Source organism: Mobula hypostoma, chromosome 10 (genome assembly GCF_963921235.1).
Source record: "Mobula hypostoma chromosome 10, sMobHyp1.1, whole genome shotgun sequence".
NCBI lineage: Eukaryota > Metazoa > Chordata > Chondrichthyes > Myliobatiformes > Myliobatidae > Mobula > Mobula hypostoma.
Window position 1 is genome coordinate 4,635,570 of NC_086106.1, and position 144,179 is coordinate 4,779,748.

Consider the following 144,179-nt stretch of genomic DNA (forward strand, 5'->3'; position numbering starts at 1 on the left):
ATCAAAGTGGGACTAGCAAACTAGTTGCTTCACATCTCATCCGAAGGATTTGGCATTACACTGCAGTTTCAGCACAGAAGCTTCTCCGCAGCAGAGGTTCCCAACTTGGGGTCCACGAAGCCTTTGGTTATTGGTAGGGCCCATGGCATAAAAAAGGCGGGGAACCCTTGTTCTACAGAATGGGACATTGTAGGATTCAGGATACTTAAAGTCAGCCAGCTTGGAGTATAACCAGCAGCAGCTTTCCATCTTAAGGCGACAATCCTGTCAATTTTGAATCATGCACATTTATTTGAGACACGTGCCATCAGATTCAGGACAGCTTCTATCACAATGTTATCAGGCTCAAACTGAACCCTTCAACTTCAATTGCCATCACAGAACTGTTCCTACAACCTATGAACTCACTTTCTAAGATTCATCTCATGTTCGCAACATTATTTATTTATCCCCCCCTTTTGTATTTGCAGTTTGTTGTCTTTTGCATATTATTGTTTCTTTTTTCCTCTCTTTCTGTATTTGCAGTTTGTTGTCTTCTGCATTCTAGTTGACTGCCATGTTGGGTGTGGTCTTTCATTAGTTCTATTATGGTCCTTGGATTTATGAGTATGCCTGCAAGAAAATGAACTTCAGGGTTGTAATATGATGATATTTGTACTTTGATAAATTTACTTTGAACTCCCAGTCTACTCCATCAAAGCCCTTGCAACTTATTTGTCTACCTACACTTTCTCTGTAACTGCTACACTACATTCTGCATTGTTTTCTTTCTGCTACCTCTATATACAGAACAATCTGCGTGGCTGAGATGCAAAGAGCTTTTCACTATCATGGTGCACCTGACAATAAACATCTTTCAAAAATGTCATGCAAAGACGTGTTTTGTTTGTGTTTACAGAAAATAAATCAAAGGGGAGTTGGTGGGCATTTATGCAAGATACACAGATCAGAAAGGTTGAGAAAGATGTGGCCCAAATAGAGGTAAAGTTCAGCAAGACACCTCATTGTCATGGATGAGTTGGGCTGAAGGACCTACTTCCAAGCTGTGTGTGTGTGTGGGGGGGGGGGGGTGGTTTCAAGGTACATTTATTATCAAAGTACATATGTAGTATATTCATCTTCCCCACAGTCAGCCACGAAACAATGGAAACCAGGGAAGCCATTCAAAGAAAAACATCAACCACCTCCCTCATGCGGAAAAAAAACGTTCAAGCAGCAACAAGAATATCAGAATCCTCCCATGCGCAAAAAAAATCTCTATGACACTATTTTTGAATGATTGCACTTACATTTAGTGGTCATGTAGGTTTTGTCAGGGAGGTATGTGAAATCATATGGTGCAGAAGGTTGAAAAGTCAAAGAGTTTCTAAATACATGCACAAATCTATGTAATATAGAGTGGAAATCTTGCATATAAACAGTTACCTATAGTACTGTGGTTAATAGGACCCAACCCTGACACGCAGTGGAGCCCATCTCCCAACTTACTATTTATAAAGTGCATTAAAAACCAGCTGAAGGCAAGTAAGGTGTGTGTTCAGATTAAGATGAAGTGAAAGTTGCAATGTTTTATCACTGAGTCTGTAGAAAACAAACACTTTACTTTCAGACCTTTCCACAAACAGAACATCACTGATTAATTAGAGGACAAAAGTAAAATAAATATACAAGAAAAACCAAGTGCCATAAAAAAGAGTTACAGTAGTCTTTGATAAATACACAACTATCTCAGATACAGTGAGATGTACAAAATATCACATATTTAAAATTTTACATCATTTACAAATAAACTTGTAGAGGAAGAAAAAGTTACTTTTTTTTTCTAAAAAGGAAAAAAATCCCACTGGCTGGCCAGCGGTGAGTTAAACCCCGTCCCACTGTGCAAAACAAGACCCCAGTCACACAATTTCCAAAGATTTGCATTGATTTTGTTTGAACCGCACGCAATTGTCTTTTCTGAACTAGTCATTTTTTCTTTCAGAATTATTTTGCTTTTGGTCGGCAGTGACATAGATAGGGATTCAGCTCTCTTAGTTTTTTTGGGGGGGGGGATTGGATTGAGCTCTTTAGGTGTTCACTGTGAAGGTGGGGGGAAAAGAGCTGGGGGAGGGGTTGAGTCTGAAATATGGAGGAAAAGGGGGCAAAAGGCCAAATAGCTACAAACAAAATCCAAGCTGTGATGGCAATCTGTCAAACACTGTTACTGCAAAACAAGAACGTCACAATGAAAAAAATGAATTTCACTCCCAACTTAATTTTGTCAATATAGGAATTAAACCTTTTGTTTTGAGTGCTGTTTAAAACTATAATTACCTGAATAATGATAGAGTGTCATAGTGAAACACAACCCAAAACTAAGCCCATCTGATTTTGAAGATAAAGAGGGAAGGCTATATCAACTATTGCAACTTCCTACAGAAAAGACAATGGGGGATCTCCCACTAGCCCATGTTAACTCAGGCTGGAGCTACGGGACTCTAAGGATGATGGATGATGATGCAACAAGAGCAATCTGGACTGCATGCAACCAATATCAACCACTGGACAAAATTCTTTCCATCACATTTCATGCTGGTCACCACTTAAATAATCACAGAACATTAATTTTTTTTTTAAAAACCAGAACATGTTCAAAAGGGATCGCAGTATTGAGTACCAACCAGAAATATACACTGGGAATTCTCATTTATCTTTCAGCCAAACAGGTGACAGCAGACAAACATCCCACTGTTGACTGCATTTCTTACACATAAATTAAAAATGAGGACAGACACTAAACCCAGGTAGTACTGATCCACAAAGGGCGATTGTATCAGGTATTTTTTTTGTCTGCTTTGCAAAGGTAAATTTGAGAAGGGACAAAGCAGGTCCTTGCACAATGCCCAGACTCATGAATGGTTTCAGGAGAATGGCACCAACATCATTTAAAAAAACCGAATTGTGGTGACATAAAGGGTCCATTCAAAAACAGGGGCAATCAAGAATCTGGACATTTAGATTGGCCCACCTGGAGTGTGTCCAGGGATCAGTTTTCTGTCATGATAATAAAATATGAACTTTCAGAATCTGTCACCTAAAATGCATACTTAAGATTGAGGATGTCTTCTTTTACTATGGGGAAGAAATTCTAAAAAAAAGAAACACGATATTTACTGACTGGTTCTCTTTTCTGAATCATTATGAAAGATTCCATTGAAGGCCAGCTTGTTAACAGACATGAAACCACCCTAACTCAATGGCAAGAGGAAATCTGGCACGGCTGCTAAGTAACAGCAAACAATTAGGATTGAAAGGATAAATGGAACCCCAAACCCCCAGAGTAAGAGTCCAACATTCCATTCCCTTTCAAAATCCCATGGCAGTCTAGAATTTCTTGCAAGCAAACAAAAATATTCCCATCAAAGAATATGGAATTAAGTGATCCCAGTTTCTTATACTATAGACCTCATTCTGCAAAACTACGGGATAACAAACACGAGAAAACCTGCAGATGCTGGAAATCCAAAGCAACACACTCAAAATGCTGGGGGGTCTTAGCAGGCCAGGAAGCATCTGTGGAAAAAGAGTAAACAGTCGATGTTTCGGGCAGAGACCCTTCATCAGAATGGGTAATCAAGAATCTGGACATTTAGATTGGCCTCCCTGGAGTGTCTTTAGGGATTAGTTTCCTGTCATAGTAATAAGATACGAACTTTGAGAACCTGGCACCTTCGTGTAGAAATCAAATGGGAGAAATGAGCGACAGAGAGATTTGAGCATATATATGGTCTTGTTGATTTGTGAGTGGTCCTGTTGAAAGGGTCTTGGCCCAAAGTGTCAACTCTTCACTCTTTTCCAGAGTGGCCTGCTGAGATCCTCCAGCATTTTGTGTGGGTATCTAGGGGATAATGCCTGATTTATGCAAGTGTTTTTTAAAATTAAAAACCTCCAAACTATGCTCTTTCCAAACACACATTTCTTCAACATTCTGTTCTTAGTCCCCAGACTAAATTGGTGTTCCAGCCTGCTCACAATCAGTAAAAAGCTTGAAGGAAAACTGACAGCGAGACAGAGCTCAATGGGAACTTAGTTAAAGTAGAAGTTTTAAGCAGAAGATCTGTGACTGGAAAGTGTCCTGTACAGTAGAAGTGTCCAAATTACGGACAATGAGGCTCTGGCAATTTAGGTGTGATTGTACTGGTTTGCCAGTTTATTGTCGCCTGGATTTTGTGGATCTGGCAGTTTGGTAAAGTTGCTTCTTGGCACAGCTGATAAATTCCCAATCAAGCAGGTAGCAGCAACAAACTGAGGTAAAAGTGAAGAGAAATTCTCTAGCCTCAAGGAATCATCTAAAGCAGGGGTCCCCAACCTTTTTTGCACCGCGGACCGGTTTAATATTGACATTATTCTTGCGTACTGGCTGACGGGGGGTGTTCACGTTCAACAGTGCGTGACAGGGAATGAGGAAAGGTGCAGCTGACTCATATCATTTCATATCGCCAAATCATATCGTTTCCTCGCAGCCCGGTAGCACATCTTTGCGGCCCGGTGGTTGGGGACCACTGATATAAAAATCCCACGAAGCCCAAAAACCTGGACATTTCTTGTTGTACAGAACTTAGTGCTGAATGTAATAGAACAGCTTTTAGTACACCCTTAACAGTACAAATGAACTGATATATATATTTATATTTAAAGTCATTAGTCTTTGAACTTTTTTTTTGCTTCCTAGGTTGCTACATGGCTCGATTCTATTTGATAAATGCCACATGAAGGAAAGGTTAGTGCTGAAACAAGTGGATAATAACAACTTGAGACGTTTTGCTCACACATATAAATAACTGGAAGGATACAGTTGCTCAGTTTGCTAGCTTGTAATATAATAAAGTACTGTATACTTCAATACTCCCTTCTTGAAGATACTATGCCAAGATCGTAAGTAGATTTGAAATAAGTACTTCGTGGCTGCTTGAATATGGTAGGAGAGTGGAGGGGCTGTATCACAGCAAGACTGGTCATATATTCCCCTGAAGTTTACATTAGGGCTTTTCCCAGTAGTAATCAGCAAACAGGAAACCTTGCACCTTTGTGTAAAAATCAACTGAGGAAGATCAAATGGGAGAGCAGAGCGGCAGAAAAGCTGAGCACAAGAACGTGCCGATTTATGAGCTGCTCTCGCTGTACTGCTTCCCAACTAAACGAGGAGAGGAAGTAAATACTCTAAGAACTATTGTATGATCTTGCTGGAATTGCAATAGAAGTTGTTTTATACATGAGAAATGCTGCAGATGTTGGTAATCCAAAGCAACACACACAAAACGTTGGAGAAACTCAGCAAGTCAGGCAGCGTTGAGGGAAAAGAATAAACAGTCAACATTTCGGGCTGAGACCCTTCACCAGGATTGGAAGGGCGGGGAAGAGACGCCAGAATAAAAAAGGTAGGGGGAGGGGAAGGAGGATAGTTAGAAGGTGATAGAAGTCAGGTGGGTGGGAAAGGTAAAGGATGGAGAGTAAGGAACCTGACAGCAGAAGGAAAGTGGACCATAGGAGAAAGGGAGAGAGGAGAGGACCTGGGGGATGTGATGGGCAGATGAGAACAGATAAGAGGCCAGAGTGGGGAATAGAAGAGAGGACAGGAGAAAAAAAAAAGTTTTACTGGAAGGAGAAATCGATATTCATGCTGTCATGTTTGAGGCCACCCAAGCAGAATGGACTGACATTTTCATTATGGGAATGGCAATTAAGATGGTAGTCACTGGGAAGTTCTGCTTTTGGCGAATGGAGTGGAGGTGCTCGATAAAGTGGTCCCCACCATACATGATATGTGGCCCCAGCAGATTTGCAGTTGAAATGTTACCTCATTTGAAGGAACTGGTTGGGGCCCTGAATGGAGGTGAGGGAGGAGGTAATTGGGCAGGTGTAGCACTTTGGCCTCTTGCAGGGATAAGTACTGGGAAGGAGATTAGTGGGAAGGGATGAATGGACAAAGGAATCATGGAGGGAGCAATTCCCACAGAAATGGAGAGAGGGAGGAGGTAAAGGTATGTTTGGTGGTAGGATCCCTTTAGAGATGGCAGAAGTGGCGGAGGTTGATGTGCTGGATGTGGAAGCTCATGGGGTGGTAGGTGAGGACAAGAGGAAGTTTATCACTGTTAAGGTGGTGGGAAGATGGAGTGAGTGCGGATGTTCCGGAAATGGATGCGAGTGAGGGCAGCATCAATGGTTAAGGAAGGGAAACCCTGTTCTTTGAAGGACATCTCTGTTGTCCTGGAAAGGAAAACTGCATCCTGGGAACAGATGTGGCGGAGACGAAGAAACTGAGGAAAGGGAACGGCATTTTTATAGGAGACAGGATAGGAAGAGGTTTGGTCAAGGTAACCATGGGAATCTGTAGGTTTATAAAGATATTGATCGACAGTTTGTCTCCTCCTTATTTTCTGGCCAAGAATGATCTCCAATCATGCTCTACTCCTTTAGTGTCATCTAGGGGACATGGCCACAATCATCACGAGGAAACGTTGGAGATAAAGTAGGCACGTGATGAGAAGCGAGGCCAACTCCATCATCAAGACAGCACCACTGGACCCCTGAAGGGCGGAGGAAATGCGGGAGAGCAAAGACAACTTGGCACCATACTGTAGAGGCAGAAATGAGGGCCGTAAACCACACCTAGGGCACAATAGAGAAAATGGTCAAGGACAAGAAGAAATGGAGGGCCTTTATTGCTGCCCTAAAATGAGGCAGAAAGGAGGATCCTGAACCACACCTGGGGCACATTAGAGAAAATGGCCAAGGACCGAGAGTGATGGAGGACTTTCACTGTTGTCTTAAATGCTAGCAATGTGACAGGCCGTAACTGACGATGGAGACAGAGAGAGATGGAGAAAGGGGAAGCAGGTGTCAGATTCATTTCTTGGGTGCTGATTTACCAGATTGAAAAGCCACTGATGTCGGCACACATCACAGTCAAACCTACCTAGTATTCAAAGCCCTGGCATAACCCAGTACCAGCTACCCTCTCCCTCATCCTCATTCATCCTATGCTCTCACACACTGTTACTTCTAACTACTTGAACTGCAATTATCTTTCCAGTAACTCTACCTACTGTTTGAACAGCTTCATCCAATGACCCTACTCACCTAGAGACCTGAATTCATTCACCGCACACAGACCTTCCCATACACTTTCCAGTGACTCACCTAGCCCTTGCAAATGAACTCCTCAGTGGCAAAGCTAACTTTATTTTTTCCTGCTCGAACCTAAACCACCTTTTACCATCAATTGCTGTGCCTGCTGTGATCTGCACTGACTTGGGGATTAAAACGAAGCCCATAAAACTTCAGCTCCATCCTGAGATTCTGCGAAAGCCCGAAGTATTAAGTGTACAAACAAAATAATAATCAACCCAATTGCATACCACACAATCTATAACCAACTAAGCCCTAGAAAGCCAGAAGCAATTAAAACATCTGAGAGGATACCTCTTGGTGCTGCTGTCCCCTGCATATTTACATTCACAATAGTATTTGCTATTAAACATTATTGGTTATAGTTTGATTTAGAAAACATTGACTTTTAAAACTGACTACTGATGGATTATTGTAATATGGATGCAGCTTACAAAATTCACTTATTCTCCTTGGAACACAGTTGAGTGAAGTATTGATCCCTTTGTTAATTAACTACATGCAATTAATGAAGTATGAAGATGGGAGGTTGCCGTTGTTTACGCAGTGCAACTCAAGGCATTTTCTTTCCCTTTTTCCTCCTCTTCTGAAGGCTGTGCACATGATGAGGTAAGAGTTCCACTAGCAGCTGTCACCTGAGTGTAAACCTGTGGGCAGGCTACTTCACCGTGGAAGAGCACTGGAATTGAGGCATTTTGTCTCTCCAGCCCAGTCCAGAATGCCTCACCAGATAGGGATCAGGAAAAGCACACAGTCCTGCTATTTGTGTTCTAAATGGACCAGGGACAAGCAGGGTTGAGATATTTGCACTGCTTCACTTCTTGACCATCTGGGCACCTATCAGAAGCATTCTTAGAACAGGGGCAGGCGAGGAGCTGTTAGCATGGCTAATGCTTATTGTCAATTGTAACCAAGGTGGTCATGGTCAGCAATCTTCTTAAACTGTGATACAGTTTGGCACATGTGAAGTTCTTTCCCAGCCAATTTCAAGAGGTAAGAATTTCATTCCCTCAAGAATCTTAGTGAATCAGATTTGCCATTAAAATAATCTGTTTTTTTTCGTTATATTCAGTTTCCTTTTATTCCAAATTTGATAAATTTAGTGAATTTCAACTCTTCCAACAGAACAGTGAGATCTGCATTTACCGAATCAGATCTGCCATTAAAATAGTTCAAATTTTTGTGGTAAATTTAGTTTTATTGATTTCCAAATTTAGTGAATTTCAACTCCTTGGCTAGAGCAGAGAGATTTGCAATTTGGTCTCTGGACCATTAGACCATTGTACTTAAGTATTTTAACCACATCATACACACAGAAGTGAAGAGAGTGCATATCAAACAGGGAATAAACTGGTGAAGTTTGGCTGTTTGTCAGGAGGATGATGGGGGAGGGACTGGAAGCAAGTTATTTCCTTGAAGGAATAGACATTCATGGTTCCAAAAAGGTAAGGTGTTTTTATTTTCTTTCTGGTAGCTCTTCTGAGAGACTGAACACCATGCTGAGCACTGAACTGTTCTAAGTTGGCCAGATCCTCCAAGAGGACCACAATCTTGTTGTAGGGTCTGGGGCTTGTGTGCCTCAATGAACCACAGACCTATGCTGGCTGGAGTCAGGACTTATGCTTTGGCTCTTGACAGGATCACTCATAACAAGTCAAAGGGTAGAGGCCAGAGAAAGAGTGGTCCATTAGTCCTCCAGGTTCAGGGATTCAGCTCAGGGCTAACAACCCTGACTGGTAAAACAAAGGTGTTATGGAAACAGCAATGAAAAATCCTTCTGCATCTGAGTGTGATGGTATTCCTGAGCCTCCACCTGGGACTTGTGTGAAAACCTAGGGGAAGCTACCGACGTGATAAAGGAAGCCCTGAACATCGCTACAGGAAGAGGACCTTCTTTGCTGTCCTAAATGCCAGTGGCGTAATGGGCAGTAAGCAAGTTGGCCAGGTATACTACTACCTTTGTTTCTATAAGAACAGTGGGGTTAAGCTGCTGGACTTAAACCAGCGTTCTTAGGACCAAGCTAAGTTGAAAATATACGGAATGAGATATGCAAATGTATAAATGGAAAAGGTCAGAAACTGCTGAAGTGCTAGTACTTATGACTTGAATGTGGATCATGCCCTGTCCTGAAAGGACTGCTACATTTCAGTTTGAGAACAGTGATATTCCAAGCTGAGCTGAGGAAGTGACAGAGAACGAAGTTCTCAGGACCTGTACTAAGTTAAGGCATTTCCCTGCATGCCATTTGCTTCAAATACAATTTGCCCACTAAAATGAAAATTAACTGGGGTGGAGAGCGGGTTTGAATTTCTGCGTGACATTCCCCACCTCCCACCTGAACACTGGCACAAGTGATGTTACTGTCCCTGCAGGAACTTCAGACAGCCTCAGCTGAAAATTTGGTTTAGGAACCAGAATCCTGTACAATACACTGTTATTTCACTTCTAAACATTCTGCATTTCTGCTAATGTAAGAGTTTTTCTTTTTCAGAGGTATTGCCAATACCAGGCTCATGGGTAACATTTCTTCACTCAGAGGAGAGGACAGTGCCACCCTTGGAAAATGATTACTTTCCATTTGGCAGCCTTGGTAATGATGCCAGCAGGCTGACAGACCACGGGGCAATTTGCCAGCAAACCCAATCTCGCTCTCAACTGATGTTCACAAATTCCCACCTAGCAAGGATAAGTGAATGACACGGCTCCTGGCAGCAGCGAATTAAAATGAGGCAGCTTGTTCAAGTGGCTCAGAGACGATGATATTATTAGATATAAGGTGGAATTCATTGCCATGGATGGCCGAGTCATTGGGTATATTTAAAGGGGAAGTTGATAGGCTTTTGATTAGTAAGGGCGTCAAAGATTATGGGGAGAAGGCGTGAGAATGGGTTTGAGGGGAGCAGTAAATCAGCCATGACGGAATGATGGACAGACTTGATAGGCAAAATGGCCTAATTCTGGCTCCTATATCTTATGGTCTAATTAAACAGCATGAAATGCAGTTTGGTTTCCTTTATGGTGGTCACGTATCTTATACCTTCCTGATATAGTAGGAATACCACCATGAAGGCCAGCCAATCCCAAAGGATTTTGACATCCTTAATCTTAACAATGGAGCCATGTGAGCTGACCCCTCCATCCAAATTCCTCATGTGAATTTGCAGAACCACAAAAACTGTAAGGGCTACCTGTTTATCTCATTGTTTTCATGCTAGTGAAATAGTTGGAAATTATTGGCACCGTAAAGAAATGCCCTGCTCTCAGTTAATGACTTAAGCACTATTTTGTGTAAACAAAATTCCCATACTGGCCACTTGTACTTAACAGTGACAGCTGACACAGGAAACTTCCTTGTTAGTTAACTAGCATCTGTGATAAAGGCTCACATGTAAAGTCATTCCTTACTGGGTCACACAAAACAGCACGGCCGCAGATTTAATCCCTGCTCCTTGGTGGGTTTGCTGACTTAAACATATTTAAGTAAATCAGTAAGATCTGAAGTAGTAATTGGTTAAATTGTATGGTGCTCTTGGAAGATTGCATCGGGAGGCATTCAAGCATCAGAGATAATGCCAAAAAGAACCACTAGGCTGGATATCAAAGGCCCCAGTAATGAGAAGATACTAAAGAAGGCTTTTAGGCTTCAAAGGAATTGCAAGGAGGGATCTGAAATTGTATGGAAAATTACTAATTGTCAAATTAAATTGTCCAGCGTCAGACAAGCAGGAACATCATTTCGCAAAATCTACCCCATGGTGTTAATAGAGTACATTCAACACCGTCGGATTAAGTGATCCTCAGATGAGGCGGGGGGGAGGTGGTCACAAGCCACCCTGGTTGTACATAACAAGACAGGGGGGCCTTGGTCCACTCCTGTGGATGCCCTCACAGAATTCCCAGAATTTGTGGGGAGCGCAGAGAAACTATGTGATTCCCCATGCTACTGACATCTTGGTACTTCATGGATAACTGTCTGGGAAAAGGAAATATATTTATCAAGGTTCCAGGCTGTATTAAAAAGTAGCCCAACCGTTTAAAAAAATAATTTAGCTAAGCGCAAAACCTTTTCTTGCACTTTTATATGGTTTGACCCAGACCATTGCTACGTTTTCTACTTATTCCACACAGCCAACTATTGGATACCCATACAAAATTTACAATTTTTCTTTCTAAAAGCTTAAAACTTTTACATGTTCCATAGAAAGTTCAGTGAACGCAAGCCCATTTAAAGGTTTTAAATGCAAACCCTGAGCTTTGTTGAGAAAGTGTGAATGGGCACAACCCAGGACTGCAAATTTCAAGGCTGGAGGCAAATCGTCTTCATTCACCAATTCAAGGCAACCATTCGAAGAGGAATGTGGGATCAACCCTTATAGATGAACAGAAACCAGTCTGGAAAGGGAAGATGGACAGGAAGAAAATGTAAATTAAAAAATAAGATGAACCAGATACTTATTACATCTTCCTTTATAAATGACAGAAAATGCATTTGTTTCTATGTTCAACCAGTAGATGGCAGAAGTGTAACATTCAAATTACATACTGGGATTTATTTTTAAAGCCACAAATATTTTTAAGTTTCCTCTGAATTTTTTCACATCTTGTGGCAGGCCAGGTATTACTGGAAGATGGCTGCTACATGGCTCTAGCTGTGTTAACATGCCAAAATAAATCTAACCATTTTCAGCAAATACAGGCAAACACCACATTGCAGGAGATATGTGTGTGGCACACTTCCACGGAACAAGCTGTTATCACTATTTTCTGTAGCACAAAGCCATGAGTTTTTTGCAGACACCGAGAGCTGAAAAAATGTATTTATTTACCGTTTTTCACACTAACTCCGTGAAGTGAATTTTACTCTGTATGTCAAATTTTTCTCGAAAGTGTAAATTCTATCAGGGCAAATTTCTGTAATGTTGTGGGGAGGTGGTCACCTGTATCATATTATGTGACTCTTGACAAGAAAGGTCATATACACTCCAGAGAGTTTAACAGAGGGCAGAGATTGGAGGTAAATTAAAGTATTACTAAAGAAACCCATCACGTACAAAGGAGCAATAAAGTAGCGTAGTGGTCATCGGAGTGCTATTATAGCACTAGTGACTGTGACTGTGTGGGTTTCCTCCGGGAGCTCCAGTTTCCTCCCACATTCCAAACACATACCGGTTAGTAGGTTAATTGGTCAAACGGGTGTAATTGGGCAGAGAGGACTTGGGCCAGAAAGGCCTGTTACTATGCTGTATCTCTAAATAAAATAAATAACTTTCCCTGTGGTTTTGTAAACTTAGTCTCGGTCTGCCACCTTGTACAGAAACCTACAGAGTTCAAAATAAATTTATTATCTAACTACTTATACAGTACTGTGCAAAAGTCTGAGGCAAATGTAAAAACTTGTGTAAAGTGAAGATGCTTCCAAAACAACAAAAAGTTTCTAAATATCAAAAAGCTACTATGAAGAGGAGTAAACAGAAAAAAAATCTAGATCAAATTAATATTTGGTGTGATCACCCTTTGCCTTTAAAACTGCATCAATTCTCTCAAGTACACTTGTGCAGTTTTATAAGAAAATCGGTTGGTAGCTTGTTCTAAGCATCTTGGAGAGCTTGCCACAGTTCTTCTGCAGATTTTGGTTGTCTCACTTGCTTCCTTCACTCCAGGTAATCCCAGACAGCCTCAAGGACGTTAAGATCAAGGCTCTGTGGAGGCCACACAATTTGAAATCATATCAAAAAAATCTAGGGTGCCCAAAACTTTTGCACAATGCTGTACATCACTATGCAGGTTTTGTCACAAGTTGGCAGACCAAGACTTGGGAAATGGGATTAACACAAGCACACTTTGGCCAACATGAACAACACCAGAGGACCGCCCGGAATATCTTATCTATAATATCTTATTATAACCCCACTATGTCTTGGAAGAATGCTAGTTAATGGTCAATGGGAAGTGTGTATTCTGCCAAACCGTGCGTAAGACAACGTGACAGGTGTGCCAACTTTTCTATCTTAAAGGAAGGTTCGGGTGGTTGATTATCAACGTCAACCCTGTTTTTCTTCTTTCCAGCTGTACGTCAACCCTGTTTTTCTTCTTTCCAGCTGTGCTGCCCAGCAACCAGATTTAATCTTGGCCTATTCACGGGACAATTTACAATGATCAATTAACTTTGGGTCTTTGGACTGTGGGAGGAAACCCTTGTGGTCATGGGGAGAACGTACAATCTCCATACAGGCAGCAGCTGGGTTGTCGGTACTGTAAAGTATCATGCTAACCACTACGCTACCGTGCCAAGCCATCCAAAAGAGAGTAGAAAACAACTGAAGGAAACTTGGACGAAGCCTCTCAACCCTTCCCATGTCAGTTATACCACATATGGGGAGTCAATTACTTGTGCATGTTGAGGCATCAAAATTAACTATCCCGTCAGTTAAACCGAACCTACCATTTTTACCATACGAATCCGGCTGGGTCCCAAACTGGGCAGCAGCAGTATCTGTGCGGAAGAAAGGCCCGGCAATCTACATGCCACAAAAACCCCAGGAACAACTACACCATCCATAGGGCGCCATGAGTTGATGGCACTCAACAACAACACAAATGTACTGGGCCAATATCACCCTGACCCCACCTCCCCTTTCATAAAGAATGAATCAAACATTATGTTATAGAGTGCTTTTCTACCCCAGTGGGCTGAAGCTCACCTGCTCAGAGGAATGAGACCAGGGAGGTTAAGCTGTGTCATACAAACACTTTAGCGAGGGCATCTGCTCCTGCACTAGCAATGTAAGCTTTGCTTGGGTGGAAGGTGACGTCATGAATCGCTTCATCATATTTCTTCCGGTGCGCTGTAATTTCCTGAACGCAGGTTTTATTGTCCAGGTTCCACAGGCGTATTGAGCAGTCGTGACCTGTGCAAACAAGTACATTCAGGAATTTAAACTTGCAAAGTCTACAACAGCAACACAACCTCCAAAAAATTAAGGATGGTTACAGATAATGATAGACATTCCAAAGTACTATTGAGATACTGCCAATTATCTCATGGGAAGATCTCATAAAAGAGCACAAGAGTATCAGATCATTTCCTGTAGCTGGCCATATATCTCCTAGCGCAGGGGTTCCCAACCTTCATGCCATGGCCTAATACCATTAAGTGAGGGGTCTTTGGACCCAGGTTGGGAACACTATTCAATAAAACAGTAAATTGTTTACTACAAACCCTTTTTTGGTTTTACACAGCTCAGGAATCCTCAATTCTCCAAGTTTCCTGAAACCTTATCGATCTCACTATTGAATATACGCTTGACATGGCATCCCCACGCCTGTTGCGTGGAGTTCCAAAGGTGCAACACACATTGACTGAAAGAGTTGGCATCTGTATTGAAACTATAGACCTAAATCCACCCAGAGAATGTCTCTCATTTAAGTTTAATGAGTCAATGTTAATACCTGGGGAGACTCACGGTTTTTCAATTGATTAACAATTCACCCAAAAGAGAGTGCAGCAATCATTCAGTTCTACACCATCCTTCTGACAGACTCTTAGGCAACTGAGTCAAGCTGTTAGCAAGTGTTTTCCTGTACCTGTCCCATCCATGTACTTACTCAAGCTTCTCTTAAATTTCCAGAGGCACAACCTTAACAAGAAAAACATGAGTTGGCATGGTAGTGTAGTGGTTAGCACAACACTTTACTGTAGCAGCCACCTGGGTTCAATTCCCGTAAGGAGTTTGTACGTTTTCCCCATGACTACATGGCTTTCCTCCAGATGCTCAGGGTTTCCTCACACAGTCCAAAGATGTATCGGTTGGTCATTGTAAATTATCCTGTGATGAGGCTAGGTTAATCAGGGGGTTCCTGGGTGGCAGGCTTGAAGGCTGAAAGGGCCTATTCCACGCTGTATCTCAACAAATAAACAAATAATACAACTCTCCAAACCCATTCTTTTATTTTATTTTCACCCTTCAATGCAAACCAGGTGACATTGTTTTTGGAATATCTGATACCCATCAGCTATGTAACAGAGTGCATCTTTTTGGCATTACTAAATCCATATAAAATATATGACATGTCCTTCACCATCTAGCCTTTGGCAAGTTCTCGCTTACTTCCGTTCTCAAAATGGAACTGGTAAGGAATCGGAAGCAAAGACTCAAAGATACCGATTGACACCAAAGTAATCAGAAGTGCCAATGGACCAAATTAGGTCAACCCCCCAGTTTATCACCACCACTCTGCTTCTCGACCCACCCCCCCCCCATCATTTTTCTCCTGTCTACTCTTTCAGTGGAGGACTGGGAGCTGCTATTCGCCCTCCATTGAGATAACTGCAGATTGTAGTTTGACAGCTCGCCCAAAGTGGATTCAGTAGAGGGGTCACCATTCTACAGAAACAATGCTCTGCGTAACGTTTCCCTGATTTGAGTACATTCAAGTAGTGAATTCATCTAATTAGCTACTGCTTGGAAACTCAGCGTGGCAGGCATCTGTCTGGTAGGAGGAATATAATGGGAAAATTCTTATCAAAACATAACTCTTCAAGAAAAGAATAGCACCATGGCTACTAACCAGTTGTTATCAAACCCCAGAGACAGATTAGGTACCCCTTCCCTCACCCTTCAGCGCCACACCCTAAGGTAGTAAACAATTAAGATCATCAGTAATCGTTAATTTTCCTAGCCTCAAATTTCAAGAAATGCATCAAAAATAAACATAAATAGCCAATTATCCCATTGTTATTTATGGGATATTGCTGCATATACACTCACTGGCCACTTTATTAGGTACACCTGCTCATTAATGCAAATATCTAATCAGCCAATCATGTGGCAGCAACTGACTGCATAAAAGCACACAGACATGGTCAAGAGGTTCACTTGCTGTTCAGACCAAACATCAGAATGGGGAAGAAATGTGATCTAAGTCATGGGTCCCCATCCTTTTTTGCACCGCGGACCGGTTTAATATTGACAATATTCTTGCAGACCGGCTGACTGGGGAGGTGTTCAAGTAGGGTTAAACTCACCTCAACATGCCTTTTACAGTTAGGGTTGCCAACTTCCTCACTCCCAAATAAGGGACAAAAGTAGCAGTCAAACCCTGACGAAGGGTCCCGGCCCCAAATGTCGACTGTACCTCTTTCTATAGATGCTGCCTGGCCTGCTGCGTTCACCAGCACTTTTTGTGTGTGTGTTGACAGGACACTTGTGTTTACCCCAAGAAAGACTAGCATGACCATGAAGCCTTGCGCGGGCACCTGTGTGCGCATGCATGTACGTGCGATTTTTTTTTGCACAAATCAGTTTTGGCTTAATCTTCCCGATTACACTGTACATACATCATTTCTACTTTATATAGGCTGTGTATTTACCAAATCATTCCTGCTTTTACTATACGTTAGTGTTATTTGGTATGATTTGTTAGGTTATTTTTTGGGTCTAGGAACGCTCAAAATTTTTTCCCCATATAAATTAATGGTAATTGCTTCTTCGCTTTACGCCATTTCAGCACGAAAGGTTTCATAGGAACGCTCTACCTTAGCTGGGGAAATACGGGACAAGGGTGGTCCTGTATGGGACAAACCAATTTAGCCTGATATACGGGATGTCCCGGCAAATACAGGACAGTTGGCAACCCTATGTTCAAGTTCAACAGTATGTGACAGGGAATGAGGAGAGGTGTAGCTGACTCATATCATTTCCTTGCAGCCCGATAGCACATGCTTTGCGGCCCAGTGGTTGGGAACTGCTGATCTAAGTGACTTTGACTAAGGGATAATTGTTGGTGCCAAAGAGAGTGGTTTGAGTATCTCAGGAACTGCTGATTTCATAGGATTTTCACACATAATAGTCTCTAGAACAGGGGTTCCCAACCTGGGGTCCACAGAGCTCTTGCTTAATGGAATTGGTCCTTGGCATAAAAAAATGGTTGGGAACCCCTGCTCTAGAGGTTACAGAGAAAAGTGTGAATGGCAGCTTTGTGGGCGAAAAGACCTTGAGACAGGTCAGAGGGGAATGGGCAAACTGGTTCAGGCTGACAAGAAGGTGACAGTAACTCAAAACACAACATGACACAACTGTAGTATGTAGAAGCGCATATCTGAGTGCACAACAGCATTGAACCTTGAAGCAGCAGAAGATCACACTTAAGAAAGTGGTGACCGAGTGTCTCCTGCCAACTGAACACCTTTTGAAACAAATGCACTTAACTCGCTATATTTTGAGATGTCTTGGTGTTTGCAGAACTTAATGCGATAAAAAAATACAAAAATCTGCAGAAAATGGATTAAAGATCAAATGTGGTTTGAGCGATACTTACTTCCTGACATCAGGAATACTCCATTAGGATCTACTGCGAGAGAGGTGACGGCATCCAAGTGAGCAACCATTGAATGAACCATTTTTCCTAAAAAGTGGATTGAAGAACATCAGAGACAGGAAGGAGGACAATATTGCAGTCAATCATGCTCTCTCCACTATGTCTTGCACTGAACATGTCAATGGTTGTCTCCATATTCCCAAATCTAGACTGTGCCTCAACTTGGTTCAAATTTCAACTCACCATTAAATGGTGGTGTCAGGTTCCATTAATAATTGGAGGGAGCAGACAGGTGTCAAATTTAAGACCACAAGAGATAGTCTGCTCTGCCATTTCATTGTGACTGAAGGTTAAAATTCCCTTCAAAGATCATGTTAGGGATAGAACTAGGCATACAAAATGAGGTAAACACTTCAAAATAGATTCTTAAATGTTTAAATCTTTAAATGTTTTAGATAGTTTTGTGCTGTGATTGTGATGAGTGGGGGGAACTAAGGATTCCTACTTAAGTATTATTAATTTACTTATATTTTACTATTAGCTTTTTTGTATTTACACAGCTTGTTTTTTTATGCACATTGGTTATTTGTCCGACTTTGTGTGTAGTTTTTCTACTGTGAATGCCCACAAGAAAATGAATCTCAGGGTGGTATATGGTGCCATATTTACATATTTTGATAATAAATTTACTTTGAACTTTGAACCAGATGTTTCTCCTTCAATTTTCTTTGTACATTAAAACTGGATATTGCTCAGGTTCCTGTTGGGTCCTTTACAACATCATCCACAGGAAATAAGTTTCACAACTAACACAAAGTTCTACCATTACTAGCTCATTCTTCGACACGCTGTTAAGTTACATCTCATTACAGACTCTTTGCCATCTCAATCACTGCAAGAGATTGACACAATAAACTAATTAACTCCTTGACCCTGTTCAAACAGCAATGACATTTTGACCATAGGTATGTCCCATCAGTTTTGCAGAAAAGTTCCCATGACCAAAGATCTATCAGCCCTGAATATAATCAATTATTAATCTCTACAACTTTTTGAAGTGAATTTCCAAAAGATTTACAACACTTGTGTAAAAACATTTTTTTCTAAGTCCTCAAAGGCTATAACCTCTGGATCCATTCTTTCAGCTCAAGAAAATAGCCTCCTAGCGTGAACCTAGAGGCATATCAACCAGGAGAAATGCATCTCCTCTCCACACACTCATCAATAACTCTACAGTTAGGACCATTTGCACCATTTCAACATTCGGGTTTCTGGGCATCACTGTTTTGCAGAACCCCTCATAGGAGAACCAAGTCTCTTAATAACCACAAACCTTGGCAGAGTGCATTTTTTGGGGCAGCTGGGAAAATTCTATCTTTTAAGAACGTACTGGTGCAATTCTACACTATCTTAATACAGACCATCCCCCGAATAGAAATTACTGTCTAGTTAGATGCAGCATCCTTTCACAATATACAAAAACTAGAGCAAACTGCAAGAACATCAGGAAAGATTAGAAATTGTGTGTTCAGGACAAAGAAGCGGACAGAAAATATCACCCAGCAAACTGACTTTTCCAAAAGCTCTTTTCTGCAAAGTGCTATAGAGCTACTGAAACAAAAAAACCACGTCATCTTAAAAATTTCCTCTCTAAGACAACTAATCTGATCAACCACTCTGCAGCTATTACCCCCATCACTGCACTGCAAACACTAAACTACTTTTTCTAATGATGTTTATATTGTAAATACATGCTGGTATTTATGTACCACTTATGCATATTTTATTCTGTATCAGTACTTCTAACTTTAATAATTCTTTATTATTGTTAAATATTGCATGCAGTGCAAGCACACCACAGCAGATTCTTAATACCCATTAACATATATGGCAACTCAAGTTGATTCTTGATACTCTTTCAGAATATTGGGTACTTCAATGAGATCATATCTCATTCTTCGCCACAGCAAGTATCTGATCAAGAAGTGCAACTGCACTGTTTAAAACAAAGCATCACACACAAAATGCTGGAGGAACTCAGCAAGGCAGGCAGTATCTATGGAAAGGAGTAAACAGTCGACGTTTCTGGCTGAGACCCTTCTCGGGCCCTGAAGGGTCTCAGCCCAAAATGTAGACTGTTTCTTCACTTCCTCAAGCAATTTGTGTGTGTTGCTTTGGATTAACAGCATCTGCAGAATCTCTTGTGTTCACCATTAAAACAATGCTGTATGCCTCTCACCTCATTTACCACATAATAGTCATAGTCATACTTTATTAATCCCGGGGGAATCTGTGCAAAAGTCTTCAATACATCTATCTCTCGAGGATGCCTAGGATTTTTGCACAGACCTGTAGTGATTTTATGTATTGCACTGTAATGTCTTTATTGTGGAGTGAGAGTGCGAAGGGGGCAGGGAGAGGGGAATCATGGTTGGGAAAAGGGGAAGAGAGAGGGGAGGGTGTGTGTGTGTGTGTGTATTATATATACACATACACACACACCACCCCCCCCCAAGACTTTTGCACAGTACTGTACGTATCTTCTTTAAGACATCAATATCATTACCTGTCTTGTTATCAAAGAAGCGAATACATCTGTCATCATGGGCAGTGATGGTGATCGGCAGCTTGGGATGAGTGACAATCCGGTTGATCTGATTAGCAGCTGAGAAAGACAGAGAAATGCAATTAAGACAGGCATTTTTTTACTTTATTTTTATAAAGATTCAGATGAAGGCCATTGTTACTCAGCTGATGCCAAGTTCCGGGAGAGCACTCCATTAGTTCACTCCCTCTCTATTTCTCCATACAATGCAACTTAATCTTTTGAAGGGGCCGGCATGGTCATGTAATGGTTAGCACAACGCTTTACAGTACCAGTGACCCAGGATCAATTCCCTACGCTGCCTGTAAAGAGTTTGTATGCTCTCTCTGTGACCACGTGGGTTTCCGCCGGGTGCTCCGGTTTCTTCCCACAGTCCGCAGACCTACTGGTTGGTAGGTTAATTGCCCATTATAAATTGTTCCCGTGGTTAGGCTAGGATTAAATTGGGGGTTGCTGGGCGGCATGGCCTGAAGACCCAAAGGGCCTATTCCACGCTGTATAGCAATAAGTAAATAAATAAACAGATGAATGAATAAATAAATAATAATACATAAGAGTTGCAGTACAAAACAGACCCTTCCATCCAGTTCATCTGTACCGTATCAGATCCACTGCAGGTGTGCGTATGGAGGACTCTCTTCTGGGTGTGTATGTTTTTCATCTGAACAGAGCCGCTTCAAAGCTCCCACACTGTAAGTTGCATAGGGCGTGCCGTAACTAACTTGAGTCAGTAAAAACACTATTCCATTGTAGTTTTTGCTCCGTGTAGTATGTAACATGGTCCACACCGACAAGGTGCCTTCTGGAGCTCGTCACATTTATCTGCATTCAGCTTGTAAATCCTTCCAATCCACGTACCTTACACACAAATGTCCATCAATTCCCCTTTGATTATTTTTTGCCATTAACCTACACTCTGTGCCAATTAATGATCAAGATGACTTTCCGATATGGGACAAACCTGGAGCGCGTGGACAAACCTGGAGCGTGTGGCTGAACCTACAAAGGTGCATGTGCACTCCAGCCAGTGCCTGAAGTCAAGTGGACCTGGGTCCCTGGACCTAGTCCATGGCCTCCTCTACTGCTGTGATGAGGCCACACTCAGGTTGGAGGAGCAAGACTTTATATTCCATCTGGGTAGCCTCCACCCTGATGGCATGAACATTGATTTCTTAAACCTCCAGCTCACCCCCTCCTTCATCATTCCCTATTCCTGTCTCCCTCTCTCACCATCTAGCTGCCCATCATTTCCCTTCGGTGCTCCTTCCCCTGCCTTTTCTTCCATGGTCTTCTGTCCTCTCCCATCAGACTCCTCCTTCTCCAGCCCTGTATCTCTTTCATCAATCACCTTCCCGGCTCTTCACTTCACCCCTTGCCCTCCCGCTTTCACCCGTCACCTTGCGTTTCTCCCTCCCCTCCCCCTACCTTCTAACTCTGACTCCTCATCTTTTTTTCTCCAGTCCTGCTGAAGAGTCTTGGCCCGAAATGCCGACTGTTCATTCTCAGCTATAGATATAGATGCTGCCTGACCTGCTGAGCTCCTCCAGCATTTTGTGTACATTGTCCTGAAAAAATTGCACCTCAGGGTCATGTTTTAAAGCCCACCCTCTACAAAATTAACTAGGGTCAAACAAGAGCAGTGATTTTTGAGGAAATTACAAGTAGGCTAGACAAGGGAGATGCAGAATGTTGAAAGGCATGGACAGAGTGGATGCGGCAAAGTTGTTTCCCATGATGGGGGAGTCTAGTACGAGAGGGCATGACTTAAGAATTGAAGGGCGCCCATTCAGAACAGAGATGAGAAGAAATTTTTTTAGCCAGAGGGTGGTGAATCTATGGAATTTGTTGCCACAGGCAGCAGTGGAGGCCAAGTCATTGGGTGTATTTAAGGCAGAGATTGATAGGTATCTGAGTAGCCAGGGCATCAAAGGTTATGGTGAGAAGGCGGGGGAGTGGGACTTAATGGGAGAATGGATCAGCTCATGATAAAATGGCGGAGCAGACTCGATGGGCCGAACGGCTGACTTCTGCTCCTTTGTCTTTGTCTTATTAAACCTGATTCTGCATTCCGAGTTTTAGCAAAGTTTTAATACTTGTAGACTGTGAGGGAAGCAGATAGGCAATGACATCCAAAGACCTGGAAGTCTAAAATAAACTGCAGATGCTGGAAATCTAAAATAAAAACAGAAAACATTGCAAATAGCCAGCAGGTCAGTCAGCATCCGTGAGAAGGGAAAGGAGTTAATTTTCATTAGAAATCTGAAGAGGACTCAAGATGCTAAATACTTCCAGAATCCTTCTATTTTATTTATTTTTTAACCTGTTTTAGAATTGAACCCAGGTTTCTCATATGACGGATAGGGATACTAAAAGTTCCTCCCCATGCCTTGTTTGGCGCATCGGGCAGCAACCTTGCCATTTCTTTAGCACTACTCTATTTTACAAGGCCGAGTTGCTAGCTTGACGCTCAACCCAGCACGGATGGAAAGCTTGCAAGGAGATTCGAACCCTGGACCTCTTGTTCTGAAGTCCGGGTGTGGATACCGCTACACCACTAGCATAGACTCTGTTATATTTTGGACACCTCAATTTTCTTCATTGTTAAGTGACAGAAAGATGATGGCTGAATATTACTAGGTCAAGAGGTCACTACTCTCTCCTCAGTATGCAGCCTTGATTCCCCTTTAATGTCAACTGCAATTCACCTGCTTTACAATCATGCCTACAATGCAGAGTACCAAATGCTTAACGTCTTCATACTGTTATTGTTTTTACTATCTCAATGCTCTGTTGTAATGAAATTATCTGCATGAATAGCATGCAAAACAAGTTTCCTACTTTACTTCTGACAATAATTTAATTTTTGTTTGTTACGCACCCTCCAGGTGTAACTATTCAAGTGGGTACAGAGTCTAAAAATTTCACGTACGTTACAATTGGCACAGTTCCCAGCGCCAACTCCTGGGGACCACCACTAGTAAAAGGCATTCAATCATTAAAAATCCCTCTAAATCACCTTCTGTCTCCTACTGCTGAGCCAATGTTGAATCCAGGTGGCCAAAATGCCCTGTATGCAAACTACGACGACTCCTCTCCCTCATCGATACACTTGATTCAACACCAACATTATGTGCTGTGTTGTATGACATTGGTGATCATGGTCTTACGTGCCCACGATTGTTCTTGGCAAATTTTTCTACAGAAGGGATTTGCCATTGCCTTCTTCTGGGCAGCGTCTTTTCAAGGTGAGTGACCCCAACCATTATCAATACGCTTCAGAGATTGTCTGTCTGGCATCAGTGGTTGCATAACCAGGACTTGTGATATGACTATGCACCACCTGCTCCCATGGCTTCACATGACCCTGACTGGGGGCTAAGCAGGTGCTACACCTTGCCACAGGGTGACCTGCAGGCTAGTGGAGAGAAGGAGCACCTTACATCTCCTTTGGTGGAGACATATCTCCACCCCAATACCCATACCTAATTGATCAAATATAAAAAGAAATCCACTTCCTTCACAGGCAAAATTATGGATGAGCATTAAATACAGGCCTTGCTTACAATCCTAAGAATACAACAAATGGTATGAGCTGGTAAGCCACTTACAAACAACTCTTTATCATTTCTAAGTTGAACAGTTAGGGATTCTTTCCATTAACCTCCCCTTCCCCTTTGGATGGGACAGCAGCACAGCGGGTATTAATTACAGTGCCAGGGCTCAATTCTGCCACTATCTGTAAGGAGTTTGTATGTTCGCCCTGTAACCTTCAGGTATTCCAGTTTCCTCCCACATTCAAGCAGGTTAATTGGTCACATGCGTGTAATTGAGCGGCGTGAGCTCATTGGGCCAGGAGGGCCTGTTACCATACTGTATCTCTGAGCAAATAAAATATGTAATTTCAAGGTAGGAGTATTGCTTCTGTGTAGAGGACAGGCCCTCCTTGCTTCTTCTAGCCTCTGGTCAGCTTACCACTGTCAGATGTTTTGGAATCCAGGGTGATGACTGGCTGCAGTGTCTCCAAATCGTAGATGACCACATCTCCACTGGTGAAGGAAGTCACGGCATGAGCAGGGTCACTTAAGAATGCCACAGAGGTAGGAATCCCATTTTCTGGGGGAGAAATTGAATAAAGTCTGAATTAAGAATATAACCAAATTTGGGCTCAAACTGAAAAAGTAAACAGTTATATTGATTATCAAATGGGAATCCCATCTTGTGCTGCCCCAGGGGTTAAGACAGGGGAGAGGTCACTGCTCATGATTACTTTCTTACTACAAGAGATACATCATGGAAATAGCTCCTTTGGTACAGACAGTGAACCAACTACAAAAAACATGTTTACGTTAATCCGACTCTAACCCATTTTATTCTTCTCACTTTCCCCATTAACTTACTCTTTCACCCCAGATTCCACTTTTCATATTGACACTTGGGGAAATTAATCTTTTGACCTGTGCATTTTCAGGACGTGGGAAGAAACTGCAGCAGCCAGAGAAACCCACATAATCATGGGGAGGACATAGACACTCCACAAATCAACACTAAATCAGAATGGAACCCAAATCACTGGATATGCGAGGGAGGGAGCAGCTCCACTGTGTTACTGTTCAAAGTAAATGTTAATATCAAAATACTTATATGTCACCACGTATAACCCTGAAATTCATCTTCTCGTGGTCAGACTCAACAAATCCAGAGAATACGAACTATAACAGAATCAATGAATGACCACCAAACTAGGGCTATCAGCCAGAGTGAAGACGACAACAAAATGTCCAAGTACAAAAAGAAGAAACAATAATATAAATAAGCAATAAATATCAAGAACCTGAGATGAAGAGCTCTTGAAAGTGAGTCCATTGATTGTGGGAACATTGCAAAGATGGGGCAAGTGAAGTTATCTCCACTAGTTCAAGAGCCTAGTAGTCGAAGGTTAGTAACTGTTCCTGAACCTGTGATTCCCAAGGTTTCAAGTTTGTGTATCAAGTGTAGCAGCCTCCCCAGTGTTTAAAATAAAGGTGACATTCTTGGTCTCAAAAGGTCAAGAGTAACAGTGAATTTGGCAGGTTATCAGATGATGGTCGAATCCAAAGGAAGATCATCCAATAAAGAATGGCACAACTTTATGAAGAGACCAAAGGAAATAACTTGGAAAATGTATAGATTGAATCGTTGATGGCTGACTTCAGTTGTTCTCTGCTTTTATATACTTATCGATCAGTTGGTTGGCTGGCTGTCATTACAGAAACTCAATTGTGATGTAGGGAGGGGATCGCGTCACCGATTGGTTGTGTGGCATACCTGTGCGCTGTCTGGAATTTTTGCCCACATTAGTTTATAAATGGGATCGAGGTTGACATGTCTGTTTATAGAACTGTTTGTGGAAAACCATGTTTCTAGGAATTCTCTTGCATGCCATGTGTTTGCTTGTACCATGACTTTCACTGATGCCCGGTCAAATTTGTGCCTCTCTCAATTTTCATGGGTCGAGACGAGGGAGAGTTGGTTATGACGAAGGGTCTCAGCCTGAAACGTCGACTGCACCTCTTCCTACAGATGCTGCCTGGCCTGCTGCGTTCACCAGCAACTTTTATGTGTGTTGCTTGAATTTCCAGCATCTGCAGAATTCCTGTTGTTTGTGAGAGTTGGTTATGCCGCTTTACAGCCAGTTAACGTCTATTGACCTTTGTGGATGGTTTTCTCCCAGTTTGGCCAACGTAATATTTTCTGCAGGCCACACACTGGATTTTGTAGACCATTTTGCCTCGTTCAATAGCTTGGAGAGGCTAAAGACTGGAAGAACAAACATTCTACCTGTACTACGAAATTCCTAGTATTCTTTATTACATAAAATACATACTATTCTTATATATTTATATACACTTTCTTTTTCTCTCTCTCCTTTTCCTCCCTCTGTCCCTCTCACTATACCCCTTGCCCATCCTCTGGGCTTCCCCCCTCCCCCTTTTCTTTCTCCCTAGGTCTCCTGTCCCATGATCCTCTCGTATCCCTTTTGCCAATCACCTGTCCAGCTCTCGGCTCCATCCCTCCCCCTCCTGTCTTCTCCTATCATTTCGGATCTCCCCCTCCCCCTCCCACTTTCAAATCTCTTACTAGCTCTTCTTTCAGTTAGTCCTGACGAAGGGTCTCGGCCCGAAACGTCGACTGTACCTCTTCCTAGAGATGCTGCCTCTCCCGCTGTGTTCACCAGCAACTTTTATGTATGTTGCTTGAAATTCCAGCATCTGAAGATTTCCTCGTGTTTTATTTTCTCCCTTTTTGCTTTAGATCAGGGGTTCCTAATTTTTTTTTTATGCCATGGACCGTTAGCAATAATTGAGGGGTCTGTGGACCCAGTTTGGGAACTCCCGGCTTAGATCTTTCGGTACAAACTCTGCTTTAATTGAACAAAGATTAAAATCCAACGATGATGGAGGAAAGGATGAACAACAATGTTGCATATCCAGGAATCAAAGATCCTTTTTTTATTCTCCCGTTCTTCACCCCATGCCAAGAACACACCCAGTGTGTGACACCCTACTTTCTCTCCCTGCCAGCTATTGATCCATATACGTCTCTCCTTTCAACATACCCCCTCCCTTCTCAATTATTCCAAAAGAGCTGTGCATTTGCCCACACTCACCCTTTTCTCTGTTGTAGGTACTAACACAGGCTGGACTGGCAGCTGCGTCCCATAACCTGACAGTTCCATCTGCCGAACACGAAATCAGGCGATTCTTCAGGGTACTAAACGCAAGCCCCCAAATCGTATCTGTATGACCATTTAGTGTTCTGGATAGAATGCTGTCATCTGTAAAAAAAAAAGAGAACACATTGATTCAATCTGCTGAAGGACGAACTTCATGAAACAATATTGTAGTCAGCCAGGGTGGAAATAACATAACATTCAGACAGGTCTGAAAGGAGACAGGTAATGTTTGTACCACGTAGTGCTAGGCAATAACCACATCTAAAAGGATGGTCTAACCGTCAAAGTTCTAACATTCAATGGCAAGACCTGTAGGCTCACCTCAGGCACGAACTCAACAGAAGCAGCCAACGTGGTACACAGAACAGTACGACACAGGAACAGGCCATTCGGCCCACAGTGTTCTGCCAAACCAACTAAAAAGTACATCAAAAAACACCCAAACACTAATCACTCCTACCTACAACAGAATCAGAATCAGGTTCATTATCACTGGCATGTGTTGTGAAATTTGTTAACTTAGCAGCAGCAGTTCAATGCAACACATAATAAAGAAGAAAAATAATAATAAGTAAATCAATTACAGTATATGTATATCAAATAGATTAAAAATTGTGCAAAAAAACCCAGAAATAATATATTAAAAAGTGAGGTAGTGTTCATGGGTTCAATGTCCATTTAGGATTCAGATGGCAGAGGGGAAGAAGCTGTTCCTGAATCGCTGAGTGTGTGCCTTCAGGCTCCTGTACCTCCTCCCTGATGAGAAAAGAGCATGCCCTGGGTGCTGGAGCTCCTTAATAATGGACACTGCTTCTTGAAGATATCCTGGGTGCTTTGTAGGCTACTAAATTAAACTTACAACCCTCTGCAGCTTCTTTTGGTCCTGTGCAGTAGCCCCGCCCCCGCAAAACCAGACAGTGATGCAGTCTGTCAGAATGCTCCCCATGGTACATCTACAGAAGTTTTTGAGTGTATTTGTTGACATGTCAAATCTCTTCAAACTCCAAATGAGTATAGCCACTGTCTTGCCTTCTTTATAACTGCATCGATATGTTGGGACCAGGTTAGATTCTCAGAGATCTTGACACCCATGAACTTGAAACTGCTCACTCTCTCCACTTCTGATCCCTTTATGAGGATTGGTATGTGTTCCTTCGTCTTACCCTTCCTGAAGTCCACAGTCAGCTCTTTCATCTTACTGACGTTGAGTGCAAGGTTGTTGCTGTGGTAACACTCCACTAGTTGGTATATCTCGCTCCTGTACTCACTCTGATCACCATTTGAGATTCCACCAACTATCACCCGCAAATTTACAGATTGTATTTGAGAAATGCCTAGCCACACAGTCATGGGTATAGAGGGAGTAGAGCAGAGGGTTAAGCACTGCTCCATATCCTTCCATTCTCCTTACATCCATGTGCCTATCCAAATGCCTCTTAAAAGCCTCTAATTTATTTGCCTCTACCACCATACTAGGTAGTGGATTTCAGGCATTGGCCACTCTCTGAGTGAAAAAACTGACCCTTCATACCCCCTTGAGTCTACCTCTTCTCAATGCATGCCCTCTGGTATTAGATATATCAACTCTGGGAAACAAATACACTCTGTCCACTCTATCTGTACCTCTCATAATCTTGTAAACCTCTATCAGATCTCCCCTGCACCGCTCCAGAGAAAACAACCCAAGTTTATCCAGCCTCTCGTGATAGCACAAGCCCTTGAATCCTGGTAAACCTCTTCCGCATCAAACCCTCTCCAAAGCATCAACATCCTCAGTGGGGCGACCAGACCTGTACGCAGTACTCCAACACAGTACAACGGATACAATGAATAGAACAGCAGTTGAGAAACAGGATGCCCAGTCGCAGCTGACTCACTACCTGATAACCCAAAGCCTTCAAACCATCTATAACTCAAAAATAGTAGCAAGGTATGGTCTCAATTTGCCCTGATGAAAGCAACTCCAACAATACCCAGAATTCCAGGATGAAACAGCCAACTTGACCAACAGCTCAACCAGTGACCTAATTATTAATTCTCTCCATCATCACACACTGCCTACATGCACTGCAGATACAGGTCTAGACTAATTTGAAACCACCTCCTAAAGCTGGCAACACTATCTCCTAGCAGGATAACAGCAGCAGACACATGCAAATCAAAGTTCAAAGTAAATGTATTATCAAAGAATGTCTATGTCACCATATACTTTGAGATTCATTTTTCCACGGGCATTCACAGTAAAACAGAAATACAGCTGAATCTACACAAATGAAGTCTGACGAACAACCAACGTGCAAAAGAAGACAAAGAAGTGCAAATACAGAAAAACACAATACTGAGAACATGAGCTGTAGAGTCCTTGAAAATGAGTTCATGAGATGGAGAAACAGTTCAGTGTTGAATGAGCGGGATTATCCCTGCTGGTTCAGAAACCTGATGATGATTGAAGATTAATTATCATCATCCTTATGAGCTGTGTCATATGACATGGGTGATCGTGGTCATTCCATGACCATGATTGTTCTTGGCAATTTATTCTGCATTGCCTTTTGCCTTTCTTTTTAGGCAGAGTATTTACAAGACAGGCGACCCCAGCCATTGTTAATACTCTTCAGAGACTGTTTGCCTGGCGTCTGTGGTCACATAACCAGGACTTGTGATATGCACCAGCTGCTCATATGACCGTCCACCACCTACTCCCATGGCTACAGGTGACCCTGATCGGGGTGATGGGAAGGAAAGCAGGTGCTACACCTCGCCCGGGGTAACCCGCAGGCTAGCGGAAGAAGGAGCTCCTTACTCCTCCTTTGGCAGAGATGTATCGCCACCTCGCCAGCTGTGCAACAGCATTAGTCATACACTGTTGAGGTGATGATGAGAATAATATGCAAATTTCAATAGAATTAAGTAGTGAATTCTAGTGATCATCCATGGTCATGATTAGAAAAGCAGTATCTCAGTATCTAGAGATTGAATGGCCAACTCCTGACGAACGGTCTCGGCCCGAAACGCCGACTGCACCTCTTCCTAGAGATGCTGCCTGGCCTGCTGCATTCACCAGCAACTTTGACGTGTGTTGTTTCTGCTTTATTTCTTTTTTTTATATAGTTATTTCTTTATTTCTCTGTCCCAAAATTGTTGACTTTTGTTGTTGGTATCTAAAACGTGTTCAATAGTGGTTATATGGGATTTATTTTTCCTGATGTCAACAGTCTCTAATAAACTTTCATTAGAGCCAAGTCTGCGTTTGCTACTGGTCTTGGATAGAAGTCAACCATTGATTGTACTCTTGTGTTAACATTTACTTAAAACATTCTCAATAAAGGAGGGTGCAGTCAGAATAACACACCAATGAAATGAGACATTACAGGGTTGAGCTGACTATGTCAAACTAACTTGTGGCTAGTCTGCCCTCTCGGTCAGATGGAGTATCCTTTGACGAGGCGACGAGAACATGTAGGATGGAGAATACGCTGCACTGCTAACAGAGTCGGTTAATTCAAGCAAGGGCATTTGTCTAATGAAAGGAAACTTTTGTGAAAACATAGCATTCTTCCAAAAACAGAGGAACTTGCCAGGCAGACAAGCTCCGCAGAGGATTGGTAATGGCTGGGGTCACCGTCTTGTATAGACACTGCCCAGAAGAAGGCAATGGCAAACTACTTCTGTAGAAAAATTTTCCAAGAATAATCATGGTCATGGATAGAGAACAGCTTAAAGGCACACAGAAGACCACAAATGCCATGTCTTACAGCACTGCACAAAATGAAGATGATAATGATGCTGTTGCAAAGAATTTTTATTTGACGTCTACGATCTTGTGATACTACATTCATGCCTCATCAGCAAACCATATATATAGTCATCAGAAACACAAAAAAGGCTGCAGCACACACACAAAATGCTGGAGGAACTCAGCAGGTCAGGCAGCATCCATGGAAATGAACAATCAGTCGATGTAACCAGCCAAGATCCTTCTTCAGGACTGAGGGGGAAGTGGGAAGGTGCCAGAATAAAACATTGGGGGAGGGGGAGGAGGATAACTAGAAGGTGATAGGTGAAAACAGATGGGTGGGAAAGGTCAAGGTTGGAGAAAAAGGAATCGGACAGGAGAGTAGAGTGGACCATAGGAGAAAGGAAAGGAGGGTGGGACTCAGGGTGAGAAGAGGTGAAAGATCAGAGTGGGGAAGAGGGGGTGGGTGGGGAAAGAAGGTGAGAGAACTTATTTTTCACTGGAAGGAGAAATCAGTATTTATGCTATCCGGTTGGAGGCTACGCTAGAAGGAAGGTTGGAGGGGAAGGAGGATAGCTAAGTGATAGGTGAAGCCAGGTGGGTGAGAAAGGTGAAGGGCAGGAGAGGAAGGAATCTGATAGGAGAGGAGAGTCATTAGAATGCTGTTTTGTTATGTGTAAATGCTACTTGGTACATACCGTAAGTGTCATATGGGTCAGTGTTCAAACTTGGAATATTCCAGCAGCAAATTGTGCCATCAAGCCCTCCACTGAAGCATTGATCTCCTTTGGAACTAACAGCTATTGCTAACACTGGGTCTCTGTAACAACAGGAGATAAATAGATCACCAGACTGCGTAGAAAATGGCCAGATAATTTACCAGTAGCAACGCAGTAAAGTATATGTAGTAATTTCTCTCTGACTGACACTGGAGAACAGTATTGGCTTTTTGATAAATGGATATTTAGCTATTTAACAACTTCAGTTCTGATGAGATCAAGTTGGCACAGAATCTGGATCAAATCAGAAACCGATTGTGCTACAGAATAAGCCAGTTTCAGTTGATCAGGAGTGGATGTCAGCTGTTTGCTTGCTCTACTAATGTCACATCATATCACACTGTCAGAGAATATGAACCAAAATAAATAACATGGCAGAAAAAAGTTAAAAATTAGGAAATTTTCAGTTATATAAAAAGTGCAAAAAATAAGTCTGATGGAGCAGCAGAGTCCAATTATACTCACACATGACCCCTGAATGTATAAATGGGTTCCACATCCAATGCAGTACTCCTAAAAGAAAACAAGATTAAACAGTGCAGAACGTTTTTTTCGCTCATAAAATACTCAAGCATAATTACTCTCAATAAAACACTAAAATTTTCTTTAGTCACTTTCAGATCTTTTTGACTTTCTGTGAACACCCAAAGAATAGCTTAAACCTGAAGAATATCAATTCTTCTGGTCCAAAATGTGCCACATTCTGTCTGAGTCCCAGTACATTTTTAAGCCCTAATCAGGCATACTTCTATAGATGTCTATTGACTGGATACATTACAGCCTGGAATGGAAATACCAATGCCCTTGAACAGAAAATCCTACAAAGAGTGGATATGGCCCAGTCCATCTTGGCACCATCTACGTGGAACACCGTCATAGGAAAGCAACATCCATCCTCAGGGACCACCCCCACCACCCCCTGCCAAACCCACCACCCAGGTCAGCTCTCTTCTTGCTGCTGCCACCACCATCAGGCTCTTGAGCCAAAGAGGTTAACTTCACTCAACTTCGCTTGCCCTATCATTGAAATGTTCCCACAACCTATGGACTCACTTTTAGGGACTCTTCATCTCATGTTCTCAATATTTATTGCTTATTTATCCATTATTATTACTTTGTTTTTGTTGTATTCTGCAAACTGGTTGAATGCCCAAGCTGGTGCAGCCTTTCATTGATTCTGTTATAGTTAATATTCTATGGACTTATTGAGTATGCCCACAAGAAAATGAATCTCAGGGTTGTATATGCTGACATATATGTACTTTGGTAATAAATTTACTTTGAATTTCAAAGTCTCTCAAAGCACAAAAGAAACATGTAAAAGTTCCATTTGGCCCACTAACAGAATCACATGCCCTTCGCAAGTCATCCACGACTCAAGATTCTTGTGTAAGGCAAGTTTGTGCTGGAACCAGAGGATACATTGTCAGCAATGAGTACCCTCAGATTAGTTGCACAGGGAAGCTCTTTTTGCTGTCATAGTAATGATCTCATGTCAGAATTCTAAACTACTATAGCCATGGTATGATGTTTTGTCTTTAAGCTCTCCAGGCCAGATTCCTTGTGACCACAAAAGCTATAATCATATAACATATTAACAATCCAAGGGTGCAGAGGTTTACCAGGGATGCTGCCTCTGTTAGAAAGCACGTCTTATGAAAATAGATTGAGTGAGTTAGGGCTTTTCTCTTTGGAGTGAAGAAGTACAAGAGATGAGTTGATAGAGCTGTACAAAATGATAAGAGGCTCAGATCAAGTGGATAGGCAGAGACTTTCTTCCCAGCATGGAAAAGGGTAATACCAGATGGAATAACTTTTAAGGCAACTGGAGAAAAGTGAAGGCGTATGTCAAAGCAAAGTTTTTTTTTAAAAAACACAGAGTGGTGGGTACAGGGAAAACCTTGCCAGGGCTAGTGGAAGAGGAAGATAAATTAGGGGCATTTAAGAGACTTTTAGAAAGGAACACATTGTGAGCCAGATACTACTGCGCTATAGTGTTCTATGTTCACTTCAAAAGTACCCTCAAATGATACTTAATGATGAGCCACAGAAGGACCAAAACTTGATCAAAGAGATGCTGAAATGAGCAGAGTAGTAGAGAAGTTTAGGAGGAAGATTTCAGATCATTAGGCCACAGTAGCTGAAATCATTCTTTTACTAGTAATACAATTATACTCAAGGATGTGGATAAAGATGTTACCACAGTATAAAAACTATCATGAAGCATTTAAGACTGATGGAAATTAAGAAAGAGGCAAGGGTCTGAAGCAAATTTGATTTAGAGGCGCAGCACAGTTTCAGGTCATTTGGCCATTGAGCCCATGTGACCTGTTAGTCTACTAAAGTATATGACTCTAAACGTGAGAGGAAACTGGAGCACCCGGAGAAAACCCATGTGGTCTCAGGCAGAACATAAAATCTCCTTGCAGATAGCAGTGGAATTGAACCCAGGCCACTGGCTGTAATAATGTAACACTAACCGTCACACTGTTGTGCTGCCCCAATCTTTGGGCAACAACTAAGGTCACTTTGCTTGTGTGCATTCACCTACAAAGCTTTGGGTTAAAACTAGCCAAACTCACTATCCAACTTGGTGGATCAGAAACCCACTACAAATGTAGTTTCTTAGTGAGGTAAGCCTACCGCCACCCCCCATGACTATATGCACATCATGAGTATCATTCCATCAACCAGATTTTCCTCTTTATTCTAATAATACAGAAACATTGTTCTAAGTAGTTAGATAAATAAAATTTACTTCTTGGCAGGGATCGTTTTCTGCAGGTTCCATAGCTTCAATGTGCGATCCTCTGAAGCAGTAATGAGCACTGGCTCCTCCGGGTGAAATGCCAGCGCACGGATCCCATCAAAGTGACTCCGCAGTGTATATTTAGGATTCCAGGTCTTCCTAAAGGCATCCTTACTATCGGACATCTGAAAACAAGGGACAGAAATTACGCTATTTCGACCTTTCTGCACAATATTTCGGATTGATGGAGAAAATCATACGGGGGGGGGGGGCCGACCTTGGTAATATTTAGCTATCATTGTGACAAAGCAATCTGCTCAGGAAGTTGCACGTTATATGTCAGACCCTAATGCTGCGTTTGGGAAACTAAGATTGCACCCTATTTTGCTTCCTGATCATGAAAATCACCTTGAAATTTCCCTATCACACACCATTTTTTTGGAATCGCCTACATTTGTTATTTCAATTCATAATTCAAGTGAGAATAACTTATGCCAAGATTAAGGAAGGCATCTTTGTTGGTCCATAAATCAAACAGGTCATCAATGACGGACAATTCAAACAACTTCTAGTGGGACCAGAGAAAATTGCATGGAAGGCATTCAAGAATGTTGTTGAAAATTTTCTTGGCAACTACAGAGCACCAAACTATGTGCAGCTAGTGGACAACATGCTTCACACGTACAAAACCATGAAGTGCAACCCGTCACTAAAGATTCATTTTCTGCATTCCCATTCCCTGCAAATCTTGGCGGTGTCAGTGATAAGCATGGTGAGCATGATACAAGTAGTCTCAAATTATATTTGTGTTCAGCTTCAAGTGGCCTATCATAAACAAAAAAATTTCTAAGGAAGTAACACTTTCGAAAAAATTTGTCATTCAGTGCAATTACTATCAGTGCACAATTCCTTTCTACAGATGCTGCCTGACCTGCTGAGTTGCCCCAACACTTTGTGTGTGTTATATAAACACACCCACTGAATCTAGATTACAAGGTTGAAGAACAAAAAGAGCCATTGGTCATAGTCCCTGTCACTATGCAGTATGAACATCTAGATGTTGTGCGCACATTAGAGAAGCCCAAAGCGGGATGTCCTGCATACACAAAATAATCTGCAGATGCTGGGGTCAAAACAACACTCACAACACGCTGGAGGAACTCAACAGGTCGGGCAGCATCTGTAGAAAAGATCGGTCGACGTTTCGAGCCGGAACCCTTCGTCAGGACAGTCCTGACGAAAGGGTTCCGGCCCGAAACGTCGACCGATCTTTTCCACAGATGCTGCCCGACCTGTTGAGTTCCTCCAGCATGTTGTGAGGGATGTCCTGCATGGTTTAACTGCCTGGGATCACTCGTACTTGACAAATCAGGATTGCTTGCGCTCGTGGAACTCAGCCGGATGAGTCAGTACCTGCAGGTTTGGCAAGAATAAAAGCCTGAGTGGTCTAAATAACAGTGCTTTCTCTTGCGGCCACCAGTCTCATGCTCAGTGAACCTAATAGTTCACAAATCAAGATTTCAACGTTATAATTTAAAACAATTTTTCTTACAATGCTAGGGAAGTTAGCACAAGAGGTTAAGCACTTACATCATTGTCATTAGTGACAGTCAGCCCAGCCAGCTCGCCTAAGCTCATCTCTCCATCTCCAACAGTATCCGCTCCAAGTATAAATGGTTTGCTGGCATGCGGGGGAAAGGCAAGAGGAGCAGCTGGGGAATAAAGAGAAGAACTTTCAATAAAGTTATCATCAATTGTCCATGACAAAGTTACCCTCGTCTTGCTTATTATTTCAGCCTAATGTGTGTTGATGGGCATTTCATTCCCCACAAAATGAAATTACTTGTTCAAGATAAAATTAGAGTTAGACACCATCCCTGCACAATAAAAGGAACAATCTTTCAGCTTTAGGAGCTTTGCAATTATTTAACTACTTTTGAAATGTGCTAATATAGGAAAGGATTTTAGACACAAGCAAAAAGCAAAAACTGTGATGAGAAAATAATTCGTTTTACTTATGTTAACTGAAGGATAAATAACAGCCAGAGCACCAGAAATAAATGCCTTGTTCTTTTTGGAAACAATGCTACAGAATCTTTGACATCTGCCTGATAAAGCAGATGGGCCTTAGTTTAATATCATCTGCTTCTAAATACTGTACTGTGCAAAAGTCTTCAGCACCCTAGTTTTTTTAATACTGTTTCAGAGGGTATGGCCTCCACAGAGCCCTGAACCCAACATTATCAAGGCTGTCTGGGATTACCTGAAGAGACAGGAGCAAGCAAGACAGCCAAAGTTTGCAGAATAACTGTGCCACATTATCCAAGATGCCTGGAACAAACTACCAGCTACTTTTCTTATAAAACTGCACAACAGTTTACCAAGAATTGATGCCATTTTAAAGGCAACGGGTGGTCACACCAAATACTGATTTGATTCAGGTGTTTTTTTTAAAAACTGTTTCCCACTCCTTGTAGTAATTTTTTGATTATTTAGAAATGTTTCATTTCATTATTTTTATTTGCTTTACAGAATATTTTACATGCGCACAATACTGTAGATTTGGATGTTCACGTTTACCGTTACTAACCATTGCTCAGTTTCATCTATCGAAGTAGGCCTTAACCCATCTCATCCTAGCATTTGTTCAGACCACAGCTTTTAAATTCAATCTGTCTTGGAAGGCATCATACTAGCATAGGGAACTATCTGAAATATTTGTTCTGAAGACATTCAATTAATGTACCCTCTAAGATGTTTGCCGCACACACATCTTCTGCTAATAGAATTGCAAAAGAATTTGCATCCCGAGGATGGGCTTTTGGATGCAGGGAAGCTCAGGAAATGCCCGCTGTGGCTGCTGCTGAATCCGCAGTATTCCTGATCCATTGATGGGTGCTGTTAACCCATTAATGTCAACGGATCAATAATTCTTGAATTGTGTTTATTTCACTCTCTGCAAATTTATATTTACACTGACTTACTCCTGACTCAGGGCTCAGCAGTGACCGCGGGTGGAGATTCCTGAGCTAGCCCAGCTCTCCTGGGTCCTAAAGTCCATCATGGCACAAATTCTTCGTGCAATTCCTTTATACACTAGGAGCAAAAAATGTGTGCATGTGCACACCTTAAAGGGAACACTGCATTCAGTCTTTTCAGCTTGGCTAATGTATCTGTCAAGGTCCATAAAACCATAAAACATAGGAGCAGAATCAGGCCATTTGTCCTATCCATGTCAGCTCTGCCATTCCATTATTTTGTTATTTGCACAGTTTGTCTTCTTTCTCACATTGTATAGATTCTCGTAAATTCTATTGTGTTTCTTCATTTACCAGGATGTTACCGTGTCTGGGGGTACTCAGTTATATGGAAGATTGAATAGGTTAGGACTTTATTCCTTGGAACGTATACAGAGGTATACAAAATTATGAGGGGTATAGATAGGGTAAATGCAAGTGGGCTTTTTCCACTGAGGTTGGGTGGCACTACCTCAGTGGGGTTAATGGTAAAAGGTGAAACGTTTAAGGGGAACATGAGGAGAAACTTCTTCACTCAGAATTGTGAGGGTAGCAGACACCAACAGAATCAACAAACTCATTCGTAAGGCAGGTGATGTTGTGGGGATGGAACTGGACTCTCTCACGGTGGTGTCTGAAAAGAGGATGCTGTCTAAGTTGCATGGTCAATGTCTCCCATCCACTACATAATGTACTGGGTGGGCACAGGAGTACATTCAGCCAGAGACTCATTCCACCAAGATACAACACAGAGCGTCATAGGAAGTCATTCCTGCCTGTGGCCATCAAACTTTACAACTCCTCCTTTGGAAGGTCAGACACCCTGAGCCAGTAGGCTGGTCCTGGACTTATCTCCCGGCATAATTTACATATTACTATTTAACTATTTATGGTTTTATTACTATATTATTTATGGAGCAACTGTAACGAAAACCAATTTCCCCCGGGATCAATAAAGTATGACTATGACTAGAGTATGGAATGAGCTGCCAGTGCAAGTGGTGCCTGTGTGCTCAATTTTAATGTTTAAGAGAAGTCTGGATAGGGGCATGGATGGTAGGGGTATGGATGGCTTTGGTACCGAGTGAAAGTCGTGGGGAGTAGGAGGTTTAAATGGCTCGGGATGGACTAGGTGAGCTGAAGGGCCTGTTTCTGTGCTGTACTTTTCTATGACTCTAATACCAAGTTTAATGCAGCATCTGGAAGACCATTTCTCCAACTGGGTCGCATTCATGCAGCATTTAATGTATCTATTTTCGTGTTTTACCCGCTGGAATAGAATTAAAATTCTTCACCTTTTGGCTCACAGATAAAAGTGCTCTGTGTGATTTCAGTAAGGTGACAATTTAGGGCTCATGATTGGATGGAACGCAAATTAATACAAATGTACACCAGACACTTATCCAGACAATAATGAGCTCCTTATTATTAAATTTCCAGAAGCTAATTAGCGGCCTGCAAATTAAACTAGAGACTCCCTGACTATATTAGTCTGCACCAGCACTGGCAGTACTTTACTCTTCTTTCATTGTTCACTAACTTGGGTTATGAAAAGTCAGCAATGGTAAAGGAGCTTTCATCGTCACGTCTCTAACAATTTGGTAAATGTTCAGAAGCATTTTATTCATTCATGATCCATGGTTGTTGCCAGCATTTACAGATCATCCACTAACTGTTTCTGCTACACCTCACTGATAATCAACACTGGCGCACCTCAGGGTTGTGTGCTTAGCCCACTGCTCTACTCTCTCCACGCCCATGACTGTGTAGCTAGACACAATTCAAATACCTTCGATAAATGTGCTGATGACGTAACTATTGTTGGCAGAATTTCAGATGGTGAAGAGAAAGCATACAGGAGTGGCGTCGCAGCAGCAAATTTGCACTCAATATCAGTAAGTAACCTAAGTATTGATTGTGGGCTTCAGAGAGGGTACAGCAAGGGAACACACGCCAGTTCTCATTGAAGGATCAGAAGTGGAAAGTTCCTGGGTGTCAACATCTGAGGATCTATCCTAGGCCCAACATATTGATGCAATTATAAAGAAGGCACGACACTAGATATATTTTAATAGGAGTTTTGAGGAGAATTGGTAAGTCACCAAACAGAACATTCTAACTGGCTGCATCACCATCTGGTATGAAGGGGCCACTGCACAGGATCAAGATAAACTGCAGAAAGCTGTGAGCTCAGTCATCTCCATCATGAGTGCTAGCCCTTCGTAGTATCCAGGACAACTTCAACGAGACGGCATCCATCAAGAATCCCCATCACCCAGGACACGCCCTCTTCTCATTGTTACCATCAGGGAGGAGGTACAGGAGCCTGAAGGCACACACTCAACGATTCAGCAACAGCTTCTTCCCCTCTGCCATCAGATTTCTGAATGGACATCGAACCCATGAACACTACCTCAATACTTTTTTCCCCTCTTATTTGACTTTTTAATATATTAGATTAGATTAGATTCAACTTTCTTGTCATTGTGCCGAGTACAGAAACAAAGCCAATGAAATGCAGTTAGCATCTGACCAGAAAAGCAAAGGACAGTGTTATTTACAAAATAACTGTGAATAAAAAGTGTTACAGCACACAAATATAGAAGTACTGAAACAGAACAATATGGGTGCAATACTGCTTAGTGCTGTGATGTGAGGTTCAGCAGGGTCACAGCCTTGGGGAAGAAGCTCTTCCTGTGTCTGCTGGTGCGGGAGCGGAGGCTCCTGTAGCGCCTACCGGATGGAGGAGAGTAAAAAATCCATGGTTTGGGTGAGATGCATCCTTGATAATGCTTTTCGCACTGCCCAGGCAGCGTTTATGATAGATGTCCTCAATAGTGGGCAACTGGGTGTCGATAATCCGCTGGGCAGTTTTCACCACACGCTGGAGTGCTTTGCAGTCCGTTACAGGACAATTGCCATACCACACTGAGATGCAGTTGGTGAGTATGCTCTCAATGGTACAGCGGTAAAAGTCTGTCAGTATACTGGGACAGAGGTGAGCTTTCTTGATGCTCCACAGGAAGCGCCTTTTTGATCAGGATAGAGGAGTTCAGGGACCAGGTGAGATGTGGACACCAAGGAATCTGAAGCTTGAAACATGCTCCACTACAGCTCTGATGATGTAGATGGAGACTTGAGTGTGGCTCCTAGCATGCCTGAAGTCCACTTATATACTTCTTACTGTAATTTGCAGTTTTTATTATTATGTATTACAAAGTACTGCTGCCACAAAACAACAAATTTCGTGACATATGCCAGTGATATTAAAACTGATTCTGATTATGGACTCACACTGGTCAGACCAAGTATAGATGGCAGAACTTCTTCCTTTGTTCTTACTTAAAACAACAATCCAGTCATTTCATTAATGGTTGCAAATGTTTTGTTTTAAATTCCAGTTTCATTTAATCACTTGAACTTCAATTCCCAAACCATCATAGTGGGATTCAAACACATTCCTATGGACCAATGACCCCCAGACTTTGGCTCCCCGTCCAGTAAGTTAACCTTTAATCGGGATAGAGAAAAAAAAACACACTGTGAAGTTAACAGTATTTAAAAATTGTACTCCTCAAGCATCATAGAACAGCACAGCACATCAACAGGCCCTTCAGCCCATTTACCCCTTGCCAAGCTGTTATACTGATAGTCCAACTGACTTGCACCTGGACCATAGCCCTCCCGTCTATCCAAATGTCAACAGTGACCGCTGTGACACCATGCTTTACAAACACTTTGGGAATTCTGTAGCAATTTTTTTTGCGGGGGGGGAGGGGAAATACTGGTACCTTCTTTTCGCTTGGTTTGACCAATTACCCCAGCAGGAATGGAAGGCAAGCCATCGATGTCTGTGAAATCAGGCAGTACCTCCTGACGTTTGGAACGGTGACTTCCTATGAATAAAGGATTACACAATCAGCAATTCACAAAATACAAGTTCACATTTACAATGAACAAAGCACTGAAAGTAAAACACATAATCTGGTTCACAGTTCATGCTTATCTCTTACTTTGCATCATCAGAATCAAATTTAGTATCACTGGCACATGTTGTGAAATTTGTTAATTTTAGAGCAGCAGAGCAATGGAATACATAATAAACAAACATAAGAGGAACAAAAACTGAGTCACTGTAAATAAACAGAAACAAAGAAAAATAGTGAGGTAGTGTTTATAGCGTCAATGTCCATTTAGAAATGGATAGCAGAGGGGAAGCAGCTGTTCCTCAGTCATTAAGTGTGTGCCTTCAGGTTTCTGTACCTCCTTCCCAATGGTAACAGTGTGAAGAGGGCATGCCCTGGGTCGTGGTGGAGATGTTTAATGATGGATGCTACCTTCCTAAGGCACCTCTCGTTGAAGAGGTCTTGGATACTACGGAGGCTGGTACTGATGATAGAGCTGACTAATTTTACAAGTTTCTGAAACTTATTTCAATCTCGTGCAGTAGCACCCCACCCCACATCAGACAGTGATGCAGCCTGTCAGAATGCTCTTCACAGTAATTTGTATAAGTTTTTGAGTGTTTTAGTTGACAAATCAAATCTCCTCAAACTCCTAATGAAATAATGCCATTGTCTTGCCTTCTTTATAGCTGCATCAACATGTTGCATCCAGGTTAGGTCCCCAGAGATACTGACACCCAGGAACTCGAAACTGCTCACTCTTTCCACTCCTGAGGATTGGTCTGTGTTCCCTTGTTTTACCCTTCCAGAAGTCCACAATCAGCTCCTTGGTCTTGCTGACATTGAGTGCAAGTTTGTTGCTGTGACGCCACTCAAATAACTGGTATATCTCACTCCAGTACACCCTTTCCTCACCATCTGAAATTCTACCAACAATGGTTGTATCATCCGCAAATATGTAGACGCTGTTTGAGCTGTACCTAGCCACACAGCGCAGAGGGAGTAGAGCAGTGGTCTAAGCACACATCCCTGTGCCGTGCCAATGAGGAGGAGATATTACTACCAATCCGCACAGATTGTGGTTTTCTGGTTCGGAAGGTCTAAGATCCAGCTGCAGAGGGAGGTACAGAGGCCTAGGACTGTAGAAACCATGGTGCTAAATGCTGAGCTATAGTCAATAAACAGCATCCTGACATAGGTGCCTTGTTATATAAGCACATCTATCTTTGGTTCCCTTCCCAATCCACTAATTAGTTGTTTTCCACTCCTTAAGCTGCCCATATTGTGTAATTACTTCTACCTGCCTGCAATTCCTCACAGGATTAGTCTGTTCCCTCTACATCAGTGACTCCGAATACTAACCCAGAAGAAATACAGGATTGAATCTGACCTTCTTTCATGCTTTGGTGACTAAGTTACTAATGAAGCCAAGTAATTCTCTTTTTAAATAATATACTATACAATGAGGAGAAATTCTCTATCATTTATTTTTACAATGGCAGAAAATGCAATATAACAATACCTTGACACACTTCATTTATGATAGATCTTACCTAGTTCTTTCCCATCCCCTGAACTCCTAGAATCCTCAGTCCTTTCTTCATCCACTTCAGTGTCCAGGAAGTGAAATTCACTCAGAGCATCCACCGTCTCGCAGTCCATGCCAGAATCAACCGTGGTCATCTCAGATCCTATCTGTAATTTCACGAGTAACATCAGTTTGTAACTCAAATACAAAATCAAGCAAGGGAACCATCTGAATGGCCAGTCAACCATTTTGCAACATCACTTGCATGGCTAGTTTTCAGAACAAATATGTATGATAGATTATACAGTACTCTGCAAAAGTATTAAGCACATATGTATAGCTTGGGTGCCTAAGACTTTTGCACAGTACAGTAAATTGGTTAAAATAGGAAAGTGATTGGGAAACAGAAATAACAGTAATTAGCTCAGTAGAATTAAGTATAATTTGATAACTGGAAAGACATAATATATAGAACTGTGTAAAAGGCTTACACAGTACTTATAAATAAAAAAAGAGAGCGCGCAAGAGATCTCTAAAACGTTTGCACAGTACTGTAGGCTGTGATATTGACGCTCAAAAATGATTTTTTTTCCACTGTTAATTAGGTAGGGATACAGCAAACCCCAAGTGTGTAAACCCGTGCAGTCACGATACCCAAATCCAAAAATGAACATTCTTCCTTATCAATTCCATTCACCTATGCCTTCCTAACTCCACCATGGACTGTCCCACACCTGGCTGCGAGAAGGTGATTTGGCTTAGGGCTAGCAACCCCCATCCTGTAAAAACCCAGAGCTACAGAAACTCCAAGCACCTCAATCCTGGGAGAGGAAGCACCTTCATTTAAAAATTGTAGGAAGTTGTGTGGTGGAAGTGGAATCCACAGGGATGATCAACCTTCCACTGGCCCAGTACAGAGGACTCTGGTGAGCTGCTGTTGACAGCCTATACCCCAGTAGGGGTGATGGGCTTAAGAAGAAGAATGCCCTTCTCCTGTTGGCTTGACTAAATGGATTTACCCCACACTATGTATTAACTCATTTTGCAATTACACATCATATACCATTTTCTTTGGAGCATTTACCCCAGTTTATCCAGTCTTCTTATCTATATCTCTTCAAGGTTGAACAGGAACATCCTGCAAGTTCTTTTAGCATTTAGAAGTCTGATAGATTTCTATTTGTTTTTTAAAAATCTTAACACACTACACTTTATTCACTCAGTGTTGATCCAGAAAATAACTTCCAAGGTGGTCTTCACATTCACTGAATTCTCTCTCTGCTGCCACAGAAGGAGTCTATGTGACAGCCTATCACTTGCTATGGCTGGAAGGTAGGCCTCTACATTCGAATGGTGGCTCTCTCTCTCTCTGGATAGGTAGATAGATAGATATACTTTATTGATCCCGAGGGAAATTTGGTTTCGTTACAGCCGCACCAACCAAGAATAGAGCGTAAATATAGCAATACAAAAACCACAAAAATCAAACAACAAAATGCAAACTATGCCAGATGGAAAATTAGTCCAGGACCAGTCTATTGGCTCAGGGTGTCTTACCCTCTGAATGTTCAGGATGCTGAACATTCACAAAAGTATCTGAATAGTTAGAAAGCTATAGCATCATGACTTACCCTTTGTTTCTTGTTTAGTCTCTGTGTGACAGATAGTTCTGAAGGAATGCTATCCAGTTCATCATCATCCTCATCGCTATCATCATCCACATTTCGCAAGAAAGGCATCTTCTCCAGCATCGACTTCCTTAGCCCATCCCGAGACTCATTGCCTGCATTCCTGCAAAGGACAAAAGGCAATGTTAAACCAAAGCAACCTAAATTATAAGAAACATACACAAAATGCTAGAGGAGCTCAGCAGGTCAGACAAGTGAAAAGACAACGTTTGAGCAGAGACCCTTCAACCAGTCCTGGAGAAAAGTTTTGGCCCGAAAAGTCGACTGCCTATCTTCATAGATAGTGCCTGACCTGCTGAGTTCCTCCAACATTTTGTGTGTGTTGCTTTGGATTTCCAGCATCTGCAGAATCTCGAGTAAATAATAAAAAAAAACGACTTGCATTTCACTCATTAGCCCAAAAAGACTAATTCTTATGCTCCTATTACAGATCCAGGTTCAATTAATGAGTAGCTGAATGTATATAAATATGAGAATTTCCTGTTTTCTTTCTCACACTGTATTTAGTAGTTTTTAAAATATTGCTATTGTCCAAAGCTTCCGTAAATAGTTTTGAGATCACTTAGATTATTGTTAGGCAGGCTAAAGATAGCCCTGCTTACAATGATTAGAATGGAAGAGAGAGAGAGAGAGAACAGTGTTGTGTTCCCCTCACAGCCAGAATGCTTATAATCTACATTAATTGGCTAGATATTGAAATCAAACATTAGACTGTCAAATAATTCAGAAAAACAAATCAGGGAAGGTATTGCAACCCATACAGAAATAATAAAATGGTTTGTAACTGAGCTGAGAAATAGAAAGTTTAAGTTTTTTTTCCACATTTATTTGAAATCATATGCATTACATGGATCATTTAGAACTTTTTTTGGGATTGCTGAGAATGTGAATTTGCAGAGTGGTTGAAGCAGGAAGTGTTGACCCATTTAGAGATGTTCACTACATACACAAGACAGAAGGGAATAAAAGGGTATAGAGTCTGGTTGCAAAGTAGGTCGCGTGCAGATGATGACAAGGGATGTTCGGACGAAAAAGTGTGTGTTGAGCTGGAGGTTTGGTGCTATACAATGTGAACTGTCACAGTGAGAGTTACAATGAGAACAAGGAGACAAAGTACCCACATTTCTAGAATGTAGACAAAAGCTGTTTTAACACAGCTAGATGCAAGGTGGGAATATTGTATACTAGAATCAAATATCGCTGTGATGATTGTACGTTCTAGTATCAATTGTTTGGCAACAATAAAGTATAAAGTACAGAGGATACAGTTTTCATGCCATGAACGACTTACACTCATCTTAAGGCTCTTTGCATCCACTGCAAAAGCACAACTTGAAATAATATTCCTTGACTCTGAGTTGGACAACTGACAAGCGAGATTATATTTCATTGGTAAATCAATGCTACATCACACACCAGAACACAGTTGAATTATACAGGTTTAACCTGTGTAACTGTGTTTTAGTATCTAATTTAAATGTATCAGATACAATAAAAGAAAAAAAAAACATGAAAGCATTGAATCAAATATAGCTAAACTTAAATTAACTTTACAATGAAAGTAATGGAGGACATCGCATCAGTGTTAGGCTTTGAAACTTATTAACCATCTAATTAATCAACATCGGAGTAGAAACATCTTTCAGGAATTACTTATGTTTCTGATCAGATTAACAGCATCAGTGTGGAAGATGCATTCATGGAATAGCTAAGAAATGCTTTCTAGATTAACAAGTCAAGGAACCCACAAGTTATTTTAGATGTGGTGTTGTAAAGTGGTTAATTATTTATATGGTAGCACGTTTGTTATGTGCCATGCTATATGATGTAGATGACCATGATCTTTCCAGGACCATGGTTGTTCTTGGCAAATTTTTCTACAAAAACTGTTTGCCATTGCCTTATTCTGGGTAGTGTCTTTATACGACCGGTGACCCCCCCCCCCCAGCCAATATCAATACTCTTCAGAGAGCATCTGACTGGCATCAGTGTACACATAAGCAGGACCTGTGATATGTACCACCTGCTCCCACGGCTTCACGTGACCCTGATTTTGGGGGGTGCTAAGCAGACGCTACAAAGGTGACCTGTAGGCTCACGGAGGGAAGGAGTGCCTTACACCTCCTTTGGTAGAGACAAGTCTCCACCCTGCCACCTGATTATGGTAGCTAAGGAAGAATAAACATAATATGATTGTGATATGAAGATTGAAAGTGTATGAGTTTAATCTGAAAGATAATGTTGTCTGCCTAAGGATATTGGATATATTATCTGCTAATAAGCGGAAATGTGGCCTGTGGAGGATGCAGTTCATACTGTGACGAAAATGCAGAGAGGCTACTTGAGGATATAGATCAGAGGTTCCCAACCTATGGTCTATGAACCCCTTGCTGAATGGTATAGGTCCATGGCATGAAAAGGTTAGGAATCCCTGATATAGAGGAACTAAGTGATTAGGCAATCAGGTGCAGGTAGAACATAACATGGAAAATTTAAGTATAAGAGTTAAGACTTACTGCATTTGCAAGTTACTGCATTTAAACCGTCCTGGTGAGACTGCACCTGGAATATTGTCGTACAGATCTGATCTCTCTTCCTAAGGGAGTGTATACTTGTGATAGAGGGAATGTAACAAAGTCACCAGATTTGATTCCTGTGATGGTGAGTTGTTTACCCTACAAAATAAGATTTAAACAGACAGGGCTGCTTCCTGCTTGGAAGAAAAAGAACTGATCTCATTGAAGCAAAATCATTCTTGGGCTTATAGGGTACATAACAGAATGTTGTTTCCCCTGGCTGTGGCACTTAGGACCAGAAGTTACAAGATTTGACCATTAAAGGCTGTAATAAGAGAGAAAAAAATCTTTGCTCAAAGGGAGGTGAATGTTTGGAATTCTCCAGCCAAAGGAGCTGTAGAGGCTCAATTGCTGAGCATATTTAAGACAAACATCGATGGATTTTCAAGGGATATGGAGTTAGTAGAGGAAATTGACAGTGGTACAAGATTAATCAAGATCTTAATGAGTGATGTAGCAGGCATGAAGGACCCACAAGCAGCGTGTCTGCAAACATTTCTTATGTTATGATCATCTCGCCTTCCAGCGTAGTTCCATTTAATTTTTTTTAATATAAATCCATTGTTTCCAAAGTAATGAATTAATATCTCAACTTCTATGAGGTAACATATCTTAAGGAACCTCAGGCAATCATTACCAAACAAAATTTGACAATAAAGCACACAAGCAGATATTTAATGAACAACGAAGCACTTGTCAGAATCCTTGTCATTATTTATATTCCAGCCAAAATTACCTCATTATCATAACACTGCCAGTTGAGAAAGCTGGTTGTGTGCTCACGCAGACACTTCAAATAAAGTAACCCTGTTAATTGTGAAGTGTTCTATGATCACCGGAGGGTCACATACAAGTTTTTATTAGGGAAGTGAACCAAAGATTGGTGAAAGTAGCGACCAGGTATCCAAAAGGAGGAAAACAGACATTGATACTTGGAGGGAATTCCATCTAGAGCAAACTGTTTCCCTGCACCTAAAAATATACAGCTGCAAGAAAAAGTTTGTGAACTCTGCAATTACCTGATTTTCTGCATTAATTACTCATAAAATGTGAACTGATCTTCATCAAAAAGTCACAATAATAGACATCCTCAATTGCCTAAATTAATAAAACACAAACAGCTGTACTTCTTCTCATCAATACTGAGTATACCATTTACCAATCACTGTCTAGGTTCAAAAAAAGTATGTGAAACTCTGGGGTAATGCCTTCTACAAAAGCCATTTGGAGTCAGGTGAGATAAGATTGGAGGTGTAGGTTGTAGAGATGCCCTGCCCTATATAAAAAAAAGACACACAAAGTCAGGTTACTGACAGAGCCTGCTCTTCCCAAGAAAGATCTGTTTATGTACCCCATGCCTTGATCAAAACAACTTTCAGAGAACTTTCAGACAACTTCCAGAGATGTATGAAGCTTGAAAAGACTACAAAAGCATTTCTAAAGACCAGAGTGTTCATCTATCCACTGTAAGAGAAATTGTCTACAAATGGAATAAATTCATTACTTTTTCTACTCTCTCTAGGAGTGGGCGTCCTGCAAAGACCACACCAAGAACACAAAGTGCAATGCTGAAGGAGGTTAAAAAGAATCCAATGGTAACGGCAAAAGACCTGCAGAAATCTCTAGAACTTGCTAAGGTCTTTGTTCATTTGTCCACTATAAGAAAAACACTGAAAAAGAATGATGTTCATGGAAGGACACCACAGAGGAAACAACTGCTCTCCAAAACAAAAACATTGCTGCACGTCTCAAGTTTGCAAAAGACCACCTAGGATATTCCACAATGCTTCTGGGACAATGTTCTGTGGACAGATGAGACGAAAGTTGAACTTTTTGGCAGAAATGCAAACCGCTATTTGTGGAGGGAAAAGGGCACTGCTCACTAACACCAAAACCTCATCTCAACTGTGAAGCATGGTGGAAGAGGCATCACGATTTGGAGCCTGGACGGCTTGCAGTAATTGAGGGAACAAGAATTTAAAATTGTATCAAGACATTTTACAGGAGAATCACAGACATTTACACCACACGCTGCATCCGCAAAGCAAACAGCATTATGAAGGACCCTACGCACCCCTCATATAAACTCTTCTCCCTCCTGCCATCTGGAAAAAGGCACCGAAGCATTCGGGCTCTCACGACCAGACTATGTAACAGTTTCTTCCCCCAAGCCATCAGACTCCTCAATACCCAGAGCCTGGCTTGACACCAACCTACTGTGCCTACTGTCTTGTTTATTATTTATTATTATTGCCTGCACTGTTTTGTGCACTTTATGCAGTCCTGGATAGGTCTGTAGTCTAGTGTAGTTTTTGTGTTTTTTCCTTACGTAGTTCAGTGTAGTTTTGTATTGGTTCATGTAGCACCATGGTCCTGGAAAACATTGTCTCATTTTTACTATGTTCTGTATCAGCAGTTATGGTTGAAATGACAATAAAAGTGACTTGACTTGAATGTCAGGGTAGCGGTCCATCACCTGAACTTAAAATAAATTGGATGATGCAACAAGACAATGTTCCAAAACACAAGTGTAAGTCAATAACAGAATGGTTTAAAAAGAAAAAAATTCGGAGTTTTGGGAATGGCCAAGTCATAATCCAGACCTTAAACCAATGTGGCATTCAAAGTTCAAAGTAAAATTTATTATCAGAGTACACACGTGACCACATACAGCCCTGAGATTCTTTTTCTGTGAGCATAGTTAACAAATCTATAGAACAGTATCCGTAAACAGGATCCGTAAACTGTAATCAGCAACTGTAAACAGTTATAAACAAATGCAGATATGAATAAACAGCAATAAATAATGAGCATGAAATAACAGATAAAAAGTTCTTAAATGTGTAGTTATCCCTTTTTGTTCAAGAGTTTGATAATTGAGGGATAGTAATTGTTCATGAACTTGGTGGTGCAAGTTCTGAGGCACCTGTACCCTCTACCTGATGGCCGCAGCAAGATAAGAACATGGCCTGGGTGGTGAGGATCTTTGATGATGACTGCACCTCTTCCTAGAGATGCTGCCTGGCCTGCTACGTTCACCAGCAACTTTTAGGTGTGTTGCTTGAAATTCCAGCATCTGCAGATTTCCTCGTCTTTGATGATGGATACTGCTTTGCTACGGCAATGTTTCACATAGATGTGTTCAATGGTTGGGAGGGTTTTGCCCGTGATGTACTGGGCCAATTCCACTACCTTTTGTAGGATTTTCTGCTCAAAGGCATTGATGTTCCTATACCAGGCCGTAATGCAGCCAGTCAGTACACTTTCCAGACATCAGTAGAAGTTTGCCAAGATTTTAGATAACTTGGTGAATCTCTGGAGCTTCCTCAGAAAGTAGAGGCGCTGTCCTGCTCTCTTCACAACTATGTGATGTGTCTGGGCATGATCTGAGGAGTGCCGCTCATGCAAGATTTCCCAGAAATATTGATGAACTGGAACAGTATTGCATGGTGGAATGGTCTAAAATTCCTCTTCACCGTTATGCAAGTCTGATCAGCAGCTACATGAAATGTTTGGTGGAGGTTATTGCTGCTAAAGGAGGTTCAACCAGTTATTAAATACAAGGGGTCACATACATTTTCCAGCCTGGACTGTGAATGATTAAAGTACAATTGCTTGTGTGATATTAGCTTAGGCAGATTGTGCTTGTCCATTATTGTGTCTTAGATGGAGATCAGGCCACATGTTAAGAGTAATGAATGCAGATAACCAGGTAGTAGCAAAGGCTTTCTTGCAACTGTATGTTGATTGGGAAGAAGAATGTGATTCATTTGTCCCTCCCTCAGCTATGGCCAGTATAATTCCAATCCCTTCCTGCTTTCACAGTTGATAAAACCAACGCATTTAGCAGAGATTAAAGGAAGACCGACTGACTTGTGCAGTAAATCAATCAGTAGAAGAGCAGGTCGTATTGATCTGTTTGCACGCTGCATAAAGGAACAGAAGTACGCACACTGTGAAAAATAAAATCGTGCCTGGCTCTGTACCCACTGACTTACAGATTATTAACCATCTGCTTATATCAGCAAGAATCCTTCCTCCATACTGTGTTCCCTTAGTAAATTACAGTGAACTCCATTTCATCTCCCAACTTGACTTCTGGTAATTAATTAATAACCACCAAATCAGAAGATCAACGAACTAATAGAGGATCACTGGTAAAGGTTAAAAGATTAAAATGTTTGTCTTAAAGCTTTAAGTCCAAGCATGTCTCATTCCTCTCAAGCCAGATACACAATAAACTTGATAGTTCTTCATCTATTTTAATTTACAACCTCCTTCCACGTTCTGTTTTTCGACTGTACCTCTGCATAACACGTTCCAAGCAGGTAGATTACTTTTCAACTCTTACATTAACCAGGTAGTAGGGATAAATAGAAGCAGACAGGACACAACTGTTGACAGATCAACACATGGGCACGTACTAAAGTGTCTCAGAGAAGTACAACTTCAACATCTGTCTAACCACCTACTTTTGATGATGTTAACAATTCAGAGTTTCCTGTCCAGAAACTTAACTGGACATTAATGATTATAACCATAAGACCATAAGCTATAGGAACAGAATTAGACCATTTGGCCCATTGAGTCTGCTCCACTATTTCATCATGGTTGATCCATTATTCCTCTCAGCCTCAATTTCCTGCCTCCCCCCTCTCCCCCACCGCCGCCCCATATCCCATCATGTGCTGACTAATCAGGAAAGTAATAGTTCATAAACGATTTTAATAGTTCAGCTATTCTCAGGTTAGAATCAGAATCAGGTTTAATATCACTGGCATAGATCAAGAAATTTGTTGTTATACAGCAGCAGTACAATGCAATACATAACGGAAAAAACGTGAATTACAGTAAGTATGCATATTAAAAAGTTAAATTTAATAAATAGTGCGAAAAGAGGAAAAAAGGAGAGAGGTGGTGTTCATAGGTTCAATGTCCATTTAGGAATCGGATGGCAGAGGGGAAGAAGCTGTTCCTGAATCATTGAGTGTGTGTCTTCCGGAGAGGGCATGTCTTGTGATGGGGATATTTAATGATGGATGCCAACTCTGTGAGGCATTGTTCCTTGACGATGTCCTGGATGCTGGGGAGGCTAGTGCCACAGATGGGGCTGATTGAGTTTACAACTTCCTGCAGCTTATTTTGATACTGTGCAGTGCCCTCTTCACCACCAGCGCCACCCCCCCCCCCATGCCAGGTGTGATACAGCCAGTTAGAATGCTCTGCACAGTACAGCTGTAGAAATGTGTGAATGTTACATGTCCTCACGCTCCCAATGAAATATAGCTGGTGCCGTGCCTTCTGGCTTCTTCCCCCACTTCTTTACTGGTCATGATAAAGGGTCTCAGCCAGAAATGTCATTTGTTTATTCATCTTCATAGATGCTGCCTGATCTGCTGAGTTCCTCCAGGACAGTGAGTGTGTGCTTGTGTGTGTTGTTTGTTTGTTTGTTTTACTCTGGTTTTCCAGCATCTGCAGAATCTTGAGTTTATAATAGTTCGGAATCCTGGTATCTGGCAGTGAGTGAATCAATTCCACCCCCCACCATCCCCCCTGCACTGTGTTTCCATTACTGACAAGGAAGGCATAGTTTGGATTTTGGAATATTCTCCATTTAGAATGTAGGTCCAATAATATCAAGAGATTTAACGTAAAGCAGGAGAAGACAGCCCACTTTATTGACCCACAGCCCACTTTATTGACCCACTACTTACCAATCTGTACATGCATGCCTTCCACCAAAAGCACACCGTGGTAGCAGTGTTTACCTTCTACAAAATACCCTGCTGTTATTCACCAATATTTCTTCAGTAACATTTCCTAAACCAGAGATCATTACCAACAAGTTGGGCAAGAGCAGTAAGCGCTCGGGAACACGACCATCCACCAACTTCCTACCTTCCTTTACTGTTGCCGTGGTAACATTTTCACTGGTTCAAAGCGCATCATCGCCATCTTATCAAGTGAAACTGAGGACAGCCAATATATGATGGCTGAATAAAATAAAACTTTAAAACATCTGTACAAGATACAACCAAAGGTAGGAGTTGCATTAATATATCAGTGTCCTGTTAGGGCATATTCTGGAGACATGGAACATAGCAAATTTTTATTTGAACAGCATCGAATCTTCAGAAATGAATGTGGATTGTAGATTGAATTTAAAAAGCAGCTCAGAAAAATAGTCTGCCTGGGGCTGAATTTTAAGGTTAATTGCAGACTGAGGGACAGAACAGTGATCTTGAGCAGCAGAGCTTGATGGATACAATTCCCGCTTCAGCTTGATACAGCTGAGAATCATAACTGCTTCCAAGGTCTGTACAGTTAATAAAGATGTCTTAATGCGATTGAATAAACTATTGTTACTTATAAGCAACAGATACAATGCCGAGTGTGACCGAACTTCTCGCCATGTAGGAAATGTGGCTGCAGGTCAGGGATACAAGGGAGTTGAAGGAAACAGGGCTTTAGGCTCCCAGTACCAACTATCATGTTGTCATAGTCTCTAGTAAATAAAATCGAAGATCTGAGCTAGAGTGCTGTATCAGAGGGACATTAGGACCGTGTGTGTCCTTTGTTTCATGGAATCTCAGTTAACCTCTTCTATGTTGGACGCAGCAATTCAGACTGAAGCAGAAGAGGACGTGTTTGCCTCATGATCAACTCCTCTTGGCACACAAATCTATCAGCGTTGTCCCAATTCTCCTCCCCAAACCTGGAGTACCTCACAATTAAGTGCTGTCCATTTTACCTGCCGCGGGATATTTCTGCAATCGTTTTGGTAACGGTATACATTCCACCTCAGGCCAATGTCAAATAAGTCTAGATGATCTGAGCAATGGGATCAACATGCACAAAACAGCACACCCTAATACCTTCACTATCATTTTGGTGGATTTTAACCAGACTTGAAAAAGTCACTAAATAATTACCATCAACGAATCACTTGTAGTACCAGAGTAAACAACACACTGGCCCACTGTTACACCATCAAGAATGCCTACTGTGCTATTCTGCACCTTCTCTTCAGACAGTCTACTCCCCCGGGGATAAGCAGACTGAAGACTGCACCACCAGTAGTGAGGACCAAGAAGATATGGATAAGGGAAGCACAGGACTGCTTTGAATTAGTGGACTGGACTGTATTCAGGGATTCATCTTTGAATCTGGATGTGTATGTCGCAGTTGTTACGGACTTCATTAAAACCTGTGTTGGTAAGGGGGTGCCTATGAAAACTTGCTGTACATTCCCAAACCAAAAGCTGCGGATGAACCAGGATGTACATCGTCTGCTAAGGGCTAAATCTGATGATCCAGGTCTATACAAGAAAACCAGGTATGACTTGCAAGGGCTATTTCAAAGGCAGAGACAATTTTGAGCGAGATTGGAAGCGACATAGGACGCACGATAACTCTGCAGAGTTTGCAAGACATTACTTCCCACAAAGGAAAACCCAATAGCATGAATGTCAGCAACGCTTCATTACCAGATGAGCTCAATGCCTTCTATGCCCACTTTGAAAGGGAGAATATAACCACAGATGTGAAGATCGTTGCTGCATCTGGTGACTCTGTGAGCTGCCTTAATGACTATCGCCCAGTACCAGTCATGTCTACTGTGATAAAATGCTTTGAGAGGTAGGTCGTGGCTAGAGTGAACTCCTGCCTCAGCAAATACCTGGACACACTGCAATTTACCTATTGCCACAGTAGGTCTACGGCAGACGCAATCTCAATGGCTCTTCACACGGCCTTAGCTCACTTGGCAATATGAACACCTATGTCAGGATGCTGTTAGTTGACACCATCATTCATACAATCCTGATAAGTTACAGAACCTGGCCTCTGTACCTCCCTCTGCAATTGGATCCTCGACTTCTAGCAGAAGACCACAATCTGTGCAGATTGGTAATATTATCGCCTCCTTGCTGATGATCAACTCAGGGGTGTGTGCTTAGCCCACTACTCTACTCTCTCTATACCCTTGACTGTGTGGCTAGCCATAGCTCAAATACCATCTCTAAATTTGCTGATGATACAACCATTGTTACTAGAATCTTACATGGAGATGAGAGGGTGTGCAGGAGCAAGATATACCAGCTAGTTGAGTGATGTCGCAGTAATAACTTTGCACTCAATGTCAGCAAGACGAAAGAGCTGATTGTGGACTTCAGGAAGTGTACGATGAGGGAACAGGAAATAATCCTCAGAGGGGTCAGAAGCGGAAGAGAGTGAGCAATTTCAAGTTCCTGGGTGTCAAGATCTCTGAGGATCTAACCTGGTCCCAACATATTGATGCAGCTATAAAGAAGACAAGAGAGTGGCTATAATTCATTAGGAGTTTGAGGAGATTTGGTCCGTCAACTAGAACACTTGAAGACTTCTATAGATGTACAGTGGAGAGCATTCTGACAGGCTGCATCACTGCAGCCGTTATGAATACATTGTAACTATAGATATTGTCCTGCTATTCTTTGTTCTTTAACATATAGATGTGATGTAATGTTGTCTCTCTCTCTGGTGGCTTCATTAAGTCACAACATGTCCTAGCAATGACAGATACAAGTTTGCTTTAAGTAAGTCCTGAGAATCTGATCGCTAATGGATCTATAAATCCTCAGTATCTTGGAGCTGCGTACTTTTTCATTCAGCTACATACCTCTTAATTTGTTCTTCTATCTGTTTAACTAATGGAGAGTCACCACCGTTCAGAATCTGCCCCAAGCTGTTAGACTCTGCTGCTCCATTATGCTCAAGACTGGAATGGCCCAACATGGATCGCACCCTCTTTGTCCGCACGTCCAAGATAGTGTCTGTATAACCCACCTCCTGTAAATATCTAAAAATAAAGTTGAAAAAGTTAGATACAGTCAGTTTTCAACAAGGCAGAAATTTTGTGGAAAGCTTTGAATATCTTAATATATCATCTATAGATTTAGACAAAAATTCTCACAACGCAGCAGTACTTTTAAATTTCAGTGTGTTTCACATTTACAAAATGGAAACCAACAGATATTAATAGTCATGGCAGACAACTAAGAAAATGCTAAGTGGACATAAAGCTTGGATATATAAGAGTATAGAGAAAACAAACTGCAATGATTTTGTATAGTTTCAATGAAAGTCTTCAAGGAACCAAGATGGCAGTTTAAGATGGTATTGGAGAAACACAGCGACACCTTACAGGCAGCAAACAAATCTACTATCTACTGTATTAATCACAAATTTTCTGGATGACGATCACTACAATTAATAGTCCCTTTCAGGGTTGAACTTTTGAACCACCCGTACAACCTGCCATTTTTGTGGAGTGAACTGATGTCTCAAAAGTGTAGGGTGATACATAAGAGCCAAATTTAGGTGGTTGGGCCCGTGTCCGCAAGTGAGGAACAGGCCAATGTTTGGCTATTGCCGGAGCGGACTTAGCGATGATTCAAAGCAGCCGAGGCAAGGCAGAGTCGGGGGGGGGGGGGTGTTTCGCTGATTTAAGCACCAAGCCAGGTTGAATATGTCAGCGTGTCACGGCCAGAAGTAAGAGAGGAGCTAGTATTCAGCTCACTGCTTGGCGAGGCTTATTCTCCTCTGCACTGAAACTGTGGCCTGCAACTAATGAGCTCCTGGACCAGCTACAGTGATGACTGGCTTTGTGGCTGTGAACACACTTCCGCGAACTTTATGTCTGAATGGTATGTGCTTACTTTTTATTGCACATTGGGTGTCTGAAGGTCTTTTTTTAATGGGTTCAATTGGGTTTCTTTGTTTTGTGACTGCCTGTAAGGAAATAGTACACATACTTTGTACATAGCATACATACTTTGCTAATAAATGTACTTTGTAGTTTGATCTGAAACTTCAACAGAAAAACTACCTCATAATTCAGAAGTGTGGAAGAAATTACAGGCAAGAATGTATGCATATCTAGTGAGTAATCTACTTCTAGTTTAAAATCATGCCTGACAATGACATATTTGGATTTCACTGATCTGATTAATTTTATTGTTCTTTTAAACTACAACCATGTTCTCCAATCTCATTTTCCCTTACAATTCTTAAATCAGAATCAGGTTTCATATCACTGGCATATGTCGTGAAATTTGTTGGCTATGTGGCAACTGTATAACACAATACATGATAATAGAAAACTGAATTACAGTAAGTATACATGTATTAAACAGATAAATTATCTAAGTAGTACAGAACAGAAATAAAAAAGTAGTGAGGTAGTGTTCATGGGTTCAATGTACATTCAGAAATCTGACAGCAGAGTGAGTGAGTGTGTGCTCCTGCCTGATGGTAGCAATGAGAACAAGGCATGACGTGGGTGGTGGGGTCCTCAATGATGGACGATGCCTTTTTGAGGCATTGCTCCTTGAAAATATCTTGGATACTATGGAGCCTAGTGCCTATGATAGACTAACTAAATTTAAAACTCTGCAGCTTATTTCAACCCTGTGCAGAAGCCACCTCCCTCCATACCAGAGGGCCATGCAGCCCGTCAGAATGCTCTCCATGGTACATCTGTAGAAATTTACGAGTATCTTTGGTGACATACCAAATCTCCTAATGTACAAATGTGCTTCAGTTTTCAAATCAATGCTCATCTTTCCAGAATTCCATGACGCAGACTTTCAAAATTGCATTTTTGTCCCTGCCTCACCATGTCTCAATAAATTCACAAATACACACTATAAAACTTAAACAATCCTTCTCAACCCATCTACTGCTTTTAAAGTGGCTGTCCACACATTCCTGCTGCCATAACTCTCCCCTAATGTCCACTAGTATGATTTCCCAAGGCTTCCTAACCCTTCAAACTTGGACTCTTACTCATCTTGGAGACAAGGTGCTGAGCACGCATCTGTGCCAACACCAAATCATCTACTTCCACTCAGATGCAACTGTGCTTCTGTTCAATAGCTGCTGAAACCTACGTTATTCCTTGAACTCACCTTCCAACTGTCTCTTGGCCAGCCCCCCTATTTTCCATCCTTATCCAGAACCCTGACTTACACTATCCAGCTCTCCCATCAGCCTTATGCCTGATGGTCCAAATCCACCTTGCTTTTAAAATTCCTGTCCCAATCCTCAAATCCCTTCCACAGCCTAACCACTCCTTACCTCTGAAATCTCCCTCCCTCTTCTCTCACAGTCTTCAGTTTTGACATGAGAGACCAGTGACTTCGATTACTCCACTATTCACAACTGGGGTGGCGGGGTGGAGATACGTCTTTACAAAAGGAGATGTGAGGCACTCCTTCCCTCCACTATTCGGCAGGTCACCCTTGAGCAAGGTGTAGCACCTGTTTAGCGACCCCCCCCCCCCGAACAGGGTCATTTGAAGCCATGGGAGCAGGTGGCAGATGGCCGTATGAGCAGCTGGTGCATGTCACAAGTCCTGGTTATGCAACCACTGACGCTAGGCAGACAATCTCTGAAGAGAATTGATAATGGCTGGGGCCACCCATCTTGTAAAGATACTGACCAAAAGACAATGGCTAACCACTTCTGTAGAAAAATTTGCCAAGAGCGATCGTGGTCATGAGACCATGATCACCTACATCATACGACATGGCACATAAAGCCGCCTACACGTGGATCACACTCTACCCAGCTGATGGAAGGACATAAGGCAGCTTCAAAAATATTTAGGCAGCAGCCTGGATGTATATGGCAAGGTGTTAAACTGAGCGACACTTCTTTTCCCTTCTATCTCTGCTTGTAATTTAGTCTGTTAAATAGGTTACATATGCTCCATTTATGATCACAGTCATTAATGCTTTATTTTTGAGAGCTATAGAAACAATGCAAACATTCCTGCACTTGAAATTTTACATTTCAAGTCTACCTCATCAAAACAATGAGTTGAAGAAACTTCCAACTTTACTATTTTCATCACCCCTCTGCCTCATGGGAAGGGAATCACACCCAAAGACAATTGCTTGAGGAACTTTATAGACATGAGGTCTGGAAACTAACTTGGGAAAATAACCTGGATAGGTAAGATCTAAAGGTACAGAAGAATTGATATCACACCAGGAACAGTAATCATCATCAGGCTCCTGAACCTCCGTGTATAACTTAACTTACAACAACTCTGAACTGATTCAACGACCTACATACTCACTTTCAAGGACTCTTTACAACTCAAGTTCTCAGTATTTTTTTTTATTTGTAGTTTGTCATTTTTTGCACACCCTTGCCATTAACCGAGGGGTTCATGGACCCCAGGTTGGAAACCCCTAGTCTAGATAGATTACATTGGATTAGCTTTATGTTACATGTACATTGAAACATGCAGTGAAATGTGTCTGTTTGTGTCAGTGACCAACACTGTCCGGGAATGTGTTAGGTGCGCCATGTATCGCCATGCTTCCAGTGCCAACATTGCATGCCTACAACTTGCTTACTAACCCTAATTTGTACATCTGTGGAATATGGGCAGATACGGGAGCACCAGGAGGAAAACCACACCGTAATGGGGAGAACGTACAGACTCTTGATAAACAATGACAGGAATTGAATACACTTCTTACAGCTGGCACTAAGCGCTACGCTACTGTGCTCACAACGTCTCTATGTATGGCTTTTCAAAGATCCTATTGTATTTTAAAAGTTTGCAAGAAAATGCGGGGGGGGGCATGGTAGTGTATTGTTTTACAGTGACCCGGGTTCAATTCCCGTTCTGCCCGTAAGGAGTTTGTACGTTTCCCCCGTGACTGCGGGGGTTTCCTCTGTGTGCTCTGGTTTCCTCTCACATACCAAAGACGTATTGGTTGGCAAGTTATCTGGTTATTGTAAATTGTCCCGTGATTAGGCCGGGGTTAAATTGGGGAATTGCTGGGTGGTGTGGCTTGAAGGGCCAGGAGGGGTTATTCCGCACTGTATCTCACTAAATAAAATTAATCTTGAGGTAGTATACGGCAACATATACATATTTTGATAATAAATTTACTTTGAATGTTATGGGAAGGAACTGGAAATTGGAGAGAATTAATGGTTGGAGAAGAAGATGACAGAATTACTCCAGCATGACATCCAGGGAATCACGAAGGCTGATATATACTGGCTGTTTTTATGAGATGTTAATACATAAAGCCTACGAGGTTGAACGTTTTCAAAGAACGTCAACCACTAGGTTAAACATGTCTGGCACAAAGTGGTTGCTAATTGGTTGTAGTTTGATTGCTAAAACATTAATGTACAGGCAACAATGTATTTGTCCAACGTGTCAGAATAGCACAAGCACACTTTAAGATTTTTTCTGCTTACCTTGGGCATACATTGCAACAGAAATAGATACCATTGCAGGTGCAAAGGTGATTTATCTTTCATAAAGAGATTAGCAGACAAACTGCATAAAAGCTACTTTCCATGAATTGATGACTCTGGGGTTTACTTTAGTGCATAGCACGGAAAGCTGCATTATCACAGAAAATTTAAATTCTGGTTCCCATTAATTTGCATAAACATCAAACTCCTGATTCAAACAAGTCCTGCTGTTCCAAATTAGCATTTATACACTAGTGAGATGGCCTGTGCTCCCTCTGCTATAGAATTAATGTAAGGTAATACAACAAGTAACTCCACCATGGACAGTCCCAAGCCCTTTTGCGCCGGGGGGTGGGAGGGTTGTAGGCATGCGGGCTAGAAACCCCATCCCGTAAAAACCTAGAGCTACAGAAACAATAACAGAAGCTCCAAAGACCTTATCTCTGGGAGAGGAAAGATAAACAAAGAACCTGGGGACAACTTGAAAGACTGGCGCAGGACGGAGGACCGAGCTGTCAGTGGCGACCTATGCCCCAGTAGGAGTGATGGGCTAAGAAGAAGAATACAGCAAGTGTTAGGAAAACCCACAACCATTAAGTTTACTGGCCTTTATGTACTCGACTCTCAGAACCAGCCTGGATATCTTTATGCAGCATAACTCTTTCAAAAGAATTTTCTATTAGAAATAGAGGATAGCAAGTGCTTACTGTCTCAGTAGCTGGCGTCCTTCATTCCATGATGATGGACTGTTCTGTTCTAATGCTGATACATCAAGGCCATTATTTATAACTGAAACACATACACAAAAAAAAAGTTGATTAATGTTGTGCAACCAAACATCCCAAAAATAGTTCCAGAAATAAAAAGTTTGCTGATTTACTTTTGTACCACATAGTGGGGCAGTTATACCTATTGCTACATGGAACGTTTTTGAGCAGGGAGAAAATTGCTTTATTTATTAATAACTTCATTTCAATGGTCACTGGAAAAACAAAACACAAATTAAGCAGAATGATGCTTGCAAAAAAAAATAAAAAGTTGTCGAAGTAGCATAATTTTCTGTTTCAAGTCCAAAAGCAGCTCTGAAAATCAATGCATAAAAGTGACCAGTTACATTCAGGACTTGAAGCAGTTCACCAATATTTTGTCAAATTTGCTGCCTATTCATGCAAGTTTGCTTTCTTGAGGTTGACAATATGGTAGGATAGTACCCTCTTCTGTGTCATTTTTACCTGGATAGATTCAACTAGTAAAGGGACAATTCTGGGATTGGATCCATGACCATCCTAGATCCCAGCGCTACCACATTACCATTGATCAAAACGTGATCAACATATTACCCAAGATATTCCTCAAGATATTAAAGTTGGGTATTTGGCAATGCTGGTAAGATTTAAAGACAGATAGGTGGGACTTTTAAACACAAGAGATTCTGGAAATACAGATGAACACACACACAAAATGCTGCAGGAATCAGATTCAGGTTTAATGTCACCAGCCCATGTCGTGAAATTTGTTGTCTTTGAGGCAGCAGCACAATGCAATACATAATAATTAAAAATTGTAAGTTACAGTACGGACATATATTAAATAGTCAAATTAAATAAGTAGCACAAAAAATAGAAATAAAAAAGTAGTGAGGTGGTGTTCATGGGTTCAATGACCATTTAGAAATCAGATGGCAGAAGGGAAAAAGGTGTTCCTGAATCGTTGAGTAGCTCAAGCAGCATCTATGAAGAGAAATAAACAATCAATTCTTTTGATTGAGAATGTTAATCAGGTCTGTGGTCCTGGCCTGAAACGGGAGGCGAGATGAGAGCCCAAGTCAATTTTCTCAGGTAATACCAAAGGACTGGCATTACAACAATCAGGACAATCTGCTCATTACTAAGAACAGTTTATTTTTTTTTAATATTCTTTTTTCTTATTACGAAAAAAAAACAAAAAAAAAGCACAATTACAAAAATCACGACCTTAACAAAATCTAATTAAATATTGAGCAGCAAAAGGGAGAAAAATATAAAGGCAGAAGTAAACATACACAGCAGAGGTGCACCGCACCAAAAAACTCAGTCCTCACCCCGTAAGAAAGTCCAATACAGGGCCCCATATCCTTTCAAAAATGTTCCCTCTGTCCTCATTACATAGTCTCAGTTTTTCCAAATGTAAAGTATTTGCCAGTTCTCTCAGCTACGGATTGTACGTAGGCACAGAGTCCACTTTCCACATTTGCAGGATTAACTTCTTAACAATCACCATGCCAAACAATACAGCCTTTTTTCTCATACTTATTGGCTGAAGATAGGAAGCTTGTTGCTTCAAGGATGGCTATGAGCGGGTCTGGTTCCCACCACTTCCCAAAAGCCTCAGAGAAACAGTGAAATATACTTTTCCAGTATGCATAAAGCTTACAACATGACCAGAATGAATGTGACAAGTTACTGTTCACAGATTACATCTATTACAAACTGGTGAAACATCAGGGTAGAAACTGTGCAACTTTTCTTTGGAATAACGAAGTCTATGTATTGTTTTAAACTGTATAAGTCTGTGCCTGACATTGACCGAACAATCATGTATACTCTTTAAACACTCATCGCAGACCTCCTCTGTCAGCTTTATACCCAATTCATCCACCCAAGACCTGCAGTATTCACCCAAGCTCCACTATGTAGGATCTGATAAAAATAGGACACCGCACTACGAGTAACAGGATCAAATTTATTTATTGCCTCTAGGGACTCATGTTTGTCTAAAACTTCGAAGTTAGGTATATATTTCCTAACATAATCTCGAATTTGTAAATATCTTTAAAAAACTAGATGCAGGGATATTGTAAACTGCTTGTAACTGTGCAAATGAGGCAAAGTTTCCTTCAATATATAGGTCACCTACACTACAGATGCTTCTCTGTTTCCAGGTAGAAAAAACAGTATCATTCAGGCCAGGCAAAAAGGAATGATTGTCACAAATTGGAGTGTTAATATAAGTTTTTGGGGCCTTAATGTGTAGTTGAATCTACATCCAAATTCTTATAGTGTTGCCAACCACGAAGCTGTTACTAAAATGAGACTTATTAACTGCAGCGGGGCTATTAAGGAGAGCTGGTAAGGAAGTCTTCTTACAAAGCACTCGCTCTATGAGTAACCATGGTGGGCACGAGTCTGAGGTAGAGGGTGGGCCTTTTTCCCACCATGCAAGAATGGATAGGTGGGCAGCTCAGTAATACATTTTAATGTTCGGTAGGGCAAAACCACCTGCTTCCTTAGGCTTTGACAAGTGCTTTTTAGTAATTCTAATGGCTTTATAATTCCAAATGAAGGGTATAATAATTGAATCCAATTGCTTAAAATATGACAGAGGAATAAAACATGGAACTGACTGGAAAAGATGAAGAAATTGTGGCAGTACAATTATCTTGATGCATTAACCCTCCCCACCAAAGAAATTGGAAGGGTTTTCCAAAAGTCAATATTGTGTTTAACCTGCTCAACTTCGTTTCGCCAATTCACTTGCAAAAGGTCATCTGGGTTTTTTGTAATAGTCACATCAAGATAGGAAAAAAGGGCCTATTCTGCGCTGTATCTCAATATATAAATAAAGAACAGGTTCCTGGTTGAACCTTAATGTGATTGTGGTGAAATTTATTGAGCAGTTATCAATCTTGGGCATTGTTTCTGACTTCTCATTTCTTTAAGATAACTGGCACAGTCCAAAATCATAACAGCTTGATTACATTTTTCACAATAGCATATACAGGGAGTCTCCAGGTTACAACAGGGTCCTATTTTTGACTTCATTCATAAACCAAGCTGATTGCAAGTTGGAAATTAACACCGTACAGGAAATGATCACAGGAATAGCTGTAATCGGTAATAACTGTAATGAGTAAGCACGGGAAATGTGAATGCCAGCGGGCTTCAGTGAGTGAGTGAGTCCGTTCAGTGTTCTCAGCTCTGCTCAACTTGACTCAGCCTCCAATCGTTGTAGCTTAGAGGGAGGAGGGAGAAGGCAGTACATGGAAAAAACACTTTCCCAACTGGCAAGCCCCTCCCCATCCATCTGGCCAAGCTCCCAAATACTTATATGTATGTGGAAGATGTCCATGAATCAGGCATTGTAACCTGAGGAGGGTCTGTATCCCCAAACTTTTATTGCAGAAAAAGTAATTAGGAAAGCCAGCAGAATGTTTTTTGTTAATTGCTAAGGGAGTTATCAAGCAAAAGTAGGGAAATTAGGATTCAGTTATACAGGACAGTATTGCAACTACATCTGGCAGGAGTTCCCAACTGATGGTCCACGGACCCCTCTGTGAACAGTAGGGGTAAAAAAGTTGGGAATCCCTGGTAGAATATTGGTCTCCTTACTCTATATAATGCAGCATACAAATGCAGCAACAGTTCAAGGAGAGTACATGATTGAAGGATGTAAGCTCCTGAGAAGTCGTGACAGGAAATTATAAACAAAAGAATCTGCAGATGCTAGAAATCTGCAGTAACATATACAAGATGCTGGAGGAACTTGGCAGGTCAGGCAGCATCTCTGGAGACCTGAGGAAGGGTCTCAGCCCGAAACTTCATCTCTTTATTCCTCTCCATAGACGTTGCTCAACCTGCTGAATTCCTCCACCATTTTTGTGTGTGACATGAGATTTCCTCTTGTGGGATAATTGAGAACCAGGAAATTGCAGTTTAATAATAAGGATCATTTATCAAAGGTGAGGTGAGGTGAAATTTTTCCAACATAGAAGCTGCATATTTAGAATGAATTTTGCCAAGGGACGATGATGCCAGAACTTTTACATACTTACATGACAGACACAGATTTGATACACAAATAAGCTGGTGAGTTGAAAGGTTACTAGGGGTAGATGGGAAAGCACAGCCGGATAAAAAATAGATCAGACACCATCTTGCTGATGGCTTCAGAGACTTAATGGCCAACTCCACATTCATATCTTCATAGAAGTCCAATTAAAGCAGGGATTCCCAACCATTTTACATGCCATGGAACCTTACCACCAACCTAGGGGTCCGTGGACCTCAGGTTGGGAACCCCTGAATTAGAGCATTAAATAGGATTTGAATGCCTCTCTGCAAATTGGGGACTTTGCTATTGCCTGCATGGTGGGTGGTGGGGGCTGATGCTTTCTGCTGGAGTAAGTGGAGGGAGGGGAGGGGGCAGAATTGATGCTTTGCTGCTGCTTGTGCATGGGAAGGGGGCTTTGATGATCTACGTTTTGGGGTTTTCTTCCATTTTGTGAATGTTTGTGAAGAGTACAAATTTCAAGTTGTATACTGTAAATGTTTTCTGATATTAAATGGAACCACTGAAATCTACAGAAGATCTTAAAGGCAAGCCTAGAATTGTGCAATTTAGAATTCCAAAGTGTTTAATGGATGCTATTAACACAAATATTTATTACGTAACATTTCACTTAGCAACAAATCACATTTTAATTTGAAAGCAATTCTGCTTTCCAGAAAATTTAACCAGTAGAGGTCCAAATTAACTGTTCTTTCTATGGGTACAGACATAGCACTAAGCTCTGGTACACACTACAGAAGGATTCCCAGTTTCCAGTCTGACTGGAGTTAAACAATATAAGACCATAAGACCATCATGGCTGATCCATTTTCCCTTTCAGCCCCAATCTCCTGCCTTCTCCCCGTATCCCCTCATGCCCTGAACAATCAAGGATCTATCAACCTACATAAGGACTTGGCCTCCACAGCTGCCTGTGTCAACAAGTTCCACAGATTCACCACTCTCTGACTTAGGAAATTCCTCCTTATCACCCAATGAATCTGAATCAAATTTATCACTGACAAACAGTGGTACTACAAAGTCTGTAAACCCTTTAGAATTTTCTCTATTTCTGAATAAATATGACCCAAAATGTGATCGGATCTTCATGCAAGTCCTAAAACTAGACTAGACAAAGAGAACCCAATTAAGTAAATAACATAAAAAAATTATACTTTTTCATTTGTATGATGTGAAACTTGTTGCTTTACAGTATAAAAGACAAAAAATATATACAAATTACAAAACTAAACAGTGCAAATCTTAATAAGTGTTCCCAGAACATTCAGAAATCTGATGACGGAGGGGAAGAAGCTGTTCCTAAATCATTGTGTGTGGGTTCTCAAGCTCCTGTATCTCCTCCTTGATGCAATTAACAAGGAGGGAGGCCTCAGAAGGTGAGGATCCTGAATGATGGATGCCACCTTCCTGAGACACTGCCTCTTGAACACATAATGGAGAGGTTGTCCTTTATTTCACATCCTTGATAGTTGTAGATTCAGCCCACAGGTGAAGTCCTCTCAACCATTGAGCACATCTACATGGAACATTGCCATAGAAAAGCAGCATCCATCATCAAAGATCTTCACCAACTAGTCCATGGCTTTTTCTCACTGCCATCATCAGGTAGAAGGTACAAGTGCCTCAGGACTCACACCACCAAGTTCAAGAACAGTTACGACCCCACAACCATCGGGCACTTGAATAAAAGGGGATAGCTACAGTCCCAAAATGCTGGAGGAACTCAGCAGGCCAGGCATCTACGGAAAAGAGTACAGTTGACGTTTCAGGCCGAAATGTCAACTGTACTCTTTTCCATAGATGCTGCCTGGCCTGCTGAGTTCCTTCAGTGTTTTGTGTGTGTTGCTCTGATTTCCAGTATCTGCAGATTTTCTCTTGATGTGATAACTACGCTCATTCTACTTCTGGTGTTTCTACAACCGATGGACTCTCTATCTTATTATTTCATGTTCTCACTATTTATTGCTATTTACTTATATTTGCATTTGCAGAGTTTGTTGTTCATTGATCCTGTTTACAGTTACTGTTCTATACATTTGCTAAAAGTATGCTCGCAGAAAAAAGAATCTCAGGGTTGTATGTGGTGACCTGTATGTACTCTGATAATAAATTTTACTTTGATCTTTGGTTGTGCTCTTGATGGGCTGTGGAGCTGGCTGAGTCTATAACCCTCTGCAGCCTCTTGCAGTTCTGCACACTGGAGGCTCCATACCAGTGCAATCAATCATAATATTCTCCACCAAAATTTATGAGCCACTGGTGACCAATCAATTCTTTGTGATTGCAACCAAGATGCTGACACCCAGCAACTTGAAGCTGCTCACCCTTCCACTGCTGATCCCATAATGAGAACTGCCGTGTGTCCTCTCGACTTCCCCTGAAATCCACAATCAGCTCCGTGGTCTTTCTGGACTTGGGTGGGAGTGTGTTGCAACATCAATCAACCAGCTAAACTATCTCACTCTTATAAGCCTTCTCCTCACCATATGAGCATTTACCAACAAGTGGTGCAATCAGGAAATTTATGGATGGCATTTGAGCTCCCCTTAGCCAGGCTATAATGAGTGTAGAGATGACTGAGCAATGGGCTAAGCGGGCATCCTTGAGGATGCTTCCTCAAGGTATTAACAGTCAGCAAAGAGAAGTTATTACCCATCCACACTGGGCTCTAATTGACATAAGCAGTCTAACTCAAGGTACTGGGGAAAGAAGAGATCAGCAGCCTACATGTGCCAATGGAACGGCAGATAACCACAAGGATCTCCACAGGTAAGTGTTCTGCCAACAATCTGTAGTCAGCGGGTCCATGGATTCAAATGCAAACATATGGCACACTGGTGGCACAGTGTTTACTGGACTGGTAAGCCAAAGGCTTATTTGCGTTAACAATATGGACTTAATAGCTTTCAATTTGAAATTGCTAATTGTATAATTCTAGGTTTGCCTGTTGGAGATACTAAAATGTTTCAGAGAGATCTAATTGCTATTTAATGCATTAATTTAGTAAATTTGAATACATCAATGACAGCTAATGGAAGACTTAATGTCAAATAATTTTGACCTCTTCCGAATTGGAAGAGGCAAGAGCATGTAAATAATGCTTATTGCCATCAGAATCAGGTTTATTATTACTGAAATATGTTATTGTGGCAGCAGTACAGAGCAATACATATATAAAATAAAGTTACAATAGTATTTTATATGTTACAATAAGAAATATCTTCCAAGAGGATGACAATCCTATCGTTAGGTTTGGAGGCTTACGGGCATCAATGACCAGGAGAATAATGTTGGCTGGAGTCAGGGCTTTATGCTTTAGCTCTTGGTGGGGTTACCCATGCTAAAAGGTCAAACGGTAGAGAACAGACTAAGAGCAGTCCATCCATCCTTCGTGTTCGGGGGTTCAGCTCAGGGCTAACCACCCTCACTGGTAAAACAAAACTATTATGAAAACAGCAATGAAGAATCTTCTACATCTGACTACAATGGTGTTCCTGAATCTCCACATGGGACATGCATGACTGACAGTAGTGAAAATCGAGAGAAAACCTACTGACATGATGAAGGAAGTCTTGAAAGCCATCAGAGATGGAGGACCTTCACTGCTGCCCTAAATGCCAACAGCATAATAGGCAATAAGCTAAGCTAATAAGAAAATAAATAAATTATATACATAAAAGATAGGTAGTGCAAAAAGAGAGAGAGTGTTCATGGGTTTCAAAGTTATTAAATGTTCACCAAAATATCCAGTGGATTTCATCAGAAACATGCAAGTAGCTTGACCTAGTTGTTAGCAGAGAGTTATGGAAGTTCATTGAAAAAATCTTCCAGTGGCCGGAATCATGTCTGACAGGAAGGTTGGAAGTCACCAGGCAGCACAGTCCCAGGAGTTCCTTATAGATGCAGCCTTAGATGACAGTCCAATAGTCCAATAGCTGTGTCATCAATGATTTTTTTCCTCTGCAGTAATCTCTGAAACAGAGGCTGTTTGTTGTTTATTTCCAGTCTGTCACAACTCCTCAGATGGCTAGACTGCCCATGCCAGCCTCACAGATAGGCACAAAATTACAATGATGACTGGTACCCATGTAATTTAAATTCAGTAGAATGTTATTTTTTTACAGAAGTCTAGTCTTAATAATGATGACAATGTAGCTGGCAAGAATATTCTAAAAGCACAATTGGGTCATTAATGTCCTTCAGCATAGGAAATCTGTAGTCCTTTCCCAGTTTGCCCCAGAAGCTGCTTAACAAGCCATTTAGTTAAAACAGTTCCCCTACTGTAAAACAAAAAAAGGGACAAATATGGTACCAAACTAGGTGTCAAATTCAAGCATGGCAAACTCATGCCCAACTCAACCAATCTACTGATACTAAGGTTTCCGTCACAAACATCTGATGACTAGTGCCCAAATTAGAAAACTAGGTCAGATTTACAACCTGGTATAGTCATGATCATAGAATTATACCCTTTATAGAATGTGACATCGGAACCCCTAAATACATCCTGTGACATCAACAGGACAGAGGCACCAGAGGTGGGAGTAGAGTGGCATACAGAGGAGAAACCTCAAAGTGGTCACTGACCTCAGACCATGAAAGACACAGGAGCAGAGTTGGGCCATTTGGCCATTGAGCCTGCTCTGCCATTCCATCATGGCTGATCTCTTACCCCTCTCAATGCCATTCTCCTGTCTTCTCCCCATATCTCGTCATGCTCATACTAATCAAGAATTTATCACTGTCTGTATTAAATATACCCAATGACTTGGCCTCTACAGTCATCTGTGGCAGTGAATTCCAGACTCACTACCCTCTGGCTAAAGAAATTCCTCCTCATCTCTGTCCTGAAGGGATGTCCTTGTATTCCAAGGTTGTGTACTCTGGTCCTAGACTCCCCCATTGCAAGAAACATCCTCACCATATCCACTCTATTTAGGCCTTTCAACAATCAATAGGTTTCAATAAGATCCGCCCTCATTCTTCAAAACCCCAGCGAGTACAGGCTCAGAGACATCAATCTGCAGCCTCACAGCTCCAGGTTCAAATCTGACTTCCAATGCTGTCTATGTAGAGCGTATTCACATCTTCCATCATCTTTAGGATTTCGTTGACCTTAAAGCAGGGGCCCCCAACCTGGAGTTCACTGACCCATTGCTTAACGGTATTGGTCCATGGCATAAAGTAGGTTGGGAATCCCTGTCCTAAAGACATGTGGGCTAGGACTGTATAGTGAATTGAAAAGGCAGGGTGTCAGGACCAGAGGCGAAGGTCTGGCCAGTTCTGCTCGCTTCTCTGTGACGTTTTACTCCATTCTTTGCTGCACTGAAGCTGAGGCTGTGAGCCTGCTCTGGGTCTCGTGTCCGAGGACTCACTTTCCTTCTAAATGCTATTTGCTTACTTTTACTGCTTGCACGATTTGTTTTTTTCCCCCCTCTCTCTACACACTGGGTGTTGACAGTCTTTTTCTTTAAATGAGTTCTTTTGGGTTTCTTGTTTAGTGGCTGTCTGTAAGGAGACGAATCTCAAAGTTGCATTGTTAATAAATGTACTTTGAACTTTTCAGTGTGGATGAATGGTCAGATCTAGTGAGGTGAGGCGGAGCTGATTGGAACAAGAGGGAAGAATACGAACTGGAATTAGTGTAAATTGGTGCTTGATGACTGGCGTGCACTTGGTTGCTGTGGACCTGTTTCTGTGCCATATAACATAAGTACCCAACAGAGGGCAAGGCACAGAAGCTGTGATCCAAACCCAAGTCATAGGACGTTAACTTTTGATATCCTACAGGACCCATAAGGCCAAGCTCAAATTAAGTCCAGATTCTAATGTATTAACAATTTCAAAAGGGCCAAAGTGCACTCTATATAGTTCTAGAGGACATGGCAATGACACTGCCAGAGAACGGAGAGAGTGTGCGGCATTAACAATTCAGTGCTTTGGAACAGTTTTCCTTATTTTAGGCCCAGAAAAAAGGCTTACGGATCACTTCACCTACAAATGCATATAAAAGCATCTTTAACTGTATTAATTGGTTCATAATAAAAGATGCATACTTTCTCGAGTACCTGATTCAGGTGCATCTGTCTTTGTGTCACCTTGGACTGGTTCAGTTCCGTATTTCAGCTTGTGATACTTCGTCCTAGAAAAGAAAAATTGAAACAAGAATGTTCTAATATTAAATAGGTGAGACATTTATAAAACATCCAAGTTAAGGGAATTAAAACATGGGAGGCAGAGAAGGAGTGCCAGGGACGGGGGTGGGGGGAGAAGAGTGGCTCAGATGCAGACACACCCAGACTAAGGCGCCAGGCAAGGTTATTTGATTTACAAAGAATTGGTTTATTAATCGTTGTAGAATGTCTCTCTGGAGCTTCCTGCTCCCTCCCCTCTTTCTTCCCCTTTCCCCAACCATGACTCCCCTCTCTCTGCCCTCTTCCTACTCTCAGTTCACAATAGAGACCCATATCAGAATCAGGTTTATCAACACTCACATATGTCATGAAATTTCTTGGGTTTTTTTGCGCAGCAGTAGTGTTCCTTTCTATAGATGTTGCCTGACCCACTGAGTTCCTTTAGCATTTTGTGTGTGTCACTCCCAATTCTTTCTAAGATGAGTTAGCCGAAGTGAAGTATTAAAACTAAGTATTAAGTAGAAAACACCTATTCCCACAGAAGAATTGTTTGGTTAGTCACTACAAGCTCACTTCTCTTTCTGCTGTAACAATATATATTCATGCTTGATATAAAGACAAACTACTCTGATCATTTTTATTATATGGAACTCAATAGTTTCTAGTTTTTCCAGGTTCTATTTGAGTTATTTTAAAACATTTTCCATGAAAGGAGCTTAGCTTTTGGAGCAAATGTTATTAAAAGCCAGATTTTAAAAAAACAGGAAATGTTTAAAAGGCCAGACAACACCTGTGGGGAGAAAATACAGAGCAATTTCAGGTCATTTTAATTTTGATCAGAACTAGGAAAAGTCAGGTGTAAACAAGTTGAAAGTTGCAAAGTAATGGGGAAAGGAAGCAAAGAACAAAAAGTTAAGTCCGTGAAAGGATGGAAGACTACAGCGCCGGAGGGATTAAACAGTAAAATGGTTTGGCTATATGAAAGAGGAAGCCAAGCAATTATGTGTCATTTCAGGTAATTTCAAACAGGAAGGGTGGAGACAGAAAAATTGCAACTCACCTTTCTTGTTTCAAGGCATATTCAAGCATCTTAATTCTCCGGACTAAATCCTTCTTAAGATTCTCCTGACCTTTTCTCTCTCCTTGGAGAAAGGAGACACGTGCCTGAATAATAAAAGCCAATTATCATTGAAGTAATGGTAAAGCATACTACAATAAAATTATTAACCTATTGTGAAGCATATGGCTCTCTGACTTCAAGTAAATTGCTGTATAACATCAGCAATTTTTTATGATTTGGATTTCAACAGTTTGTTGTTTTATTTTAGTAACATATTCAGCAAGAGCTCAAAATAACCAAACAGAATTTCTAAATGACCATATGAAAAATCTGCTGCCATCAGGTAGAAGGTACAACAGTCTCAGAACAGTTACTACCCCTCAACCATCAGGCTCTTGAATAAAAGGGTATAAATACACTCACTTGCATATCCATTGAGATGTTCCCATAACCAATGATCTCACTTTAAGTAATCTTTATTGCATTCTCATGTTCTCGTTATTTATTGCTATTTATTTATATTTGCATTTACACAGTTTGTTGTCTTATGTACTCTGGTTGATCTTTCAATGATCCAGTTACAGATACTATTAGACAGATTTCTACTTTTGAACTTTGAATTAATAAAAAGATCTTTTAATGCAGTGTTGGGATTACAATTCCTAGAAGAACAGGAGTGTTTAATGAACATTGACTAAGAATTTAATTGTGATTTAAGTGTCTCTTTAGATTATTTTTCAAGAATTCCATCCATTATTGATTCTAAATAAACCCAATAGAAATTCCAAATCTCAAGTAGTTTTTGTTTTAGGTTGTTGATGGCCACAACATTAGCCATGAATTGATCTTGAAGAGCATTTAAATTTCAGTAAAGTGCAATGGTCGATATGCAAAATTATCATTAAATCTCCACCTGACCCAGGAGATTTAATTAACAACATGATAAACCGCAAAGGCCTTGACCTTTGAAATTTAACTACTGTGCAGACTTCCATGTCAATACTCCTGGTGGGAGAATCAGTCACACAGAGTTAAATTGTATTAGCTTAAGAGCAATTCTTCCCAAAAAGACTTACATAAGCCAAGTGATAACATGATAAAACTGTGACTAAATATGTATTATTTAAATACAGGTTTCCCCCACCATCCGAAGGTAGAGCATTCCTATGAACTGGTTCATAAGCCGGAATGTCGTAAAGCGAAGAAGCAATTACCATTAATTTATATGGAAAAATTTTGTGAGCGTTCACAGACCCAAAAATAACCTACCAAATCATGCCAAATAACAGATAAAACCTAAAATAACAGTAACATACAGTAAAAGCAGGAATGATATGATAAATACACAGCCTATATAAAGTAGAAATACTTTTCCACAATCATTGCCTGAACTGCTCTCCGTAGCGAAAATCTCACGCAAGCGCTCTCCGCAAAAACACGGTGCAAGCGCTCTCCAGTAACCTTTAAGCTATGAAGCTACCAAATCATACCAAATAACACGTAAAAATACACAGCCAATATAAAGTAGAAATACTGTATGTACAGTGTAGTATCACTTACGGGAATCGGGAAGACAGCGCAGAGCACACTGATGATGGTATGTTAGGCTGAGTCGTCGGAGTTTGGGTGGTGCAGCGGCCCCCACCCTCTGGGCAGCGAACAGATACTGATCCGCGAAGCATGCAGGGGTACAGCGGTAACCGGGACGCATTCAGTGCATCTTTAAGAAAAAAGCCGAAATAAACAAGCTAATTAATTAGGTGCCACCTGGCACATAATTAATTAGCATGTTTATTTCGGCTTTTTTCTTAAAGATGTGCTGTGTGCCTCCCGGCTACCGCCACATTCTCCGCAAATCGGTATCTGTCCATGGCCTGGGGGTTGGGATGGTGGGACACCGGGGTGTCATCTCATTGTCGCCTGTTTCCATTAGGGCAGGCAGGTCACCTTCTCCTACGACTGCTTGCCTCGATGTTGAAGGTCGAGGTTCGTCATCTGCTGTGGCTGATGTGGAAGGCTTGAAAAACGACGGTATGCTTGACTGCTGAGCCTCGTGCATTTTTCTATCATACAGTTCTTTGTAAGGACTCAAACCATCTTGCAAATATGCCCTAAACCGACGTACCCTTTCAAAATTAAAGTCGTACTTTATCATTGCTCATTTGGTTTCAATTGTTATCCTTTCCTCTTCCAATTGCATCAGCTCTTCATTTATCAGTTCTTGGTCATAGGATGCCAAAACCTCTTCAACATCATCTTCGTCAACTTCCACAAGCCAAACTCACTTTGTCCTTGCTTCGTTCACCACGATCGAAACACTTAATTATGTCTAGTTTTATGCTAAGTGTAACACCCTTACGAGCTCTTTTAGGTTTTTCCGACACCTTAGAACTTGCTAACGGCTGCTCACAGGCACGTGTTTAAGCAATGCCAGCGAGAATGCCGTTCCGAATCCAGGGAAGAGCGGCTGCTCGGGGCGCGCGCTGTCTTTTATCGTGCGCTGCTTTTTTATCGCGCGCTGCCTCTTTTCGTAACAGTGAAAACACCTTCTGTTAGCGAAAACAGGGAACTAATATAGGTCTTTCATAACAGTGAAGTTCGTAAAGCGGGGCACACCTGTAACATGGAGAAGTTGCTGGTTAGCTGGGGCAGTTTTAAAAGCAAAGCCGTCTGTATATAACTCTGCCATGGATGGTCCCAAGACTGGTTGTGAAAGGAGGATGGTTGGGCATGGGGGCTTGCAACCCTATCTTGTAACAACCCAGAGCTACAGCAACACTGATACAAGCTCAAAAGACCATTTTTCTTGCTCGCTGCTCCCAAGGGAAGGTCCTTGCATTTGAATGCTCTCTCTCTCTCCCTCCCTCGATGCTGTCGGCGAATGGCGCAAGTTTTAATTGACACAGATTATAGATTTGGACTCTAATTCAGATTTATGACGTGTTCTAGTTTCTACTTCTAGCTCTGGTAGCTCTTTTTTGTTACTACTTTTGGGTGTTTTTTTTGAATCAGGGCGACCTGCAGATAATGAACACTGAGCTGAACTATATGCCTATTTATTCTCTGTTTTATACTCTGTATTTCGGCTCGTTTTTTTTGCTGTCACTTGCATGATTTTTGTTTTGCCCCCCACACATGGGGGAGGGGTGTGATGCTTGGTGTTTTTTTTAAAAAACGGGTTGGTTCTATGGTTCTTTGTTTCGTGACTGTGAGGAAGATGAATTTCAGGGTTCTACACTGCACACGTACGTACTTTGAATCCTTAGGACGGGAAGGATCTTCGAAAATGGGCTACACCTGGAGACACCTGGAAAGATTGGCCCAAGACGGAGGACTCTGGCAAGCTGCTGCTGGCGGTCTATGCCCCAGTAGGCCAATGGGGCTTAAGAAGAGGAAGAGAGCCCTTTTATTTCGGGTCTGATAATTCATATACATAATGTTTGCTATCAGAGCCACAGGATTCAAACAGTGCACACAGATTTACATTTTGTTGCAGCATATTGTCACTTAGTGATTTTACTGAATGATTACATGCTGCTTCTTCAGTCAAAATACCAATAATATCACACTGTTGGCAATTTCACATTCATCCATGCCTTATCTCCACCTAACACTTCTTTCAGTCCATTCCAAGGACAAGAAACAAATTCAAATTTATTATCAAAGTTATGTATACCATATACAAAACTGAGATTCATCTATTTGCAAGCACTCACAAAACAATGAAATACAATAGAATTTACAAAAAAAATACAAACGAAGACTGCAAAAGAACATCCCTTTAAGAAGGGGCTCACAACCTTTCTCACGTCCTGCACCCCAACCATTAGAAAAACATAGAAAACCTACAGCACAATACAGGCCCTTTGGCCCACAATGCTGTGCCGAACATGTACTTACTTTAGAAATTACCTAGGGTTACCCATAGCCCTCTATTTTTCTAAGCTCCATGTACCTATCGAGCAGTCTCTTAAAAGACCCTACTGTATCTGCCTCCACCACGGTTGCCGGCAGCCCATTCCACGTACTCACCACTCTCTGTGTAAATAAACTTACCCCTGACATCCCCTCCGTACCTACTTCCAACCACCTTAAAACTGTGCCCTCTCATGCTAGCCATTTCAGCCCTGGGAAAAAGCCTCTGCCTCTGTCTATCCACACGATCACTGCTTCTCATCATTGTATACACCTCCATCAGGTCACCTCTCATCCTCCGCCGCTCCATTAATACTATATTCTGCATCATCTTTGACCTACCAAAATGAACTGGGATGAACTCCATCTGCCATTTCTCAGCCCAGTTTTGCATCCTATCGATGTCCCGCTGTATCCTCTGACAGCCCTTCACACTATCCACAACAGCTCCAACCTTTGTGTCATCAGCAAATTTACTAATCCATTCCTCCACTTCTTCATCCAGGTCATTTATAAAAATTACGAAGAGAAGGGGTCCCAGAACAGATCCCTGAGGCACACCATTGGTCACCGAACTCCTTGTCACTCTTTGCCTTCTGAGAGCAAGCTAATTCTGGATCCACAAAGCAAGGTCCCCTTGGATCCCATGTCTCCTTACTTTCTCAATAAGCCTTGCATGAGGTACCTTGTCAAATGCCTTGCTGACATCTATATACACTACATCTACTGCTCCACCTTCATCAATGTCTTTAGTCACATCCTCAAAAAAATTTAATCAGGCTCGAAAGGCATGACCTGCCTTTGACAAAGCCATGCTGACTACTCCTAATCATATAATGCCTCTCCAAATGTTCATAAATCCTGCCTCTCAGGATCTTTTCCATCAACTTATCAACAACAGAAGTAAGACTCACTGGTCTATAATTTCCTGGGATACCTCTATTCCCTTTCTTGCATAAGGGAATGACATCTGCGACCCTCCAATCTTCTGGAACCTTTCCCGTCCCCATTGATGATGCAAGGATCATTGTCAGAGGCTCAGCAATCGCCTCCCTCAGCAGCCTGGGGTACATCTCATCTGGTAAAGGAGACTTATTATTCAACCTACAAGCAACATACATCAAAGTTGCTGGTGAACGCAGCAGGCCAAGCAGCATCTATAGGAAGAGGCGCAGTCGACGTTTCAGGCCGAGCTCGGCCTGAAACGTCGACTGCGCCTCTTCCTATAGATGCTGCTTGGCCTGCTGCGTTCACCAGCAACTTTGATGTATGTTGCTTGAATTTCCAGCATCTGCAAATTCCTGTTGTTTGCGTTATTATTCAACCTGATGCTTTCCAAAAGCTCCAGCACATCCTCTTTCTTAATATCTCTATGCTCAAGCTTTTCAATCGTAAGTCATCCCTACAATCGCCCAGATCCTTTTCCATTGTGAATACTGAAGCAAAATATTCATTAAGTATTTCTGCTATCTCCTCCGGTTCCATACACACTTTCCACTGTCACATTTGATTGGTCCTATCCTCTCACACCTTATCCTTTTGCTCTTCACATACTTGTAGAATACCTCGGGGTTCCTTAATCCTACTTGCCAAGGCCTTCTCACAGCCCTTTCTGGCTCTCCTAATTTCATTCTTAAACTCCTTGCTGCTAGGCTTATAATCTTCTAGATCTCTATCATTATCTAGTTTTTTGAACCTTTCATAAGCTTTTCTTTTCTCCTTGACTAGATTTTCAACAGCCTTTGTACAACACGGTTCCTGTACTCTACTATCCTTTCCGTCTCATTGGAACTTACCTATGGAGAACGCCAAGCAAATATCCCCTGAACATTTGCCACATTTCTGTTGTACATTTCCCTGAGAACATCTGTTCCCAATTTATGTTTCCAAATTCCTGCCTAATAGCTTCATATTTGCCCTTACTCCAACTAAACACTGTCCTAACTTGTCTGTTCCTATCCCTCTCCAATGCTTTGGTAAAGGAGATAGAATTGTGATCACTATCTCCAAAATACTCTTCCACTGAGAGACCTGACACCTCACCAGGTTCATTTCCCAATACCAGATTAAGTACAGCTTCTCTTCTTATCTACTAGTGTCAGGAAAGCTTCCTGAACACACCTGACAAAGTCCACCCAGCTAAATCTCCCACCATAACAATCCTGTTGTTATTGCACCTTTCCAGAACCTGTCTCCCTATCTGCTCCTCGATGTCCCTGTTACTATTGGGTGGTCTATAAAAAACATCCAGTGGAGTTATTGACCCTGTTTCTAACTTCCGACCACAGAGACTCAGTAGACCATTAACTGAAGGGTCCGTGGACCCCAGGTTGGAAACCCCTGCCTTAAAGAGAAATTACAGGCTGCGGATTGCAGTGATTGCAGTTCAGAAGCATCTGTTTGAAAATCATTTTCTGACTTAACACAACACTTAAGACCATTACGCTAGTATTGTGTTGAGAATCAGATTTAATGGGAGACTTCCGGTAGCGCTCATGGAGTGAAGTCGCGTTCTTGACTCGCTCCATTACCTCTGAGTTTTTTCTCTCTATGGTCAGCTATACTTTAATTAACTATTAAGGCATCAATTTTTACAATACTTTGAATTAAACTGAATTCTCTGACAATTGGATGATACTGAGATCGGCTATGTCTAAGAACGGGAAAGACGGCAAGGATGGTAAACCTCCGGTTAAACCGAAAGCTACGGATCTCCCTCCGACTGAATCACCGGTGACTTTGGAAGCTATATCGGAGTTAATTCAGAGGGAAATTTCAACCTCTGTTAGGGAGATGATTCGTACAGAAATTATGGGCTTTGTTAAAGACCTGATTCATATGGAAATCTCAACTAAGTTCCAGAAAATTGCCGATTTAATTGATAAGATGCAAACATGTATTGCGGAACATCAGTCGGCTATATCTGGTCTTCAAAAATCCGCGCAACAAAGTGAGCTTAAGATGGGGAAAGTCGAAGAAACAATTAATGTAATGAAGAAGAAACTTGACTTTTTGACTTTTAAAAACTCTGACTTGGAATCTAGAATGCGACGGCAGAATTTACGAATGATTGGCGTCAGGGAAGCCGTGGAAGCTAACAACCCTATGAAATATTTCTCCCAACTTTTAAAAGATGCATTCCCTACTGTATTTCCTGACCAACCACCGCTACTGGATCGTGTTCACAGAATCCCATCATACTCGTCTAGGTCAGATAGACCTAGGCATGTTATCTTACGTTTTCATTACTTTCAAGATAAGGAGAGACTGTTTCGATTCGCTCGATCTAAAGGTTTCATTGATTTTTCGGATCTTAAGTTCCGATTCGTGGAAGATTTCAGTAAACCAATCTGGGACCAACGGGTCCGTTACAGATCCGTGATGTCGGAATTCTATAAGATGGATTTAAGACCAGCGCTGCTGTACCCTGCACGTCTAAGGATTCGCATGTTAGATGGAGCTCTTCGTTTTTTTGATTCTCCATCGGATGCCCAGAGTTATCTGGATCAACTTTCATCTTCAACATCTTAATTGCCTTTTTTTAATTTTCTCCGTTGATCGGAGGCTGTGAATTGGTTGGTTTTAACTTTTCTGTGCCCTATTTGGGCAGAAAAGTTTACTTTCGATTTCTTAATATGGCTGCTAAACTTTCTTTTTAACTGCGTCATTTCTTTCTTTTCCCAGGGGATTCTGGGTGGTTACTTCCCTTTTGTCATCTTACGTATTTCCTGTGCGGCCTTAAATTTTGTAGTTTTTTTTAAATTTTATTCTGTTTTGCTTTTTATAATCATTTTATGTTAATAATCCTATTTTTTTTGTTGCTGTGTCTATTCATGAGTTTGAGGTTTATTGTGGTTTTTTTTAATATATACTTTCCGGCTTTTGTTCTGTTCTGTGTGTATTTTAATTGAGCTAACTTTTTTTTTACTTATTTTTTTTACTGTTTTACAATTAGCTGATCCTTTTCATATTTATACCTTTTTTTTAGGGAGCGTATACCGGAAGTCATGGGGGTAGTTTTAGCGCTTGCTTCTTTCTGGCGGGTCTGCTTTAGATTTCGCCTTGGGGTCCTGGGGTGGGGGGCGGTGGGAGGGGCTTCACGTTTTAGTTTGTTTCTCTTTGGGCTATATACATTATTGAAGTATTGGTTACGTCCTTTTCCCCGGTATCTTTTGTATGTTCTGTTTCCTCTCCGGGTCTGTGGGTCGCGCCTATTGTCAATCCTCCTTGTTATGGGTTGACTTTAGGATTTATGGAGTCTATTATTAATTTTGTCTCCTGGAATACTAATGGTCTTAATCATCCTATTAAAAGGAAAAAAGTTTTTAAAGTGTTCCGGAGACTTAAAGCACAAATTTTATTTTTACAAGAGACCCATGTACGGAGGGGGGACAGACTACGTTTTTTCAAATTTTGGAAGGGACAACAATTTCATTCGAACTCCAATGCTAAGATTCGAGGCGTCTCTATTTTTATAGACTCCTCAGTTACTTTTATACAACAGGATATTATCTCTGATCCGAATGGTAGATTTTTATTGGTTAGTGGTTTATTATTTAATAAAAAAGTAGTTTTGGTTAATGTTTATGCTCCTAATATGGATTGTCCGGAATTTTATAAATCATTGTTTGATCAGTTTCCGAATTTGAACGAGTTTTCATTGATTTGGGGCGGAGATCTTAATACCTGTTTATCTCCAGCTTTGGACCGTTCGGCTCCTTTACGGACTTTACCTAATAAATCTGCAAATTTGATTAATTTTTTCCTTTCTGATTCTGGGTCGACGGACATTTGGCGTTTTCTGCATCCTCAGGAAAAAGATTTTTCCTTCTTTTCACATGTTCATCATTCCTATTCAAGAATTGATTATTTTTTCATTGATTCTCGTCTCATTTCTTCAGTGATTAAATGTGATTATGATTCTATAACCATTTCGGATCATGCTCCACTTAAGCTTTCTATTAAAATTATGGCCAATATACCAAACAATAGACAATGGCGTTTTAATTCGCTGTTGCTTCAGGACTCGGACTTTGTTAATTTTATGAATGAACAGATTGAGCTTTTTTTTACAATTAACCATACAGAAGATATTTCGGTTAACACTCTTTGGGACACTTTTAAAGCCTATATTCGGGGTCAGATTATTTCGTATTCCGTTGCTTTGAGGAAGAAACAGAAGCAGGAGGAGATGGTAATTGTGGACAAGATTAAAGAAATTGATAAGAAATATGTTATGGCTCCTTCTGAGGAGCTATACAAACAAAGAACTGAACTTCAAATGGAACACAGTTTACTACTCTCGTCCTCGATTGTAAACCAATTAAAGAAAACAAGAAGTGATTTTTATGTTCACAGTGATAAAATTGGCAAGCTGCTGGCTAATCAATTGAAATCTAATTATGTTAAATCTCAAATCAATCAGATTTATAACCAAAATGATCGATTGATATTGGATCATGTGGGGATTAATCAAACCTTTTGTGATTTTTATTCTTCTTTATACCAATCAGAGTCTCCTCGAGATTCTAAATATATGAATGATTTTTTAGATAAGTTAGACTTCCCTCTGATTTCACAGGATATGTCTTCTTTATTAGATACTTCCATTACAATGGATGAGATTAAGAATGTTATTTTTTCTATGAATCTGGGGAAAGCTCCTGGCCCTGATGGGTTTACCGTTGAATTTTATAAATGTTTTGCTTCTTTATTGATTCCTTGGCTCTATAAGGTTTTTGAGGCTTCTTTGAAACTTGGTAAACTTCCGGAATCTTTTAATAGAGCATCAATTTCTTTAATACTAAAGAAGGATAAAGACCCTGCTCAATGTGCATCTTATAGACCAATATCTTTATTAAATGTTGATTCTAAAGTTTTTTCTAAGTTATTAGCAAATAGACTAGAAAAAGTACTTCCTTCTATTATTTCGGAAGACCAAACGGGTTTTATTAAAGGTCGTTACTCTTTTTATAATATTCGTACATTGTTAAATATCGTTTATACTCCCTCACAAAATGTTCCTGAGTGTGTTATTTCTTTAGATGCCGAGAAAGCTTTTGATAGAGTAGAATGGCCTTATTTATTTAAGGTGCTTGAAATGTTTAATTTTAGCTTGAAATTTATATCCTGGATTAAACTGTTATATTACTCCCCTGTAGCCTCGGTTCGTACTAACTCCTTAAACTCACCTTTTTTTCCTCTCTTTCGTGGTACTCGACAAGGCTGTCCTCTTAGTCCCCTATTATTTGATATTGCATTAGAACCTCTTGCAATTGCTATTCGAGAATCTTTAAATATTACTGGGATAACTCGGGGATTAAAGTCCCATAAATTATCACTCTATGCTGATGATTTACTTTTATATATTTCTAATCCTGAGAGATCCATTCCTGCTGTTTTAGAGTTATTAGCACAATTTGGTCTTTTCTCAGGTTATAAATTAAATCTTAGTAAGAGTGCACTTTTTCCGATTAATAAACATCTTCCCTTATATTATAAATTTCCATTTAAATTGATTAATAATTACTTTTCATATCTTGGGATTAAAATTACTTGTAAACATAAAGATTTATTTAAGACTAACTTTTTACCATTAATAGACCATATTACTCAACTTTCATCTAAATGGTTTCCCTTATATTTAACTTTGATTGGTCGTATTAATGCAGTTAAGATGTTTTTTTTGCCAAAATTTTTATATGTGTTTCAGGCATTACCAATTTTCGTTCCTAAATCTTTTTTTGATAAAGTTGACTCTAAAATTTCTTCATTTATTTGGCAGAACAAGAATCCGAGACTGGGTAAAATACATTTACAGAAAGCTAAGAGAGATGGAGGTTTAGCATTACCTAACTTTAGATTTTATTATTGGGCTATTAATATTCGACATATGAAATTTTGGTTACTTGATCGGGACATACTATTTATTCCTAAATGGGTAGCATTGGAATTACAATCTGTTCAGGGTTATACACTTGGTTCTATTTTAGGTTCCTCTCTTCCTTTTGATTCGAAACGTCTTAAGCAGGTCTCTAACCCGATAGTTAAATATGCTTTGCGCATTTGGTTTCAATTCAGAAAATTTTTTGATCTTAATCAATTCGGGTTAGCGATTCCTATTTTAGGTAACATATTTTTTCCTCCCTCTTTTACGGATCGCGCTTTTCAAACTTGGAAGACTAAGGGTATTTTACGGTTTTTGGATTTATTTTTAGATGGTTCCCTTATGTCTTTTGAACAATTATCTAATAAATATAACTTATCAAGAATACATTTTTTTAGATATTTACAAGTTAGAAATTTCCTAAGTACTATACTTACTTCCTTTCCAATGCTTCCTCCTATATATATTTTAGATTCGATAATTAACCTTAATCCATGTCAGAAAGGTGCATCGGCTATGATTTATAATATTATTATGAAACTTAGGAAAGCTCCATTTGATAAGATTAGGGTAGATTGGGAACAGGAATTGGGGCTTACCATTTCTGTGGATGATTGGGGGCAGATTTTACAATTAGTTAATACTTCCTCTATTTGTGCTAAACATTCCCTAATTCAATTTAAAGTGGTTCATAGAGCACATATGTCCAAAGATAAGTTAGCGCGTTTTTACTCGCATATTAATCCTTTCTGTGATAGATGTTCGGGGCAGATAGCCTCTTTAACTCATATGTTTTGGTCTTGCCCTACTTTGGAAACTTTTTGGAGAGATATTTTCAATATTATTTCTAAGGTATTAAATATAGATATCTCTCCTCACCCTATTACTGCTATCTTTGGACTACCTAAAATTTCTAGTAATCTTTCCCCTTCAGCCCGTAGAATGATTGCATTTCTTACTTTAATGGCGAAAAGATGTATTTTACAACATTGGAAAGAGCTTAATGCTCCAACTACCTTTTTTTGGTTTTCTCAGACGATTTTATGTTTGAATCTGGAGAAAATTAGAAGTAACCTTTATGATTCTTCATTTAAATTTGAACAGATTTGGGGACCTTTTATTCGATATTTTCATTTAATGTAATATTTACCCTTCTTGTTTTCTCTTCACTGTTTTAATGGAGGTCGGGATTGAGGACGTGATTTTAAGTTTAACTCTGTTTGGTTTCAAGTTAGCCCATTGCTTTGCTTTGCTTTTAGTTAGTTGCACGGTGGGTTTTTTTTTGGGGTTTTTTTTTTCTTTTTTTCCATTGATATATATAAAATCTAGTATACTATTATGTTATCTTGGTTTCTTATGCTTAAATTACATTGTTTGTAGTATTTTCTTTTTGGTATTGTTATCTTTTGGAATTTTATTATACTTTAACATTGTATTAATGTTTATATGGCTTACCTTTTTTGTATACTTACTCAATAAAAAGATTTAAAAAGAAAGAAAGAGAATCAGATTTAATATCACCACATTTCTTGAAATTTGCTGTTATATGGCAGCAGCATATTGCAATATACAATAAACTAAATTACAGTAAGTATATATATTAAGTTAAATTAAATAAGTAATGCAAAAAGAAAAAAGTAGTAAGACAGCACTCACTCCACTGTCTGCATCCACAGTACAAGGTCACAGCCCACGATGTAGAGCTGACCAAAATAAACATTCTCCACAACCAATCTACCCCTTCCCTCATATGCAGCCCAGAACTCTCCACCTTCATTATATCCATGTGCCTATCTCAAAGTCTTAAATGGCTGAGCTGGTAAAACAAACCTTTGAGATAGCAAGTCTCTGACACTATTCAAAGTGGACTAGAGGAGCTACTGATGTTCTAGACAATACATGTAGCTCAACTATCAGATCATGTATACCACTGCTGCTTATGGAACATGATCCTCTGAACTTGAAGTGCAACTCATTTTCTTAAAGGATAATCTAATGAGAGCTGGAATGTTATGATGAGGTTGTATAAGGCATTGGTGAGGCCGAATCTGGAGTATTGTGTTCAGTTTTGGTCACCAAATTACAGGAAGGATATAAATAAGGTTGAAAGAGTGCAGAGAAGGTTTACAAGGATGTTGCGGGGACTTGAGAAACTCAGTTACAGAGAAAGGTTGAATTAGGACTTTATTCCCTGGAGCGTAGAAGAATGAGGGGAGATTTGATAGAGGTATATAAAATTATGATGGGTATAGATAGGATGAATGCAAGCAGGCCTTTTCCACTGAGGCAAGGGGAGAAAAAAAACCAGAGGACATGGGTTAAGGGTGAGGGGGGAAAAGTTTAAAGGGAACATTAGGGGGGGCTTCTTCACACAGAGAGTGGTGGGAGTATGGAATGAGCTGCCAGACGAGGTGGTAAATGCGGGTTCTTTTTTAACATTTAAGAATAAATTGGACAGATACATGGATGGGAGGTGTATGGAGGGATATGGTCCGTGTGCAAGTCAGTGGGACTCGGCAGAAAATGGTTCGGCACAGCCAAGAAGGGCCAAAAGGCATGTTTCTGTGCTGTAGTTTTTCTATGGTTTCTAAAGTTATCCTTAACATATTAACCAACACAGCTCAGGCCTTTCCAGCATACTGAGTTCAGTTCAGTAGTTTTTGATGGTCTATAGATCATGGTCTCTGAGGGCTTGGTGGGTGGTGGGGTCGCTGACGCTTTTTGTTGGAACAAGTGTGGGGGGGGAGGGGAAGGTCAATACTTTGCTGCTGCTTTGTGCATGGGAAGGGGAGGGGGCTTTGGGGCTCTAAACATTTTCTTGTCATTCATTCTTTGGGGATTTTTCTCTCTCTATTTTGTTGATGTCTGCGAGGAGTAAGGGTTCCAGGCTGTATAACTGTATGCATTCTCTGACGTTAAATTACACCACTGAAGTCTGATACCAGAGTCTCCGTGTGTCCTCCCCATGAAATGCGTGGGTTTTCCCCGGGCGCTCCCGTTTCCACTCACAGTCCAAAGATGTATCGTGTAGATTAATTTGTCATTGTAAGTTGTTCCATGATTAGGTTAGAGTTATTCAGGTTTGTAAGGGGTTGCTGGGGCAGCGTGGTTTGAAGGGCTGGAAAGAGCCGTATTGCTAAGCAAAAAAAAGGATAAATAACCAAAGGCAAATAAACCCTTAACTCAGTATCTAAGCATGCACACTTCCTAGAAGATAAAAGTCTAAGAATCTTTTTCTCAAAAATCTGATTGCATCTCAGAGGTAAAATTAGTTATCCCATTACAGACTGGCCTATCTGCATAGTTGTTTAATGACTATATAGACTGAGCCTTTGGGGTAGTTACAAAACAATTTAAAAATTGCTTTCCTTAGACATGCAGCTAGCTTGCAAGCAGCAATGTACCTTCACAGGCAATTTAGCACAGTAATTGTAACACAAATAAAATGATGTTATTAGCATCCATCTGTCGCATAAGAAGGTGTAAAACTCCACAGCATATGCTGGGCCCCTTTTCATTTGCAAATGGTAACTGGCATCCATCATTGTTGGCTGCAATTCACAGAGTCAAGGATCATTAACTTAAGCCAGTCTAGACTTTTGAACACGAATGGTGGCACACGGCAGAACAAAATGTCCAAGTTGTTTATACGAGAGATATGCTAATATTATAAAAATGCCCTTGAATGTTTAATACATGTGGTTTTTAAAAAAGAATGCAGCACAAAATGATTCCAAGATTGAAAGGCTTGTCACATAAGGAGCGTTTGATAGCTCGGGGCCTCTACATATTGCAATTCTAAAGAATGAGGAGGATCTCACTGAAACTTACTGGATGTTGAAAGGCCTCGAAAAAGTGCATGTGGAGAGTCTATGGTGAGGGACATTAAGACCAGAGGACACAGCCTCAGAACAGGCGTTCTTTTAGAACGGCGATGAGGAGGGATTTCTTTAGCCAGAGAGTGGTGAATCTGTGGAATTCGTTGCCACAGGCGGCTGTGGATGCCAAGTTATTGCGAATATTTAAGGCAGAGGTTGATAGATTATTGATTAGTCAGGGCATGAAGGGATACAGTGAGAAGGCAGGAGATTGGGACTCAAACAACAGGAATTCTGCAGACGCTGGAAATTCAAGCAACACACATCAAAGTTGCTGGTGAACGCAGCAGGCCAGGCAGCATCTCTAGGAAGAGGTACAGTCTACGTTTCAGGCCGAGACCCTTCGTCAGGACCAACTGACTGTACCTCTTCCTAGAGATGCTGCCTGGCCTGCTGCGTTCACCAGCAACTTTGATGTGTGTTGCAGGAGATTGGGACTGAGAGGGAAAACTGATCAGCCATGATGAAATGGCGGAGTAGACTCAATAGACCAAATGGTCTAATGCTGCTCCTATATCTTATGATCTATCTTTATAATCCAAACCTCAGGGAACGAGAGGTCTGAACAAGGTGAAATGCAGAGACGTATAGATAATGAAAACGTAATTCCCCTGCTGGTTTTGACGATATTTATCCCAGACACTTCATACAATCTGCTGGAATTCCTTTGACTTTATCATCTTACCAGCTGCTCTCAAAACCTCCTCACATCTCTTCTTTCTCTGTAAATCATGCCACTGACTCGCACCATCACTACCCTCCAACCTCTACCTCTTTGTCCTTCTTCCAAGACTGCTCCCACTGTCTTATTCGCTTTAATGCAAATCACTCCATGAAACTGAGACACAACAGAAACTGCAGATACTGGAATTCCGGGAGTTTATTTCATTCAGAGTCTGAGAAGACTTGGTATGTCACTAAAGAGACTGGCAAATTTCTATAGATACACTGTGGAGAGCATTCTAACTAGTTGCATCAACATCTGATACAGGGGGTTGGGGGTGTCACTGCACAGGATCGAAAGAAGCTGCAGAAAGTTGTAACCTTAGTTAGCTCCATCATGAGCACCAGCCTCCATAGTACCCAGGACATCTTCAAGGAGCAATGTTTCAAAAAAGTGGTGTCCGTCATTAAGGACCCCCTTCGCCCAGGTCCTGCCTTGTTCTCATTGCTACCATCAAGAAGGAGATACTGGAGCCTGAAGGCACACACTCAGAGATTCAGCAGCTTCCCCTCCGCCATCAGATTTTTGAATGGACATCAAACCAATGAACACTACCTCACTCCTTTCTTTGATTCTATTTTTGCACTACCTATTATATATATTTTTACTGCAATTCAAAATTTCCCCCTGTACTATTATGTATTGCATTGTACTGCTGCAGCAAAGACAACAAATTTCACGACATATGCCAATGATATTCAACCTGATTCTGGGGCAACACACAAAATACTGGAGGTACTCAGCAGGTCAGACAGCATCTGTAGAAGGAAATGGACAATGGGTATTTTGGCTGGAAACCCTTTATCAGGATTGTTCATTTCCCTCCAGAAATACTGCACGACCTGCTGAGTTCCTCCAGCACTTGCTCTGTAAAGAACTTTGTAAAAATTTTGTTTTGTAATGACCAAGTGATAAAGAAGTCAAATCAGGGAATTAAAATGCCAGCTATTGCTGAAAATAGAACCAAAAGATGGCAGAAAGTTCCTTACGACTGAAACACAGATGGAGATGTAGGTGGGTTACTGGCTCTTTAAAACTATGGCTTGGAATTCACGATACACTGATAGGATTATTGTGGCTGAATATCCGTTGCATGAAGCCAGTCCTATTTCAGGACGTAGCTCTGTAGCACATCATCATCGCTCCACTTAGAGATGAGACATTGATCAGTGGTGGAAAGGTGCATACAAGCGCTCTTCTTCATTTAGCATTTAAGACAATGCTGGGATAAAGTAGGATATTGGGAATATCTGTGCATGCTCCTCTGCTGCTTGATGCTAACTCACCTTTCAACAACATGAAGAATCATTCTTATGGACAAATATCCAAAGGAAACTCTGTAACTAGGGATGGCCACAATGCAAATAGCTATAGAGCAAGCCCATCTGAGATACCTGAATGCTGGGTTACGGACTGTGGTTTTTGATGGTCTCTTTGGGAGCTTTTGCTGTTGCTTGCATGGTAGGGTGATGCCTCAAGGGGAGGGGGTTGGGGCTTTGATGTCATATTATTCATTCTATGGGGTTCCTTGGTTCGTGGATGTCTGTGAAGAGTTCGAATTTCCGGTTATATATTATAGACATTCTCTAATATTAGAGGAATCCAAATCTAAAAAATGAGCTACAAACAGCTGCTGGAGCCTGAGGCAGAATAAACCAAATATCACTAATGAATGACTCAGCTCTTGCCTCCTAACGCATCTCTACAAACTCATATTTACCTGCTATATTGAAAGGATGATGGAATACTCTCCACTGACTGGCTGAACACAACACGACCAACACTCATTCGGTGTCACATGGCAGAATGGACGTACTGCAGAAACTTAGCAAGAATTCAGATTCATTTATCTATCACATCTACCCCTCAACCGTCAGGCTCTTGAACAAAAGCGAATAACTACACTCACCTTTCCATCATTGAAATGTTCCCACAACCAATGATCTCACTTCAAGGACTCTTTATCTCATGTTCTCGTTAGTTATTGCTATTTGTTTATATTTGCATTTGCACAACTTGTTGAATTCGGCACTCCAGCTGATCTTTCCTTGATCCTGTTACAGTTACTATTCTATAGATTTGCTGAGTATGCCGCAGGAAAATGAATCTTAGGGTTGTACATGGTGACATATATGTACTCCGATAATAAAATTTACTTTGAAGTTTGTACTTTGAAACAAGTTTACATTAACAACCAACACAACCTTAAGGATGTGCTGGGGTAGCCAGCAATCGTGCTCCGACATTCTGGCACCAATACAGCATGGCCACCATGTTCACAGAACAACACAATCAACAACAGCAGAACAAACCCTGTACCTCCTTCCGATCCACTTGCACACACACACAGCCCTCCAAAGCCAGGACAGGCTACCGTCGGCCTCCAGTGGACTCGGACTCACAGACACTGAGCCTTCGACTTCCCCAGCAGACCTGAAGACCCAAGGCTCTGGCCATCGGGCCTCATCTATACTTCCCAAACTGAGGATCTTCACCTTTATTGTGGGCAGCAGGTTATTGACGACAAGATTACCTCCAATCCAGGACAAAAAATTCGGGCTTAGAATTGTAATTGCAGACAGTGATAATCAAGGAAGAGCAAAAGCTATGCAAATCCCAGCTGAACGGCATTTTGACGACAACCTTACGAAGTGGATTAAAGTGCCTAGAAGGGCTTACTACCATTTTGAGGCAACTATAGAAGGTTTATAACTGTCAACTAACAATGCTAACAGCAGGACAACAGAGCACAAGTTTACTGTTTGGTGACCCAAAATTCACTTCAACACATGCTAAAACTAGAGTTTAGAGAGATTCAAGAAACATTCCTGACTATCTGCTCGAAAGAGACAGACCTTTATTTAAGCTGCTGCTGCAATACATTTGGGATAACAAATTTAGCCCATTGGAGGTACTGCCATAGGAGAACAGGAGTGCCGGGGGGGGGGGTGAAAGCTAAACATCCTCGGATAATGCTTGCTAGTTACACGACAACCTTGACAACAGGATCAACGGTAGGCCACTGGCCTAGCTCTCTTCCTCTCCCACGATTGTGAAATGGTGGCTCGCAGGAGCGTAAAAAACTTTCATTTCGTCAATAAACAGATGAACATTGAGTAAGAGTGTTGTTGCATAACTTCATAGTTGCCTGTCAGGGAAATCCACTCTCAGTGCTGTGCATCGCTGCTTCAGGGCAACCTCACTTTATCCTTGCTCCCCACAAATCAACCTTTAAGTACGATATTAAGTACGGAAAATCCTACTAAAAGTAGTGGATTCGGCTCAGTAATTCATGGGTAAGGCCCTCCCAACCACTGAGCACATCTACATGAAACACTGTCGTAGGAAAGCAGGGGTCCATCATCAAAGATCACCACCACTCAAGCCATGCCCTTTTCTCGTTGCTGCCTTCAGGGAGAAGGTACAAGAGCCTCAGGACTCACACCACTAGGTTCAAGAGCAGCTATTACCCCTCAATCACGAGAGCCCTGAATAAAACAGAATAACTACACTCATCTATTGAGATGTTCCCACAGCCAATTATCTCACTTTAAGGATCCTTTATTCTGTTATTTCATGCTCTCCCTACTTATTGCTATTTATTTATATTGCACCTGCCGTTTGTTGTCTTCTATGCTCTTCTACTGATCCTGTTTACAGTTACTGCTCTATAGATTTGCTGAGTATGCCCACAGGAAAAAGAATCTCACTGTTGTACGTGGTGACATGTATATACTCTGATGATAAAATTTACCTTGAACTTTAGATATCGTCAGTGTGTATACCTTTCTTCTATAAATCTAACTGATTATTACAATACTGTTATACGTAACAAGTTGGCTTCAACCGATGGGGAATAAAACTCTTTGGAATTAACTGTTCCAAATTTAGGTCTGTGTCCCAGTTTAAAATTGGCTCTAGGGCTTCTAAGATCATATATCACCCTATAGACGATATCAAACGACAGGACTGCTAGAATGGCTGCAGATCATGTTTCACAGCAGTGAACAATGAGGGACCTGAAGCTACCAAATCAGTTATGTGTGGGGAAAAAATAATCAACTCAACCATACCCCTGCTCAAATACTTCATATGTGTCAAGAGGCCACGCTTTTTAACCCAATCAATGATAAATCATACTCGCAACAGCTAAGCAAATTAGTTTGAAAGTGAATATAAATTTAGCAAATTTACTTGTCAGCAACCAACATCTAGATTTTTTTTCTCCTGTGTATAATGAAACCGTTTAAAATTAGATCCACTTATAAAGGTAATTTGCGGAACTTGGCAACTCGCCAATTCATACAGATCAATGCTGACAACTGACTGACACTACAAACCAGCCACGCTACTAATTCCAGGTAGGAACAGATGTGACAGGACGAGTGTATTTACCAAGCTACGAAATCGATGCACACACTGACATTCCAAACAAAGGGAAAGATCACTTGCAGCAAGAGATCTGACATTTGGAGAACTGTCTCCGACACGTCTTGTCATAATAAGGTGCAGGTTTGCAGACAAAATCAGAAACTCGCAGCAGAAGCGGCACATCTGTGCATTGATTTTTAAATTATAATACAAGTTTGAGCGAACAATCGCACTAATTTCTTGCCCAGGCTCTCTTGGCTAATGACATAACCGCCGGCCGCCATCTTTAAATCCAAGATGGCGGCGCACCACCGACCCTCCGTAACAATAGAAGGTAAAAAAAACCGCAGCGTTTCTTCCGCACAAAACACACTTTCTAAGTACGTTTTCCTCAGACGTCGATTCCTTTTGAGGTAAAAGAAAGGCCTGGATATAGAGGGCCGCTTTTCCGCCGTGTTTAATTCTTCCCCCCCCCCACTTACTTGCAGCTCGGCTTTCTCCGCCTCCCACCGCGCTTTCTCCATCTCGAAGCGCGCCCACTCGTGCTGGATGAAGTGCAGGATGCCGGGCACCGTGTAGGCGTCGGGCTCGGCGGGGCCCTCCGCGACGATTTTATCCAGCGAGGCCGGGGCCGGGCTCGGACAGCCCGCGTTGCCGCCCGCCGAAGCCATGGCAGTCGCCTGTCCGTCCATTCCGCAGCCCGTTCCCCGCCCCCCCTCGCCCTGCCAAATTGTGGGAGTCCCGCTCGCTTGGCTGGGCGCGCATGCGCGCTGAGGGAGGTGCCGCAGACTTCCTGCCAAATAGTGAGCCACCATAACATCCTCTGCCTTCAGCAATACTCTTAAAATGCTGGAGGAAACTTAACGAATTCTTTTGGTAAACCATTGCCTTCTCTATTTTATGTGACTACCTTCTGAGTTATGTATTTTCTCCTGATATGGTTCACTCTCAAATGTTTGCTGACTTCTGTGAAACACCTTTTAAGTTTCTACTCCTTTGCCATACATGCAAATTGTGGTTAACCTCGTACTGGTTCAGGGACAAACCGGTGATAGGTTGATAACTGTAATTCACAGAATCCTAATGGTTTCATGTTATGTTAAAGATATAGACTTTAAGGGTAAGACGAGGCAACACACAGCAGTCCTCATAGAGGGATCAGAGGTGGAGAGAGTGAGCAATTTCAAGATCCTGGGTGTCAGTATCTCTGAGCATCTAACTTGGTCCCTCCACCTCTACAAAGAGGCTGGACGGCGGCTATATTTCGTTTGGAATTTTAGAGGATTTGGTATGTCACTAAAAATCACAAATTTCTACAGATGTGCCAGGGAGAGCATTCTAACTGGCTACATCACTGTTTGGTATGGGTGGGGCGGGGGCCACTGCAGAGGATCGAAGAAAGCTTGAGAGAGTTCTAAAGTCAGTCAGTTCCATCATGGGCACTAGCCTCCGTAGTATCCAGGACTTCTTTGAGGAGTGATGCCTCTAGAAGGCAGCATCCATCATTAAGGACTCTTTTCACTCAGGACATGCCCAATTCTTGTTGCTACCATCAGGAAGTAGGTACAGGAGCCTGAAGGCACACACCCAATGACTCAGGAACTGTTTCTTCCGCTCTGCTACCTGATTTCTGAACGGACATTGAACCCATGAACACCATCTCACTACTTTTTAACTTCTATTTTTGCGGTACTTATTTAATATAGCACTTCTTATTTAAAAAGAATCTCGGGGTTGTACGTGGTGACATGTATGTACTCTGATAATAAATATACTTTGAACTTCGAACTGTAATTTAACTATTTTATATACATACTGTAATTCTCAGGTTTTTTATTATCAGATATTGCAATGTACTGCTGCAATTTCAACAAAATTCACGACACACGCCAGTGAAGTTAAACCTGATCGTGATTCTGAAAAAAAGTATGAGGGAGCATGTCACCCCCATCCACGCTACTCTGCATTGGCTTCCTGTATCTTTTAGAATTGATTTCCTAGTTCTCTTACTTGTTTTTAAAGCTCGCAATGGCCTGGGATCGGAGTGCATCACAGATTTGCTTTTGTTTTGTAATCCTGCTTGAGCTTTCAGGTCTTCTTCTGCCAATGTCCCAAACTTGAAAATCTCCCTCAGGTTATCTTTTTTTTTGAACTACACTCCAAAACTGTGGAACTCAATATCTGAAACCATCGAGGATACAGACTCAAACAAGAGAAAATTGCGGATGCTGGTAATCCAAGCATCACACACAAATTGCTGGGAGAGCAACATCTATGGAAAAGAGTACAGTCGTTTCGGGCTGAGACATCAACTGTACTCTTTTCCATAGATGCTGCCTGGCTTGCTGAGTTCCTCCAGCAGTTTGTGAGGGATGCAGACTCAGCTGACAGTCTCAAAGTTCAAAGCAAGTTTATTATCTATGTACGTATATGTCACCATATACAACCCTGAGATTAATTTTCTTGCCACCATACTCAATAAATTCAATAGCCGAAATAAAATTAGTGAAAGTCTGCACTAACAGGACAGATAATGTGCAAAAGACAAGAAACTGTGCAAATACAAAAAGAAAACATAATAATAATAAATAAATAAGCAATAAATATCAAGAACGTGAGGTGAAGAGTTCTTGAAAGTGAGTCCATAGGTTGTGGGAACAGTTCAGTGATGGGGCTCAAAACCTATTTATTAAACCTTGCATTAAAGTGACATCTTTTTGTCTTTTATTTTCATGCTTGCTCCATTTATATACTTGCATCGTAAAGCTCTTTGAGCTAAATTGTCTGTATGAAAAGTGCTCTATAAATATGTTATTATTATTTGGGTTGGTGGGTGGAGATACATTTCTACCAAAGGTTATGTAAAACACTCCTTCCCTCCGCTAGCCTGCAGGTCACCCTTGGGCAAGGTGTAGCACCTGCTTAGACCCCGGATCAAGGTCACATGAAACCATGGGGGCAGGTGGTGGATGGTCGTACGAGCAGCCGGTGCAGATCACAAATCCTGATTATGTGACCACCGACGCCAGGCAGGCAATCTCTGAAGAGTGTTGATAATGGATGGGGCATCCTCATCTCATAAGACACTGCCCAGAAGAAGGCGATGGCAAACCCCTTCTATAGAAAAATATGCCAAGAGCAATCAGGATCGTGGAAAGACCATGATCGCACACGTCATGATGTCAGGGCCTGTGTCACAGTTCATGCCAAGTAGCTGTGTGACAGAGGACCCTCTGATCCAAGGGCTGTTCCCAGGGACACACAGAGACAGACATCAAATGCTGCTGGCAGATCATTGTCTCGGTGAAAGATGCCCTTTGGTGTGCCCGCAACTTGCTGGTCTGCCAACACGTCCACAGAGGAATGCTGCCGACTAGCTGCAGGGACGCAGTGGAGCTTGGTGCAGTCACCGCAAGGGCTTGTTGGGGAAGGACCGCAGTGTAGAGTTCTTGCCAGGAGGCCTCCTGAGTGGCAACAGTCCTGTAGGAGCTGTGTATTCTGTGTTGTGCGTTGGTTATGGTAACAAGTCACTTGAGTGGGGGCTGTTACATTTTCATGTTTATTTCGTTGCAGTTTGTAGCTTGGGACTGCAAGAGGTCACATCTTTGTTGACCACTGTGATAGCGCTTAATAGTAATTGTATGTTTGCTAATTGCGAATAAAAGATCGGAATAAGAAATTTGCCTCTTTAGAGCAGTCATTAGAGCTGTGGGCATGTCACGCAAGTATTACAACTTGGTCTGGCGTCTCAGGATGGTGGCAATTGTTTTGATTTTGGATCAATTTTTGCTGCTACAAGTCTTATTGTATGTTGTTACATTTTAAGGATTATACTAAGACACTATTTAATGCATCATCTATGAAAGTGTACAGTTTATTCTTGTAAATAATTTTTTATTATGAATAAAGCTTTTTTTGATATATGAAAGAAAGTCAAGGAAACTCAAAGATAGGAGAATTTAGCTGGGTTGACCAAGATTTCAAACATATGAGAGAGAGATACAGTGGTATGCAAAAGTTTGGGCACCCCTGGTCAAAATTTCTGTTACTGTGAATAGCTAAGCGAATAAAAGATGAACTGATTTCCAAGAGGCATAAAGTTAAAGATGACACATTTCTTTAATATTTTAAGCAAGAAAACTTTTTTATTTCCATTTTTTACAGTTTCAAAATAACAAAAAAGGAAAAGGGCCCGAAGCAAAAGTTTGGGCACCCTGCATGGTCAGTACTTAGTAACACCCCGTTTGGCAAGTATCACAGCTTGTAAACGCTTTTTGTAGCCAGCTCAGAGTCTTTCAATTCTTGTTGGGGGATTTTCGCCCATTCTTCCTTGCAAAGGACTTCTAGTTCTGTGAGATTCTTGGGCCGTCTTGCATGCACTACTCTTTTGAGGTCTATCCACAGATTCTTGATGATGTTTAGGTCAGGGGACTGTGAGGATCATGGCAAAACCTTCAGTTGCCGCCTCTTGAGGTAGTCCATTGTGGATTTTGAGGTGTGTTTAGGTTCATTATCATGTTGTAGAAGCCATCCTCTTTTCATCTTCGGCTTTTTTTACAGATGGTGTGATGTTTGCTTCCAGAATTTGCTGGTATTTAATTGAATTCATTCTTTCCTCTGCCAGTAAATCTTTTCTGTGCCACTGGCTGTAACACAAGCCCAAAGCATGATTGATCCACCCCCGTGCTTAACAGTTGGAGAGGGATTTTTTGATAAAATTCTGCACCCTCTTCTCCAAACATACCTTTGCTCATTGCGGCCAAAAGGTTCTATTTTGACTTCATCAGCCCACAGGACTTGTTTCAAAAGTGCATCAGGCTTGTCTAGATGTTCCTTTGAACCTTTTGAATAGAACTTTTTGGCCGCAATGAGCAAAGGTATGTTTGGAGAAAAGAGGGTGCAGAATTTCATGAAAAGAGCCCCTCTTCAACTGTTAAGCACGGGGGTGGATCGATCATGCTTTGGGCTTGTGTTGCAGCCAGTGGCATGGGGAACAATTACTGGTAGAGGGAAGAATGAATTCAATTAAATACCAGCAAATTCTGGAAGCAAACATCACACCGTCTGTAAAAAAAGCCAAAGATGAAAAGAAGATGGCTTCTACAACAGGATAATGAACCTAAACACACCTCAAAATCCACAATGGACTACCTCAAGAGGCGCAAGCTGAAGGTTTTGCCATGGCCCTCACAGTCCCCCGACCTAAACATCATCGAGAATCTGTGGATAGACCTCAAAAGAGCAGTGCATGCAAGACGGCCCAAGAATCTCACAGAACTAGAAGGCCTTTGCAAGGAAGAATGGGCAAAAATCCCCCAACAAGAATTGAAAGACTCTTAGCTGGCTACAAAAAGCATTTACAAGCTGTGATACTTGCCAAACGGGGTGTTACTAAGTACTGACCATGCAGGGTGCCCAAACTTTTGCTTCGGGCCCTTTTCCTTTTTTGTTATTTTGAAACTGTAAAGGATGGAAATAAAAAATAAAGAAGTTTTCTTGCTTAAAATATTAAAGAAATTGGCAATATCACCCTTGGAAATGAAAACCACAAATGTGTTGCTCCAGATTTCCGGTATCTGCAGTCTCTTGTGTCTCCAAATACTTGGCATTTCTTCAGTTTGTCCTCTGTAGCTGCTGTTGTGTTGGGATAATGAGTCATGCAGTTCCAGGAACCTGGCCAGTGTATACACAGGTGTACACAACAGTGAACCTATGAACTATTATCGTGGTGGTATGTGAATTTTTCCAAGTCTTTCTCTTTACTTTTGGAGGAAAATGCAGATGGTAAAATCATTTTTATGTGCTTCACAATTTTAAGAATAGAAGTTTGAAGATCTTCAGTTGCAGTTTCTAGATTGCAGTAGTGACCATCATAAGTGTTCTTAGCAACACACATAAGAATTGCTGGTGAACGCAGCAGGTCAGGCAGCATCTCTAGGAAGAGGTACAGTGACGTTTTGGGCCAGGACCCTTCGTCAGGATTAACTGAAAGAAGAGCTAGTAAGAGATTTGAGGGGGAGGGGGAGATCCGAAATGAAGAAATAAGTGTTCTTAGTTCTCTGTAAAAATACTTTAGGGCATCTTGAGAACATTAAAAGTGCTTTAGGACTCCTCAGTGAATCAAAGTACATGGGATTATATGGTAAATTGAGAAGTCAGAAGATCAACCCCCTTAAAAAGTGGTATGGGTTAGCACTTTGCTTTACTATTACCAATTGGGGTTCATTTCCCGTCACTCTCTGTAAGGAGCCTGTACATTCTCCCCTTGACCAAGTGATTTTCCTCAGGGTGCTCAAGTTTTCTCCCATGTTCCAAAGACAATCATTTAGGGTTAGGGTTAGTGAGTTGTGGGCACGCTACGTTGGTGACACTTGCAGGCTTCCCCCAGCACAATCCTCAGACTGTGTTGGTCGTTGCTGCAAGGCGATGCATTCCACTGTGTGCTTCCATGTTTTTGTGTACCTGTGACAAATAAAGCTAATCTTTCTTGTCTTTCTGCCTTGTCATCCAAAACACTTAAACTAGATTGTATTGAATGATGGAGCCGTTTCAAACCACTGTCTTGCCTACACTTGCTTTCCATCCCTCAGCATCCTGCCCGACCATCAACTAATATGTTTCTGCATTTCTGATTGTTACTGATATATCTTTGCTAATTGATGAGGCTCAATATATATTTTCAGAGCACTTTGGTATCTGGTCCAGTCCATACTTCAGCAAATTTAATTGGAAAAGAAATATTGGCATTATAATCTTTCTCTTTTCTGTTGCCCAGCTGCCAGTTTACTGCTCTTGATTAGCCGTTTCCCTTGCTTTTCACTAAAATATATTAAGAGGGCATACAGGAGTGAGGAGTGAGAAAAACACTGGTGGTGGCCAGTGCGATCATGTTTGCTGTTGTGTGCTGGGGCAGCAGGCTGAGGGTAGCAGACACCAACAGAATCAACAAACTCATTCGTAAGGCCAGTGATGTTGTGGGGATGGAACTGGACTCTCTGACGGTGGTGTCTGAAAAGAGGATGCTGTCCAAGTTGCATGCCATCTTGGACAATGTCTCCCATCCACTACATAATGTACTGGTTGGGCACAGGAGTACATTCAGCCAGAGACTCATTCCACCGAGATGCAACACAGAGCGTCATAGGAAGTCATTCCTGCCTGTGGCCATCAAACTTTACAACTCCTCCCTTGGAGGGTCAGACACCCTGAGCCAATAGGCTGGCCCTGGACTTATTTCCTGGCATAATTTACATATTACTATTTAACTATTTATAGTTTTATTACTATTTAATTATTTATGGTGCAACTGTAACGAAAACCAATTTCCCCCGGGATCAATAAAGTATGACTATGACTATATACCAGCTAGTTAAGTGGTGACACACTCGTCATCAGTGAGACTGAAGAGCTGACTGTGGACTTTGGAAAGGGTAAGACAAGGGAACACAAACCAATCCTCATAGAAGGATCAGAAGGGAGAGAGTGAACAATGTCAAGTTCCTGGGTATCAGTATCTCTGGGGAACCTAACTTGTACCCAACATATCGATGCAGCTATAAAGAAGGCAAGGCAGCGGTTATATTTCATTAGCAGTTTGAGAAGGTTTAGTTTGTTACCAAAAACACTTGAAAATTTCTATAGCTGTACTGTGGAGCGCATTTTAACTGGCTGCATCACCGGCTGGTATTGAGGGGAGGGAGGACTGCGTAGGATTAAAGTAGGCTGCAGGGAGTTGTAAACTCATAGAACATAGAAATTTACAGCACATCATAGGCCCTACTCTAGAGACTGCCGAGAATTTCGCTAGCTCATAGCCCTCTAATTTTCTAAGCTCCATGTTCCTACCTAAGAGGGTCTTAAAAGATCCTATTGTATCTACTTCCACCACCGCTGCCAGCAGTGTATTCCACGCACTCACCACTCTCTGTGTGAAAAACTTACCCCTGACATCCCCTCGGTACCTATTTCCAAGCACCTTAAAACTATGCCCCCTCATGTTAGCCATTTCAGCCCTGGGAAAAAGCCTCTGACTATCCACACGATCAATGCCTCTCATCATCTTATACACCTCTATCAGGTCACCACTCATCCTCTGTCGCTCCAAGGAGAAAAGGCCAAGTTCACTCAACCTATTCTCATAAAGTACGTCCTCCAATCCAGGCAACATCCTTGTAAATCTCCTCTGCACTCTCTCTATAGTTTCCACATCCTTCCTGTAGTGAGGTGACCAGAACTAAACACAGTACTCCAAGTGGGGTCTGACCAAGATCTTACATGGCTGTAACATTACCTCACGGCTCTTGGACTCAGTCCCATGGTTGATGAATGGCAACGCACCATATGCCTTCTAAACAACACTGTCAACCTGAAACTGTCCAACTCAGTCGGCTCCAGAATGGGCACTAGCCCCTGTAGTATCCAGGACATCTTCAAGGAGTGATGCCTCAAAAAGACGATGTCCATCATTATGAACCCCTATCACCCAGGACATGCCTTGTTCTGATTGCTACCATCAGGGATGTGATACAGAAGCCTGAAAGTGCACACTCCACTATTCAGGAACAACTTCTTCCCCTCTGCCATCCAGTTTCTGAATGGACATTTAACTCATGAACACTACCTTTTTCTAAATTTTCCATTTAATTTAACTATATTATATACTTACTTTAATTCATATTTTTATAATTATGTATTGTATTTTACTGCTACTGCAAAGTTAACAAATTTCACTATCTTCTGCAGCTTCTTCCAGTATGGAAGTTGTCCTGTACAAGACCGGAAGAAGCTGCAGAAGTTCGTGAACACGGTGCAGCGCATCACACAAACCAATCTTCCATCCTCGGACTCACTTTACACCGCACGCTGTCGGAGCAGTGCTGCCAGGATAATCAAGGACACGACCCACCAAGCCAACACACTTTTCGTCCCTCTTCCCTCCGGGAGAAGGCTCAGGAGCTTGAAGACTTGTACGGCCAGATTTGGGAACAGCTTCTTTCCAACAGTGATAAGACTGCTGAACGGATCCTGACCCGGATCTGGGCCGTACCCTCCAAATATCCGGACCTGCCTCCCGGCTTTTTTTGCACTACCTTACTTTCCATTTTTCTATTTTCTATTTATGATTTACAATTTAAATTTTTAATATTTACTATCGATTTGTAATCCAGGAAGCAGGAAGTGCAGAATCAAATATCGCTGTGATGATTGTATGTTCTAGTATCAATTGTCTGGCGACAATAAAGGATAAAGTATAAATTTCGTGATATATGTCGGTACTGATAAACCTGATTCTGATTCACCTACTGCTGAGAAGATCTAGTTAATCTGTTAGGTTGTATTGGTGGAGAGAATTTGATGGGCTAAATGGCCTAATTCTACTCCTATGTCTTATGGTCTTCTGTGAACTAGTTCCAGTTCCATGTTTGCTCCCCATGGTACTGCAAATTGGATAGCACTGCTGAACGTGGAAATTAATTGGCTTCTCTTTAATGAATCTAGGTTTCATGGTCATTCGTGCGTATCACGTAATGCACAGAAATCAGCAACGAGACCTCACAGCTGCGTCAGTTGTTGTGACAGAAGCACTTAAAGGCAAGGTGGAATAATCTGCCTCACCATAATTTCAGGTAAACCGCAATCTATATTGTTCTCAGACATTAAGCTATCCTCCCAGCCTCAATTCACCATCTGCTAAATCTATAGATCAATTGCCAGAGCTCTACAGTTGCAACTCTATAAATATGGCAAGGGGCAAATCAAAATGAAATCAAATCATTAGAATGAGGTGGCAGACTGTTAGAAGGTGTTGAATCATTGTGCTAAGGAACAGAAAGGGTAGAAAGACCTTGATGGGAGTTGTATACAGACCTCCAAGCAGTAGTAAAGATATGGTCTACAAATTACAATTGGAGACAGAAATGCGTGCCAAAAGTGCAATGTTACAATAGTCATGGGGGATTTTAATATGCAGGTAGATTGGGAAAATTAGGCTGGTGCTAGATTCCAAGAGGGGAATTTCTAGAATGCCTATGATTTGGCTTTTTTTGAGCCCCTCGGTTTGAGCCCATGAGGGGATCAGCCAATCAGCCCTGGATTGGGTGTTATGCAATGAACCAGAATTGATTAGATAGCTTAAGGTAAAATAACCCTTAGGGGAAAGTGATCATAATGTGATTGAATTCACTTTGAAATTTGAGAAGGAGAAGCTAAAGTCAGATTTATCAGTATTACAGTAAAGGGAATTACAGAGGAGCGGGCCAGAATTGGCGGGAAAAGAACACTGACAGGGATGATGGCGGAGCAGCGATGGCTGGAATTTCTGGAAGCAATTCAGAAGGCACAGATTATATACATCCCAAAGAGGAAGAAGTATTCTAAAGGCAAATTGACACTGTTGATCTGCCTGTCTACCAGAGGACTTTAGATTCAGACCCAGGGAATAATTGTTAAACACAGTTCATTTAAAATTACATACTGTTTATTAGCAAGCTTGTGTCTCAGTCCTGCTCATAGAGTATTGTCTAGGGCTGCTTGTTAAAACATTCATTATCACATACACACTCTGGTTGTTGCTAGGCATCTTGATAAGTGTTACACAGAGCAGCTTTCTCATGCACAAGCACTCCTTTGTTCGTTAGTTATCTTTGCAACATTATTAGCCAAGCTGCAAATAAGTCAGGTTTTAGCCCTTTTAACTCTGCATATAATTCCTCAACACAACTGTGGCTAACAGGAGAAGTCAAAGCCAACATTAAAGCCAAACACAGATAAAAGTTGCTGGTGAACGCAGCAGGCCAGGCAGCATCTCTTGGAAGAGGTACAGTCGACGTTTCGGGCCGAGACCCTTCGTCAGGAGGGCATATAATAGAGCAAAAACTAGTGGGAAGTTAAAGCATTGGGAAGCATCATTTTCCAGTGGTCTAATAACTACTCCTGCTTCTCTTTTACTCTTTATGTTTTATATATCTAAAAAAAACTTCTGGTATCCTCTGTGATATTCTTAGCTAGCTTCCCTTCATATTCTATCTCCCCCCCCCGTATGTTTTTTTTTTGGTTGCCTTCCACTTGTTTTTAAGTTTCCCAATCTTCTAACTTCCCATTAATTTTTGCTGTATTGTATGTCCTCTCTTTTACTTCTATGTTGGCTCTGACTTCCCTTGTCAGCCACGGTTGCATCATCCTGCCTTTAGAATACTTCTTCTTTGGGATGTCTCTATCCCACACCTTTCAAATTGCTTCCAGAAACTCTAGCTGCTCTGCTGTCATCCCTCTTAGTGTCCCCTTCCAGTCAACTATGGCCAGGTCTTCTCTCATGCCTCTGTAATTCCCTTTCCTCCATTGGATTACTGATACATCTGACATAAGCTTCTCCCTCTCAAATGGTAGGGTAAATTCTATCAAATTATAATTACTCTTTCCTAAAGGTTCCTTTACCTTAAGCTCCCTAATCAATTCCAGTTCATTACACAACACCTAATCCTGAACAGCTGATCCCCTAGGTTGCTCAGCAACAAGCTCTTCTAAAAAGCCATCTTGAAGGCATTCTACAAATACTCTTTTTTGGGATGCAGCACGAACCTGATTTTCCTAATCTATACTTGCATATTGAAAACACCATGACTATTGCAACACTGCCCTTTTCTATTTCCCATTGTAATTTTTAGCCCACATCCTGGCTACTATTTGGAGGCCTGTATATAACTTCCATTAGTGTCTTTTTACTCTCGCGGTTTCTTAACTCTACCCACAACGATCATACATCTCCCTATCCTATGTCACCTCTTTCTAAGGATATGAATCAGAATCAGAATTAGGTTTAATATCACCACATATGTCATGAAATTTGTTAACTTTGTGGCAGCAGTACAATGCAATGCATAATGAAAGAAAAAAACTGTGAATTAAGTGTATAGATATCATTATTATAACCATCAGGTGCCTGGTTTGAGCTTTGACTGCCATGGCCCACACACTCCTGTTTTGGGTCAAGTGGATCAATTCATTGGTATTCATTTCCAGTTCTCTGGCTGCTGTCTCCATCATCATTTGTCTTTGTCTTCCTATTGCTTTCTTCCCTTCAATCTTTCCCATAATTACCGTGCATTCTAACTCCTTTTTCCTAATCACATGTCCAATGAAGTCACATTGCCTTTTCATGATCTCACACATTATTTCTCTTTTTGTGCTTGCTCTGTTCATGACCTCCTCGTTAGATGTGTGTGTGTGTGTGTGTGTGTGTGTGTGTGTGTGTGTGTGTATATATATGTATATGTTTATTAAATAGTTAAGTCAAAACAAGCAGTGCAAAAACAAATAAAAGACAGTGAGGTTGTGTTCATGGGTTCAATGTCCATTCAGGAATCGGATGGCAGAGGGGAAGAAGATGTTCTTGAATCACTGAGTGCCTGCCTTTGGGCTTCTGTACTTCCTCCCTGATGGTAACAGTGAGAAGAGGGCATGCTCTGGGTAATGGACTCTGCCTTTTGATTTCATTTTTAACCAATAGAGCCGCAACACCCCCTCAGCTTACCTGCCTGTCCTTTTGATACAACGTGTATCGTTGAATGTTAGCTCCCAACTGTAACCTTCTTTCAGCCATGACTCAGTGATGCACAGGGTATCATACCAGCCAATCTCTAATTGCAAGATCTCCTACTTCATTCTGTATTCCGTGTATTCAAATATAATACCTTCAATCCTGTACCTAGCACCCTTTTCGATTTTGTCCCCCTTCTATCCTGCAACCCATCCCACTGACTACCATTTTGCCATATCGTCTACCTGTCCTTCCTGACAGTCTCACTACACACTGTCTCTACTTGTAAACCATAGCCCGATCACTCCGATTCCCATCCCACTGCCAAATTAACTTAAACCCTCCCCAATAGCTTTGGCAAACGGGCCTGTAAGGATATTGGTCCCCCTCGGGTTCAGATGTTACCTGTTCCTTCTGTACAAGTCATACCTTCCCCAGGAGAGATCCAGAAATGTTAAACCCTGCCGCCTGCACCAGTTTCTCAGCCACACATTCATCTGCCAAATCATCCAATTTTTACCCTCACTGGTGTGTGGCAAGGCAGCAGTCCAGAGATTACTACCCTGGAGGTCCTGTTTTTCGACTTTCTACCTAGCTCCCTAAATTCTCCCTTCAGAACCTCCTCGATTTTCCTACCCATGTCATTGGTGCCAATATGCACCAAGACTTCTGGCTGCTCACCCTCCCCCTTTAGAATGGCATGGACCCCATCCCAGACATCTCTGACCCTGGCACCTGGGTGGCAACATACCATCTGGGTGTCTGTCATGTGCATCTGCAGATACTTTCTGTGGATACATTTTGTACTGTAACAGAGACTGGACTTCAGTACAATCTTGGAATGTCCTGGGGCTGTGACAGGTGCTCTGAACATTTATGCTCTCTCTTTCTTCCCTTGGTTGTGGACTGTGTGATACTGTCTGTCTGATACCATATCATCTGCCAAGGCATTTTACTTCTGTCCTACCCTCTAAAATGACAGCCAACAGCTTGGGTATTTGTATTAATGCCAAGGTCTAGACTAGTCTCATTCTGTACAGAATTCCATGCTTTATTCAATCAGAATGTAAATCAGGCTTAATATCACCTCTTATGTCAAAGGTTCGAAGGTCAAGTTTAATGTCAGAGAAATGTATACAATATACATCCTGAAATGCTTTTCCTTCGCAAAACAGCCACGAAAACAGAGAAGTGCCCCAAAGTGTGAATGACAGTTAAACGTGAGAACCCCAAAGTCCCCCACCAGCTCTCCCCTCCCGCACGTAAGCGGCAGCAAGCAATGATCCCCCTTCCCCCCGCAGCAAAAATAAACGTGCATCAGTGCAATCACCGAGCCCAAGCGTGTGCTAAGCGATAGCAAAGACACAGACCAAAGTTACCCCAAAAGCTTCGCATTTCATCTGAAATTCAACAGCCCACAGGTCTTCTCTCTCCCTGCTAAGGGAGAGGGAGGTGTCCCCCATTTTCACAGAGAGCGGGAGTCATAACAACAACCCGCTGGTTTACGATCTTGAAAGTCCATTTCGTTGCTTTTCTTGAGCTCTGTGTCCGAAGATCGCAAAGACCTCGGGTGTTCAGGCCCACAGCGATAGATTTTCCAGCCTCCCTGACAACACACTGAGTCTCCTGCCGTGACACCGACCCCCGTCTCCAGAGCCCCGAGATCTTAGCCTTCAGAACACGAGCGAGATTCTCAGGCATGTCGAATAGCGGCCAGTCGTGGAACCCCAAGAACAGGTCCCATTCCCGCAAAGAACTGAAGCCTGCGTGTAACTCCAGGTCAGGGTCTTCAAAAGAACCCTGAAAGGGAAAAGTAAAGATATTAAAGGTAGAAGTAGAGCTGTTTCTGAAGATGCAAACAAAGGAGTCGCTGTTAGGCGCCATCATCCTCCTAAGCTCCACCCATCGTGTCATCAAATTTGCTAACTTTGCGGCAAAAGTACATAATAACAGAGAGAAAAAACATGAATTGCAGTATGTATGTGTGTGTGTGTGTGTGTGTGTGTGTGTGTGTATGTATGTGGGCACGTGGCCAAGTGGTTAAGGCTTTGGACTAGCGATCTGAAGGTCATGAGTTCGAGCCCCAGCCGAGGGAACGTGTTGTGTCCTTGAGCAAGGCACTTCATCACATATTGCTCTGCGACGACACTGGTGCCAAGTTGTATGGATCCTATTGCTCTTCCCTTGGACAACATTGGTGTCGTGGAGAGGGGAGATTGCAACATGGGCAACTGCTGGTCTTCCATACAACCTTGCCCAGGCCTGCGCCCTGGAGAGTGAAGACTTTCTAGGCGCAGACCCATGGTCTTGCAAGACTAATGGATGCCTTTACTTACTTTACATATATATATATATATATATATATACTCTCTGCAGCTTATTTCAATCGTGTGCAGTAGCTCCCCGCCCCCCACCACCCCATACCAGACGATGATGCAGCCAGTTAGAAAGCTCTCGACACTACATCTGTAGAAATTTTCGGGTGTTTTGGAGACATACCAAGTCTTCTCAAACATAGAACAGGTAATGCAAATGATCTTAGAGTGCTTCAATTATTGAAACTACCTGCACACAGTAAGGTCCTACAAACCATGGTCATCTGAATATTTTTATGTGTCTTTAAGGGATAAATATTAGCCTGGGTGCCAGAGGGAACCTTTCTAATCCTTTGAATTGCCATCTGAGAGGAGACTGGACCATTGTTGGTGGAATCTCAGATGGAGATGAGAGGGCGTACAGGAGCGAGATATACCAGCTGGTTGAGTGGTGTCACAGCAGCAACCTTGCAGTCAACGTCAGTAAGACAAAAGAGCTGACTGTGGAATTCAGGAAGGGTAAAACTAAGGAACACATACCAATTCTCATAGACGGATCAGAAATGGAGAGAGGGAGCATTTTCAAGTTCCTGGGTGTCAAGATCTCTGAGGACCTAACCTGGTCCCAACATATTGATTCAGCGATAAAGAAGGCAAGGCAGCGACTATACTTCATTAGGAGTTTGAAGAGATTTGGTATGTTAACAAATACACTCAAAAACTTCTATAGTTGTACCGTGGAGAGCATTCTGACAGGCTGCATCACTGCTGGTATTGTGGGGGGGGGGGGGCAGTGGTGGGAGGGGGTGCTACTGCACAGGACCAAAAGAAGCTGCAGAGGGTTGTAAATTTAGTCAGCTCCATCTTGGGTACTAGCCTGCAAAGCACCCAGGATGTCTTTAGGGAAGCGGTGTCTCAGAAAGGCTGCGTCCATTATTAAGGACCTCCAGCACCCAGGGCATGCCCTTTTCTCACTATTACCATCAGGTAGGAGGTACAGAAGCCTGAAGGCACACATTCTTCAATTCTGGAACAGCTTCTTCCCCTCTAATTCCTAAATGGACATTGAACCTGTAAACACTACCTCACTTTTTAAATATATATTATTTCTGTTTTTGCGCAATTTTGAATATATCCAATATACAAACGTACATGTACTGTATTGATTGATTGATTTAGTTTTCTTCTATATTCTGTATTGCATTGAACTGCTGCTGCTAAGTTAACAAATTTCACAATACATGCTAGTAATAATAATCTTGATTCTGATTCTGATTTAATATCGCATCAGTGATAGTACCAAGTCCTCCACTAATAGATTGGGCAAGGCTTACATACAACATGAAACATGACCCTTCGGCCCACAATGTTGTGCTGATCTTTTAATCTACTCTAGGATCAATCTAACCCTTCTCTCCAATGTAGCCCTCCATTTTTGCATCATCCATGAGCCGATTAGATGAGATTATGAAGACACTCAGTCCTCGTTTATTGTCATTTAGTAATGCATGCATTAAGAAATGATACAACGTTCCTCCAGTATGATATCACAGAAACACAAGTCAGACCAAGACTAAAACTGACAAAAACCACATAATTATAACATATAGTTTCAACAGTGCAACGCAATACCGTAATTCGATAAAGAACAGACCATGGGCACGGTTAAAAAAAAGTCTCAAAGTCCTGATAGCCCCATCATCTCGTGCAGACGGTAGAAGGAAGAAAAGCTCTCCCTGCCGTGAACCTCCAGTGCCGCAAACTTGCCGATGCAGCACCCTGGAAGCACCTGACCACAGCCGACTCTGAGTCCGTCCGAAAACTTGGAGCCTCCAACTAGCCCTCCGACACCGAGCACCATCTCTGCCGAGTGTTTCGACCCTGGCCCCGGTCGCCAAGCAACAGGCAAAGCTGAGGATTTGAGGCCTTCCCCTCTGGAGATTCTGGATCACACAGTAGCAGCAGCAGCGAAACAGGCCTTTCAGAAGTTTCACCAGATGTTCCTCCGTGCTTGTCACGTCTGTCTCCATCAAATCAAGATTGTGGATAACAGATATTCATTCCGGAGTGGCCGCTGTGCGCTGCATCGCGCCGCCATCTTCTCTTCTCTTCTGATCAAAGAGTTTCTCAAGTGCCCCTAATGTATTATAAAAATATTAACCTCTGACGTTCCCCCTAATCTTTCCTCCAATTACCTTAAAATGATTCCCTCTTGTTTCAGCCATTTCCACTCTGAGAAAGTGTTTCTGGCTATCCACTCAATCTATAGCTCTTAACATCTTGTACACCTCTATCAGGTCACCTCTTCTCCTCGTTTGCTCCAAAGAGAAAAGTCCTAGCTTGCTCAACCTATCCTCATAAGATATCTTCTGAAATCCATGAAGCGTCCTGTTAAATATCCTCTCTAAACCTTCCACATTCCCTTATATTGAGGCAACCAGAACTGAACACAATACTCCAAGTGTGGTCTAACCAGAGTTTTATAAACCTGCAACATTACCTTGCAGCTCTTGAACTCAGTCCCCCAACTAATGAAGGTCAACACAACATACAGCTTCTCAACAACCCTATAAAATTGCACAACAACTTTAAAAGTTCTAGGAAAATGGACCCCAAGATCTCTCTGTTAAAGGGACTTTTTCCCTTGAAGGACTTTTCCCTGAGTCCAAGATGATGTAGTCATTGTTGGAACAAGATTATCACCCCAGGCTCGGTTTCAAAATTGTGAGTTTCTGACTCCGAGGCTCTTCAGCAATTTTTGAAGATTTCCACAGTAATTGGAGTTTTGATAGAGTATTGGAGTATCTTTTATCATGTTACAAATAAAATAAATGACAGAAGTTAAATTTATTTTTACGCAAGCATGAGATATTTAACCTTCAGAGCTGAGATCCATGCCACTATCGTTTGTACTGGCTCCTGAGCAGAACTTTTTGGTTAGTACTTTCTTGTTTCATACATTTATATATATAGTGGGGTGGCAGTGTAGAAATATATCTCTACCAAAGGAGGTTTAAGGTGCTCCTTCCCTCCACTAGCTTACAGGCCATCCTTGGCAAGGTGTGGCACCTGCTTAGCCCCCTGGTCAGGGTCGTGTGAAGCCGTGGGAGTAGCTAGTGGATGTCATATAAGCAGCTGGTGCTTATCACAAGTCCTAGTTATGTGACCACTGACACCAGGCAGACGATCTCTGAAGAGTGTTGATAACGGCTGGAGGGTCACCCTTCTTGTAAAGACACTGCCCAGAAGAAGGCAATGGCAAACCACTTCTGTAGAAAAATTTGCCAAGAACAATCATGGTCATGGGAAGACCGTGGTTGCCTGCGTCATATGACATGGCACATAATGATGATGATGACGTATACAGTGGATTCCGGTTAATTGGGCCACCGGTTAATCAGGGCAGCTGTTTATTTGGGACAACTCTTAAAAAACAAAAACTAATCAATAAAATAGCCATGATTCCCTTCGTTTATTTGGAATACTATGCCACTTAACTTGGAGGAGAGACTATTGCCCAACGGTTTCTCACTAGCATCAGCTGTGTGCACTTTTGTGGCCATTAGACACTACACCGTGCTTACATTGAACAGTTTTTAAATAGTGACAGTTGTGCGTGTCTCTGCTCAATAAGCAGAGATTTTTGTCGTTGATAGTTGGCAAGAAATAAGCAACTAAGACAACTCAGAACCGTTTTGTTCACTGTGGTTTCAAGCATTTAGGCTCGGAGATGCCAGAAACGGCCAGGAATGAAAATGAAACTATTTCACTCCTTCAACAACTTAGGAACTATGATGAATTTGAAGGTATCAGCAATCATCTTGAATATTACAATGAAAATGAAGATTTGGAGAATGCAATCATCAAAAGCATTGTATAAAGGCAGTCTACTATCCACACTAGGTGTCTGCACTGATTTTGTTCACTTACAATCAAAAGAACACGTCAGTGTATACTGGATGCATTCCTCCGTCCATAACTATTGGGATCTTATACAAAGCTTTGTGGTACTGTAGTGTTCTAATTTGTTTTGTATTTCATTTAAATACATAATGGTAGTTTGACTTTTTCGGCTATTTCCATGAAACTTCAGCAAACTGCGGCATCCGCTTTATTGGGTCAAAATGTACTGGTCTCGATGTGTTCCAATCAACTGGGACAGTAATTACTTAGTCCCACTCAGTGTCCCATACAGTTTCCAAAATATCAGTTGAAACCAAGTCCGTGCTAAAGAAGGCAAAGGCAATATTAAGCATTCGTTTTGAGAGGTCTAGAATATAAACGCAAGGATGTAATACTGAGGTTTTAAAAGGCATTGGTCAAACTGTACTTGGAATATTGTGAGCTGTTTTGGGCCCCTTATCTAAGAAAGAACTTGCTGGCAGTGGAGAGGGTCCAGGGGAGGTTCACATGAATTATCCTGGGATTGAAGGGGTTAACATATGAGGAGTGTTTGGTGCCTCTGGGCCTATACTCGGTGGGGTTTAGAAGAATGAGGGGGGATTTTATTGATACCTACCAGATATTGAGAGGTCTGGATAGAGTGGACATAGAAAGGACATTTCCAGCAGTGGAAACCCTACGATCCGAGGGCACAGCATCAGAAGAAGGGGTATCCCTTTAAAACTGAGATGAGCCAGAGGGTGGTGAATCTGTGGAATTCATTGCCGCAGTCAGCTGTGGAGGACAAGTCACTGGGTATATTTAAAGTGGAGACTGATAGGTTCTAGATTAGTAAGATTGTCAAAGATCATGAGAAGAAGGCAGGGAAAATAAATCAGTCATGATGGAATAGTGGAGCAGACTGAAAAGGCAGAAAGACCTAATTCTACTCCTAAGCCCTATGGTCAAACTTACAGCTGCTGAGACCGGCCTACAGGGTGTGAAGCCGAAGGCTGAACACATTCCAAAAGGACCAGCAGATGCCAAACTTGCAATTTAAAAAGTTTAAAAGGGTGCTAATTGTTGGAGTAATGAGAGTCTGAAGAAGGAGTGAACCTACACCACTTGCAAGTTTAGGAGAGTGACAGGGTAGGACAATATCTGACACATTGCAAAAACAGAGAACAGGAAGAGGATATGGAATGGTGTAGTTAAGGAAATAACAGAGGGAAAGCGTTGCCCACCATGGCATTAAGGAAATGGAGAAAGGGAGATCAGAAAGCTCCTTATGGTTGGTACTTGATGAGTTTCATGCTATGGGTCACAAAGGTAAGTTCTACATTTTTCATAAAAGTTACCATTAAAGAAGGTGAATTAACTGAAAATATAACTTGTTCAATATAAGGGTATTAAGTTTAATATCACTGACATACAGTATGTCATGAAATTTGTTGTTTCGCGGTAGCTGTCTAATACATTTAAATGACAATAAGTATATATAGAAAATTAAGTAAGTACTGCAAAAATAGTGAGGTTATGTTGATGGGTTGGTTCATTGTACGTTCAGAAATCTGATGGTGGAGGGAAAGAAGCTGTTCCTAAAACATTGAGGTGTGTCTAGAATCTTGCAGTGGTGGTTGTCCATCATGTCCGATGATGACAGGAAACCTGTGTGGGAGAGTTTTTAAAGTGGAAAAGCCATTGCACTGTGGCAGTTCTACTCTTTTGACCTCAGAAGTCCAGATCCAGTGGTACAAACAAGTGTCACAAACTGAGTTCTTCTTTGGTTGCAGTGGATGACCATGACGTCTTCTGTGCCTTGTCATGCTCTTCACTCTCCACTGAGCGTTGCAGAACCGTCTTCCTGGCCATTGAATCTCACTGTAGATCTCATCCTTCCAGTCCACCAGAGCTGACTTCACATGCTGGGACAGGCATGACCCTATCTCACTGGGGTACGAGGCTGCTGGCTACCCTCACCTGGTTTAGCCCACCTGAAGCAGTGGTGTACCAGGGTGTGTCCGCTGTCGCTTGTGAACAGCTACTTAGAGCCACAGGTGGGAGCCGAGTGTCTGGTGACCAAAGGTGAGTGAGCTGCCCCAAAATGGACATGTCAAGCCCCTTCAACAGAGGTGCTACCCTTCCCTGGACACCCCATATAACCCTGTGAATCCTGTCCCTTCTCTGTAATGGTAGTGATAAGAAGAGAACACATACTGAGTGATGGGGATCCTGAATGACGGCTTCTGCCTTCCACCACTCAATAGTTTCAATGGATCAATTTAATATCAGAGAATGTATACAGTATACATCCTGAAATTCTTACTCTTTGCAGACATCTACAAAACAGAGAGAAAAATCCCTAAAGAACGAATGACAGAAAATGTTAGAACCCCAAAGCCCCCCACCCCCCCAGACACAAGCAGCAGCAAAACCATCAACCCTCCTCCCACTTGCTCCGGCAAACGTATCAACCGCAACCCCCCCTCCCCCCACCACTGCCCACGGTGCCCCAGAGACCATGATCTAGAGTCCATCAAAAAACCTACTGTCCATCCCAACATTTAGCATCTCAGACAGGCTCTCCCTCTCACTAGTGAGGGGGAGAGAGATATCGCTCCTACCAAAGGGAGAGGGGAGAACAGCAGCTCCCTGTTTGATGTTACATTCTTCTGCGTCGCTTGAAAGAGAGATCAAAAAACTCTTTGTGGTGGCCATTCGATAAAGTTCCAAGTTGTGGGTCACAAAGATAAGTTTTTCATAAGACTTTCTTTTATGTTTTTAGATCCGTTCATGATGATACATTCCTGAGGAAATAACTGCAAATATAACTTGTCCAGGAATCGGGAACCACAACAATTGTTACTTTTGTAATGTCAAGAGGAGACAAGACATTATTTAAGAGAAGCTGCTAATTGAACAGCAACACCACTGAAACCGCAAACAGCACAATGCGGATTAGTTTATGCCAGGTTCTGCTGACTGGGGCAATACTGATTAACCTAGTGGTTCTTTACTATGTCTCCAGAACACAACAGCAAATGCTGAAGCACAAGGAGCCAGGGAAGGTTGTATCTAGGAGGCTGTCACTGTCGCGAGTCACTGGAATCACCGTGCTGATCAGAGAGTTTGAAGACTTTGAGAACTGGGTGGTAGGCGTTGCACAGTCCTTCACGAAGGGAAGGGTGGATCAGCCCATTGTGGTGGTTGCTGACAAACTACCCTACCCGCCGCTGGGGCTGCCCGATAAACGGAATATTCAGATGGTCCTGTTGAAAGCATCTCCTGATCAGCCACCCCATGTCGTTAGACCTGAGTTCTATATCAAGACAGAGTACACCCTTCTGGTGCCAGATGGAGTACAATTGGACTCAGCCCAGCAAGTTGAGCACCTTCTTCAGGAATTCGAGGCCAACAAAGAGAAAGCCCGAATGGTTGCCGCCCCCGTTCAGCCTTCGGGAATGTTTCAATGTCTAAGCCTGCGGATTAACCTAAAGGAATGGAGTGCAATTTATAGCCTGTCTGCCGGTCAGTTTTGTGATGCCATTGGGGGAGATGCCGTGGTCCTCCTTCGGACCGAGGACTTGTTCAACCTCTCTCAGCCTATGCTGAGGCCACTCATGACCTCCCTCTTCATTCAGTCTGCGCTGCGCGGCTGGAGGGTGAAGACGGCAGGTAACATGGCTTTCTCTTCGTACCAGCGCTCTCTGTACATGTCTGCCCACAATCAGTGGAAGGCTGACAACAATGCCAAAGCAAGGTTGGCTCAGCTCTTCAAAGACTTTGGCATAAAGCGGGTGGTTGAGGCTGACGGGAAGGAGCACTGGTACGGATGCGGCAAAGACACTCCTCGCTGTTTTGGCACTGTGCATGATGACACCCCTGAATACCTATATGAAAACAAGTGGACTCCGCCTTGCTGCCTCAGGGCCTTGCGTGAGACCGCCAAGCACGTCATCAAGATCTTGGAATCCGCAGGGGTCCGCTACTGGATGGAGGGCGGCACGCTACTGGGAGCAGTCCGTCAGCAGGATATCATTCCCTGGGACTACGACGTGGACTTTGGAATGTACCTGGAAGACGTGGAGAAGTGCGAGTTGCTAAGGAGCCTGGATTCGGGCTCAATTGTTGATGAGAATGGCTACTTATGGGAAAAAGCAGTGGAGGGAGAATTCTACAGAGTGCAGTACAGTGAAAGCAATCACCTGCATGTTGACCTGTGGCCCTTCTACCCCAGGGAAGGCATCATGACCAAAAACAGCTGGATGGATCACAAGCAGGACGTTGAGTTCCCCGAGCACTTTCTGAAGCCACTGGTACCCATGCAGTTTGCTGGGGTCACTGCTTATGCGCCCAACAATCACAGGCGGTTTCTAGAACTAAAATTCGGGGAGGGCGTCATCGAAAACCCTCAGTACCCAAATCCTGCAAAGAAAAAACTGGAGAAGGTGTACTAAGTGGCGAGGGAGGGAGCTGTTAGGTATCTCAGAATGAAATATGCCACAGTTAACACAAGGGGGGGGGTTCAGTTGTTAAGAGTTTTTCAAGAAGTATTCTTGCTCTGTAACGTGATATCCCACGTAACTGTGTCTTCTGAGCTGTTTTCTGGTTCCATGTCCACTGCCTTCTTTGTGCACAAATGCAGGTGGGTATGGTTGCTGAGCGGTTGGGAGGTATTGGGATTTGAGCTCAGCCTTATCCTGCCCCTCTGTCTGTTATCCAGGCGCATAGTTTTCCAAGGAGGAAAGGCTGCATCTCCACAGAAGCAGCAATCCCGACCGATAATGTTTTCTCCACTGAACACAGTGTGCTCAAACAAAAGACCTGATCTGACTTGTTAAATCCTGTCCCTCTGTCTGTCATCCATCCATCCATACCTGGCCTTTCCTAGGTAAGGCTGCATCTCCACTGAAGCAGCAATCTCCCGACTGACCTGATTGTCTGTTTCCTCAGTGACATCAAACAAAAGGTCTGATCTGACTCATTAACACATCAAGTGATGCATTTGTCAACTGTCGATGTAGAGATGATTTCATTCTGCTAAATCTAGTAAGTGAGACAATGGATTGAATAAACAGATCATAGGATATAAAGAGACAAACTTGCACAAGGATCACGGAGACATCTCAAGACTCTTAACTACAAGAGTTCTCTGTTAGGACTGAACATATAAGGTGACCTGATGTGCATGCACAACTGGAAGTACTAAGGCACGCGGAACACTAGAGGGCGCTCTCTGACAATGCAGGGCCTGCGTTGAACATGTCCCTATCACAGCTAAGCTTCTGATGTATTACCGGACTTGAAAAATCTGCTGCTAACTCTGTGCACCCACAATTTGATGAACTGCACCATTGCCCAATAAATGCAGTGTCCACTCCAAGTATTTTTTGTATTGCATCTGTTCCGTTCACTTTATCCAGCTATTACTCTGAATTTCCCAACATAGTTCCAGCATAACTAGTCCTGACGAAGGGTCTCGGCCTGAAACGTCGACTGTACCTCTTCCTAGAGATGCTGCCTGGCCTGCTGCGTTCATCAGCAACTTTGATGTGTGTTGCTTGAATTTCCAGCATCTGCAGAATTCCTGTTGTTGCGTAACCAATAATCTGTTAGTTGGATCCTAACTTTAATCATTAACTTCACTGACTCCCTTTTGTTCAGTCCATTAATATCAAACTGTCATTCATACACTCAGTGGCCACACTATTAGGTACATTAATGCAAATATCAGAAAATCATGTAGCAGGAACTCAATGCATAAAAGCATGCAGACATGGTCAAGAAATTTAGTTGTTACAGACCAAAGATTGGAATGGGGAAGAAATGTCGCCTTACCATGGAATCATTGCTGGTGACAGATGGGGTGGTTACAGTATCTCAGAAATTACTGATCTTCTGGGATTTTATGGTACATTGATTTCTAGAGTTTACAGAGAATGGTGCAAAAACAAAAATAAATCCAGTAAGTGGCAGTTCTGTGAGCAAAAATGCCTTGTTACTGAGAGAGGTCAGAGGAGAATGACCAGACTGGTTGAAACTGACAGGAAAGCGACAGTAACTCAGATAACCAGGCGTTACAACAGTAGTGTGCAGAAGAGCATCTCTGAATGCACAACACATCAAACTTGGAAGTGGATGAGTTACAGCAGCATAAGACCATGAATATACACTGAGTGGCCACTTTATTAAGTAAAGGAGGTACCTAACAAAGTGCCCGCTGAGTGTATTGCATCGATTCCAACGTGGGTTTTGCCCTGACCTGTCTTTATAATCTTTTTGGCGTAGTCCAGCATTCTCATTTTAGAGTTAGAAGGTATATAACTAATGTGCTTCAGACTTTTGCACAGTACTGTATTTGTCAATGTGGAGTGGAGAGCGAGTTTGTAAATCTGGCTGGAACAAAGGATGTGGGGAATGGCGAGGGTGGGGCACTGCGGGAGGGGTGTGGGACAGGTGGCAAAGGAGGAGTGCCAGGGCAGGGGATGTGGCATGGGTGCAGACCCAATGCTGAGCTGGCTGGCAAGGTTATTATCTGGTGCTTCCCGGTCCCTCCCCTCTCCCTTCTGCTTTTCTCAACCATGATTGCCCTCTCTCTTCCCCCTCCCCACTCTCAGTCCACAATAGAGACCCAGATCAGAATCAGGTTTATCATCACTCACATGTATCATGAAACTTTTTTTTTGCATCAGCAGTACAGTGCAATACATAAAATTACTACAGTACTGTGCAAAAATCCTCAGCACCCTAATTATATATATGTGCCTAAGACTTTTGCACAACAGTACCGTAATTCTGAAGGCAATGCTGTATTTTTTTGGCATGCCAATCTTCAAATGAACAACAATCACAGGCCCTTCCTGGAATAAGTTTGAGGAGGAGTCTACCATTTTGAATAAAGATAAAAGGTCTTGGTGAATTATTCCAGAAAGAAATCTCTGCCAATGTCCTGGGTTACACTTTTAGTTACTACCTCATTACTTTTTGTGGGATCTTGCTGTGTTCAAATTGACAGCCCCTTTTTCTCACTAGCTGCAACTTGCTTTGCAACATCCTGGGGGCATAAAAGGTACCATGTTAAATACCGATAATTTCAAGGCATCATACACTTGTGACCTCCTGTACCTGATATAAAGGACATTAAGCATATGTTCATTGTCGTCTGCTGCTGCAGCCCAGCTTCTTTAAGGTTCGATGTGTTACGCATTCAGAGAGGCTCTTTTGCACACCATTGTTGTACGCTGCTGGTTATTTAAGTTACTGCTGCATTCTTGTCAGCCTGAAGCTCTGACCTTTCAGTATCAAGGCATTTTTGTCCACAGACCTGCCACACACTGGATACTCTTTTTTTGTTTTTCACACCATTCTCTTTAAATTCCAGAGACTGTTGTGCATGAAAATCCCAGGAGGTCAAATGTTTCTGAGATACTCAGACCACCCCATCTGGCGCCAACAATCATCCCATGGTCAAAGTCACTTAGACCACATTTCTTCCCCATTCTGATGTTTGGTCTGAGCAACAACTGAACCTCTTGACCGTGTCTGCATGCTTTTATGCATTGAGTCGCTGCTGCAAGATTGGCTGATTAGATATTTGCATAAACAAGCAGATGTGCAGGTGTACCTAACAAAGTGGCCACTGAGTGTACATTAGGGCTTATTCCTCCTGATCAAAATGAGGAACCCGGGATGCCTTCAAATTCCTGTTCGCAAGTTCTCAAATCTGATTTTTAACACTCGTCCCCCACCAGAGAGCCGTTGTGCAGTTACCCAGACTGGACTTTTGTACACTGATTCACTGAATGATTCCTGAGGGACCCAGCAGACCGTGGGATCTCACTGAGGCAGCAACATGCTTTAAATATTGAATGACATCAGGATTGCTGTGACCAAGACTGAACAGGGAAAAGGCCTCGTGATTCTGCTGACTGTCTGCTTTTGGCCCACTCCCAGGAAAGAGCTCAACTATTTCCTTTGAAAGATTAACCATCAGAATATTATCCCTTTACATTCACCTGGAAAATGCCAGAATCAGCATTTCAACCTCTCTCACAAAAATCTTCACCCAGCCCCATGACTTTTCACATCGCTAAGATTCTCATGTGGTGAACTATAGACTCTGTAGATCACCTTTGCTGTCTCAGCCACACAGCTGATTTTAACAGGTGTCACGATTATAACGAAAAGTTCTTCTGTCATAGTCCAAGAGGCTTGAAATTTGAAATAAAGTGCTGTAAGTACTTAGCTGATTAGGCAGTATTGTTTAGATTCAACAGCAAGACTTCAGATCATTAGTCCAGGCATTTTGATTGGTTACTGTCTGTTACACCGCTGGCGTTTAGGGCAGCAATGAAGGTCCTCCATCTCTGTTTTTCCTTGACCATACACCGTTGCATTTAGATATAGAAGAACTCTTCATTACTATTTCTGTAACAAATCTTTTTTGACCAGTCGGGGTTGTTAACCTAGAGGACTGGTGAATGTTACTCCAAGCTCTACCCTTTGACCTGTTTGATATGGGTGACCCTACCTTGTACCAAAGCACATAGCCCTGACTCCAGCCAACATAGTTCTGTAGAATACTGAGGCACACAAGCCTCGAAACCTTACAACAAGGTTATGGTCCTCTTGGAGGAGGCCAGGTATTTTGATTACTAGTCCATTACTGCTGTTCTAGTGTAACCCACAATATATTTAAGGGAATAGAGCAAGGTTTCTAGAAGGGAGCTACAGCTACAGTGAGTGTGAGTGCAAACCTACAACCTAATTGTAGCCTCTATTTTAAGATCATCATCATCAAAATATGCTGTGACATATGACATGGGCAATCACAGTCTGTGACCATGATCGTTCTTGGCAATTTTTTCTGCAGAAGTGGTTTGCCATTGACTTAGGCAGACAGGTGATGCCGGTCATTATCAAACCTCTTTAGCAATCGTCTGCCTGGTGTCAGTGGTCACATAACCAGGACCTATGATATGCACCAGCTACTCATGCGATCATCCGTCTATTTTAAGATAGACATTGTTAACTCTTGTTTCTCCACAGGTGCTGCCTGACATGCTGACTATTTCCAGCATTTTCTGCTTTATGCCTCCCAGGTCATCCCAAAGTGATTTACAGCCTTTGAATACACTTAACAGGGTGAACAAACCTTGAACAACAAGGTCATTGCCTTTCTCTCCCGCCATGTTCATCACAGAACCAGTTCAGGTAAAAACAGTTCACCATCAATTAGTACTGTGTATTGGGCTGTGAATCAAGGACTTATTGCAACATTTTTCTGTTTGTTATCAGCTGTGGTCCATTTCCGAGTCAGAACATGGGTTCAAAAACCACAGCTTGGACCTGAGTACATAACCCATCTACAAAGGGAACTAGGTGCTATAGAAGGGCCATGTGGTGATGTAGTACATAGCACATCACTTCACAGTTCCAGCCGTAAGACTGAGGTTCGATTCTCACTGCTATCTGTAAGGAGTACGTACATCCTCCCTGTAATCGTGTGAGCTTCCTCTGGGTGGCAGTGTGGAAATACGTCTCTACCAAAGTGGGTGTAAGGTGCTCCTTCCCTCCACTGTCCTGCAGGTCACCCTTGGGCAAGGTGTAGCACCTGTCTAGCCCCCCCACCCCCCAATTTGAATGGAAAGAACCTATTTCCCTGAGGTTAACGACTTGGGAATCAGGGGATTAATTGGTTAGAAATTAAAGAGTTCAAAGTCCAAAGCAAATTTATTTTAAAGTACCATCTGCAAAACTGAGATTCATCTTCTTGCTGGCAATTACAGAAAGAAAGCAAAACAACTGAATTTTAGGAAAATATACACATGGGTGGCAGGGTGGAGATACGTCTCTACCAAAGGGGGTGTAAGGCGCTCCTTCCCTCCGCTAGCCTGCAGGTCACCTTTGGGCAAGGTGTAGCCGCCACCCCCCCCCCACCCGATCAGGGTCATGTGAAGCCGTAGGAACAGGTGGTGGATGGTCATATGAGTAGCCGGTGCAGATCACATGTCCTGGTTATGTGACCACTGATGCCAGGCAGACAATCTCTGAAGAGTATAGATCATGGCTGGGGTCACCTGTCCTGTAAAGACACTGCCCAGAAGAAGACAATGGCAAACCACTTCTGTATAAAACTTTGCCAAGAACAATCATGCTGATGGAACAACCATGATCACCCACTTCATACAACACGGCACGTATAGAATGAATGAGCTCTGGTTTCCTCCCACATTCCAAAGACAAACAGTTAGGGTTTTGAGTTGTGGGTATGCTGTGCTGGCGCTGGAAGCACAGCTCTCACTGATTTGATTTGATGCACACGATATGTTTCATGTACATAGGAACATAGAAAACCAACAGCACAAATCAGGCCCTTCGGCCCACAATGCTGTGCTGAACATGTCCTTACTTCAGGATTACCTAGGGTTACCCATGATCCTCTATTTTTCTAAGCTCCATGTACCTGTCCAGGAGTCTCTCAAAAGACCCTATCGTATCCACTTCCACCACTGTTGCCGGTAGCCCATTCCACGCACTCACCACTCTATGTGTAAAAAAACGTACCCCTGACATCTACTTCCAAGCAGCTTAAAACTGTGCCCTCTCATGCTAGCCATTTTGGCCCTGGGAAAAAGCCTCTGACTATCCACATGATCAATGCCTCTCATCATCTTATACACCTCTATCAGGTCACGTCTCATTCTCCGCTGTTCCTAGGAGAAAAGGCTGAGTTCACTAAACCTATTTTCATAAGGCATACTCCCCAATCCAGGCAAAATCCTTGTAAATCTCCTCTGCACCCTTTCTGTGGTTTCCACATTCTTCCTATAGTGAGGCGACCAGAACTGAGCACAGTACTCCAAGTGGGGTCTGACCAGGGTCCTATATAGCTGCAACGTTACCTCTTGGCTCCTAAACTCAATGCCAGGATTGATGAAGGCAAATGCACCGTATGCCTTCCTAACCACAGAGTCAACCTGCGCAGCAGCTTTGAGTGTCCTATGGACTCAGACCCCAAGATCCCTCTGATCCTCCACACTGCCAAGAGTCTTATCATTAATACCTTATACTGCTATCATATTGGACCTACCAAAATGAACCACCTCTCACTTATCTGGGCTGAATTCCATCTGCCACTTCTCAGCCCAGTTTTGCATCCTATCAATGTCCCACTATAACCTCTGACAGCCCTCCACACTATCCACAACACCCCCAACCACTGTGTCATCAGCAAATTTACTAACCCATCCCACCACTTCCTCATCCAGATCATTTACAAAACTCACAAAGAGTAGGGGCCCCAGAACAGATCCCTGAGGCACACCACTGTTCACTGACCCCCATGCAGAATATGACCTGTCTACAACCACTCTTTGCCTTCTGTGGCCAAGGCAGTTCTGGATCCACAAAGCAATGTCCCCTTGGATCCTATGCCTCCTTACTTTCTCAATAAGCCTTGCATGGGGTACCTTATCAAATGCCTTGCTGAAATCAAAATACATTACATCTACTGCTCTACATTCTCAAAAAATTCAATCAGGCTCGTAAGGCACGATCTGTCTTTGACAAAGCCATGCTGACTATTCCTAATCATATTAAGCCTCTCCAAGTGTTCACAAATCCTGCCTCTCAGGATCTTTTCCATCAACTTACCAACCACTGAAGTAAGACTCGCGGGTCTATAATTTCCTGGGCTATTTCTGCTCCTTTTCTTGATTTATGAAACAACATCTGCAATCCTCCGATCCTCCAGAACCTCTCCTGTCCCCATTGATGATGCAAAGGTCATCACCAGAGACTCAGCAATCTCCTCCCTCACCTCCCACAGTAGCCTGGGGTACATCTCATCTGGTTCCAGTGACATATCCAACCTGATGCTTTCCAAAAGCTCCAGCACATCCTCTTTCTTTATATCTACATGCTCAAGCTTTTCAGTCCACTCTAAGTCATCCATACAATCGCCAAGATCCTTTTCCATAGTGAATACTGAAACAAAGTACTCATTAAGTACCTCTGCTATCTCCTCCGGTTCCAAACACACTTTTGCACTGTCACACTTGATTAGTCCTATTCTCTCATGTCTTATCCTCTTGCTCTTCACATATATGTAGAATGCCTTGGGGTTTTCCTTAATCCTGTCTGCCAACGCCTTCTTATGATCCCTTCTGGCTCTCCTAGTTTCTTTCTTAAGCTCCTTCCTGCTAGCCTTAGAATCTTCTAAATCTCTATCATTACTTAGTCTTTTGAACCTTTTGTAACCTCTCCTTTTCTTCTTGACTAGATTTACAACAGCCTTTGTATACCACGGTTCCTGTACCCTACCATCCTTTCCCTGTCTCAATGGAATGTACCTATGCAGAACCCCACGCAAATAACCCCTGAACATTTGCCACATTTCTTCCGTACGTTTCCCTGAAAACGTTTCCAATTTATGCTTCCAAGTTCCTGCCTGATAGCCTCATATTTCCCCTTACCCCAATTAAATGCTTTCCTAACTTGTCTGTTCCTATCCTCTCCGATGTTATGGTAAAGGAGATAGAGTTGTGATCACTATCTCCAAAATGCTCTCCCACTGAGAGATCTGACACCTGACCAGGTTCATTTCCCAAGATCAAGTACAGCCTCTCCTCTTGTAGGCTTATCAACATATTGTGTCAAGAAACTTTCCTGAACACACCTAACAAACTCCACCCCATCTAAACCCCTACCTCTAGGGACATGCCAATCAATATTTGGGAAATTAAAATCTCCCACCACGACAATCCTGTTATTATTACACCTTTCCAGAATCTGTCTCCCTATCTACTTCTTGATGTCCCTGTTACTATTGGGTGGTCTATAAAAAAACACCCAGTAGAGTTATTGACCCCTTCCTGTTCCTAACTTCCACCACAGAGACTCCATAGACAATCTCTCCATGTCTGCCTCCTTTTCTACAGCCGTGACACTATCTCTGATCAACAGTTCCACGCCCCCAGCTCTTTTGCCTCCCTCCCTGTCCTTTCTGAAACATCAAAACCCTGGCACTTGTAGTAACATTACTGCCCCTGAGCCATCCAAGTCGCTGTAATGGCCACAACATGTGACAAAATAAGGCAAATTGTTCCTCAGTCAATCAATCGCTCTAAAGAAGTTCCTGTATTTCATATGAAATATTAAATTGATATGATATACCATGGTACTATTTGTAGAAGAACATCTAAATTCGCTTTCCATTTCCAACCATTGTTTATCCCTTAATCAGCATTAATGTAAGTGACCATCTGATTGATATTCCATTGAGTTTGTGGAAATTCGCTTTGCAGAAGTAGTCTGCTTCAAAGTTCAAAGTAAATTCATTATCAAATTATATATTTCACCGTATACAACCCTGAGATTCATTTTCTTGCAGGCATACTCAGTAAATCCAATATCCATAATAGAATCAATGAAAGACTGCACCAACAGGGCAGACAACCAGTATGCAAACGACAACAAACTGTGCAAATAAAAAAGAAATAATAAATAAATAAATAAGCAAGCACTAAATATCAAGGACATGAGATGAAGAGTCCTTGAAAGTGAGTCCATAGGTTATGGGAACAGTTCAATGATGGGCCAAGTGATTTTATCCTCATTGGTTCAAGAGCCTGATGGTCCCTGATGATAACTGTCCCTGACCCTGGTGTGAGTCCTAAGGCTCCTGTACCTTCTTCCTGATGGCGGCAGTGAGGTAAAAGTACATCCTGGGTGGTGGGGTACCCTGATGATGGATGCGACTTTTGTGTGCCAACGCTCAGTGTAGATATGCTCAATGGAGAGGAAGGCTTTGCCTGTGATGGACTGGGCTGTATCCTCTACGTTTTGTAAGATTTTCCTTTCAAAGGCATCGGTGTTTCCATACCAGGCTGTGATGCAGCCAGTCAATATACTCTCCGCCTCACCTCTGTAGAGGTTTGTCAGAGTTTTAGATGACATGCCAAACCTTCACAAACTCCGAAAGAAGTTGTGGTACTGCCGTGCTTTCTGCATAATCACACCTATCTGCTGAGCCCGCTGAGGTAATAACACTGAAGAATTTAAAGCTGCTGACCCCCGATGAGGACTGGCTCATGGACCTCCAGTTTCCTACTCCCAAAGTCAATATTCAGCTTCTTTGCCTTGCTGATGTTGAGCTGTTGCACAATCATTCAATCTCCCTCCTATATACTGCTTGGTTACCACCTTCACCTCACTGGCTGTAAAGCACTTTCTGGATAGACATGGCTGTGAAAGGTTCTGTTTACATACAGTACATGTAAGTTTTTATGTTCCTGTCATACTAATATTTACTGAGTGAGCTGCCTAAACAACATCCGGATGTTGTGTATGACTGTTTTGTCAAACAGTGTGCAATGAATGATTACAATTTGGCAGCTGATTCCCTTCACATGGTTACTGGAGCAGGTCCTACAGCTCAAAATCAGATCGTCTGTTAGCAACTAGGTTGTCAAAATGACTGGAATTAGTTCCTCTGTTCACATGCGTAATGACAGTGATTTCTGTCAATGGACAGGTGTTTAGCAGAGGTAGGCATACTTAAATCAGAATCAAGTTTAATATCACCGGCAGATGCCATGAAGTTTATTAATTTTGTGGCATCGGTACAATGCAATACCTAATAATAGAGAAAAAAAAACTGTAAATTACTATATGAATGTATATGTGTGAATATATATACAAACTTTGTATATATATAGTTACATTAAATAAGTAGTGCAAAAGACAAAAATAAAAAAGTGGTGAGGTAGTGTTCACGGGTTCAATGTCCATTCAGAAATCGGATGGCAGAGGGGAAGAAGCTGTTCCTGAATCATTGAGTGTGTGTCTTCAGGCTCCTGTACCTCCTCGCCTTTTTGCAGCTTCAATCCTGTGCAGTAGCCATCCACCACCCCCCATACCAAACTGTGATGCGGCCAGTCAGAATGCTCTCCCCGATACACCTGTAGAAATTGCGAGTGTCTTAGGTGTTGTACCAAATCTCCTCAAACTCCTAATGAAATATAGCTGCTGTCTTGCCTTCTTTGTAGCTGTGTCAATATGTTGGGTCCAGGACAGATCCTCAGATATTGACATCCAAGAACTTGAAATTACTCGCTCTCTCCACTTCTGATCCCTCTATGAGGATTGGTTTGTGTTCCTTCATCTTACCCATCCTGAAGTCCACAGTCAGTTCTTTGGTCTGACTGAGTGCAAGGTTGTTACTGTGACACCACTCAACTCAAAGCCCAAAATAATTTTTTATTATCAAAGTACATTTATGTCACTATATACAACCCTGAGCTTCATTTTCTTGTGGGCATACTCAGTAAATCTATAGAATAATAACCATTATTCAGCAGTCTGATGGTTGAGGGATAGTAGCTGTCGCTGAACCTGGTGGTGTGGGTCAGATTCATTTAACTTATTGACCTTACTCCCCCGCCCCCCCCTCCCTGAGTGAGATTTGGGACCAGGCACCTTGACTGTTAGATACTCACAATACCATCATACTGCTGTGATGAGAGGCCTAGGTAAGGACAAATGCTGGCGTATCTGAGATTAGAGTTGAGACACGATTTCAAAGTTCAAATTGAATTTATTATCAAAGTATATACAAGTGATACAACTTTGAGATTCATCTGCTTACAGGCAGCTACAAAAGAAGGAACCCGAAACGCAAGTGCTACACCTGTCCCTACACCTCCTCTCTTGCCACCATTCAGGGCCCCAAACAGTCCTTCCAAGTGAGGCAACACTTCACTTGTGAGTCTGTTGGGGTCATCTATTGCATCCGGTGCTCCCGGTGCAGCCTCCTCTACATCAGTGAAACCTGACGCAGATTGGGGGACCGCTTCGTCGAGCACCTCCACTCCGTCCGCCACAACAGACAGGATCTCCCAGTAGCCACCCACTTCAACTCTGCTTCCCGCTCCCATTCAGATATATCCATACATGGCCTCCTTTACTGCCATGATGAGGCTAAACTCAGGTTGGAGGAGAAACACCTCATATACCGTCTAGGTAGTCTCCAGCCCCTTGGTATGAACATAGAATTCTCCAACTTCCGGTAATTCCCTCCCCCTCCCTTCCCCTATCCCTATGTCACTCTGCCCTCTCCCCCAGCTGCCTACCACCTCCCTCATGGTTCCACCTCCTTCTACTACCCATTGTGTTTTCCCCTATTCCTTCTTCACCTTTCCTGCCTATCACCTCTCCCACCCCTTTATCTTTCCCCTTACTAGTTTTTCACCTGGAACCTTCCAGCCTTCTCCTTCCCACCCTCCCCCCACCTTCTTTATAGGGCCTCTGCCCCGTCCCTCTACAGTCCTGACGAAGGGTTCCAGCCTGAAACGTCGACCGATCGTTTCCACGGATGCTGCCCGACCTGCTGAGTTCCTCCAGCGTGTTATGAGTGTTGCTTTGACCCCAGCATCTGCAGAGTATTTTGTGTTTACAATCCAAATTAAATATAGGCCAACACCCAATACGGGGTGGGGGGGGAGAGAGAGAGAGAGAGAGAGAGAGAGGGGGAGAGAGAGGGAGAGGGAGAGGGAGAGGGAGAGGGAGAGAGAGAGAGAGAGAGAGAGAGAGAGAGAGAGAGAGAGAGAAAGAAAGAAAGAAAGAAAGAAAGAAAGAAAGAAAGAAAGAAAGAAAGAAAGAAAGAAAGAAAGAAAGAGAGAGAAAGAGAAAGAACTATCGAGCCCACAGGCCCAAAGCCTGGAGTGGCAGGGGTAGGCCCATAGCCTCGGTCTCAGATCATCGCACAGCGGCGGGGGGAGGGGGAGCAAGTCATCGCGAAGCTCGCAGAGCAGGGCACAGGTGGGAACAGGGTTCTTGACGAGATGCTGGACGAGAACCCAAATGAGTCAGAAACCCTAAACGCAATCGCAGACTGAACCAAAGTTGGGCTGACAACTGAACTCCAAGCATGAGTTCACCAGCTCTTTAAATATCCAAATCTTGGCTGCCAACTAGCAGAGCGGGCCAGAATCTTTAGAGAAACCAGGCAGCTATCCATACCCTGAAGAATCAGAGCATAATAACCCCGGAGGCTGACACAGCCAGGTGCGTCCCGTAACAGATAGGCAGGTGAGAAGAGGTAAAAGGCCAGAGTGTGGAATAGAAGAAGACAGAAGGGGAGGGAGAACTATTTTATTACAGAATTATAGCAGCATTAACCTTATAATTACCATGTTTAACGTAGTGGAAGTAATTGAATGGGATCGAATTGATTCTTCTAAGGATAAGGCAGACAAAGAGAAGATAGAAAATAATAGAAGGTTGGGTGTTGATGCTACCACGAACCCTCGAGTTAAATGACATAATCATCCACTGCAGATATTGTACAAAAGGCTTACATTTCACACAATGTCCCAAGCACTAAAGACTTTGGAAATTAGGTCACAGTGTAAAGAAGACTTGCATGACAAACAATATTGTGATCATGGCTGACCGTTTTCCGTGTCACTGAATGAGGAATAAATATTTGCAAGTGCACCTGGTTTAATCCTTGGCTCTTCAAAATCTATTTATTTGTTTATTTATTTAGATACAGCGCGGAATCGGCCCTTTGAGTTGTGCCACCCAGCAATCCCCCAGTTTAACATGGGGGGAGGGGTGGCAGCATTGACTCCAGCTTGGACGCCGTGCCACACCACCTCCGGTGCCTCTCTCCTGGACGACTGTAAGCAGGTGACACTGCGGCTTGAGGCCTGGTCCTCGCTACGACGGAGGCCTCGCCGTCCGCCCGTAAATCAGTGAATCGGACTTGCAGCATTCCACATTAACGACGTTCAACAGGGTCCCGCGGTCACGAGGAAAGCGACTAAGGTGATCGCTCGCTGTTAGACTGCACACTGCCTTCGCGATCTGGCTCCTCCGACACCTCTCTACTGCAGGCCGAGCCACGTCCAGCTCATTCAGCTTCTCTGCCAACGAGTAACGCGGTGATGGGGTAGACCTACAGTTCTTTAAGTTCTCAATGTCCAGCAGAGTCTTGCAGTCACAAAAATATTTTAAAAAGAGACAAAAACACCTTTGGTTGATCCTGTCGGAGTGGCTGCAGCTGAATGTGCCACTCTCTTACCAGAAGATGGTATGTCTTTTGGAAAGCAACATTTTAGGATGTGTGGGAGGAACTGGCAAGGTGTGAGACTCCTTCATCCTGTTCAAACTTCAGATCTCTCCAAAACTCTGCCTGTGCCCGAACTCCTAAGTTCCAGTCTTTCAGAATCCTAACCTGCACCGAAAAGTAGTTCAGTAATTACTTTAAAAAAAAAATTCTCATCTTTTAATTCATTCACCTCTCAGTCACAGAAAGGCAGCGTCCATTATTAAGGGCCTCCAGCACCCAGGACATGCCCTTTTCTCACTGTTACCATCAGGGAGGAGGTACAGAAGCCTGAAGGCACACACTCAGCGATTCAGGAACAGCTTCTTCCCCTCTGCCATCCGATTCCTAAGTGGACATTGAACCCGTGAACACTACCTCACTTTTTAAATATATATTATTTCTGTTTTTTTGCACGATTTTTAATTTATTCAATAAACATACGCTGTAATTGATTTACTTATTTATTATTTTTTTCTTCTATATTATGTATCGCATTGAACTGCTGCTGCTAAGTTAACAAATTTCACAACACATGCCTGTGATTACTGTCTTACTATTGCTCTACTAATTCAACTTAGCCCTGTAATGGAAATCATGCTAACATAGAGTCAAAGAAAACTGCAGCACAGAAACAGGCCTTTTGGCCCATCTAGTCTGTGCCAAAACATTTACTCTGTCTATTCCCGTCAACCTGCACCTGGACCATAGTCCTCCATACCTCTCCCATCCATGTACTTATCCAAACGTCTCTTAAATATTAAAACCAAGCTCGCTTCCACCACTTGCAATGTCAGCTCATTCCACACCCTCACCACCCTGTGAGTGAAGAAGTTTCCCCAACGTGTCCCTTAAACATTTCACCTTTCACCCATAACCCATGACCCCTAGTTCTAGTCCCACCCAACCTCAGTGGAAAAAGCCTGCTTGCACTTTTCCTATCTATAGCCCTCATAATTGTGCATACTTTTGTCAAAATCACAGACGTTCCATGATTTTTGAAGTCTTGACACAAATAGCAATACAACAGAAAGTGGGCTCTCACGAAGGGAATAATTAATAACATTCATCTACGGGCAATATGATAATTGGATATTAACAGCATTTAATTCAAATAAATTGATTAATTCTCTGAAATTGAATTATTGAGGCATAGATCGAGTAGACAGGGAGAATCTGTTTCCCAGCGTTGAAATGTCTAACGCCAGAGGGCATGCGTTGAAGGTGAGGGGGGGTAGGTTCAAGGGGGATATGAGGGGTAAGTTTTTCACTCAGAGAGTGGTGGATGTCTGAAATGCGCTGCCTGGTATGATGGTAGAAGCAAATACATCAAAGGCTTTTAAGAGACTTTTGAACAGGCACATGGATGTGAGGAAGATGGAGGGATATGGACATTGTGTAGGTAGGAGGGATTAGTTCTTTGGAGTTTGGGTTTTTTAATTTACTATTTGGAATCAGAATCAGGTTTATTATCACCGTCGTGTGTTATGAAATTTGTTAACTTAGCAGCAGCAGTTCAATACAATACATAATATAGAAGAAGAAAATGATAATAATAATAAATCATCATCATCAGGTGCTGTGCCCAGTTTGAGCTTTGACTGCCGTAGCCTACACACTTCTGTTTCGGGTCAAGTGGATCAATTCATTGGTATTCATTTCCAGTTCTCTGGCTGCTGTCTCCATCATCATTTGTCTTTGTCTTCCTCTTGCTTTCTTCCCTTCAATCTTTCCCATAATTACCGTGCATTCTAACTCCTCTTTCCTAATCACATGTCCAATGAAGTTACGTTGCCTTTTCATGATCTCATAAATTATTTCTCTTTTTGTGTTTGCTCTGTTCATGACATCCCCGTTAGATATTCATTTCATCCATGATATTCTTTGCATTCTCCTCAAAAGCCATATCTCTGATACTTCAATTCGTTTCCTCATGTTACTAGATATTGTCCAACATTCTGAGGCATATAACATAACTGGATAAACGTAACATTTCAGTACTCTGAGGCGGGTTGTCATGCCTAGTTTAGTGTTTGTCAGTATACTCTTCATTCTCGTAAAGGTGTCTTTTGCCATTCATCTTCTTTTGATATCCATATCACACCTGCCATCTGATGTCACCCAGCTTCCTAAGTAGCAAAAGTTCTGTACTTGTTTTATGTCTTCCCCGTTTATTTTCAGCCTGCAGACAGGATTTTCCTTCTTTCTGGATATCACCATACATTCTGTCTTTTTGCAATGATAGATAGACCCATTTTTGCACTTCCTTCAACAATTATATCAATTAAGTTTTGTAGTTCTTCCTCCGTACTTGCAAATAACACAGTGTCATCTGCATATCTGAAATTATTGACGTTTTCACTGCCAACTTTGGTTCCCAAGATGTCTCTTATTTTTTGTAATTTTGTTTCATTGTACACATTAAATAAATCAGGGGAGAAAACACACCCTTGTCTAACACCTCTCTTGATTTCCGTAAACTGACTCACTTCTCCATCTATTCTTACAGTGGCAGTTTGTTCCCAGTACAGATTTCTGATTAGGCGGAGGTCTTTCGAATCTAGATCTAGAGTTTTCTGTAATATTTCAAATAAGTTATTGTGCTTCACTTTATCAAATGCTTTTGTGTAGTCGATAAAGCAAACAAACAAATCTTTTTGCACTTGAAAAGCTCGTTCTGATAGTATCCTTAACATCAATATTGCCTTTCTTGTACCTTTGCCTTTCACAAAACCACATTGTTCTTTACCTATTTCAGCTTGTATCTTACTTTTAGCTCTTGTCATCAAAATTCCTAGAAGTATCTTAGTGATATGACTCATTAAACTTATGGTCCTATGTAATTCACATTCTATTGCTCCAGATTTCTTAGGAAGAGTGATAAATACTGATTTTTTCATCTCTTCTGGTATTATCCCAGTCTCATAAATGTTGTTGATTAAATCAGTAGGCTTTTCAATTCCATAATTTTCAAGGGCGATAATTTGTTCTATTACTAATTCATCAGGACCTGCTGCCTTTCCTTTCTTCATCTTATTTATAGCAATAATAAATAAATAAATAAATCACAGTATACATATACTCAATAGATTAAAAACGTGCAAAAATCCTGAAATAGAGTGAGAGAATGAGAGTGAGAGAGTGAGAGTGAGAGTGAAAGAGTGAGAGTGAGAGAGTGAGAGTGAGAGTGAGAGAGAATGAGAGAGAGTGAGAGTGAGTGAAAGAGTAAGAATGACAGTGAGAGAGTGAGAGTGAGAGTGAAAGAGTGAGAGTGAGAGAGTGAGAGTGAGAGAGAGTGAGTGAAAGAATAAGAATGAGAGTGAGAGTGAGAGAGAGTGAGAGAGTGAGAGTGAGAGAGAGAGTGAGAGAGAGTGAGAGAGAGAGTGAGAGTGAGAGTGAGAGAGTGAGAGTGAAAGAGTGAGAGTGAGAGAGTGAGAGTGAGAGAGAATGAGAGAGAGTGAGAGTGAGAGTGAGAGAGAGTGAGTGAAAGAGTAAGAATGAGAGTGAGAGAGAGAGTGAGAGAGAGTGAGAGAGTGAGAGTGAGAGAGAGAGAGAGAGTGAGAGTGAGAGAGAGTGTGAGAGAGAAAGAGAGAAAGGAAGGAAGGAATAGGGCTTGTTTTTGTTGTTCTTCTTGGTTGTGTTGTTCTGTGACCAAAACGTGTGGCGACGCTTGCCACAGCTCCCCCACCCCCCAGCACGTCCTTAGGTTGAGTTGGTTGTTAGTGCAGATTTGGTATTTCTGTCTTGATGAAGGGTCTCGACCCGAAACGTCGACTGTTCACTCTTTTCCACAGATGCCGGCTGGCCTGCCGAGTTCTTCCAGCACTTTGTGTGTGTTGCTTTGGATTTCCAGCATCCGCAGGCTTCCTCTTGTTTATGAAGTATTTCATTGTCGGTTTCGATGTGCAGGTGATAAGTAAATGAATCTGAATCTGAGATTCAAATTGATATTGTAAAAATATCTATTATGCCTAATCTCCCACCCAAGCCTCAAATAGTCTCAAAAATGTTTCCTCCAAATCCTTCCTGCTTAGTCTGCTCTGATGGAACGGCCTTCTCTGGACATGTGGCCCTGCAGTCCAAATATTTCCTGATCCCTCTTATTTCTCAGTTACACCTGGCACGCCCTTTGTGACCCCACTCCTACCGTCTCAGGCACCAATATACAGCTAGGGTCCTGAGACTTTCGTATTTGTCAACGTGGAGCGGGGAGCGGGTTTCTAAATCTGGCGGGAGCGAGGGGTGTTGGGAATGGCGAGGGTCGAGCACCGTGGGAGGGGCATGAGGCAAGTGGCAGAGATGGAGTTCCAGGGGTGGGGGCGTGGGGCTTGCGTGGGCCTCAGAAAGGCGGTGTCCGTTATTAGGACCCCCATCACCCAACACGTGCCCTCTTCTCATTGTCACCGTCAGGAGGTAGACACACGCTCAATGATTCAGGAACAGCTTCTTCCCCTCTGACATCTGATTCCTAAATGGACGTTGAACCCAAGAACACCACCACACTACTTGTTTATTTTTTTTTGCACCTCTTATTTAATTTAACTATTTAATATAAATATATATCCTTGCTGTAATACACATTTATTTTCTCTCTCTATTATCACGTATTGCATTGTACTGCTGCCGCAAAGACAATAAATTGCACAATGTATGCTGGTGATATTAAACCTAACTCTGACCGTGAAAAGTTGAGGTGAATGCTTTTAAAGAATAGTTTGGTGAGGAAGGAAGGAAATGCCGATGGGGGAGGGTGAATAAGGGATGAATGATGTGTAACGTTTATTGTTTCAGGTGGTGAAAAGACTTTTAAAAGGAAGAGTCTATTTATGCACCAGTGCAAATCAATGTCTACTCCCATTATTATCTTATTAAACCATTACTCATTTTGATAACTTTGAGTGGCATGTCTTTTGCAATTCCATCACATAGCCAATGGGTGGAACAAGGTAATTGTTAATATTGTACATTGGGTAAACATCACGGCTGCCTAAAATTAATAATTCCCGTCTTTAATAGTGATGAGCATTTGATGGCTCTGGGGCTGAACTCGTTGGAATTCAGAAGAAAGATGGGTGCAGTCTCATTGAAACCTATTGAATGTTAAAGGCCTCTGTTGTAATGTGAATAAAGTCGCCGGGGAGATGCAACCTGTTGACAGAAAGTAGATTTTTTTACTTGGGGCACACACACTCAAGCTGACAACCTTTGGAATCACTCAAGAGGGACAGAGGCAGACTCCCCAACCCAACATTACAGCACATTTCTTATAAGTTAAAGACCTAAGGTAATAGGACAATTTCTATAGTTACAATGCCCTCCTAATGCTTCTTTTGAGTTACATGTAGTTTTCAAATGCCCGGGTCTTCCTACCAGCACACCCAACATGAGTGTTAATTACTAAGGTCGCTGAGTCTTAATCATGCAATGTGGCATTCATGCCCATGCAGACATCTCAATCTGGTCTACAATCTGGATCTCCCCTGGTCTACAATTTACAAAAAGCTGTTGTCTGAGTCCTATTCATGCATATGCAGACATATACCAGTTAAGTGGGTGTTTTCTGTTCTGCAATTTACTGTTCTGAGCTGCATTTTAAATTTAATCTACAATCCGTATTCAGATCTGAAGTTTGGTTTCTGAAATTAATATTTACTATATACCCTAACTCCAGAGTATCTCTCCAGAGTGTGGAAAGGATGCTTCCTATGGTCTAAGGCCAGTGAACACAACCTCAGAATAGAGGGACATCCATTTAGAATGGAGATGAGGAGGAATATATTTAGCCAGAGAGTGGTGAATCTGTGGAACTCATTACCACAGGTGGCTGTAGAGGCCAAGTCATTGGATGTATTTAAGGCAGAGGTTGATAGGTTCTTGATTGGTCAAGGCATGAAGGGATACAGGGAGAAGGCTGGAGACTGGGGATGAGAGGGAAAATAGATCAACCATAATGAAATGGCAGAGCAGACTCAATGGGCAAAATGGCTTCACTCTGCTCCTATATCTTATGGTCTTAATACTTGGCATGTGCCAAGTGGTTAAGGCATTCGACTAGCGATCTGAAGGTCGAGAGTTCGAGCCCCAGCTGAGGCAGCGTGTTGTGTCCTTGAGCAAGGCACTTAACCACACGTTGCTCTGCGACAACACCGGTGCCAAGCTGTATGGGTCCTAATGCCCTTCCCTTGGACAACATCGGTGTCGTGGAGAGGGGAGACTTGCAGCATGGACAACTGCTAGTCTTCCATACAACCCTGCCCAGGCCTGCGCCCTGGAGAGTGAAGACTTTCCAGGCGCAGATCCATGGTCTTGCAAAACTAACAGATGCCTTTAAATTTAATACTGATTAGGGATAGGCAACATGGCTTTGTGAGGGGCAGGTTTGATTGAATTCTTTGAGGAAGTGTGTTGCGCAGTTTTGTAAGAAAATCAGCTGGTAGTTTGTTCCAAGCATCTTGGAGAACTTGCCACAGTTCTTCTACAGACTTTGGTTGTCTCCCTTGCTTCTGTCTCTAGGTAACCCCAGCCAGCCTCGGTGATGCTGCGATAAGGCTCCGTGGAGGCCGTACCATCTGAAACCATATAAAAATCTAGAGCACCTAAGACCTTTCCACACAGTGCTGTACATGTGGCAAGTTAATCTGAGGAAGCAGAGAGGCTACAGAAGGATTTAGATAGATTAAGACCATGGGCAAAGAAATGGCAGATGGGATACAGTGTTGGGAAGTGTATCATGCACTTTTGTAGAAGAAATAAAAGCATAGACTATTTTCTAAATGGAGAGTAAATTCAAAAATCCAAAGTGCAAAAGGATTGGGAGTCCTCGTATAGGATTCCCTAAAGGTTAATTTGCAGGTTGAGTCAGTGGTGAGGGAGGCAAATGTGATGTTAGCATTCGTTTTGAGAGGACTAGAATATAAAAGCCAGTATGTAATCTTGAGGCTTTATGAGGCTCTGGTGAGGCCTCACTTGGTGCATTGTGAGCTGTTTTGGGTTCTGACATTGGAGAGGGTTCAAAGGAGGTTCACAAAAATGATTCCAGAGTTGAAAAGCTTATCAATTTAGATCATTTGATGGGTCTGGGTCTGTACTCACTGGAATTCAGAAGAATGATGGGGGATGTCATTGAAACCTATCGAATGGTGAAAGGCCTCAATAGAGTGGATGTGGAGAGGATGTTTCCTGTGGTGGGAGAGTCTAAGACCAGAGTACACAGCCTCAGAATAGAGGGGCGTTCTTTTAGAATGGCAACGAAGAGGGATTTCTTTAGCTAGAAAGTGGTGAATCTGTGGAATTCATTGCCACAGGCGGCTGTGGAGGAAAAGTTACTGGGTATATTAATGGCAGAGGTTGTTAGGTTCTTGAATAGTCAGGGGATGAAAGGATACGGAGAAAAGACAGGAGATTGGCGCTGAGAGGGAAAATGGATCAGCCATGATGAAATGGCGGTACAGGTTCGATGGGCCAAATGGCCTGCTTCTGCTCCTTATATCTTATGATCTAACCTTTAATCTTTACGAATCTTTGTCTGCTACTTGAATGCTACCACTTTTCACATGAAGATTGTGCAAGTGCTGCTTCAGTCTGTGACGATCACACAGTGCACGTCTACCATACATTGTATTGCTTGTGCGTTATGAAGGCTGCTTATCTTTGAACTTTGGCAGAAGGAATAAAGGCGTAGACTTGGGTAATAATGTTGGCCTTGTCAGTGAAAATTCGTATCAAAAAAAGATTAAAACTTTTTTAAAAATTACAACTTCTGCAAGTTTAAAGTGAAACCAGATAATGATGCAAATGCAAAAGGAAGAAAAACAGTTAAGGTTTTGGAAACATTATTAAACATATCCAGCATTTTCTGCCTCCTCTTTTCACTCCAACAATTATCAACACCTTACAACCTCCTAGAGCTGCTTCCTCTGTCTCTACAGCACCAACTGGGGGTGGTGGGTGTGGGAGTCCCATGCTGGCTCGCTGTACGAGTTAGGAATCAGCACAACTGGGTACAACAACACCAACATTCAAGAACCACCACCCTTTACTCCAGTGCCTGACGCACTTTAAAATAAATTGCTAGCTATGATGTTACCATTCCTGGGTGTCAAGATCTCTGAGGATCTAACCTGGTCCCAACGTATTGATGCAGTTATAAACATAGAAACATAGAAAATAGGTGCAAGAGTAGGCCATTCGGCCCTTCGAGCCTGCACCGCCATTCAGTATGATCATGGCTGATCATCCAACTCAGAACCCTGTACCTGCCTTCTCTCCATACCCCCTGATCCCTTTAACCACAAGGGTCATATCTAACTCCCTCTTAAATATAGCCAATGAACTGGCTTCAACTGTTTCCTGTGGCAGAGAATTTGACAGATTCACCACTCTCTGTGTGAAGAAGTTTTTCCTAATCTCGGTCCTAAAAAGGCTTCCCCTTTATCCTCAAACTGTGACCCCTCGTTCTGGACTTCCCCAACATCGGGAACAATCTTCCTGCATCTAGCCTGTCCAATCCCTTTAGGATTTTATACGTTTCAATAAGATCCCCCATCAATCTTCTAAATTCCAGCGAGTATAAGCTTAGACAATCCAGTCTTTCATCATATGAAAGTCCTGCCATCCCAGGAATCAATCTGGTTAACCTTCTTTGTACTCCCTCTATGGCAAGGATGTCTTTCCTCAGATTAGGGGACCAAAACTGCACACAATACTCCAGGTGTGGTCTCACCAAGGCCTTGTGCAACTGCAGTAGTACCTCCCTGCTCCTGTACTCGAATCCTCTTGTTATGAATGCCAGCATACCATTCGCCTTTTTCACCGCCTGCTGTACCTGCATGCCCACTTTCAATGACTGGTGTATAATGACACCCAGGTCTCGTTGCACCTCCCCTTTTCCTAATCGGCCACCATTCAGATAATAATCTGTTTTCCTGTTTTTGCAACCAAAGTGGATAACCTCACATATTTATCCACATTAAATTGCATTAAATTGCCCACTCACCTAACCTATCCAAGTCACCCTGCATCCTCTTAGCATCCTCCTCACAGCTAACACTGCCGCCCAGCTTCGTGTCATCCGCAAACTTGGAGATGCTGCATTTAATTCCCTCGTCTAAGTCATTAATATATATTGTAAACAACTGGGGTCCCAGCACTGAGCCTTGCGGTACCCCACTAGTCACTGCCTGCCATTCTGAAAAGGTCCTGTTTATTCCCACTCTTTGCTTCCTTAAAGAAGGCAAGACAGCGGCTATACTTTATTAGGAGTTTGAAGAGATTTGGCATGTCAACAAATACACTCAAAACCTTCTATAGTTGTACCATGGACAGCATTCTACCAGGCTGCATCACTGTCTGGTATGGAGGGGCTACTGCACAGGACCGAAACAAGCTGCAGAAGGTTGTAAATCTAGTCAGCTCCGTCTTGGGCACCAGCCTGCAAAATACCCAGGAAATCTTCAGGGATCTCACGACCAGACGATGTAGCAATTTCTTCCCCCAAGCCATCAGACTCCTCAATACACAGAGCGTGGACTGACACCAACCTACTGCCCTCTACTGTGCCTATTGTCTTGTTTATTGTAATGCCTGCACTGTTTTGAGCACGTTATGCACTGGGTGAGTCTGTAGTCTAGTGTAGTTTTTGTGTTGTTTTACGTAGTTCAGTGTGGTTTAGTATTGTTTCATGTAGCACTATGGTCCTGAAAAACGTTGTCTCATTTTTACTGTGTACTGTACCAGCAGTTATGGTCCAAATGACAATAAAAAGTGACTTGACTTGACATTGTTTTGTTATTCTGCTGTTGTTGCCCATAATGTCTTTCTCCCAGTATATTCTCGTAATGGCTGATGTGTTCATGTTGGCTTTATGGTGCCTTTCCTGCCATCCATGGCTAAATATTCCATTTCTTTAGTGATGGGGATGTGTAAATGTGCACATGTTGTTTGTATACTGTATTAAATGTAGATACTTCTATTTTCCAATATGATTGTAACTACATTGAGGGGTGCATCATAATCTGATTCATGTGTTATCTTATGTTAACACTATGGGTAATTAAAGATGGTTTGTCCTGTTGACGAATAAATGGGATGGGGGCTTCGCTCTCAGTGGGAGAGAAAGATCGACCTGCCAGGAGTTCACACTGGACAAATAATACCGAGTTATATATGATGTTTTCTGGCAGATATCTTTTTTTGTAAAATTGGCAATTTTCTTTTTGCTATTTTCACTAATTTTTCTTAGTTTGATTTTTGATTCACTTAATAAACGCCCTTGCACTTTAGTGCTAAGCAACTCCAGCCACTGTTTTCGTTGATCATAACCCCCCCTATCTAATCGTTATCAATGGAGTTTAATTCAGCCAGAGACTCATTCCACCGAGATGCAACACAGAGCGTCATAGGAAGTCATTCCTGCCTGTGGCCATCAAACTTTACAACTCCTCCCTTGGAGGGTCAGACACCCTGAGCCAATAGGCTGGTCCTGGACTTATTTCCTGGCATAATTTACATATTACTATTTAATTATTTATGGTGCAACTGTAATGAAAAACAATTTCCCCGGGATCAATAAAGTTTGACTGTGTATAAGAAGACCAGACCACCGTCGTTCACACTTCTCCTTAGGCCTCTTTCCCTGCCTGTTCTTTCACCATTCTCCCTCCTCCTTCCTTTTTTTACCTTTTCATCTTCTTCGCTCGGCAACACTTAATGAATGAATTAATTGAGATACAGGCCCTTCATTTAGACTCGATGAGAACTGAGGGACAGATAATATATTTCCGAGTGAGGATATTGGGTGATCTGGAGGGGGACCTACAAGGAATAGTGCTCCTGTGCACCAGTTACCCTCGCCCTTCTACATTCCTGCTTAAAGTTATCCGGTCTTGCTGGATAGTAAGGGCTCAGTAAAATACTCTGCCAATTATTTAAAGTAGTCAATATAAATATGCAATAATAATAATAATAACTTATTTACAGAGGACTTTACATACAAACTATATAGTTCAAAGTGCTTTACGATAGAATAACATCCAAGCATAAAGATATGTAAGTATATTCCCATTCCCATTCTGACATCTTGGTCTATGACTTCCTCTTGTGCCAAGATGAGGACACCCACTGGGAGGAGGAGCAACTCCTCATACGCCATCTGAGTAGCCTCCAACCCGATGGCATGAATATTGATTTCTCCTCCTCCCCTCTTCTATTCAGCACTCTGGTTTTTTACATCTTCTCACCTGCCTGTCACCTCCTCCTGGGTCCCCTCCTCCTCCTGTTCCTTTCACCTCCACCTTTCCCAACCAGCTGGCTTCACCCATCACCTTCTAGCCATCCTCCTTCCCCTCCCTCACCCCTTTTTATTCTGGTGCTGTCTTCCCCCTTCTTTTTGCGGGAATGTGGAGGAGTGGGGGAGTGGGTCTGGCTGAAACCTACTGAATCCTGGAAGTGTGGATGTGGAGAGGATGTTTCATACAGTGGGGAAGCATAGGACCGGAGGGCAACAGAAGAATGTCTCTTTAGAACAGAGACGAGGAGGAGCTTCTTCAGCCAGAGGGTGGTGAATCTGAAAAATTCATTGCTGCAGCAGCTGTGGAGGCTAAATCATTGGGTATATTTAAAGCGGAGGTTGATGGGTTCTTGATTAGTAAGGGATCAAATGTCATAGTCATAGTCATAGTCATACTTTATTGATCCCGGGGAAAATTAGTTTTCGTTACAGTTGCACCAAAAATAATAAATAGTAATAGAACCATAAATAGTTAAATAGTAATATGCAAATTATTCCAGTAAATTATGAAATAAGTCCAGGGCCAGCCTATTGGCTCAGGGTGTCTGACCCTCCAAGGGAGGAGTTGTAAAGTTTGATGGCCACAGGCAGGAATGACTTCCTATGACGCTCTGTGTTGCATCTCGGTGGAATCAGTCTCTGGCTGAATGTACTCCTGTGCCCACCCAGTACATTATGTAGTGGATGGGAGACATTGTCCAAGATGGCATGCAACTTAGACAGCATCCTCTTTTCAGACACCACCATCAGAGAGTCCAGTTCCATCCCCACAACATCACTGGCCTTACGAATGAGTTTGTTGATTCTGTTGATGTCTGCTACCCTCAGCCTGCTGCCCCAGCACACAACAGCAAACATGATCGCACTGGCCACCACAGACTCGTAGAACATCCTCAGCATCGTCCGGCAGATATTAAAGGACCTCAGTCTCCTCAGGAAATAGAGACCACTCTGACCCTTCTTGTAGGCAGCCTCAGTGTTCTTTGACCAGTCCAGTTTATTGTCAATTCGTATCCCCAGGTATTTGTAATCCTCCACCAAGTCCACACGGACCCCCTGGATGGAAACAGGGGTCACCGGTACCTTAGCTCTCCTCAGGTCTACCACCAGCTCCTTAGGCTTTTTCACATTAAGCTGCAGATAATTCTGCTCACACCATGTGACAAAGTTTCCTACCGTAGCCCTGTACTCAGCCTCATCTCCCTTGCTGATGCATCCAACTATGGCAATGATATGGGAAGAAGGTAGAAGAATGGGATTGAGAGGGATAATAGTCAGCCATGATTGATTGGCGGAGCTGATTCAATGGGCTGAATTACCTAATTTTGCTCCTAAGACTTATAGACTTATGGTAAATAGACTGATAATTTAATCCATCTGACTCAGTCTTAAGTAGACAAAGAGATATGTTTTCACAATCTTTGCAGAACTTGAATTTCCAGTTCAGGAATGTAACTTTGAAATTTTGACAAGCTTTAATCAAATCTACTGCTGTGGCTCCCGTACCTCATAAAGTGGCCACCGAGTGTGCGATCGGGGCCTTCTGCTGCTGTGGCCCATCTGCTTCAAGGTTCAACGTGTTGTATGTTCAGAGACACGCTTCTGCACGCCACTGCTGTAACCTGTGGTTATTTGAGTTACTGTCACCTTCCTGTCAGCTTGAATCAGAGCAGCCTTCCTCCCCTGACCCCACCCATTAAAAAGATCTTTTTTTTGCCCTCAGAACTGCCGCTCACGGGATGATCTTGGCTTCTCGCACCATTCTCTGTAAACGCTGGAGACTGCTGTGCACGAGAATCCCAGGAGATCATCAGTGCTAGAGAGAGACCATTTTGTGAGCATCGTTGGGGTAGAGAGTTCCAAGAATATACAACCTTGGAATGGTTCAGTGGTTCCATTTAATATCAGAGAATATACAACCCAAAAGTCTTACTCTTCACAGACATCCTCGAAACAGAAAAAAAATCCCAAAGAATATATGATAGAAAAAATGTAAGAACCCCAAAGCCCCCTCCCCCTCCCATGCAGAAGTGTCATCAATCCCCTCATTTATTCTAGCACAAAGCATCAGCATTCCCCCCACTTTGCATTGCCAGCAACAGCAAAACCCCCAAAGAGAGACCACGGTCTACAGTCCATCAAAAATTAACTGTTCACTCCAACATTTCAACATCCCACAGGCTGTCTCTCTCTCACTAACAAGGGATGGGACAGATATCGCTCCTTCCACAGCGACAGGGGAGACAACAGTTGCTATTTCAATGGGCAATTAAATGGGCAACTCTTTACATTAAGCTCATGACCCTCACTTAGATTCTCCAATCATCATTCACCCCCTGCAGCCCCCCAATATTTCCTGCAATTCCCTTGTCCATTCTTAACTCCCCACTAGTGTTCCCCCGGTACTTATCCCTCCCTACACCTGGCCATTCACCTCCTCCCTCAACTCCATTCAGGGCCGTAAACAGTCCTTCTAGGTGAGACGCGCGACACTTCACCTGCAAGTCTGTCGGGGTCCTCAACCGGATCCGGTGCCACCAATGCGGTCTCCTCTACATCGGTCAAGCACTTTCACTCCATCCGCGACAAGCAGGATTTCCCGGTGCCCAACCGTTCCAATTCCAGTCCCCATTTCCATTCCGACATGTTGGTTGAAACGGGAATTGCTTCCTCTGCTGCAATGATGAGGTCACACTTAGGTTGGAGGAGTAAAATCTCATATTAACCATATAACAATTACAGCATGGAAACCGGCCATCTCGGCCCTTATAGTCCATGCCGAACTCATATTCCGTCTGATTTCTTTAGCTTCCATTAATTTCTCCCCATTTTCCTAACCTTCTTCCATTTCAACCTTTGGCTCCCCTCTTAACTCTTCTCATCATCAGACTATCATCCTCTCCCCCTCCCCCTTCCCTTTCTCCCATGGTCCACTCCCCTCTCCTATCAGATTCCTTCTTCTTCAGCCCTTTACCCCTTCCACCAATCACCTTCTAGCTTCTTACTTCATTCCTCCCCCCGCCCAGCCCACTCAACTTCCCCCCCTCACCTGGTTTCAGCTTGTACTCCTTCCCCTCCTCACAGCTTCTTATTCTGGCTTCTTCCTCCCTCCTTTCCAGTCCCGATGAAGGGTCTCGGCCCAAAGTGTCATCCGTTTGTTTCTTTCTGTCGATCCTACTGAGTTTTGCCAGCATTTTGAGTGTGCTGCTAAGAAAAGATGTGCTGACATTCACCAGAGTTCTGAGGAGGTTCAGGAGAATTATTCCAGAAATGAAAGGGTTAATGTATGTATCAGGGCCCCAAACAGTCCTTCCAGGTGAGGCAACACTTCACCTGTGAGTCGGCTGGGGTGATATACTGCGTCCGGTGCTCCTGATGTGGCCTTTTATATATTGGCGAGACCCGACGCAGACTGGGAGACCGCTTTGCTGAACATCTACGCTCTGTCCGCCAGAGAAAGCAGGATCTCCCAGTGGCCACACATTTTAATTCCACATCCCATTCCCATTCTGACATGTCTATCCACGGCCTCCTCTACTGTAAAGATGAAGCCACACTCAGGTTGGAGGAACAACACCTTATATTCCGTCTGGGTAGCCTCCAACCTGATGGCATGAACATCGACTTCTCTAACTTCTGCTAATGCCCCACCTCCCCCTCGTACCCCATCTGTTACTTATTTTTATGCACACATTCTTTCTCTCACTCTCCTTTTTCTCCCTCTGTCCCTCTGAATATACCTCTTGCCCATCCTCTGGGTCCCCCCCCCCCTTGTCTTTCTTCCTGGACCTCCTGTCCCATGATCCTCTCATATCCTCTCCCTTTTCCCTATCACCTGTCCAGCTCTTGGCTCCATCCCTCCCCCTCCTGTCTTCTCCTATCATTTTGGATCTCCCCCTCCCCCTCCCACTTTCAAATCTCTTACTAGCTCTTCCTTCAGTTAGTCCTGACGAAGGGTCTCGGCCCGAAACGTTGACTGCGCCTCTTCCTACAGATGCTGCCTGGCCTGCTGCGTTCACCAGCAACTTTGATGTGTGTTGCTTGAATTTCCAGCATCTGCAGAATTCCTGTTGTTTGTTGTGTTGTTAATGTATGAGGGGTGTTTGATGATTCTGAGCCTAAACTCATTCAAATTTAGAAGAATGCAGGGGTGGGGGCATCTCATTGAATCGTACCGAATATTGAAAGGGCTAGGTGGGATGGG

The 144,179-nt window shown here is 42.2% G+C and overlaps 2 protein-coding genes across 6 annotated transcripts; one reads left to right on the forward strand and one right to left on the reverse strand.

The window, feature by feature from the left end:
- Window positions 1-246: 246 nt before the first annotated feature.
- LOC134352617 (striatin-3-like) lies at window positions 247-92,573 on the reverse strand. 2 transcript variants are annotated; one of them, XM_063059921.1, is made up of 18 exons: window positions 92,327-92,573; window positions 72,071-72,174; window positions 70,945-71,018; window positions 60,757-60,838; window positions 55,440-55,619; window positions 44,148-44,307; window positions 42,542-42,683; window positions 40,875-40,979; window positions 35,657-35,778; window positions 34,076-34,251; window positions 31,783-31,830; window positions 31,237-31,358; window positions 26,737-26,904; window positions 24,063-24,203; window positions 20,052-20,150; window positions 17,486-17,572; window positions 13,870-14,076; window positions 247-11,560 (listed from the first exon to the last, which is right to left on the reverse strand). In XM_063059921.1, exons 1-17 carry the CDS (start codon window positions 92,534-92,536, stop codon window positions 13,907-13,909), a joined length of 2,190 nt encoding a protein of 729 aa, XP_062915991.1. In that variant the 5' UTR covers window positions 92,537-92,573; the 3' UTR covers window positions 247-11,560; window positions 13,870-13,906. The 2 variants fall into 2 exon arrangements, with proteins under 2 accessions (XP_062915991.1, XP_062915990.1); XM_063059920.1 differs by having other exon boundaries at window positions 70,933-71,018.
- fkrp (fukutin related protein) lies at window positions 92,067-116,065 on the forward strand. 4 transcript variants are annotated; one of them, XM_063059924.1, is made up of 4 exons: window positions 92,067-92,178; window positions 101,343-101,470; window positions 112,370-112,661; window positions 113,362-116,065. In XM_063059924.1, the coding sequence occupies exon 4, from the start codon at window positions 113,528-113,530 to the stop codon at window positions 115,031-115,033; it is 1,506 nt and encodes a 501-aa protein (XP_062915994.1). In that variant the 5' UTR covers window positions 92,067-92,178; window positions 101,343-101,470; window positions 112,370-112,661; window positions 113,362-113,527; the 3' UTR covers window positions 115,034-116,065. The 4 variants fall into 4 exon arrangements, with proteins under 4 accessions (XP_062915994.1, XP_062915992.1, XP_062915995.1 ...); XM_063059922.1 differs by lacking the exon at window positions 112,370-112,661; XM_063059925.1 differs by lacking the exons at window positions 101,343-101,470; window positions 112,370-112,661 and having other exon boundaries at window positions 92,154-92,178.
- Window positions 116,066-144,179: the final 28,114 nt, after the last annotated feature.

Bases quoted from the DNA above. Each gene is read 5' to 3' on its own strand.
- LOC134352617 (XM_063059920.1), bottom strand. From the start codon at position 92,536: ATGGACGGACAGGCGACTGCCATGGCTTCGGCGGGCGGCAACGCGGGC. The intron at 31,359-31,782 runs GTGAGTATAATT...CTGTTGTTACAG, and splicing joins TATACATTCAGGGGTCATGT to AGACCCAGTGTTAGCAATAG. The intron at 20,151-24,062 runs GTAAGCTGACCA...TGTCTTTCTCAG, and splicing joins TTCCAAAACATCTGACAGTG to CTGCTAATCAGATCAACCGG.
- fkrp (XM_063059924.1), top strand. From the start codon at position 113,528: ATGCGGATTAGTTTATGCCAGGTTCTGCTGACTGGGGCAATACTGATT.